At 42.0% G+C, this 104,301-nt stretch overlaps 1 protein-coding gene across 5 annotated transcripts; it reads right to left on the bottom strand.

Annotated features, from left to right (window-relative positions):
- Nucleotides 1-10,387: 10,387 nt before the first annotated feature.
- On the bottom strand, nt 10,388-94,299 carry ZBTB46 (zinc finger and BTB domain containing 46). Of its 5 annotated transcripts, none has more exons than XM_063147370.1 (7): nt 94,054-94,299; nt 92,845-92,929; nt 77,244-78,213; nt 48,271-48,552; nt 40,816-40,985; nt 38,642-38,693; nt 36,595-38,558 (listed from the first exon to the last, which is right to left on the bottom strand). In XM_063147370.1, exons 3-7 carry the CDS (start codon nt 78,178-78,180, stop codon nt 37,996-37,998), a joined length of 2,004 nt encoding a protein of 667 aa, XP_063003440.1. In that variant the 5' UTR covers nt 78,181-78,213; nt 92,845-92,929; nt 94,054-94,299; the 3' UTR covers nt 36,595-37,995. The 5 variants fall into 5 exon arrangements, with proteins under 5 accessions (XP_063003457.1, XP_063003440.1, XP_063003432.1 ...); XM_063147362.1 differs by having other exon boundaries at nt 92,845-93,087; nt 94,054-94,072; XM_063147377.1 differs by lacking the exon at nt 92,845-92,929.
- Between the last annotated feature and the right edge of the window lie 10,002 nt (nt 94,300-104,301).

The following is a 104,301-nucleotide window of genomic DNA, read 5'->3' as shown; positions in this document are numbered from 1 at the left end:
TTTTCCTATGACCGCCCCAGGACATCCCAAGGGCTGTAAGATTACACCCTTAGTGAGCATACACAAATTTTGGAAAGCTAGAAGTCAGGCCGTCCTTGAGGAACAAGGAACTCTCACACACCCCATATTCTATGAAAAACCCATGGTGAAATATAAGAGCATGCTTCTATCTTACTTTCATTCTGGTTGTTCCATCTGTTTGGTTTCAGCACACTCCAGGTGCAGAGGGGCGCAGAAGGGCTGTTTGTTTAATTCAAAAAGCCTTTCAACTGCCCCATCATGTACACTTTTCTTGCATCTACCGTTCTAATTCATGTTTGTTTGTTTAAAAAATACTGCATCACCTCATGAGCAGGAAGAGTACATGTATTTCTTATATTTTTTTTTAAAAAAATCAGGACAGTAAAGCGTCCTGAATACTTAAAAAGAATTAAATGAAAACAATTTAGGACCCAACAGTGATCTTCGGCCCTCTCCTGACAGCGCTGATTTCACTCACTCCATGACTTTGGACCAGTCACTGCCGCTCAACCTATTCCTTCGCAGAATTCTTGTATGGGAGGAAGGTGGGTGAACTCCATATAAAAACGCAAGACAAGCCTGGCTCGATTAGGCCATCTAAACGAGGGGTGTCAAACTTGTTTCAGCCCAAGGGCGAAATTCGATTTTGGAGCTCTTGGGGCAGATTCCAGTGGTGGGTGGAGTTAAAGGCAAAAGGGTGGGGTCAAAACACTGAAAATGCCGCCGTATTTTAGCTTCAAGCTGTTACTGCCAGTAACTCAGCCTCAGGAGAGACCTTTAAACCTTTTAGAAGGGAGGGGGAAACTGCACAAAAGCCAAGGAAGCAGAGCCATTTGAGGAAACACATAGTGCCAGATCTGGTTTGCATGACTGAGGTTCAACACCCCCTGGGCTAAGCCCACCCACCATTTTGGTTCCAACAATGGTTCGGGGTCTGCTTGCAGCCCTTTCTCTACTTGTCCCAAGATCTGGTATTCAGAGAGATGAATAGGCAATACTATGTATAGGCAAGTTTCATTTAGCTATCAAAGCTAATATTGCAGCAGTCTCTGCAGCTGAAACTCTCCCCACGGCCAGAGTTCGATCCCAGCGGAAGCTGGTTTCAGGCAGCCAGCTCGGGTCAACTCAGCCTTCCATCCTCCCGAGGTCGGTAAAATGAGTACCCAGTTAGCTGGGGGAAAGGTAATCACGGCCGGGGAAGGCAACGGCAAACCACCCCGCTATGAGGCCTGCCAAGAAAACGTCAGCGAAAGCTGGCGTCCCTCCAAGAGTCAGTAATGACTCAGTGCTTGCACGAGAGGTTCCTTTCCTTTCCTTTCCTTATGTACTTAGGAGACTGAGTGGGTGGGTGTGATAAAAATGTGGATAATAAAATGCAAAAAACAAATTGGCAGGGTGGTGCTGGTGGCAAGACTCTCTTGCCAAGAGAGACCCCCTGGGGTGTATCGGCGGAGGAGTGCCAATCTGCTTCCCCGACTGTCATGTTCAGGTACAAATGGGTCTTTTGTGGTGGGGTGGGAGAAACAGCTCAGAGGACATGCAGCTGGACAACCATCTGTCAGGGATGCTTTAGGTGGATTCCTGCATTGAGCAGAGGGTTGGACTCGATGGCCTTGTAGGTCCCTTCCAACTCTGCTATTCTATGATTCTATAAGCGCTCATCCTCCAAGCCAAATTCCTTCCCTTGATTTAAGCCCAAGGAAGAAGGGAACCCCCTTCAACTTCTCTTCATCCTGCTCAATATTTTGTAAGTGGGATGTCCACAGGCGGATATCCCTGAGGCCCTAAAGGAAGGGAGTATGGGGTACACTGAAGACCCTCTACTGTTGGTGGGCAGCCTTCCCCAACTTACAGCTGTGCTGGACTACAACTCCCAGTATTCCTAGCCAGATGTTGATCCAACACATCTGAAGGGCATCAGTTTGGGGAAGGCTGATATCAAGAATGACGAGCGTTCCGACACTGTTAAAACACAAAGACATTTTTAGCAGCAATATCCCAATTTATTGAAACATTTGATTTTTGCAAGTATGTCTAAACTAATCTCATGACAAAGTAAATATAATCAGGCAGGCAGACCTCTGGCATGCCTAGACAGACAAGAAAATATGAGATCATCTAGAAAATAAAGTCATAGTTACCTGAACTACACTGACAGAAATTCAGAACAAACACACAGTCGTTCTGGGTACTAAAATCTCCCCATATCCCCAACCTCAAAATATTAAACATTGCCAATACAAACACAGGTTTATAATAATATATAAAGTCAGTATAGTATAGAATATTCCCAGCAAAAAAATAATAATCAATGTTCAAACACTGTCCTTTTTGTTTGCTTCAGTACTCTTTTAGTAGACAGGTTTAAAACGCGCTGAAAAATAAATATATATATTTATATTTATGAAAACACACCCACACACATACGCTCACACAGCACCCCTTACTATGAAGGAATCCTAAAAAAAAAGAAGGCAGAAATCCAAACCATACAGAGAATCTAAACATAAAAATAAAATAAAAACCATTCTGCACATGTCAAAGAATGAAGTAAAATAAGAATACTTTTAATAATATTGCAAAAGGGTTTTTTTCCAGTTTTTTTTTTTTTTTACTTTGAGCTCTTTTCTCTTTAATAATAATAAAAATGGGGGAAGATGCGCAAAGTTGGAAGCATGAAAGCAGTGTTGGTAAGTCCATGTTTTTAATTTGTCTTTTTGCAAGATATGGTTAACCTCCAAAATGTTCAAGCATAAGCTGGGAGAATCTTCCTTGGACGTGCCTCATTTAAACAGAAGGCAGTTACTCAACTGCCAGTGATTTCTGATGCACTTGCACAGGCGGATTTCCTGGTGTAAATCAACAGCAAAAGTTACCAGCGTTCAAAAGAGAAAGTAGAAAAGCACCAACCGGTCCAAATTCCTCAGGCTGGTCACCTGGAGGTAAGACTTCATTATCAAGGGTAAGCGGTTGTTTACGAGCCTGCTGTGTTTGCTAGCCTCCCTTGGCCAGGAGTAGAAGTGTAGAGAAAACCAATTCTAATGCTATATAAGGCGGGAAGGAGACTTGCTCAATAAAGGTGTAGAATGCAGAGGGCACAACCCACCAGGACAGGCCCCTTCCAAGGGCATAGGGCCATTGCATTAACTCTCCTGTGGTTTGCAGGAGAGCAACCGTCCTGGTAGACTGTGCCCAAAGGTATTCTTGAAAGATACAGAGCTTTACCACACCAGCGTTATACTGTGCAATCACTGCGAATTGCATGCAAAGGGCTCAGACGTTTTCCACCTTTTAATCTGCTTAGATTGTGAAGTACTCTCATGCATCCGGCCTTAATTGTGTTCTAAAGCCAAAAGATTTGCCGTATTTAGCCCCTACTTTTTGAGCGCATCTTCCGAGCTGCCTCTGGGGCGCAGGAGCAGGATTTTAAAGAAATGCTTACATCTGTGTAAGCTTTAAAGATAAAGACACCAAAATTGGCACAGTAATGGATATTAGGGAGAGCTTTAAGCATACCAAATTTGAATTGAATTGGGTCATCCGTTGATTTTTTAATGATTTTTTTACATTTCGCCCCTTAAACTCACTTTCTGGTATGCAAAAGATCGCTGTCGCCTGGTAGCAAAAACAACGGCGAAAGCTTAGCGCTACAGGGATAATCTGAGGGAAGCAGGTACGTGGGATGAAGCTTATAGAGACTGACAGCAGAGCCCTCTTTGTCGCTAAAGAAGTATTTCCTTAATCTGCCCGTTGATTTTTCATTGACAAATTAAAACCTATTATATGGATATTAAATCTCTGATTGAAGGCATGGAGGAAATCATTCCCTCTCTTCTTCCTTGGCAACACTCGGTGTCACTTTTAAAGGGGAGGCCTGCAAAAGCTCTGGGTTCAAACCTGACATCTCCAGTTGAAAGGATTATTGGGTAGTTTGCCGGCTGAGGTCCTGGGAGAGCTGCTCCCGGTCTTTGCAGACAATACTTGACTTAATGGAACAATGGTCTGACTGACTGGGTATGTCAGGTTCGTATGTACAAAACAGCATGAATCAGATACTACTACTAAAGAATGTAAAGAAGCAAAAACAAAAGGTTAACGGCAAGATGGGAAATGAGTAGGAACCCCAGTTACAAGTATTGTTAAAACTTATTTTTTTTATGCAACCATTCAGATTGTTAATTGCAAAATGGCCCAGTGCTCACCACTGGATTCGAAAAGCGTAGAAAATGTTTACAATTCATGACATCACTTTCTAGCACTTTACCGGGCAAGGTCTTTTGGGTTGGTTTCTTAAAGATACAGCTTCCATGTTACAATCCTGTCCCTAGAATCATAGAATAGCAGAGTTGGAAGCGGCCTACAAGGCCATCGAGTCCAACCCCCTGCTCAATGCAGGAATCCACCCTAAAGCAACCCTGACAGATGCTTGTCCAGCTGCCTCTTGAAGGCCTCTAGGGTGGGAGAGGCCACAACCTCACCAGGCAACTGATTCCATTGTCGTACTGCTCTAACAGTCAGGAAGTTTTTCCTGATGTCCAGCTGGAATCTGGCTTCCTTTAACTTGAGCCCGTTATTCCGTGTCCTGTACTCTGGGAGGATCGAGAAGAGATCCTGGCCCTCCTCTGTGTGACAACCTTTTAAGTATTTGAAGAGTGCTCTCATGTCTCCCCTCCATCTTCTCTTCTCCAGGCTAAACATGCCCAGTTCTTTCAGTCTCTCTTCATAGGGCTTTGTTTCCAGACCCCTGATCACCCTGGTTGCCCTCCTCTGAACACGCACTGCCCACCCCCCTATTACCCTTGGACTGGACTGAAAACAACAGAATGAAATTTAACTCGTTGGACCACTTGGCCTTCCGACCAGCTTTTTCTCTCCACGTCTTTCTCTGCAGCTTACAATGGCTGCTAGAACACAAACATGTTTGCCATATTTCCTTTGCAGAACAAAGCGTCTGTTCTAAATCAGAACTACTCAACCAGACTCACCTAGCTGAAGGCAGCCCAATATGAGCTTGCAACATCTCCTGTTCTATCAGCCTGCCTTGGATTGCAAAAAATGTGTGGGTGGGGGTGAGTTTCAAGTCATATAAGCTTGGTAAAAAATAAAAAAAGCGCACCATCAGCACCGAATTACTTTTACTGTGCTTCTTGAGTGATCAAAGTTAAGTGCTTATCTGCCACCTTGAATACTCTATCCACTGCCAGGTAAAACTCACAAGAAAACTGAAGAAGGCAGAAACCATCAGGGAATTCTTCGGTGCAAAATCCAGTCAAGTGAGCAAAATATGTGCAAGAACTACTGTTTCAAAACTAGGTATTTGTTTAAAATGGTGCTTTTAAGAGATGTTCCCAAGATCTTTGCAGTTTTTCCAAAACATTATAGCCTCTGATGGCTTATCTGCAAGTAATTAAACACACATGTTGAATGATCAAATCTGGTATATGAGTTTATATGTATCTATTACATACACACAGAGTTATGTAATGCATCTATCGTTGAAAAAGTTGAAACATTCACTTCTCGTGGTTCTTTTTTGTGCGTGGTTGTTTCCCCTCAGCATTTTTAGCCAGAATGGCCTGGTTCAGAGGACACTCTGGGCTTTGTGGTTTGCTTAACCATGTTCAGCTGTGGTTAAGGCTAACCACATGTGGAATGCTTGCAGGCAACACTTTTAACCCTTTTGTGGTTAAGTTTTCCTTAGTGACCCTAACCACAATGGCCTGGTTCAGACAACACGCTAAACCATGCTGCTTAACCACAAAATGGTTAATGGAATGCAAATGCATTCCATTAACCATTTTGTGGTTAAGCAGCATGGTTTAGCGTGTTGTCTGAACCAGGCCAATGTGGTTGACGGGGCAGATGGTTAGGGAAAACGTGTGTCAGACGAGCCCGTAAACTATGGTTAAGCATTCCGTTAACCATTTTGGGGTTAAGCAGCATGGTTTAGCGTGTTGTCTGAATGGGGTCATAGTATATAAGAATACGGTATATTCTTATAGAAGTGTAAGGCTTATTATCCGAGATCTACCATTTTGGTTTTAAACTGAAGCCTGAGTAGCGGGGTAGACATGCAGAAAATTGTGGAAGTTTGAAAAACTTTGTAGCTCAAGTTTTAATAGCCAAACAGTATGTTTCTGCATCCTGGCTAGGAGCCTGAGGGAGTCAAGGAAATACAGCTCCCATGTAGCTCTGTGCTGCACAGAGAGGAAAATTGGGCTTTGGGAGTTGAGCCCACTCTTGGAGCGGCCATGTTGGTGGAGGCGGCGATGAACACTTGGAGGCAGCAGCGGAGGAGGAAAACGTGGCCCTAGGAAAAGCCAGGTTTTAAAATGTGGGGGAAGAGGGAAGGAGGTGGGAAGGATGGAAGGAGGGGAAGAACTGAATGTCATTCAGGGGCATTGGGTGTAAGGAAGCGAGAGCAAGAATTCCTCGGCTGCGTTGAAGGAAAGTAACCTCCATAGTGTTTCTGGAAGACTGCTATAACAGGAGTCAAGCAACAGTATGTTTCGCCCTCAGTCTAGTAGCGCCCATGGTGACATGGGTTTTACACTGGTGGCAGGGAATTGGCACTGACAACAAAGGACGAAAGCCAAGCGGCTCCTATTCTAAAGAGAGAGAAACTTCAATGTTTCCAAAATAAAGCTAAGCACCCAGTTTTAAAAAATAACACTCTACTACAGAATCCACGTTTAACCAAGTAGAAGGAAAACAGGCGAAGTCAATTCAGGTTGAATGGTACTTTCGTTTCTTCCTAGCATAATAAAGGCTCATCTATGTGGAATTCGTTTTGTTTGAAAGGATCCAGGTACAGATGCATTTGCATGACGGCATCTGCATGGCCTTCAGTCCTTTGCCTCTGCTCTGCACTCCGCACCACAGATGAGCCAATAAAGGGATCAACATGGAATCAGTAGTAGCTATATACAGACTCCGTTACCAGATTTTGAGGGTAGAGTGGGAAAAGGGAGGGAGCAGAAAGGTGCCGGAAAAAGTAACAATTGCCCCCCCCCCCTTCTACAGATTTCCAGCACTTTTGGGTGCTTCCAGACAGAGGGCTCTTAACATAACCAAAAGGCATTGTGCAGCTATTGCATCTTTTCCTCCCTAAGTAACAGTGGGAAAACACAGGAGGGTGTGTGTGTGTGTGTGTGTGTATTACAAATGGAAGGCATGGTCATATGGAATCCCTGAAAAATTCTGTCTTTCAGGCAAGTTGCCTTTTCTGCAAGTCGCGCTGGTGGTAACAAGCCAAACTGAGCCCATGAGAAGCCGCCATACAGATGTGCTCAATTAGGTAGCCAGGGTGGGAAGTAAATGGAATGTCTTAGATACTGAAGAATTTCCCTATTTTCAAATAGCCTTATTAATGGCAAGATGTAGAACTACTCACATCCTGATGTTCTTGGTCCCATACAGGAGATGATATCTGTGGAGATTCAGCCAAGAGGAAGCCTCAATTCCAGTATTTTCTAGATAAACCAGGAAGCTACAGTTTGGACAGGCAAAGGCAGCTGACAAAGTCAAAGACAAAGGTCTCTATTTTGACTTCAGCAAGGTGGGTAATGACTGCTGATCTCTCCAGCACTTAGAAAAGCATATAGAAAACTTAAGATATTATTTTTCAATTCAATAAGGCTTCACAAGAAGCTAAAATGCAAGAAGCCTCACAGATCTGTAAAAATTATTCTTCACCACCTCCACGCCCTTACTGTCCCTTGAGGATATTATAATGTTTAGATAGCCATGTTTCACTGGCTAAATAAAAGCGTTTTACATTTAAAAAGAATTCTTTATCCTGTTCTAGTAGCAGAGCACCAAGAGCTGACTAAGCACCGAGCTAACTAAGTACCAAGGACATGGAGTGACTTCAGAAAAACTGTATTCTAAAATAGTGCCCATCAGTGAGTGTGGAGTGCAGGGGAATGCAAACCCTGATAGAGAAACAGTGATGAACAGGAAGGAAAGCTGTGCAGAAAGGTAAAATTGTTGAACTCCCCGCTCAGTTCTCTTTATTCGGTGGTGTATGGGATTTATCCTAATAAAGGAAGAAGAAAAGTGAAAACAGTGATATGATCCATTAATAAAGCATTGAAACAAATCTGAGTTTATATCAGGAAAGCCCTTAAAGAAGCAGTTCATTAGCGCAAAGTAGGCTGGAATTCCTGCTTTAAACGCACCACTGGAGACTAAATACCTTCAGTGGAAGGCATTTTAGCATTGAAAGGTTGCCATCACTGAGGACTCCAATAAGGGCCATCTTCCTTGGATTGGGATGAGCTGGCTTTGATGTTCTTTTACAGAAGTATGCTGTCCACCTTTACCAATGAAAATGCATGGTGGTGGGGTTTTATTTTGCTAGTTCTGTCCTCGGGTTGTATACAGATGTCAGCCTTTCAGAGAGTCTTAAGCTCTCTGTATAGTAGTCATTGCCTACAATATAAACATTCATATATATTTTTCGGGCTCTCTATTATCTCTGGACAAACTATTTTTGTTGTTGTTATTGACAGTTTTACAGAAATTGTGTTTGCAGGTTTCTGCAGCAGTTTGCACTTGAGGCCGAAAACAAGCTCTGAGCAGTATGGCCAACACTGCTGCAAGGTGACACATGTATATTTTGGTGCGACTGTCACAAGCGCCTACTGGATAGTGGCCGTGACAGGCGCAAACACCCCAAATCACAGGGGCAGTTTTGAAACCATTTTAGTCTTAGTACATTAAAAGAGTGCTTATCCATAGGATCTGCACAAATAGCCCTTAAGAAGAAGAAGAAGAAGAAGAAGAAGAAGAAGAGGAGGAGGAGGAGGAGGAGGAGGAGGAGGAGGAGGAGGAGGAGGAGGAGGAGGAGAATTGTGGAAGGCTACCTCTCTATCTCTCAGCAATGGCCTGATAGTCAAGACGTTTCCATTTGGAGTTGAGGAGGAGGAGGAGGAGAAGGAAGAGAAGGAGAAGGAGAATTGTGGAAGGCTACCTCTCTCTCAGCAATGGCCTGATAGTCAAGACGTTTCCATTTGGAGTTGAGGAGGAGGAGGAGGAGAAGGAAGAGAAGGAGAAGGAGAAGGAGAATTGTGGAAGGCTACCTCTCTATCTCTCAGCAATGGCCTGATAGTCAAGATGTTTCCATTTGGAGTTGAGGAGGAAGAGGAGGAGAAGGAAGAGAAGGAGAAGGAGAAGGAGAAGAAGAGTGGAAGGCTACCTCTCTATCTCTCAGCAATGGCCTGATAGTCAAGATGTTTCCATTTGGAGTTGAGGAGGAGGAGGAGGAGAAGGAAGAGAAGGAGAAGGAGAAGGAGAATTGTGGAAGGCTACCTCTCTATCTCTCAGCAATGGCCTGATAGTCAAGATGTTTCCATTTGGAGTTGAGGAGGAAGAGGAGGAGAAGGAAGAGAAGGAGAAGGAGAAGGAGAAGAAGAGTGGAAGGCTACCTCTCTATCTCTCAGCAATGGCCTGATAGTCAAGATGTTTCCATTTGGAGTTGAGGAGGAAGAGGAGGAGAAGGAAGAGAAGGAGAAGGAGAAGGAGAAGAAGAGTGGAAGGCTACCTCTCTATCTCTCAGCAATGGCCTGATAGTCAAGATGTTTCCATTTGGAGTTGAGGAGGAGGAGGAGGAGAAGGAAGAGGAGGAGGAGGAGGAGGAGGAGAATTGTGGAAGGCTACCTCTCTATCTCTCAGCAATGGCCTGATAGTCAAGATGTTTCCATTTGGAGTTGAGGAGGAGGAGGAGGAGAAGGAAGAGAAGGAGAAGGAGAAGGAGAAGAGTGGAAGGCTACCTCTCTATCTCTCAGCAATGGCCTGATAGTCAAGATGTTTCCATTTGGAGTTGAGGAGGAGGAGGAGGAGAAGGAAGAGGAGGAGGAGGAGGAGAATTGTGGAAGGCTACCTCTCTATCTCTCAGCAATGGCCTGATAGTCAAGACGTTTCTATTTGGAGTTGAGGAGGAGGAGGAGGAGAAGGAAGAGAAGGAGAAGGAGAAGGAGAAGAGTGGAAGGCTACCTCTCTATCTCTCAGCAATGGCCTGATAGTCAAGATGTTTCCATTTGGAGTTAATTAACAACACCAAAAATTTTTTGCTCTCTAGTCGAGTGAAGTTCATGGTCCTCCACTGACTTGTATGGATGAAGAAGCTACAGTTAGAAGGTAGGGTAGGAATTAATAAGCTTTGCTCCCTCACTGTGATGCTCCCAACTTCCCTCACTACAGTATTACCAAAATATAAAAAATGCTGGATAAAAAGTGCTACTGTAGGAAAGATGCTTCCACTGTTTTTCAGAAATGATCAACTGTACACAACCCCAGAAGCCTGTTGTTCCTACTGCATGCACACGCACGCACGCACACACACACGCACACACACACACACGTGTTCTATAGCACCTTTTTATTATTTGACTCCCTGGTTTTGAAGGTTGCTTCTTGTGACAGGTTTCAAGGTTAATCTTTAGCGCACACAGCATTCTGTCTAAAAATCTGACCCAGGAAGCAGAGGTAAAAATATACAGGGGTACAGACCCATTACTGTTTTAAGGCTGCCCCCAGAAAGGCAACAATAATCAATCGATCATCAAGCATTCTTAGGATCATGACAAAAACGTTTGTTCTGTAGATGTTACAAGGTACAACCTTGTCGTCAGAGATGATAGGTATGCGTGGAAGTTATTCTTGGCTCTTAAATACAGATAATGCTTCCCCAGTTGTAGAAGCATGGAAACAATCTGGCACTAACCTTGAAGCACACAAGCAACACCCAAAGAAACAGGGACTAAGAGCATTGGAGGGTTTTGTGACACTTGAGCCTGCAAAAGGTGTTTGGGTGGCTGAGGTGAGAAATCAAATGGAATTTTCCCTCCTACAAATTAATGCTAATTAATTCCCCCTCCAATAAATTAGGTATGCTGGGCACCTCTGAAATTTCAAATCAGGCTTACATACGATGATGTCTGTCCCACTTCGTTGACCTTACTGGCAACCAAATGTCTGTCACTGGGAGCAGCCACCTCACCTTGTTTCTTGATAGGACAACCTCTGATTCTTCCGATGGACTGTGCCATGGATGAAGACCCCCACAATTCTCCTGGTCGGCTATATAGAATAGCAGGGATTGGCACATATGCTGTGGTAAATCAGTGCATCCAAGCCCTGACAAAAGCCCAGCACAGATATAATCGAACAGAGTTTGGCAGAACTCAGCGAGGAAGGCAATACCTTCGTTGGTCATACTGCCAGGATCCCCAATTAAAACGTTGCATATATCAATGAACAAGAGAAAAGCAGACATACTGAAAAGGGGGAAAAAAATCACATGTATGTGACTTAGCCACAAGGGGTCACTTTTGCAACAGATATTCATGCATCTTCTCTCATCATCAAGAACCAAGCCGTCGCTCTGGGCATCCCTGTGTTACAAATGCCAGTGGGCCAAGTGGATCGCATTATTAAGGGAGAAATCTTCAAATGCTCATACTGCTTTGTTTACCACTGGTAACCTTGCTTTTGGGAATAGGGTTGTTTTGTAATGTTTTGATAATTATTGTTTGAAAAGCAAGGGTACTGTGTATTTTATGCTGACAGTGGAAACATATCAAAGGGAGGAAACTCCATGCTGCCTGCATACAATCTGTCTGGTTCCCACCGAAAGACAGGGACAAATTTGTCAGACCTCTGGGAAGGAAGAAGAGCAAGGGAGTGTTTACTGCTAGGGTATCTGAAGAACTTGTTTTCTTTAAAAAAAAATGCTCCATACACAAGACTTCGGGACAATGACAAGGCTACTTGAGTTTTCCCAACACAACCTTCCCTTCCCTGCCCCATCCCAAACCAACCAAAGAAACCAAAATCCCTAAGAAATCCAAGTGAAATCCTTATCAGTCTCCTCAGAGTTTTCATGCTCCTGCGGAGAGTCAATGCCATCTTTGTCATCTTCCAGGATCATGTCATCTTGTGAAATTTCTATGTCGTCTTTCCATTTTATGTCATCGTCATCCCCCAGGTCTTCATCTCCTTCTACCTTGAGGTCGTCAGGATCTTCCATGTAGGGCCCTTCTGTGCCATACAAGTCATCGGGTGAGCCACCTCCTCCGCTTGCATCTAGGTGGCTGGCCATGCCTTGGCCAGAGCAATCTGTGCAAATACCATGGCGGCGGGAGCCATGCTTAATCCCCACGCTGGCTGCAGACATGAACACTCTGTTGCACACTTTGCAGACGTATTTTTTGTCTTTGCTGTGAACCTTTGGGAAGGGAGTAGGAGGGAGAAGAGAAAGTTAAGGTAGGTAGATCAGCCGATAAAGAGTTTTATGGTGCAGTGACACCAAATACTAGAGTATTTTTTAAGGCAGCCGTTTCTAATTGAAGCTTATTTTCTTCTGCCAGCCATCAGGAATGGATGCAGGAAACCTTGAAATCATAAAAGCAGAACACTCCTCTGTATTTGTTCAAAATAGGGATAAGAGTTTCACTAGCTATATTTTGTTCTTGGACTATGCTTGTATAGACTAGAATAACGAGTGTTTTGTTTTCTTGATACTGGAAGTTTCATTACATCAAAAGGTGAGATCCTCTCTTTTGGACAAATTTTGACTTAATGAACACCGTTAAAGTCATGTGGTCAACACTACTCACAGACCCATCAGGGTGGGGAGAGTCTATGGTCAAAAGTGGGTGAAATGTGGAAGGGTGGAGCCGTATTATCTTCCTGCAGCACCAAGTCAATGTTTATGCTGAGATTTGGAGTCTGTTAAATGAATAGCTCATATACAATGCCAGGTCGGTTAAAAATAAAACAAATATTATCTATGATCTCCTTACAGATGAGGAGGCCGACCTGGCAGGGAGATGACAGTGGCCTGACATGGGCCCAGGCCCTCTCAGCTGGGTACTGTGTTAGAGAGCAGGTGAGGTGGTGGTGGAGTAGCTGTGGTTTACAAAGATAATCTTAACCTGACCAAACTCCCTGTCCGTTAATTGAACATCGAGTGTGTGTACCGGAGTCTGAAGACTAGGGATAGACTAGGGATTTTGTTAGTCTACCAGCCACCCCGCTGCCTGTCAGACTCCCTGGCTGAGCTCACGGAACTGGTCTCAGAGCCGGTGTTGGAGTCACCAAGGCTTTTGGTCCTGGGCGACTTCAACATCCCATTCGGGGTCAGCCAGCTCGGGAGTTCATGGCATCCATGACAAACATGGGCCTATCCCAATTGGTCTCGGGACCCACACATTCAGCAAGTCACACCCTCGATGCTGTTTTCAGTTCCAAACTGACAGATCTGTGGGCTGAAGTGTTAAATACCTCTGTGTTGTCATGGACAGAGCGTTTTCTGGTCAGGGTTAATATCATGGCTACTATCTGCCCCTGCAGGGGTGGTGGACTCATTCAGATGGTCTGCCCTTGAAGACTGATGGATCCTCTTGGATTCCAGAAAGACTTAGAGGGTTCTATGGCTGGTATTGTCGATGATCGTGTATAAATGGTCAATAAATGGAATCAGAATCTGACTAGGGCTAATGACGCGATCGCCCCCAAACGTTCTCTTGGACCCGCTTCTAACCGGGCAACCTCGTCTACAGAAGATCTCAGGGAGCTGAAGCAGGAAGGACGATGACTGGAGCACCAATGGTGGAAAACTCAACATATCTGACTAGACGCGACATAGAGAACATCTTCGTTCCTATGGGGTGGCAATACATGCAGCAAAGAAAGCTTTCTTCTCTGCATGCATTGTGTCTGTGAATTCACGTCCAGCAGAACTGTTCAGAGTGGTAAGGAGTCTAACTACTTTCGCCCCTGAACCCGATCTTAGAGCCTTCGGTAGTTTACTGTGATGCCTTTAACGATAATTTCACAGATAAAATCTCTTGGATAAGAGCCAACTTGGACACTGTCATTATAGCAGAAGCTAACAATGGAGTGTCCAGCAACTCCGCTAGTAGGATTACACTGGATCAGTTTCAGTTGGTGAGTACGCAGGACGTGGACAAACATCTTGGAAGAGTGAGGAGGACAACTTGCCCTCTCGATCCCTGTCCTTCTTGGCTGCTTGCCCAGGGAGGAGATGCAGTTAGATTACAATTACAACATACTATTAAAATCTCTCAGGGAGGGGAGTTTTCCATCATGTTTAAAAGAAGCAGTGGTATGACCGCTTCTAAAGAAGCCCTCCCTGGACCCCCAGGACCTTAATAACTACAGACCAGTGTCAAATCTTCCGTTTTGGGGCAAGGTTGCCTTCCAATTACAAGCAGTTTTGGATGATACAGATTTTCTAGACCCATTTCAAACTGGCTTCAGGGCAGGATATGGAGTTGAGACAGCTATGGTCGCCTTAGTGGATGACAGTATTGACAGGGCGAGTGTGTCCCTGCTGGTACTTCTGGACTTCTCAATGGCTTTCAATACCATCAACCATGGTGTCCTTCTGGAACGCCTGGGGATTTGGGAATCGGGGGCACTGTGCTTCAGTGGTTCTGGTCCTATCTCTCAGGCAGGTTCCAGATGGTGATGCTTGGGGATAGCTGCTCCTCAAAGAAGGAGCTGCTGTGTGGCGTACCACAAGGTGCCATCTTATCCCCAATGCTGTTTAACATCTACATGAAACTGCTGGGAGAGATCACCTGGAGGCATGGGGCAGGGTGCTATCAGTATGCTGATGACACCCAAATATATTTCTCTATGCCTTCGACAACAGCATCAGCTAAGGATAGTGTGTCTCCTCTGAATGAATGCTTGGAGGCAGTAATGGGCTGGATGAGGAAAAACAAACTGAAGCTGAACCCAGACAACATGGAGATGCTTACTATCAAATGCCTGGGTTTGGAGGTGTGTCAACCAACTCTGGATGGGGTTACACTCCCCCTGAAAGACTGCGTTCACAGCTTGGGGGTGCTCCTGGATCCGTCGCTCCAAATGACAGCTCAGATAGATGTGACGGCCAGAAGTGCCTATTATCAATTTTGGCTGACACGCCAGCTGTGCCCCTTCCTAGAATTAGAAGACCTAAAGATGGCAGTGCATGCACTGGTAACTTCAAGGCTTGACTTCTGTAATGTGCAGTACATAGGGCTACCTTTGTGCCTAGTCCAGAAACTTCAGCTAGTTCAAAATATGGCAGCCAGGTTGGTCAGCAGTACACCTAGGGGTGAGCATATTACACCAACTTTAAAATCACTTCACTGGCTGCCAATTAGTTTCCGGCAAAGTACAAAGTGTTGGTTATTACCTTTAAAGCCCTACATGGTTTGGGTCCAGGTTACCTGCAGGATCGCCTTCTCCCATACAATCCGCCCCACACACTCAGGTCCTCTGGAAAGAATTTACTTCAGCCAAAACTAGGCTGACAACCATTACCCAGAGGACCTTTTCTTCTGCGGCTCCCAGACTGTGAAATGGCCTGCCAGGAGAGATTCGCCAACTTAACAGTCTTTCTGAATTTAAAAAAGCTATAAAGACTGATCTCTTCCGGCAGGCCTAGCCAGTCGAATTTTAAGATGCCTGGCTGTTATTTTAATAACATATTAGTTTTTATATATTTTTAATCAGTTTTATGTATTTTACTGTATTTTATAGTATTTTTGTATTTAATGTTGTTCCCTGCCTTGATCTATAGGAAGAGCCGGGTAATAAATAAATAAATAAATAAATAAATAAATTTCTTACCCACCTCTCCATTCTGATCGAGGTGGGGAACATAATATAATAAATAATAAATATATTATTGTTATTATTACTATTCTTAATTACATTTTGGTTTTGCTTTGTTTTCAAATGCAGTGCTGTTATTTGCCCTGAGCCTCAGAAGAATGAAAGAAGCGTCCTTTTATATATACTGAGAGGGCACAAAGTTTGCTTTGCAAAACATTTTATTTTTGCACCTCATGCAGGATGGTTTTTGTTTTGAAGCATCAACCGATTTATCCTCCCTGAAATCTTTGGGATTAAAAAATGAGCCTGAAATTCGGTTAATATAACAAGTATCTACATTTGACAAAGAAGAACAGACTGTGAAGTATGAGTGTCTGTAGCTGGATGAAGCTCTAAGGCTACCAAACAGCCTAAGATGAGCCCAGCCCAAAGGATGCAAATCAAGGGACATCTCAGGAGCAATCAGTCCCATGACCAGATGGCTGGGCACTCATCCGAATAGACAAGTACTCACGGAAGGCAGGCAGTGGGGTTTAGGGTACTATGGCAACAGATAACAGAAGCCCCTTCAACACGGTTGTTGAAAAAATACAGGCTAGCTGCCCATTTTAATCTATAAATGCCACCATTTGGCAAACTAAGATTCACTGCCTATACCTGCCATAGGCAGACGGTGGCATATCACTGAATTAAGGGAAGAGAGTTGTTTCAGGAGGTACTTGTGTGTGTGTTGGCGGGTGGGGAGGACAGACAAAATGCACAGCTTAATGGACATTTTTAACACCGCAACTAGCTAAAAGTGGGCTAGATGGAACAACTATTAGGTGGATTCACAGTTGGCTACAGAATCGGACTCAAAGAGTACTTATCAATGGAACCTTCTCAAACTGGGGAGAGGCAACGAGTGGGGTGCCGCAGGGCTCAGTCCTGGGCCCAGTGCTCTTCAACATTTTTATTAATGATTTGGACGAGGAGGTGCAGGGAACGCTGATCAAATTTGCAGATGACACAAAATTGGGTGGGATAGCTAATACCCTGGAAGACAGAAACAAACTTCAAAGTGATCTTGATAGGCTGGAGCGCTGGGCTGAAAACAACAGGATGAAATTTAATAGGGATAAATGCCAAGTTCCACATTTAGGAAATAGAAACCAAAGGCACAGTTACAAGATGGGGGATACTTGGCTCAGCAATACTACAAACGAGAAGGATCATGGAATTGTTGTAGATCACAGGCTGAATAGGAGCCAACAGTGCGATATGGCTGCAAGAAAGGCCAATGCTATTTTGGGCTGCATTAATAGAAGTATAGCTTCCAAATCACGTGAGGTCCTGGTTCCTCTCTATTTGGCCCTGGTTAGGCCTCATTTAGAGTATTGCATCCAGTTCTGGGCTCCACAATTCAAGAAGGATGCAGAAAAGCTGGAGCGTGTTCAGAGGAGGGCAAACCAGGATGATCAGGGGTTTGGAAACAAAGCCCTATGAAGAGAGACTGAAAGAACTGGGCATGTTTAGCCTGGAGAAGAGAAGATTGAGGGGAGACATGATAGCACTCTTCAAATACTTGAAAGGTTGTCACACAGAGGAGGGCAGGGATCTCTTCTCGATCATCCCAGAGTGCAGAACACGGAATAACGGGCTCAAGTTAAAGGAAGCCAGATTCCAGCTGGACATCAGGAAAAACTTCCTGACTATTAGAGCAGTACGACAATGGAATCAGTTGCCTGGTGAGGTTGTGGCCTCTCCCACACTAGAGGCCTTCAAGAGGCAGCTGGACAACCATCTGTCAGGAATGCTTTAGGGTGGATTCCTGCATTGAGCAGGGGGTTGGACTTGATGGCCTTGTAGGACCCTTCCAACTCTGCTATCCTATGATTCTATGATTCTAGAAAGCTAGGAAGAGACAAGTGCAGATGTGCAGATACTTTCCCTTCACAGTCAAAAGTTTAGTCAAATACATGCCTTACTCCTTCGGATCCTGCTACCAAGAGGACTCAAAGGTGTTTAAAGACTAACACCTCCAAATGGTCACTTAAGTCTGTCCTCATGTTTTCCTGCTTTTCATTAGAGTAGCTTGAAAATACTTTTTCTTGACAAGAGTATCCAATTTTCCTTTGGACTTCAGGCAGCATTTAGGAGGGGGCACAAATTATGAAAACGCAAGAATGTAAGAAGAGCCCGGCTGGATCAGACCAAGGTCCATCTAGTCCAGCGCTCTGTTCACACAGTGACCAACCAGTTGTCAACCAGGAACCACAAGCAGGACATGGTGCAACAGCACCCTCCCGCCCATGTTCCCCAGCAACTGATGTATATAGGCTTACTGCCTCTGATACTGTAGATAGCACACAGCCATCAAGTCTAGTAGCCATTGATAGTCTCCTCCAGGAATTTATCCAACTTCCTTTTAAAGCCATCCAAATTGGTGACCATCACTACATCTTGGGGTAATGAGTTCCATAATTTAACTAAGTGCTGTGTGAAGACGTCCTTCCTTTTATCTGTCCTGAATCTCCCACCAATCAGCTTCATAGGATGATCCCAGGTTCAAGTATTATGAGAGTGGGAGAAAAATGCCTCCCTATCGATATTCTCCACATCATGCATAATTTTGTACACCTCTATCATATCTCCCTTAGCCTCCTTTTCCCCAAGTTAACAATCCCAGCTTTGTAACCTTCCCTCATAGGGGAGATGCTCCAGACCCTTAATCATTTTTAGTTGCCCTTTACTGCACTTTTTCCAGCTCTTCAATACATATATTTTAGGTGTGGTGAATGCACAGTATTCTAAGTGTGATTGTACCATAGATTTGTAAAAAGGCTGGCAGTTTTATTCTCAATGCCTAACATAAAGTTTGCCTTCTTTACAGCAGCTGCACAATGGGTTAACATTTTCATCAAGCTGTCCACAACATGAACTTGAATAGAGATCATATTAACTAACACCTTTCCAGAAGTTTTTTTGGGGGGGAACTACTGCATTTTACAGTTAAAATAGCATTAGGCTAATAGTATAATATCCTGTCCTGACATAATGGTTAGGTGCACGGTCTAGCTCCTTCCTATCTCTCCTCTCTCATCTCACACTATTGCCCCACTCGTGCTCTTCGCTCCTCTGATGCCATGTTTCTCACCTGCCCAAGGGTCTCTACTTCCCTTGCTCGGCTTCGTCCATTCTCTTCTGCTGCCCCTTACGTCTGGAACGCTCTCCCAGAACACCTGAGATCTAGAAGTTCAATCTCAGCTTTTAAAGCTCAGCTAAAAACTTTTCTTTTCCCTAAAGCTTTTAAAACTTGATGTTACTCGGACTTTAGACTGTTAGTTATACTGTTAGTTTTTCCCTACCCTGTGCCTGTTTACCCTACCCAGTGCCTGTTTGCATTCTCTCCCCCTCCTTATTGCTTTACTATGACTTTATTAGAATGTAAGCCTATGCGGCAGGGTCTTGCTATTTACTGTTTTACTCTGTACAGCACCATGTACATTGATGGTGCTATATAAATAAATAATAATAATAATAATAACAGAAGATGCATGGTCCAGTTCTGAGAGGTGTGGGAGCACACAACCTAGAGCTAAACTAAGAAAAAGGCTTCTCACAGAAAGATAGGATAATGCTATGGAGGGTTACCTTGGTGGGGTTTACTTTTTTTAAAAAAATACGCAGCACACATTTTAAAAGGTTACTCTTGCTGGAATGGCATGGCAGGAAACAACCAAGCTCTTAAAAAGTCTTTCTATCACCTACTGTGATTTAAAGCAGTAGGCTCCATCAACAGGTACATCATGTAGGGCTGCTCGTCATGTATCATGGCTAGAAGATTCCTTTATATCTTTACAGACTTTGAATGAGAGCCAGACACACAACAAGGAAGAGCACTGTACCACACATACCTACGCATTTCCAGGGAAAGGAATTCGGAATAACGGCTGCTCTTAAAGTCATCTTATAGTGAAACTTGTGTGGAACTTGTTGGTGTGAGAAAATCCAGCATGCATTTGGTTCCAAGGTTAACCAGCCCTTCATTATCCCGTTACCCTTAGCCCCCTGGTACAACTCCAAAGGCTCCAACTTACCAAGGTATGCCGCTTCATGTGCTCCCGGCGGGTAAATTTCTTTCCACAAATTTCACAAGGATAGGGTCTTTCTCCCGTGTGGGATCGCATATGCCTCTTCAGGATGCACTGATGCATGGCTGAGAAACTGCAGTAGGGGCACTTGAATTTCTTCCTGATCACCGTGAATTCATTTACTGGAAAAGAACCACAACACAATGCAGGTTTCTGTATAGTCCTGTTCTGTAACTGACACAGGACATCTGAACATCTTTGAGAGAAAGTCTGTCCTTTCCTACAAATGTGAATCGGGGTATTGGGGGGGGGGGGGAATTCAGGAACTTTTTTCACAGCAGTACATAACACTGATTTTGCTATAACCTTGTGGCTGCATTGGACGCTGCAGGTGGAAAGACTGAAGGGTGTAGAATCACACACCACCTGCTTTCTTTTCATCCTTTAACTTGCAGCCCCATTTCCATATTTAACTAGGATTCACTGACGGAGGAGATGGAGATGCAAGGTGAGAAAGTATGGACTGAATGCCTTACTGTTTTCTTTTGTTGTACACCCTTTTGGTACACTTCTATTGCATTTTATAAAGAGTTGTCATTTTATTGAGAAATGACTGACAATTTTAATAAATAAACTAACAAAACAAACCTACTCTGTTCAAGGAAAACTGGGCAATCCCCATGAAGACAGGCTACGAATCTGCATTCTATGGTTTAGTGGGTGAGATGTCCTATTAAATTGCGGTATAGTGCTTAGAGTGTTGGAGTGTGACTGGGGAGATCCAGGTTCAAGTCCCCACTCAGCCATGAGGTTCACTGAGTGACTTTGGGCCTACCACTGACACTCAGCCTAGTCTATCTCACAGGGTTGCTGTGAAGAAAAAATAGAGAGAAGAAGGGTCATGGAGGCCACCTCTGGGGTCCTTGGAGGAAAAGGCGGGATTAAATGTTACAAATAAAATGACAGTAAATGAAGCAAGATTAATTAAAACACTGTTCTTACAAATAAGATACCCAACCTTCTTCGTAGATCTGTAACAAACAGTATTTTTGGAACCCCAATAAGCTTCCAAGAATCCCCAATGGAAAATATCATGCTTGAAATGGCTTACAGGAATTTAGAGAGGTGCACTGCAAATGTTTTAATATGAATAAATGTCAGGAGCAGATGGATTTCCCTGAGAGATGACTTGTCCTGACTTACATTACTGATCTTCCCCTAGAACAGCAGTTCTCAACCTGTGGGTTGGGACCCCTTTGGGGGTTGAACGACCCTTTCACAAGGGTCGCCTAAGACCATCGGAAAACACATATTTCCGATGGTCTTAGGAAACTGTATTGATTGAACTATGTCATGTATCATCTTTTGTATTATTAAAGCTATTGTTATGTATTATTTTCATTAGCAAACCATCCCATGACAATGGATCGTGTAGAGAAGAACGAAAATAATTTTATGGTCGGGGGTCACCACAACATGAGGAACTGTATTAAAGGGTCGCGGCATTAGGAAGGTTGAGAACCACTGCCCTAGAACATACAACCACAAGGCTTGTTCAGACAACACACTAACCATGGTTACGAGCATATTTAAACGGTGGTTATGTTAGTCACCATGGTTAGGGATGGTTCACGCAACACACTAAGCTATAATGTTGAGCTCAAAATGCTTAACTGCCATGGCTCAGCATGTCATCTGAACAGGGTCACAGAAAAATATTGGGTGTGTTCTAGCCAGGGCTGCACTCTCTAATTCATGTTGGACAATGGCACAGACCAGAAGGCCTGGCCGGTGCCCTGCATGAAGTGAGTGTAGATCCAATAATCTTTTGCCATGCCACAGGGCTCTCTAGCAGATGTGCAAGGGCTCCTTGGCATATCAGTCAATATGGAAATGGGAAAACATTTGAAAACTATTATATTCCCATAGTGCTCACAAAGTGAGCACCATGTACATTGATGGTGCTATATAAATAATAATAATAATAATAATAATAATAAAGTAAAGTCTAGCATTTCTGATTTTACTTCATTTTTAGTCAAAATAACCAATCTCAAGCAGGAACAGACAAAATTACCTCCAGCAAGATTCTGTCACAAAGTTCTTGAACCTTTGGTTGAGCACTTATTCAGTTAGCAGTAGTTAGCAACACTTTCTCAATGGCAAAGTGTTTCCTATTAGGTCAGAGCAGTCCAACGTCTGAAATTCTGTCCATGCACATATATCATTTAAGCTGCACCAACTTCTTTATGCTTGCACTGGTTATAGGCTTATACAGTGAGCTCCATCAGATGAGCGTTTTATTGCACGCTCGTTATTGGGCATTCACAGATTTTCATGGGTCCCTCTCATGACATCGCCTGCCTCCTGCTCCTTCTAGTGACAAAAAAGCACCCCGGTAAGTCCGACTTATTTTAAAGACAGAAGTTGCTGTTATCTCCTGCTGTGTGCAGAAGAACAGCAGGATCAAAACGGTCCACTGAATGCGTCATGTGCAAGTTGTTTACTTCCTCTTCCAAAAGAGGAAATAATGAGGGACAAAGGCACGGGTGGAGAAGCTACGGTAAGCAATCACGATTTCCCCCAGTGTGATGACGCTCAGTATCACTGTATTAGTACAGACAGAAATCCAAGTAGTTTCATCAGAAAGGGATTTCGTTTGGTTAGGCTGTCAAATATTTTGCTCCAGTTGGAAGAATAACAGTATTTCCAAAGTCTAATGAGGCACCAATAAAAATAAGTAATAATCAGCTCAAGTATGTCCCCTATTACTTGCCCTATATACAGGTGCCTGATATTCAGGCAGCGCTCGCTGTAGCATCAATGCCCTGATGCATGGAATTAGGCCAGAAATAACTTGCTGTGAGCCTGTGAACCATAAATGCAACACACCAACAACTAGATTCAGGACTGCACTTCACAATCCTGGACCACCAGCCCAAGAGTGAAATGATGCTTGCATCACAATATCACTAACTATTCAAAACAGAAACACGTCTTGACTGAATAAGGAGTTCAGAATTCATTTAATAACAGCCATCTTTAAATCATTATCGCTGCTGAAGGTAGAGAGTGCATGCCAACAATCAGATACAAAATCCTGAATTATGTCTTGCTTTCAAGAGAGAAAGAGCACTCAGATGGGCTCTAGGGAAACTTCAGTAACGAGAGCCCTGGGGTCCAATTTACCAGCAGAATGCACACAGCAGCTGGGTAACTGCATCCCCCTCCAAACAAGATTGGAAGTGGAAGATGCTCTAACTGAACAGGTAAAAACAGTGGCTTGGGTCTTCCTTACTGAAACACAACGGGCTATTCTATATTAAGAACTACTAGATGGGTAGCTAGGTTAATCTGTTGAAACAAACAAAGAATCTTCTGGCACCTTAAAGACTAACTAATGTATTATAAGCTCATTGCACAATAAATTAGTTTTAAGGCACCAAAAGACTTGGTTATTTTTATCTAAATTAATGGCTATCCATCTTCCTCTGTGGTTACTCTGTTAATTTAACACAAATTAACCATAATATTTTTTAAAAAACAATTTTGCTAGCCCCAAGGAACTAGATCCCATCAAATTTCGGGGTCTGTACTCACAGCAAGAAAGGTTAAACAGGTGATCCTGAGCCGCTCTATAAGATGTTTATGCAGCTATTACAGGTAATGTGAGGGGGGGATGCATTTTGGATTGAAGAAAACAAGAGCACCTCCTATCAAAAAAGGAAAGAAAAAAGAAGCCCCAACTTTTTTAAACAAAGAATCACATAAATAAAGTAATGTTGTCTATATAGTAACCAGCATTCGGCAAAAGGCAGGATATAAATATAATAATAAAAATAATTTTAAATATGCCTGTAAGTTTCCAGCCTGCAAAATTATTTACTAGCCTGCTAAGGGCCTGTTCAGACAATATGCTAAGCAAATGGTTAGTGAGCATGTTTAAACTGTAGTTATGTAGCCAACATGGTTAGGAATATTCACACAACACACTAAGCCATAATGTTTAGCTCAAAGCGCTTAACCACCATGGCATAGTGTGTCATCTGAACAGGGTCTATGGGGCTAGTAGCACAGAAATGCAGGTTACCAACCTATTAGCAGGGAAGTAAAAAAAATCCACCCTCTACCAGGCAGACAAACAATGGAACAATCTATCCCTCCTCAGTGAGCCTGCTTGGTTTCTGTGCTAGCTATAGAGGAAACTAGTCTGCTTACTTATCTGCATAGAATTCTTGGTCAACTATGGCCACCAGGCAAATTGTTAAATATAAAGTTAATACATTCAGGGCCTGTTCAGACAACACGCTAAACATTGGTTGGGTCGCTAACCCTTTTGCAGCAAATGGTTAGTAAGCATGTTTAAACCATGATTCTGTAGCCACCATGATAAAGAATGGTTCACACAACACGCTAAGCCATAATGTTTAGCTCAAAATGCTTAACCATCTTGGCTAGTGTGTCTTCTGACCAGGGTCACAGTTTCAAAGATTTCATCCTGCAAATGGTGGAATTGCTTGACATGCAAGAACAGACATGCAAGAGAATAATAGAGAGAAAGTCATGGAGAGTAGGACTGGATCACCATAGCTATAGGAGAACGGGATAGTAGCTATGGGAGAGTCTCTGGACCACTTCACACATTAAGAGTGTATTTGATGCATACATAGGCAATCTTCAGTTTGGAACAGTTACATGTGGAAATCCGTATACATACTGAGAGAGGGAAATATAGCTACTTCAGACAGGAAGATTCACATTTTCTTACCCACTCTAGTCATTTTTAAACAGAGAGACAAAGTATAGGAAGGGCTGCATGGGATGTGGCTACTCCCCACGCCAACTCTGTGGGATCCCATTGAGGAGCAGGACTGGTGTGCAGAGTAATACTATCATCCAACTCTTCCATATGTTTAAGCGTAGCCTGAAATTTCCCTAAGAGTAAGTCTGCTGAAGGTAGACAGTTTTACAGTAATACACAAATGCAAGGTCTTTAAAAAGAAAAGAAAAAGTCACTTTCATGCCATTGAAGCTCATTAATTAGGACCCGAAACATGCACCTGGGAGAGGTGAATTCACAGGAGCAATATGGTACTCTGTGTAGTGCCAAGTCAGCCCAAAACCAATTATTTGGCAATCTCAGATAAGTTAGTCTCCACAAGTTCAGTTGAGGGCAACAACCAATGGTAGTTGTGGGAATAAACAACAAAGTCATGAATTAGCATCTTGGACAGTTTTCTATATTATGTAGAATTTGTCTGTTAAATCCCTCTACAACCATTCACTTATACAAAAGTACAGAGTGATCATACTCCTATCAAGAGTAGATTGTCTATTTTTTGTGTTTATTTACATTACCAGCCACTTAAATGCAGCCCACATTTATTTAAATCAGCTTTCAGAAGTGCTAAGTGGGGAGAAAACCAAATTTAGGCAATTGTACTGTTCAAACAGAGTATGCATGGTATGGTAACAATTACATCTACGGTACTGTCAAACCTGAATACCTGCTGTCACAACAGCCTAAATAATATATTTTTAAAAATATCCATCATTTGATTCTCTGCGTTCTAATATTTAGCCTGCTCTTATTAAATGTTTAAGGGATCCATTGCTGCTTGTCATCAAGAAAAAGAGAAGTATGGAGACTGTTTTCACCACCTCCGCTGCCGGGAATATAAATCACTTTTCTCAATAACCAAACACAACTGAAAATCATTCATTCCTAAAAAGCAGTAATCGGTGAATCAGGTCAAGTTATAACAGTTCATTTGTAATAGCTCTTCTCCAGTTTGAACAGGGCTAGAAAGGATCTTCCAGCTGCCTGATACTATTAATGAGTTATACAGTGAGCTACACACTATAAGCCACTATAAAATTACTACAAAGTCTCTAGATAAGGTAAGCGAGCTATGCTTCAAGGCCATTTTCAACGCTATTTTCAACCATTGAAACAGGACAAGCAACTACACACACACACACACACACACACACACACACACACACACACACGAGTAAATGCCATTTAATTGTTCAATTTCATAAAGCTTTATTTTGACAAGAATTGAACCTAGTATAAAAGAGCCATTGTTGTCAGTGGGGTGAGCAACTCATCCCACTATCATCTCTATTCATAGGTTTTTCGGGTTCTGAAATGTTTAAACCACCTGCAAAACCTGTTTGACCAGAGATGACTGCAGGTTCAAAGTAGTGAATGGCTACTGTGACCATACCACTTCCAACAACTCCCAAACCTGTTCTCTGTCTGTAGCCAAAGTGTGTTTTAAGTCTGGGCCAGCCAAAGGTGATTTGGGTTCTAAGATATTACAGCACCAACTTTCTAGCTCTATCGATGAAGACAGTGCTTGCCTTTGCTGCTGCACATGGTCTCCATATACAAGAGGAGGGCTTGTCCAGGAAACAGCATCTCCCATGGTTGGGTTACTGCTGATCTAAGTTGGAAGTGGGAGAAATGTATCACAAATAAAATGCACTAAATACTGTGGGGGTTTTGTACAAGAGGGGTTATTTTGGCATACACCACCCGCTTGAATGCGGCCAGCCCCATTCTGTCAGTTGAAAAGAAGAAAGCGGGGTTCCCTAGTGATGGCATGGCAATCAAAGGTGCCATTGAAGCCATTATATTTCTATTCAATGACCTAGGTCTGGCCACAGATAATGCATTCTTCCCAGAGTGCAACACTGACAGACAGGACCCTTGAAGCAAAGGGGATCAAACAGAGCCAGAAGTAGAGATGTGAAGGCCCAGAAAAAAACTGGAAAAATTCAGAAAAAAATGAAGAAAAAACGGATTACGAGATGTTTTATTTTAGCATGATGAATAAAATGTTTAAGACAAGGTGTTCAGATATTTACTTCTCCAAATGATTTCTAAAAACTACAGTATCAGATTATTACAATGTCTGTGCACCGAGGACTAGCAAGTCCTAGGTTGCAAACTGAGACTACAACTCTCAAATGCAAGAGGAAGATGCATTTCTGCCTCTAGGGGGCAGCACTGCCATGGAAGCAGAGACTGAAACTAATACTGATAGCTATAGGTCAGAAAATGAGTCTGATTAAATTTCATGCATATTTGTTGAATCTTGCCCCCCCCCCCCATTTTTCTCAGTTCTTTTTATGGGAATGGGGGCTTTATGTCTTGACACTGGAGGACTAGTGGAGACATAATTTTCTTTGTTACTAATGTTGGTGGTTTCTTCCGTTGAAGTTTTTCAAAACTGTTTTTTGCCTGCTCCTCATAAATTGGCAGAACCAAAGAGGTTCCTTACAGTTCAGGTGTTCCTAACAGTTCAGGAGCTTGTAGCTCCATTTGTTACCAAAAAAAGTAAAAAAAAGTAAATTAAATTTGTAATCATTGTTTGAATACACTGTACTTTTAATATACCAAATGTAATAATTTTATGCCAAACCAACTTGGACATAATTACATTTTATGTTCCTAAAGTAACAAAGTGTCTTTCAATATTGCATTATTTCAATTTTTCTGAAAATTTCCGGTTTTTTCCGGGGGAAACGGAAAAAAACCTGGTTTTTTTCCATGGCTTCAAAATTTCTGGAAATGTTACATCTCTAGCCAGGAGTGGTGTCTCAGCACAATAGAAGCAGCCATGGACTTAGAACTACCGTCTGCCATACAGTGAGATGCGTTATTCTGTTGTTATCCTAAGCATAGTGCCTCATGACAGAACACCTTAGGGTGCTCCCACTTGTCATCAGGGAAGTATTTTCCCCACATGAAATGCTGGTAATGGGCCATACAGGCCTAGCAGTTTGCTACTGTCAGTGACAAGTTCAACATTGAGTATGCCTTACGGCCAGGGTGCCAGACTATTTTGCGCCCTAGGCAAGGTGAGCTACTTTCACCACCACCACCCAAAAAAAGCCAACTTTGATTTTTAAGACCATTTGTTTCTTGGAAAAAATAAGAAGCACAAAACTTGGAACTGCTAAATTTATTTTAAAGTGCAAGAAATACGTCATGCCAATTATAGCAAACAAATTGGAAAGGAATGTCTATGGGTCTAAAATGCATTATTTAATAGGAATATCACCTCCAAATCATCCCCCAACTCACATGCGCGCACACACTCAGCATCACTCACTCCAAACAAACACACGCATGAACACATGCATTCCCTCAAAGACCCCATGCACCCCATTCATTCTCTCTCTCTCTCTCTCAATCTTCCGGGCGCGTTCCAGAAGTCCGAATGTGGAGCCACCCCACCCCCACCCTAGCATCCCTAGCTTTGCTTCGGCTGGGCGGGCGCCGGGTGCCATCTCGCTCGCCCAGGCCCAGCTGAATCCTCAGGCCGGGCCGGCTCACAGTCAACGCGCGTGAGTGCTGCGCTGCGTCCGGCACCCCTCTTAGCTTGGCGCTCTAGGCGGCCGCCTGAGTGGCCTCTATGGTAGCACCATCCCTGCTTACGGCCCAGCATGTCCAACCTACGACCATTCTTGTCTGTGGGAGCACACTCCAGCAAACACCAGATTACAGAATTCTTTATTTTGTACTGGTATTTTATTTGTCGGTACTTAAAGGATTTGGATTATTTATGGATTTCCCTGTTAGGTAGAAAATATTCTCCTCAGTTAAGGCAACTAGTGGGAATTCATTGGTCAAGAAGAAACAAGAGCCAATGCATTTTTCATTATTATTTTATTAAAAACTACCCCACTCCTTAAATATGCACATATTTCTATCTCTGTAAAATAGAGTATCACTAGAAATTATATTCCACACCTTGAGTCTGAATTTATCGGTATTGAAAACATATATGCCTGAAAGCATTTAATTGTTTAGTGAAAGTGCCCATAGTACAGACATTTATAGCATACTTTTCATCTAGTAGACAATTAAAATATACCAAGTATTTGACCTGAAGGCTAACATTAAACACACTTTTGGAGGGAAAGGGTAGCAACATCTAGAATCTACAAGTGATCAACTAATGGCACAGGGATGAAGACAGATGTAATGTTTTCAGAGCCATGGGACCAAGTTAGAATCACACTCCCTGTATTCAGTCCAAAACAACCTATTCTATTCCAGGGTCAGGCTTTCAAAAAACGGATTCTGCAAATTTTGCAGGAGAAACCATCTCTTGACAATATTTGCTGGCTGGTACCCTTGATGTCACAAGATTTTATTTCTAGTCCCCAGACCAGCTTTGCACTCTAAATTAAAACAAAAAACCCTCTTTAAAACAATGGTCAGTATACATGAAGTGCTTACAAAAATAAAAGCGGATAGCCTGCCTGTATCAGGGGTTGGGATGGGGACCAGGGACGCAGGCAATGCTGGCAGCTGCACTAACATTTCATTTGAAGTTATGTACACATCTTCATTCAAATTGACAAGTCAAGAGAAACCCAGCATTGAGAACGCTTTCTATTCATTATGTCTGTCTTCACCCAGGGATACTTTCACAAGCCCTGCTGAAATGAATGGGACTCGTACAAGAACACAATGCATTTCAATAGGGCTTGTGTAGAAGAATGTACTTCTGCAATTGCATCCAATTGGATTACAAGTGTCATTACCAGTGACACCAAAGACTGAACAAAGACAGGGCAACACTTCACAAAAAATAGCACCATGATAATGAACATTTGTTTGCAAACTGTGCTGTTAATCTACGTTTTCTTTTACAAATACATTCATAAAAATATTTGCTCTCCTATTTTAAGGGTTTGGCATATAAAACAAACTGTTCTTACTTGCTCAAATATTATTTTTGAGGTAACCTCATCACTTCAACATTAAACAAAAAAAATCTTTGGTAGAAAAATTGTAGCATACCTGTTCAGTGTGGAGCGTTATCATAACTTTTAAAAAGTCTTTTACTTATCTCACTCCCAACTGGACTCGATGGCCTTGTAGGTCCCTTCCAACTCTGCTATTCTATGATTCTATGATGATCATACCCTAATAGCCCTAATACGACAAGTCCATATCAATTAAATCAGATTTACACTATTAGGACCATTTCAGGGCTAAATATTAAGACTTTTAAAAAATACTCAGCAATTATAATGGGTAAACTTTTATGAAAATGTTCACTTGATACTGTTTTGGTAGGAATGGAAGCAAAGTCTCTAGCATGACACATCTTGAGGCTTGCTATGGAGCAGGAATGTTTATCAAGCTTCCATCCATGCTTAATTGACCAAGGAAATTAAATCTCATTGGATTTGCTGTTGTGAAATAAGTCCAGAACTTATTTCTCCATAACTTCAGAGACACAAAGAAAACTTGAGGAACAGATTCAGGGTGTGTGCATGCTCCAGTTAGATTTGCTTGTTCGTTGCCTGTCCCAGTTAATCCTTTCCAACAGAATAATTGCTGTTGTATTCTTCACCACAAAAAAATTCACCTTATATACTAGATTGAAATGTACATATCCAAAATCAAGTATGTACCAACAAATCTATTATGTCAATTACCTATCATATATTGAAAATACTTTGTTCTGAGGACATCAAATTAAACAATTGCTCCAGTCTCTAAAGTGGTAATTTTCCAGACGAACTTGGATTCCTAGGGATTCTGCTTGCTCATTATGAATAGGCACAGTATTATTTTAGACATGTATAAAGATTCACAGAACAAGGTAGTGTTAATACAAATGGATCAGAATAATACATAAGACCTTTCTGAGTTTCACAGTTCTCTTCCTCAAACTTAATGGCAGAGAAAAAGATATTACTGCTTGGGGTCATATCCCAATATGCTTTGGTAAATCTGCAGCCATTTGTATTGAACAAAGAATACAAAGAGAATCCAGAGAGCTTCGGCTATTGGGCGGTATAAAAATGTAATAAATAAATAATAAATAAATATTATCTTTGGCTGGTGACATTCTCCCCCTGCCAATTTTGTTTGTTTAAAATTGAACCTGAGAAAAGGAGTTCCTGCTTTGAGGTGTGTGTTTTTTTGTTGGTTCTAATAAAAATACAATGATATTGTTCCCATTTCGATTTTTTTCTAATGGACCAATACTTCTACCAGCATTTTTTTGTCGTAGAGCTTTTCTGCGTGAGGCATTTATTGTGTGCTCATCATTCTCTACTCACAGTTGTTTATGGGTTCTTTAGGCAATGATGTAATCCTCTAGTTTCGCTTCTGTTTTAAAACAGCACTTTCAGCTAGGGTTTTTTTTTAAGAACAGGGACAATGTGGTATTATTCAAAGAAAGCGAAAGAAGACACTCTTTCCACTATAGCACAGTGCCACCTAGAATGTGTAGCAGAAAGGCAGGAAAGGAAATGCTCCTCAGGGAGTGTTCCGATCTCAATTCTGCAATGAAACCAAAAGTAAAATAAAAGCCCCTTGAAGAAAAGCTCTAAATTAGTGTTAGCCACTTATGATCTACTAATTTCTGAAGGCCTAATGCAAACATAAGCCTATTCCATTTAAACTTTTTCATTAATTACACTTTAAATACTCATTGTGAGTTTCCTTCTTGGGGCTTTAATTGTTGGTTTAACCACTGTAAAATCTTCCCCGATTACAGACTCCTTTAAAGAAGTAACCAAACTTTTTTTTTTTTGTATATGCCAGAATTAAATTGCTCAATAGTATAAAACAAGTACAGGACATTACAGAGAGTAATGAAAAATCAGCTGCACAGAAGTGACGAGTTCTTGTCAGTTCTAGATAATTTGAACTAGTTTAACAAAAATTAATATGAATGGAAATAATTTTTGGATTAGAGAGTGACGTAGTAGTTGTTCTAAAGGAGGTATAAGCGTACTATGTATACAAAGATCAGCACCAGTCCCTGTCATCCAGAGAAAGATCAGATATAGAAGTCCCAGAGCAATCACATGGCCAAGAACTGAGCAGGATTGTACATTCCTTGTGAAAAAAGGTTGCAGCAAAGGTGAAGTTGTGTGTGTGTGAAATTTTCAGTGTCTCCAAGATTCAGTTTCCCCAATGTCTCTACTACAGACATACCTTAAAAGTATTGTTCATCAGTCAAACACTGTATTGCCTCTCTCACACGGTTCTGGATGCAAACATATTACAAATTCTAACAGAGCAGAAATGAGCGCTGCGGCTTTTTTTTTTTTTTTTTTTTGCAGATTTTAAAAAGGAGGCCATCTGATGGAATCTTAAAACAGAATAGAACCAAAACTAATCACAGAATTCACAGGGGTAACAGTTGAAGGGTGGGTGTGTTTCTCAGCATTTCTCTTCATTGAAAGCTTCCTAGTACTAGTTTCCTGTTATATTCAGTAGCTTCACAACTACACAGTTGAATTACTTAATCGCCATCGGTGAAAAGTCTAAATAGGAGCCAGATCAGAGTCAGTTCTTCAAAGCAAATCTGAAACAAAGATCCCTCAATGCTGAATGACTGGAATGGCCTTCTGACAGTGGCCTTTGTCAGGGCACAAAAGGCTGCAATCCTATGTATACTTTCCTGGAAGTAAGCTCTGTTGAACATAATGGGACTTACTTCTGAGTTGACATGACAAGCTTAATAGGAACAATTGCCAGGAACATCCTGCAAAAGCCCAAGATGTGCTGAATTCATTTTAGTGGGGTAGGCACAAGAACCTTTCACAGATAGCAAATCAGGTGTTGGTGCCAAAAGATAATAGCTGTCTCCTTCTTCCAGAAAACACCACCACCTCATTCCTTCAGAGACACCGAGTTTTCCCTTCACTATGAAACCCTATTTGCTGATCTTTGACTGTCTTGCTGTGCTTTCTTCTTTCCTAACCTGCTGATGTCAAAGAGCAAAATAAATTATTTAGCACTTGCCAGACTGCAAAATCAGAGGCTAGCTGTGCTAATTGGGAGAAAAAGCATTTGCTTGTTCACGAACGCTCTGCCAAACACAAACTTTTGCTAGTCAATAAAGAGGAGGCAACAGAGTTAAGAAGGTTTTTTGCTATTCAAAAGGTCCAAAGGTAGATTTCCCCCCCAGTCAGCCTTGGATTCTGCCCACACACAGCAAGGAATTATATTTGTATTCAGCACCATCTTTGGATTTGAGATCTAAAGGAATTTCTAAGAACTATTTATGAAGAATCAGTGTAACAGAACACGCTGCTCAGTGCCATGATGAAATTAATGCATCCATTTCTTCTGTATCAAGACAGCAGTACTGGGCCACAAATCTGAGGAAAAGATATTACAGGGAAAGAGGTAAACTTTTGGCATCCTGACCTCTCAGCTATTATTTGAAGTCTCCTGGGTCTAGACATTGCTTGCTTAACTAGTCAGTTGCGGCATGAAAATTTCTTGAACATGCTTTGCTTAATTGACTGAAAATGAGCTGCTTAATCCGGCAACCACACCTCCTTGTGCAGAGGTGAGGACTTGTTTCCTCCATGTCTCCTGACATATACTTTAGTGGTAATATTTTCTGAATGAATTATGACATGTTGGTATACAATTTGTTCCTGAAAGACTATGAGGCTGAGACATATGGCCTGTAGCTTGAACCAACTGAGGCCTATTTATAGTTGCCTTTGCTCCATTTCCCTATGGCAATTGGCTCTTTGCAATGAGCTCCCCAGCTTTGATATTCGCATTGTTTAATATACATGCACATGTTTATCAACAATATTTTTTATTCCACCAGAGATATTGCCTATGCAAACATCAGGAGGCACAGACACTAGCTGAGTAGTTTATGAACCAGAGAACTAGAATTGAAATTTTCAGAGAGGTCTGGTACCAGCATTCAAGGAGGAACTCTTGTAGAACTCAGCAGTTCAGTTCACACAGAGAATTACCCCATACAAGTGACCACTAGCTTTGAGAGCTCCTGGAGGTCTGAATAGAATTGTGTTCTATGAACGTCAAGACTGTAGTGATTCTAACTTCTTCCTGGGGACTCACATGATCTTCTGGATGTTGAAGAGCGCTCCCAAATGAAAGGCTGTTTTGGATGGAAGAACCTCTTGTTCCCACCATTCACAAATCTGTGTTGCAGTGCACAGTCCACTATCATCTGGACGTGCTTTAAACCTTTCTCCAGAGATGGAAAATTTACCAAGAGGTAATTGAACTATGTCTTGGTAAGCAGCAGTTTCTGCAGCTGAAACTCTCCCCACAGCCTGAGTTCGATCCCAGCGGAAGCTGGTTCTCAGGCAGCCGGCTCGGGTCGACTCAGCCTTCCATCCTCCCGAAGTCGGTAAAATGAGTACCCAGCTAGCTGGGGGAAAGGTAATCACGGCCGGGGAAGGCAACGGCAAACCACCCCGCTACAAGGCCTGCCAAGAAAATGTCAGCGAAAGCTGGCGTCCCTCCAAGAGTCAGTAATGACTCAGTGCTTGCACGAGAGGTTCCTTTCCTTCAATTGAACTATGATGTGTACATCCCTTTTTTCTGAAATGGGAAATCAGAAAATGGCCTTGTGGAGGCCAAACCCAAAAGAAGGGCATGATACTGCAGTCATAGTGCACGCACAGATACTACTTGAGTGCATAATCCATGTTAGTGTGCAGGTAAACTTCCATTAAAACTAGAGACTAAAAGTCCTCCAGTTCTACTTGATCCCCATTTTGAAGCGTCTTGTTCTAATTCTTGTTAAGGTGCTTCAGACCCAGAATAGCTGATTCTAATCTCTCTTCTCAGAATGAATATGCCAGGCAACACATTTTGGATTGGAGCAGCATATGATTTATTGTTTCCACTATTCTCTGATGTTTGAGATGATTCTTCAATTTTGGCATGTGCATCTCCCTTGTAGTTGCTCTTTGATTAGTTATCCTCCATAAAGAATGTGGAAGTCTGAAGACAAGCACCCTGTTGGAAGATAAAGAGGATGATCTGGTATCATGTATTAGCAGGTTTTTTTTTACATGTTTCACTGGAGTGTTTGGGATGAAGTGTTGCTCCACTGATTGCAACTAGAGTGAGAAACTTAAAAAATGAAAGAACATGAAAAATCAGGGTTTTTTCTGACTGGGTTCATCTCCTTTCTTTGGAAATGCAGAACCGTCTTTTTATGCTTACATTCTAATAGGATAGGCCGCCGCTGTTAATGAGGGAATGGATGGGGGCCAGGATACTGAATTGTAGCTCTTGACAATGGTGTCACATTCCTGCTTGGTGCCTTTCGTATACAAATCTCAAGATGGGGGCAGGAAAAGGAAACGCTCACCTGTCCCACTTCTCTTCTAAAAATATGTTTTAAGGACTTCGGTGAGGTCCTGCCTGAAGGTAGGAAAATATTCAGCCTTTTGAGGAAGACCCTCTTCTTGGCAGGATCTCTACTCCTCTACTTTGATTCTGCCGCCTAGCATTCCAGAGGGAGCGACTTTCCACTTGTCCAGGCTACTCCCTGCCCTTTGAGGCGAATGAATTAAGTTACCTAAATTAGAGGATTGCTACTAACTCATTTGCTGACAATTTGCAGGTCAAAAATAAGCAAGCAGAGTATTTAACATGTAATTAATTACATTATGGCAATTATATCCTTAGTTTCTACCAGGATGGTTTGAAACCAGTACCCGAGGAGTCTGACCTTAAGAAGAGTACCCCCTCTTCTCAATGCCTAGAAAGGCCATCCCCCTGCCCCCAGCATTCTTGTTATGAGTCCCTTCACTCAGTGTCTTCTATTGGTGGGGCTGGATTCCACCAGTCACCTCAAAATAATTATACATAATTATCCAGTGGCATTTTCCCAAGCCTGTCATCTCTAGGATCCATGCATTTCCTAAAGAAATTCAGTCTTTCTAACCCAGCAACTACATGCTGGGTGCACATACATAGCTAGTCTCAACTTTGAAGAGGTCTCAATGAGAATCATGAGAACTAAGACTTCACCATTTTAATCATTTCACTAGCAAGCTTTTTCTACCATGTTAAGCGACACAACATACATTATTTCAGTATACTCATAAACCTGTTTGGGTTGTAAGACAGCAAGAAAGCAAATAGAAGTTGAAAGCAATTTAATTTTCCTTAAGCCACTTTCATCGTGTCTATTCACATCTTCCTTTTCCCAGTCAGAGGATCATTTTTGTGAATGATTCCCAGGTGGGGATACCCACAAAAATATGATGCAACACACAACCAATGGTGCCAACAGGGTAGGACTTCAGAGCAACAGACCAGGACCCCATTCAGAAGAATGAGCAGAAGTGCACTCAACGCCAGGCTTACCAGATTTCAGAGTGAAGTAATATATATTGCCTTCTTGTGGGGCAGCAGACAATTAAATCCAGAATCTAAAATTATATATCTACACCACCCTGCCGAGATTATTCTTTGTGATCTGTTACCACAAATTTCTGGTTTCCACTTATCATTTATATCCAGATGCAGAATCGTTCAGAGGTGAAACTACCTTACTAGGAAAAAAAAGTGTTTTTAGCTTTAAGTTCTCTCACTCTCACACAACAACTACCTCTCAAACCCCACCACACAAGATGGGGAGGGAGATGAGAAGCCCATCAGCATAGAATCATAGAATAGCAGAGTTGGAAGGGGCCTACAAGGCCATCGAGTCCAACCCCCTGCTCAATGCAGCAATCTTGTGCAGCATGATATCCTGCATAGTTCCCTCACCAGAAGATTTACTTCCAAGAAAGTAGCCCATCATGCCAAGATGACTGACAATTTGAAAGGCATCTTTTCTGCCTCCCTTTTCAGCTGTGGGTTTAGCTCTGCCTGCATCTCACTGTTAGAACCTTGGGCTTGCACTGAACAGAGCATGCTCAATTTGTTCTGGAAGCCAGGTATGGAATACTGTGGGCAAGGCCCACTTTCGGACATTTTTTGTGCGGATAGCCTTGCAAGTACAATTGCATTATTGTTTGTTTGAGAATGGGGGAGATTCATCACACGCTTATATAATATGTACTCCGACAAATGTTTATCAGTCAGACATTTATTGCTGAAATTATGTAGAAGACTATAATTTTTACAAAAGGCAGTTTTTTCAAGCAGCTCTTTTTGCGAAGGATTGGAACAAGCAGCTCAATGACCCCCCTTAAGGTTTTCCCATCTTGCATGAAATACTAAGATCAGCTTCATCTGCTGTTATCAGGGTCTACTGGACTCTTGATCCTAGACCTGGCATTTCATTAGTCTGTTGTAACAAATACAACTCTCAGTAATGCAAAGCAGGTTTATGGCTCATATCCATAACCTTTGATAGTGGAGAGAGTGTCTCCCTTTATAGCAGCCTTACAAATAACTATTTCATTGCTTCGCTTATTTATGCTGTTCACATTTGTGCACCTCCTGCCCATTACCGCTGCCATAATATTGTGCAGTGGCTCTGCTTCTCTCTTCTAGCCTTATAGGGCTATTAGCTCTTTAATTCAAGAAAAGAAAACTCAAGCCTTGAAGGATATTACCTAAGTGCTGCATTGTGTTACACACAGGACATCCCTGAGACAGTCAGGATGCTTTCAGATGAGACTTTTATTGTGAAAATCACCCTGCCTCGTTCACAGAATTTTACAGGGGGTCCGGACATTGTCTTCTATTTGTTTTGCCATTGCTTCTTTCATCTTTTTTCTGACCACAGAAAATCAGTTGAGAAAAAGGCAGAACAGCTGCCCAATATATTTTGATTAGTAGCACTAGAAGCCCTACATCTGGAAGCACCTTTATATCTGTGTCTTAGGTTCACTCCCTTCTAGCCTGTCTTAAAAGGCCAGCAGAACCTTGCATGCAGTCACCAGAATCCTGCATTAACATAGCACAGTGCTATGGAGATTGTAAGTATGAAGCTCTCCAGAGAGAGAATGCATTTTGCCACTTCTGTGCAACATGTTACTTGCCCCAGGTGACCAAAGTGCAAGACTGGTTTGTAGCAAATGTACAAAAATGCTGCCTTTAAGTTCAGATAAAATTGTGAATGTTTTGACTCTTTGAAGCTACTATTAACATCCAAAAACGGCCTAAGCAGTATATACTGCTACTCCGGGAGGACTATACTAGAATTGTGGGATGTACTCTGTAAGAGCCATCTTTAAAAATAGTACAAAAATATTTTTAAAATCTTTTGTCTTAAGAAAATTATCCCTGAATAATAAAATCTGGCCTGTTCTTGAAATATGAAGCCCCTCTTAGTTTTATGACTGAATCCTAAATCCTAGCCACAGGACCTGAAGATGAAGGTTTGACTCCCTTTCATTACCTAACCATTGGACAACATTTACACTATACTAAGCACTGAGATTGCTGACAGAGCAGAATGCATGACTCAGTCTAGTTGTTTAAAAATAAATGTCAATTCCACTCTCCCAGTTCCCAACAGTTTTCTTATTCATCATCAGATTCCTGATTTTGATCAATACTATTCAGAAGCTCTTCAGCTACTGGCTGCGTGGAACCCAGATAGCAAACTTTCATATGAGTGGTGAGGTTTTTCTGAGTACCAAAGCCCTTGCCGCAGAAAAGACACAGGAACACACGTTCACTGGAGTGCACAGACATAAGGTGCCGATTTAAGTCCGTCTTGTCTCGGAACAGTTTTAGGCAGTGAGGACATTGCATCTTCTTCCGGTTGAAATGAATTGTTTTTTCATGCCGATCCATGTTTGATTTTAATGTGAAGCTTGCAGGACACTTTGGACACTGAAAACGGGCAAACTGACCAGGAGATGTGTGCCCAGAAAGGCCAGCCGACAGTGGCCTTGAATAATCGATTACATCAAAAGGGACAATCATAGGGAAAGTATGTTCGTGAATGTGTTCTTTCAGCTTTTCCACACATTCAAACATTTTCCTGCAGAAAGCACAGCTCAGCTTCTTGCATACAGGTGAATCCAAGAGCAAACCTTCATGGCCTAAGTCCACATCTTCAGATTTTGAAGTATTCATATCTAAAACAGGAATGCACACAAAATTAAATTTAAATTTTTATACATGGAAGCATTAATGCTCAAGCTTTGTTCTTTCCATTTACCTGTGTCAGAGCTGTCTAACTGCCACAATGTTAGAAATCCATCATAGGTGACCTGTACAGGAAAAGTGCAATTAAGTTCATGAACTCTCAGAGGATACTTTTATATATTAGACTCAACTCTCTCACACATCATACCATTACATATGCCTACAATAAAACCAATGTGGCAATGAATCTGGCTGTAACACTATTTTGGAACAACAAATGTTTAGTTAATCCCATCAGCGATTTTTAATTCAGTTACCTAGAGCTAAGCTCTAAAAATAGGCACATAGCCAGAACATATCAAAACTCTTAATAAAAACTGGCCTTGTTTTTATAACTGCTGAACATCTGTAGCTTTGCTCAGTTTTAGTGTTCTCAAAAAGACTTCGTTCAGAAACATCTGTACAGAAATGTGAGTTGGAAGCATGTCCGTGTCAGACAGAATGTGAAACCAGCAGGGAGGCCATCATGTGTGATCAGATGACTGCAGACCACAATTTCATAAATGTTTTCAGTGAAGGAAATCATAACATATGAAGTAGCCCTAAAATCCCATTATAAGGTACTAGATAGATGGATATATAAAGGTGAATGGAAATATAGAAGCACTCCTACGGGAAAAGGTCATCATATATGAATTTATTTACAGTTATATCTGCCCTTTCCTCCAAGGAGTTCAAGGTGCTGTCATGATTCACCTATCCCACTAATTTTATTCTCACAACCCTGTGATGTGACTGGCCCAAAACCACTCAGGGAGCTTCATGGGTGACTTGGGAGTTGAACCTGGGTCTCCTCAGTCCTAATCTGACACTCTAACCTCTACACCACACTGGCTCTTGATTTCTTCCTGTTATAAGTCCAGGAGGAGGAAATGCAAGTTATTCACGCCTTCTCTCTTGCTGAATCTATGGAATGTATGAATGAATCAACAAATGCCTTGAAAACTTGCTTTGTACAACATAACATATTTTGTTTTTATACCAGGGATGGGCAACTTGCGGTCCTCCAAATATTTTGGCCTACAACTCCCATGATCCATCACCATTGACTATGCTGACTAGAGCTGATGGGAGTTGTAGGCCAAAACAGCTGTAGGGCCCCAAGTTGCCCACCCATTTTATACAGACAAAACACTGAAAATTTAATTGCTAATTCCCAAGTTAATTCTGAAATTTCCAAACAACGCCATGCAAAATTGTTTTGCTTAGTTTCTTTGGCCCCTAAAACTATGCATTCGTACATTCTAATTTATAAAGAACAGATTACTTTATATTTTCAGTTATTTACACTATTTCTTACATGCCAGATATTTCTTCCCTAAGGGGCACAAGCGTTGATCTGGTCAGGTCAGGTTTTTCAAAATTTGGGGTGAGATGGAGGAGTAATTATCATTGAATACTTTCACCAAGATAACTGCAATGAAATGGCATTTTTCTCTTTTACTTTAATCAGAGAATCAATTGCGTTGTTATTTAAACATTTACGTTGTATTTTAAGCTACATTTACAATAAGGAAAATGCTCTTCCACATTTATAATAATAAAATCAGGGCTGAAATAATTCCAGACACCTGGTCACTCAAGTTTCTAAACACTGGATATTGCTGCCTAAGGATCTCTCAGTTCTGTACAGCGTTGGCTCCTAAATATGCTTGGTTTAGGCTGTTAGGAATCTGAAGTATTTTTCTAGCACTGAACAACACGTGCCTTTAAAATAATTCAGTAAAGTATTCATAGCACCATAGGATCTGAAGATCATCCAAGTTAATAACTGTGCAATCCTATATATGTCTATTCACATGTAAGTCCCACTGAATTCAGAGGGCCTTACTCAGAGATATGTGGGTAGAGGATTGCAACCTAACTGTGCTACAGCAAGATTATCATTGAATATTTTGTAGATGTAGATACATTTCTGTTTGGTATTGTACGCACAAATTACTGTGTGCATTTTTCATATTCTGACAAAATTGCATGGGGTGAAAGAGGTAAAAGGGGGTTACAACATTATGGACAATACAAACGAATCTAGATCTGATGCATATTTGAATAATTGTGAAATCTGAGCAAATACTAATAACTGCAAATTAAACTATCATCAAAACACAGGTTCAAGTGTACGTAAGTTTTATAACCCTCAAAATGTCTAACAACAATTAGCATTACCCTAGTCAACTAAAATCTTACCTGAGTTGAAGGCATCACTCTTTTCACAGCTTCTGGTGACATATCACCAGAAGAGGTGATGACGGCAGGGGGGCTCTGAGTGGCAAGGTGTGATGAAGCCAGCAGAGGAGATGGTGCTTCCACTTTGCCATCACATTCACCCCTTATACGATTCAAGTTGGTGCCAGGCCCTGAGGAACACAGGAAACGAGTCTCACCCACATGAACTAGCACCAGCCGGTGGTTTTACAAAAGGCAGGGAATGAACAGTTGCCACTTAATCTTCTGTCAGTGGGAGGGAACGAAGCAGCACAGAGATTCCAGGCCCACGGGTTGTTCTAAATAGCCTCCCCACCCAAAAGCATGGTGGGAATTATATCACACAGCAACAAAAGGTTCACTAAAGAAAGTCAAAAGAGGAAAGAGAACACAAGGCAGCAGAAAAAGAAGATCAAGTTTCAAAAGATACAATGCTTTGATATTTATATATGATTAATCCATTGCCATTTCTATTCAGGATTCAGCAGCATTCAAAAAGTTTCCATTTGTATCTGTTTTTCAGAAGTTTCCTCCAAAAAAAATGAAATCAAAATTTAATCACAGCAATAATGTTTTTGAACTACCTCACAATCAGATACTGACTTTTGAGGTGCTACCAGAAGGAGCTTTTGTTGTACAATTGTCCTGCCTCATTCACAGAAATTTATTGGGGTGTTGGTGGTTCAGATATCAGATGTCATTGTCTTCCACTGCACATGTTTTTCCACTGCTTATTCCATCTTTTTTCTTACTACAAAAAACCCATCGTGGAGGGGAAAGTTGGAATAGTTGCACAATGTCTTTGACAGTTAGCACTAGGAGCTGTTCTTCTGGAAGAACCCTCATACAAAAGGTATATATGAATCTTGACATGTCATACAGGAATGATGATTGCTTTAAAATACCAAATAAAATGTTCCCACTTAACCCCAAATAATTACATCTAAAATCCTACAGTAGCATAAATGGAATATTAGTCACCTATGAGAAGGGAGAGAGAGAGAGAGAGAGAAAAGTGTGGCGAAACATCAGAGACATAAAGTCGTTCTTTTGCTCCTGTTGTCAAATTAGCAATCTCATTTGCAGCTACATAAGTGGAAAAGGGTCCTATAAACGTATGGAGCTCTGTTGTAGCCACATGCACACACTAGATGTTTAAGACTGAGGTGTAAAATAGTAACATTGTAGGTAGGAGACTAGTATAAAAACAACATGCATCAGATAAATTTGAACATAGCCTACAATTTCCAACATATGCAAACTGACTATATGGAAAACATAATAACAAATGGGAAGCAAGACTTGATATAATGACAAGAAACAGGCATAGTTCATGGGAAACGCTCTACAGTACAGCCCTTAACAAAATATAACATTGAATGGTATGAAAACTTTCTTGTTCTGGGTTAATTCACAAAGTTCTGAGGCCCTGAAAGACAACCTCATGCTTAATTTTGTACAAAGTACCCATTAAATTAATGAGGAGAAAATGCTGTACGTCACTATTTAAAGGAGTGAAATAAGTGTAGCACCTTATTTTTTAACATTTGCAGAACTTACTTTAAATTAGACATACATGACAGAAAACAGATTATGAAACACATGACAGAAATAGTTGAAGAAAGCCTTTTAATGCTTGATCCCAAGACTTGCAATGCGAACGAAGAAGTGAATAATAGCATAATACCAAATGCTCAGAGCACCATTTCCTCCTCTGCACCTCGAAACTCGCAAGTAAGAACTGGAAAAGTTCTGGAAAAGCATGTAAGATTTCTGCTTTTGACATGCATGCCTTGTATACTAATGCATTTATTTGCTTAAAAATCACTCAATATATAGAACCAGGGGACCAGCCTGAGGAACAAGATGCGCCCCTTCTGACCAGTCTTGCTCCTGCACAACCTCAAAAAAACGTTACAATATGCTGTAATCAGCTACCTATAGCAATGTAAATGTTTAGAGATTTCAGCCCCATCACCAAAACTTAGCACCACTGCATTTGAAAAGTTATGTAAGGGTGTATCAAGATAGTAATTATGTCACATCCTGTAAATATGTGCCTTCTCCTCCTAGAACTGCCGGTTCATTGCACAAACTACACTTGACTACTCAATACATACATACCCACATTTAAAGTATTTGTTGTTTTTTGAGGGAATGGGGAGGTCAGCTGGACTGAGACATATCAAGAGGTTGCAGATTTCTAAGTTAATTAGTTAGCCAAATTTAGATTCTGCTAAAAGAAGCATGAAACAGATGCAATCAACAAGGATACAGCACACTTTTACCTTGGCTCCAATAGCCAAAGGACAGGAAGAGAAATAGCCAGGACTACTCAATTGGGAAAAAACTTGTATGGGTTTAACAAGGTACACATTTTTGCATGTAAAGAATGAGGAAGTGGAGCAGGCAGGGCTGCTGCAGACATAAAGCTGCTAATTACATACCTATATTTAAATGGAAACTCTGTTTAACTTTACCCACAAATAAAGTTTTTCTTTTTCTTTCTATTATTACATTTATATTCCACCTTTTTTCCTCTTGCAAGAAACCCAAGGCAACTTACATGGTCTTCCTCCTCTCTATTTTATCCTCACAACAACCCCCTGAAGTAAGTTAGGCTGTGAGTCAGGGACTGGCCCCAAATTACCCGGTGGATTTGAATCCAGGTCTCCCCGGTCCTAGTCCAACACTCTAAACGTTACATCACACTGAAAAAAAAAGTTCAAATTTTACCAGCTAACGTACGTGTTCTGTGATGCAATTATGCACTTTGGCTAATGAACAAGAATTATTCCAAGCTAACTGTAATTTAATGTTGCCACACACATTTTCAGTTTCAGAGAACGCACTTATATTAGACCAGTAGTTTTAAAACTATTTTCTGGGAACCCTGAGGTTCCCTAGAAGCTTACAGTCAGGGGTTCTTTGATCAGGTGCTCAGTAATGATGCACAAGTATTGTCAGCATTACCCACCTTCCAATGCAATGTGCAGTTTCTGGATAGTGTTGGGTGTGTGTTCTCAATTCAAATGGGGCAACAGTGAGAGGCTCAATAGGACTGGTCATCTGTGCTCCATGCAAATCAAGAGTGTGCCTAAAATATGTCCATGAATGGTCTGCAATACACTGGAATTCAACTGCAGATGAGTAGATTTGGAAAAGGTTCCCTAAAAGTACACTGTAAACCATTGAATTACAGCATAGGCAGACTCAGTGTTGACTTGTGGCAAAAATAAGCTGGTTTAATGCAGATTATTAATTTTCTACTCACTTAGGAAAAGCAGGCTGGAGGGGCAGACAGCCACTATGTCAGGCTGTACATAGTGCCCCCTAAATCCAAGGGTAATAACTGGTGGCAGTTGATTAATCTGGTCTTTTAAGACTAGAAGGCAGAGAGGGTTTCACAAAAGCAGCTGCACTAGCACTGCACCATGAAAAGCACATGGACTGCTCAGTTTGAGGAGCAGAAAATGAGTTGCAACAGTGGGCCTTCCTGTAATTAACTGTAAGATAAGCTTAACGCAATTTGAAATCTGGTGTGCACAAGCTAATTCTACTATGAACATGGGTTAGTCTACCAGTATTATGATTAACTGAAGTTAATGCATGCTAAGAAAAATGTATTTTCAAATCTCTGTAAGTATCAAAATTAATGGCCACTCAATGATTAAGCTATCAGACAGCTGGGGGGGGGGGCGCGAAGGGGGGAACCACTCTTGTCCTGAACTGCAGAATCAAGAAAGCATAATCCTATTGAAGGCCTAGATTGACATATTAGTACCATAACAACAGGATATAAAGTCTTCTAAATCTTGGTGAATGGCTAAGTAAAATTCATGGATTGCAGGAAACATGTTTCTAAGATAAGTACTAGTGAAAAATCTCAACATGAACATTCCATCAGCTTTTGAAGGAACAAATTATTAAACTTCATTGAAATTTTATACACCAACTGATGATTGATCTATAAAACTAAGATCAAATATACATGTAAACTCTTGTAAAAGATACCACTACAAATAGTTTGAGATGAGATGGAAATTAGCATGAAGTGCATCAAGAAACTATCTTAAACAACAGGAGAAATGTTCAAGAAATAGTTTGAGGAACAAGCTCCCCAAATCTACACCTGTATCTCATTCATCCTCACAATTAGTTTGTAAAATAGATTACTCATTCCGCTGAGAAAAGGTAGCTTGAGTGAAGCCATTCAACAAAGATGAGGTACATCGTAACTCAAGTCTAGAAGCAGAATCTTACTCTATTCATTGGGTTCACAACAGATTTTATATATTTCATTTCAAGAAGGTTTAATCTTGGATAATGTGTTAAAAGTACATTGATTTAAAAGTGATCTGACATTTCATTTATTTTATTTATACATGTATATATGTGTTTGTGTGTACCACACACACACAATTTTTAAAAAGCTTTTTTCATGTCCTTCTATCAGATATTGTTCCCACTATTGACTTCTGCATATAGCAACAAGGAATGATTTATGTTTCTCTTCTACAATTAAACAAAAATAGCTGCCAATTACCTTCTTGGTTTATTTTCCTCTTCTATGTCAAAGAAAAAACTATGTTTTTGCCTTCTGTAGTGTCACCAGTGGGACCTGTTGCCCATTCTGGCTGGTTGAGGAGAGGATAGGGCAACTAACCATGGGCGGAAGCAATGGGCCACTGTAGAACCAACAGCAGGAACCTATTACACAGAATAGGCAAACTGAGGCATGACAGTCAATGTCAAGATCATGAATTCAGAGCAAAAAATTGGAGGCTTGCATTTGTGTCTGAACCATACAGCAACACAGAAGCATCTGTTTGAGCCAACAGCAGTCTGTTCCACAGCAATCCACTGCACAGAGAAAGGCAAACAAAGGCAAATAATTTTGAGATCATGAGTGCAAAGCAGAAGCGGGTGGGGGTGGCTTAAACATTCCTTTGAACCCACTTTTTTCTGTTCTACCAAGTAACTCAAATTGAGGCAAGGAACGTTGAGGGGGGGAAAAATGGAAAGGGGGGGAGGAAAATTAGGTCAAATAACAAGGCAAGGGGGCTCTTATGATATCCAGCACAATTGCTCTCACACACCCCAGAACGTTATTTTTTAAAGAACAGAAAAAATAGGAAAAAATAGGAAAACATAGGCAATAAAATAGCAAAACGTGGGACGCTCCAGGGAATCGCACAAAGGCACCAGTTTAAAGAATTAAAAATTAAATCAACAGTGAGGGGTTCCAGGCCCTGCCCCCACAGCTCCTACACACAACACATATACAACACACCCACACAAACACGAAACTTACAAAGGAAGTAAGGAACCAGCCTATCTTTAGAAAACAATACCACATGCTACACTGATGAATGGTGGACATCTGAAGGGCCACCTATTTCAGGTGCAAATATCGGAGTCCTGATGGGCTCTGGAGAAAGTGATCAGGACCAAATATGGAAATCCACGAGAGCAGTCTTACTGGAGGCTCTGCCTGCCTTCTGCTACCTTAGAGAAATTCCATTGGGAGTGAAGAAAAGAAGGAAATGCGAGGGAGCTGGCAAGCATGCTCACCAGCACCAGCCAAGCCTCACACAGCCACTGCCAGCACTAATGGAAGTCAGGAGAAGAGGAGAAGAAAATATAGACCAGCACTACTCCTTTCAGGAAGTGAGAGAGAATGGGCTTTGTTGACAATTCACCCCACCTTGCCCTCTACACTTAATAAGACATTGCCTTTCAGTATCACAAGCTGAAGAAGTGTCATTGCTTATCTCTTCCGCACTAAAACCCTGTTTGCGTAATACTAGAGCAGATTGCAGCATTTAAAATGCAATGGAGATTTTAATGAGACAAAATTGTCTTGCATACTCAAGGAGTCTACATGGTGCAGTAAATGCTTGAAATGTCACCAGCAGATCATAGTGTTGTAGCTTAGACAAGGTATTGTCTAAGCTACAACATGAAAACGGATTTCTGCTAGGTAGAGGTTCAAGTTCTTGGTATTTAAACATGGGTTAGTTTGTATTAGAACTCCTTTATAAATAAGCCTGTGAAGCTACCTCATCTCTCTCTTTTCTCCCCACAGTAAAAGCAGCACAGGCCATGTAGTAGAACTGAAGTTCAGGAAGGAAAACCCTACAGATAATCAACACGGTGATTTTGCATCAGTCCCTCTTATATGCTCATCAACAACTAGATGAGTTTGTGGGGCAGGGGATGGGGAACATGCATAGGCCTTTGTTCTGATCAGGAACATGCATGCATTCCAAAAGATGTTTGAACTTTTGGTCACTACTTATATTTTGGCTGACACACACTGTCTCTACCCCTCAGGGCATCTGCTTCAATACTTTTCAACAAGAATGTCCTTTTTCTTCTTTGCTTAAGCAAAGCCCTGGCATTTAGGAAATACTGACCACACAATTATTTTAGTCTCCACTGTACCTTTACGCCCTTCTACTAGTTTATTATTCCATATTCTAGACAAGTATTTATTAAGGGTTCAATGCTTTAATAAGGAACAGTACTAAGTTTCCTATCAACTTAGAAAGCAAGTATGCATTTTGTTGGCCAACAAGATCATAGTACACCAATAGCAAACTGCCCACCATCCTATTTTTAAGAATTATGTTCTGGTTTATGAACTGCATTATTAAATGTTGGAGTCAAAAGAAAAGGGGTTAAATAATTGGTAATCAGTAACTTTCCAAAATATGTAAAGTTAAGCACCTAAAAAGTCTCCTGTAAGCACAAAGTACACATTCTTAATAAACACTTGTCCAATGTCATTACTGTTTATTCTGAAGAAGCTGTTTGATACAAAAAGTAGCTTTTAATGTGTATAATTCCTTTCTTCATAACTGTACCCTAGTAAAGAATATTTAAATTGTACATCATAATATACACAACACAATTCCATATCTTGTGGCATGTTACTATTATAGCCAAGGCCCAAGCACTAGGAATGCTACTATCTGACCAAAAACCAACAGACTGAGACCCAGTTATCACAAAACTGCAGATGAAATAGTATATTTATGTCTTGACTATTACAAATCAGGGACTCACATGACTGAACGTTTCACACGAGAGAAAGGTTCCTAAACATAGAAAGCTAGCATCTCATGAGAAAGGCTAGGTTAGACCCTTCTATGTGAGGGGCATTTTCTGGTAAAGAAGGGCATTCAATTATGCAAATCACTCAAGTGCAATATGAACTGGTACAATCAAGACACAGGTTGTGAGAACTGGCCCAAGTATTTGAGACACACAATGCTTTCTAAGAGTCTGCATGCATAGCACTCAACTGAGGTTGCATCAATTTGGGCTGCACCATATAGTGATACAAATCTAGAATGACCGAATTATTAAAAATAAAACTCCTTAATGACTGTCGTTAACCACTAAGTAGTATGTAGAGAAACAGCAACTTACATGACAGTGAATGTGTGCCTTTGGGTAAGTATTCAAAGAGCAGAGAACTCTCCTCTCCCAGCATGTCAGCTTTCAAGGACAACAAGCTGTTCTTGCTCATAAGAGCTGCTCGCAAGTTAGCAACTGCTACAGCCTGAAGTGCATCCTCCTTCTCTGGAGTAAGAGGCTGAGAGAGATAACTAGCTTCACCTCCTAGGAGTGCTTCATCAACATTTGCATAAAGGTCCACTCTCTCTATTCTGTTGTTAGAGTTGCTGGGCTCTGCCCCTGTCAGATCTACACCTACAAAAAGAAAAAAGAAAAAAAGAAAAATTAGTAAACATACCAGAATGGAGACTTCTCAGCCATATGTGTGTTCTCACCCCTTGGCATCAGCGCCAGTAATCTTAGTTAAAAGGAGAAAGGAACTGAGAACACTTCCTTTTCCACAGTGAAATTCCATGTCCTACTTATGGCGCCCTCCACTGATGCTGTATTCATGCAGCGCACACTGTTGCAGAATTATGCAGTGATTGATGGAACAAAATACACTTATCTTGCTGCTATAACCACTTTGTGTCAGCACACAGTAGTGCAAACTCACTGTGGACAAACAGGACCTTAAGCATGTTTATCCTTTTTACCTTTGAAGACACTACTCCCCCACCCAGTACAATACTTCTCTACATAAAAAGGTAAGGTTATAAAGGAGCACTCCCACTCAAACTTGTCATTCTCCTCTTTCATATCTGGAATACAATTGCACAGAATGGCAACATGCCTTGCAACAACTCACCCACTATTAGAGGTTGGTGCAGAGTCCTCAGATATGCTGATAACACTCATCTCTCTCTCTCTCTTTCTCTCTCTCTCTCTCTCTCTCTCTCTCTCTCTCTCTCTCTCTCTCTCTACTTTCTATCTGATTTCAGGGAAACTGGGTTCTTGAGATGAGTGATGGGTGGATGAGGGCTAGCAAGCTGAAGCTTAATCCAAACAAATTATAAATTTTACTGGTTGGTGAAATGGCTGATTTCAGAACTGTTCTGTGCAGACTGTTTTGGGTGAGATTGTATTACCTCTTGATGGGTGAATCTTTAGCTTGGGAGTGCTTGGAGGTCTCTATTTTGTTACAGTTTTATTCCACCCCATGGGGAGCAAGATGGAACACTGCAAGGCGAAGGTCATGGGGGCATGCAGCAGTCTGTCTCCCAATTGCTGGGGAACATGTGTAGGACAGTGATTCATGTCCTGCTGGTGGGATTCCCCTCAGGTTGTCCACTGTGTAAACAGAATGCTGGCCTAGATAGGCCTTTGCTCTGATCAGGAACAACACATCTTTGGATTCTAAGAATGCCATGGCCAATATCAAAAGTCAATGATATCTAGCAGAATTAATAAAGCCACTTTTGTCCTGTCTAGTTCCAAGAGGTGGCCATCAAACAGGTGATCAAGGTCATCTCAGTCCTATAAGCAGATTAGAAACCATATTGAAAAGGATCTAGATAGTAAGTCTCATTCAGAAACACCCACAACTACAACCTTTCCCTCAGTTTTCTTTGGAGGTAGAAGGCAAATTTTCAAATGCCTAGAAAATAGCAACCAGTCATGGTGGCTGTGCAGCAAAATTATTTTCAGGCTTTTCTTATCCTGTCTCAGCATTCTTCTTCCACACCCACATCATGGAGCTGATGAACCAAGAATTGTACTGTCCAAGATTAAATTTATTGCTGCAATATGAAGAAGGGCAAGTCCATGAACTATGATACAATGCTGATAGAAGTTGACACAGATAAATGAAAAACTTAATTAAATTGTGGGAGCTGTATGTGAGACATGGCAGGAATACAAATTGAAAACCCTTCTCCATCTGCTGCTACAGTAAGGAGTCGGGGCAGTTATTAACCAGAAACTCAGATTTTATAACCTTAAAATAAAGCTTTCATTTTTAAAATAGGCCATTCAATTCAGATATTTTTGCTTATTAACTTGAAATGAAAAACAAAAATTGATAAAACATAAACTTAAATACTATTAAATATAAACAGGAAACCTATTTTAAAAGAGATTTTTCTCTGTGACTGTAAATCTGGGGGAAAGGTGTGAAGGCATTTTGCACATTTGCCTCAATGTGAGGTAGGGAACATCTATGTAGAGGATTAAAAAACTCTTTAAAGAACATTCAGATAACCTCAAGAATGCTTTCTTGACCAAACCACCTATGACTTGCCCATATGACAAGGGCATTTAGAGGTGCATTGTGTGTGACGAAAATTAACCTCCTTAATTTTATAGTATTGTTATTCACTCTGGGCCCTTGGTACAGAGCTTGATTTAAACCTAATAAATGAGCTTTTGACTTCTGAAATAAAACATGTATTGTTCAAGTTACCTCCATTGCAATTTGTTACTTTTAGAACCCAGTTTTTCATTTGTGTTTTATTTATTACATTTCCATTCCACCCAATAGCCAAAGCTCTCTGGGTGGTTTACAAAAGATTAAAAGATATAAGATAAAACATAATATAGAAAACATTTACAAAAGCAATTTAAAACACTTAACTATTTAAAAAATCCCAGGCCTAGTTAAAACTTATTATATTGCTGCCAAATGTCTGGGAGTAGAGTTGCTGGGGAACATGGGTGGGAGGGTGCTGTTGCACCATGTCCTGCTTGTTCATCCCTGGCCGATGGCTGGTTGGCCACTGTGTGAACAGAGTGCTGGACTAGATGGACCCTTGGTCTGATCCAGCAGGGCACTTCTGATGTTCTTATGTCAACCTGGTGCTGAAAGGATGACAATATTAGCACCAGGCGGACCTCATTGGGGAATGTGTTCCACAAATGGGGGGCCACCACTGAAAATGCCCTCTTCCTTGTTGCCACCCTCTGACCTCCCTCGGATGAAGGCCTCAGATGATGATTGTAACGTAGGGCTGTTTCATACTAGGTATTTTGGTTGCAAGCCATGCAGGGCTTTATAGGTCAAAGCCAGCACCTTGAAATGGGCTCAGAAATATTTAGGCAGCCCTTCTGGTCCCAATAATCAATCTAGCTGCCACATTTTGCACAAGCTGCAGCTTCTGAACCATCTTCAGGGGAAGCCCCACAGAGAGTGCATTGCAGCACCAAGGCACAGACTACTGGGGCCAGGTTATCCCTGACTAGATAAAAGCATTGCTGGGCCACCAGTTGAAGCTGGTAGAAGGCATTCCATGTCTCTGAGCTCACCTGAACCTCGAGGGACGACGATAACTCCAGGACCCCCAAGCTACAAACCTTCTCCTTCAGGGGGAGTGCAACCCCATCCAAAACAGGTTGAACACAATCCAGTCAGAAGAATCACCCACTAACAACATCTTGTCTAGATTGAGCTTCAGTTTATTATCCTTCATCCAGTCCATTGTTGCCGCTAGGCACTGATCTACCATATTTCTTCGATTGTAAGACGCCATCGATTGTAAGACGCACACTAATTTCAGTACCACCAACAGAAAGAAAAACCCTAAGACGCACCCGCGATTCTAAGACGCACCCCATTTTTAGAGATGTTTATATGGGGGGAAAAGTGCGTCTTAGAATTGAAGAACTAGGGTAGTACACCAACAGCCTCACCAGATGACAGTGAAAAGGAGACGCAGTGCTGCATGTCATTAATATACTGATGTTGTCATCGGTATATTAATGACATGCAGCATTACTCCTGACGAACCCACTGAACGGTTTCATGTAGATGTTAAATAGCATGGGGAACAGAATTGACTCTTGCAGAACCCTACACCAGCGAATCCATGGGGCCTAGCAATATCCCCCAAGCACCACCAGTTCTGTAGCTGACCATCCAAATAGGAGCAAAAGTAAAGCAACACAGTATCTCCCTATCTCCCACTCCCAATTCAGACAATCACCCCAGAAAGATACCATAGTCAATGGTATCAAAAGCTGCCAAAATATCAAGGAAAATCAAGAGGTAAAGTAAAATCTCCCTGCCCCTCAGACACATATATCATGTCTTATTGGATGTTGGTGCCATTTTGGATGCTGGTGCCATTTTGAAAGAGCACATTAAATGAGCAATAATTGCCCCAGATGCTATTTTTCTTGCCTTTGCTTTTTGCATCTGTCCATTCTTTACTCCTCCCCATTACAAACTTGACTATGCCCTGCAAAGCTGGTGGGAATCTGAAGGCTCTTGAAATGCAGGGTGTATATATAATGCAGACAACAAGCTGCTAAGCTGCTTCCATGTGCCTCCTTTATTTAAACATGTAGGCAGCTCCTCTCTTAAGGTGTAGCTGAGCTAAGCATCCCTAACATCTTGGCACTCGGGGCCATTGCCTAGTTTGCCTCTGTTGATGAGCTGATCCTGAGGTTTGGGAGCCAACCATTTCTAATAAGGAACAACACTCTGGGTTTGTCTCTGTCTCTGTGTTTTGTTTCCTGCCCTGCAGAAGCAATGGGGGCGAACAGTGTTCAATGTGTGCGTTTGTAGCAGTCCTCCCTCAACCCATGGCAGATTCCACCCCTCAACCCATGGCACTGATTCTGCATCCTAGCACAAGACCAAATATCCTGTGCCATTATATCAATTTTGCTGTGTGGTTTTATCCTGGTTGTGCTTTTTATACTGTATTTTGTAATTGTGCTTTTAATCTGTTGGTTGTTTTATTGTGGTTTTAATTTTTGTGAACCGCCCAGAGAGCTTCGGCTATTGAGCGGTATAAAAATGTAATAAATAAATAAATAAATAAATAAATAAGAGAGTCACACTCCTACAGTTCTTTGCCCAACATAGGTGAGAATACGTGTGGCTATTTCCATCCCAAAACCTGGCCTGAACCACAACTGAAATGGATCCAGATAATTGGTCTCATCCAAGAGTGTATGGAGCTGGTTGGCAACCACCCACTCAAGGACCTTACTGAGGAAAGGAACATTTGCCACTGGCCTAAAGTTGTTGAGATTTTTCAGGTCCAGGAGTGGTCTCACCACTGCTTCTTTGAGGCACCTTGGGACCATCCCCTCTTAGAAAGAGGCATTAATCACCTCCCTGGCCCAGCCAGCTGTTCCCTCCCTGCTGATATTTATAACCCAAGATGGCAAGGATCCAATATGGAAGTGGTTGCATGAATCTGTCCAAGCACCATGTCAACAGCCCCAAGCTGTACCAAACAAAACTGGACAAGGCAGTGCTCTAGATACTTCACTGGATTCACATGATGTAACACTGGAGTCTCAGTTCTGCCATTCTTAGGGCCAACGTTTAATAAGCCCTGGACAACTCTGAAAAGCTCCACTGGGCAGCACATATAAGATCCAATAGAGGCAGAGAAACATTGTTTCTTTGCCACCTTCATTGCCCCTAAATATACCTGACCACAGGCACACCCTAATATTCGATTGCGTTCATTAGGGTTTTTTCTCCATATGCACTCAAGATCAACCAAGGTTTTGACAGGAGAGTCAGACATATCAGCTAGAACATGCCCCACTCTAGCCCTCTGGAAACCATCTCGGTCCATTAGCCTCTGGGGGTGGACCAGCTTAATAGGTCCCTCACCCTTGCAGAGGGGAGACATTGCTGTAAATCTAAACCACAGCAGGAGGTGATCCAACTATGACAAAGGATGGATTCAAAGTCCCCCAACTTCACACCATCATCTCCAAGGCTAACTGAAAAAAACAAATCTAGAGTATGCTCTCCTACATATCTTGGACCAATGACATGTTGGGACAATCCCATGGTTGTCATGAAGGCCAATCAGCCGACGTTAGAAGGGTGACCCTTGTGGGGGGGCCCCCCCGCGAAGTAGCTCCCCTCAAAAGGCGTAACCCCCTTTGGTGCTGCTTCTAGTAGGGTGCCATCACCCAACATTGGGTCCTGACAGATAAGGCCTTCCAAGGAGACTAACACAACTGGCTCAGATTGGCAAGCAACATGGAAGAGTTTTTCTTCCTTCTTTCAGCTCTGGCCAGTCATGGTAGTTTCCCTCATAGCAGGCAGCAGCAAAAACAGCAAAAAGCAGAATAAGACACAGCCTTAGAGGTGGTAAGAGAGCCAGTGTAGTATAGTGGCTAAGGTGTTGGGCTGGGAGTTGGGAGATCCGGGTTCTAGACCCCACTTGGCCATGGAAACCCACTGGGTGACTTTGGGCTAGTCACAGACTCTCAGCCCAACCCACCTCACAGAGTTGTTGTTGTGAGGATAAAATGGAGAGGAGGCGGATTATGTACGCCACCTTGGGTTCCTTGGAGGAAAAAAGGCAGGATATAAATGCAATAATAAATAAATAAATAAAATCATGTGTCTGCAGTTCATATTACTCTTTGCCCAGCACCAACAGTATGATAGGCTATCAAAGTAGAGATACTTCTGCTCAAAATGTAGGTCTGCTTCCATAAGAACCACGCCAGTTACCGTATTTCTTCGATTGTAAGACACCATCAATTGTAAGACGCACACTAATTTCAGTACCACCAACAGGAAAAAAAAACCCTAAGACAAATCTGCAATTCTAAGATGCACCCCATTTTTAGAGATGTTTATGTGGGGAAAAAGTGCGTCTTAGAATTGAAGAAATAAGGTATTAAGAAATGCTCAGGAGGCCCTGCGAAACATTCAGCACTTATATGAACTTCCATTTGGGGGTGCATAAAGAAGGGCCCTTCTCTTTTATTGATCAACAATTGTAGGCTTCCTAGGGAGACCTAATATGATCCTCCTTAGTTTCAGGTCATTGGTAAAGATTATACTATGTTACCAGCAAGACCTTTAAACTGGTCTCTAATGAGGCTCTTGTTGCTTTTTATGTCTATGACTATAACTAGATATTTATCGCTATATCTTTTAGTGTTTGAATTGTATGCTTTTTGAATATAGTTTAAAATGCTCTTTTTTTTGTACTTTAGGCATTTTATATACAGAAGCAGGTTAAATAAGCATGTTAAATAAACATACACACCACAAAGCATGGATCTTGATGGATGAGCTAAGATAATGGGCACAGAAGGCTTAACAAGCAGCCAAAGGCATAGGCTAAACTGGAGTTCACAGAAGGTGCACTCAGGTTCAACTAGCATAGAAAACAGTTACCAATATATCTTCAAGCTGTAAAGCCTGAAAGATCTGAACAAAGTGAAATCAAAGATAACAAAACAGTTTTCTATGTTTCCAGAAAGATAGTCGTGTTAATCTATTGCGGCAAAAAGCCTTGTAGCACCTTAAAAACAAAAACTTTTATTCTGGCTTTCATGGACACTGCCCACTTCATGGGATGCATGGAAATTTATATGTTGTTACTGTGAGGCTTTCATATATTTTTTAAATGAAGCATGCCATTCAAAATATGACTACATCAAGTTAACATAACCAAGGTTATCAATATAACGAAACCTCCTTTGTGCCAAACCGCTAATTTATTTTATCCTTGTAACTTTCCTGTGAGGCAGGTTAGGCTGAGAGTTATCGAGCCTGTTTGAGACATTAATATCTCAGCTTAACAAGCCAAGATATAAACAAGCATTTTGCCTGTCCATGCGGCCCCTTCGCTTCCAACTTCACACAAGCCACAATTAAACTAGGAAACTTCTAATTAACTATACTTTCCTGGTTTGTGCAAGCTAGGAACTGTGGTTACTAACTTTGGAACAAGCCAATTAAACCAACTTCACATTGGGATTCAGTATCCTGGCTTGTTGCGACAGTAGCCATAACTTCCTAGCTCAGATGAAATGGGGAACTATAGTTAGAGACCTCCTGATTTAATCATGGTTCACACAAAGGGTCTGTGTACATGGGGAAGAGGCTCACCCATTTTATTTATTTATTTCATTTCTATACTGCCCAATAGCCGGAGATCTCTGGGCGGTTCACCCATGTCTGAATGAGCTCAGTGATTGGCCCAAGGACACCTAATGGGCTGCATGGCTAGTTGTAAATCTGAGTATATATAAGAGCTATATGAATAATAGGACTTCAATTTGCCTTAAGAATTGGAATTGTAAGTTTGGGGCGGTGTCCAATGGTGGCATTCCACAAATTCAAATAGTGCTAGTAGCTCCACTGTTCAAATAGCTCCACTGAATCTTTCCATTGCACAAGCAGTTGTCCATTACACTTGCATAACCAGTTGTGCAAGCAAGCTTGTGCAACTGCAACTTTAGTTAGATCCTCCTCTTGCATTGAACTTCGCTTCTGCTAGCACAGCATTTCCACTAGCGGAATGACACAGTTAGATACTGCCCAGAATTAAAACAGCAACTATTCTGTTTAGTATTAAAGTCCAGTGACTGTGATACACTGACATAACTTTAAAAACTGTCAACTGCCAAGCAATAAAGAGCAAAGGCATAAGACAGTGAAAACATAGACATTTTAAAATGTGTCAATTGTCCAGTAATCAGAGAAGCAAAACAGCTGGATTGCAACAATCAGAATGGATGCTAGCACTTTATTTAAAAGGAGGACATAAATAGATTAGTGAATAGTATAGTCTCTAACTCAAGCAAATAATTAAAACAAGCAGGAGAGGCACTCAAAATAGAGGGGAAGTGAGCTCCAATATAGAGTTAAGCAGATTATAGCAGGAAAGGCTGTTTCCATGGGGAGAAGATAGCTTTGGAGCCTGAGTAAAATGGAATATAGGGTGGGGAAGGGAAGCAGACACATAGTTAAAAGCTGGGTTAGGGTGGAGCCATCTTAAAACTAGGGTGTAGGTTTGAGTTTCAAACAATCAATTCAGCTTCCTACAACTTCTTAAAAATAACTTGGGCTAACCCTTTAATGAAAAAAACTTCAAAAAGAGAGAAGCTATTCCCCTAACCTCATCACTTTAGTTAATTTGTATTTGTGGTGCAGGGGAGGTGGACAATGTAGTACATTACTTGCTATGCTGCTCCTTGGAACATCTTCTGAGAGCAAGAGCGGGTTGGCCCACTGCTGATATTATCTGTGATCTGTTATCAGATTATAGTAAAGTGATTACAATCAAGGTTGCAACGTTTGCTGCTGCAGCTCAAAACATCCGCCAAAAATTTTCTAAAGAAATCAGGCATAGATTGCAGAGGGGACCACCTGCTATAATTTTCTGTTATCATTGCTGCTAGGGTCTGTATCATTTTTTTCACCAGTATAAATCTCAGCCTTTTCTTTCAGTTTGGTTCTTTTATATGAATTCTCTCCCTCTGCATTTGTAAGTATTTAGGCTTGTTTTATTGTTGTGGTTGCAACAGCCTTTGTGCCATAGACAAATAAAAGGTGTGTACCCCTTTGCATGAAATTGGCATACGTATAGAAGCAAATTTAGAAAGAATTACTATAATTTGGGGTACATTCCTATGGTCCCTGGGATGCTTGCCCATGTATATTTAGTTTTGTGAACCGCCCAGAGAGCTTCGGCTATTGGGCGGTATAAAAATGTAATAAATAAATAAATAAATAAATAAATCACAGGATCACTCTCTTAAACAGAAATACATCTCACTATAGTGAGGAAGACTGACTAGGTGACCAGTGTGCCAGCTCAGTTCTGCTTTCCAGGTACGGTTGATAGTCAAGTTCAAAGCTCTTACTCTCCCTTCTTATGGTTCTTTATCTTTCAATTAGACCTGGACCAGACAGCCATTCAAATAGAGCCCTCCGTCTCATCTTAGTGTGATCTATACTTGCCAACCTTTTAGAGTTCTTTGAGAGTGTCAATAAAAATGTGTACAGGATTGGTCCAGCAGACATTGTCAAAAGTTTTTGGGAAGTCCAAATAAACATAGTCTCTCACCAAAGACTACTCACCAAGCTTAGTAGTCATGAAATATGAGGAGAGGTCCTCAGTCTAAAGCATCAGTAACTGGTTAAAGAACAGAAAACAGAGAGTAGGAATAATTGGTAAATTCTTCCCATAGAGGGACATAAACAGTGGATCTGTATTGGGATCAATACTTTCCAACTTGTTCATAAGTGACCTGTTGCAGAAGCAAAGTCCCTTTAAACCACATCTAAGGGGAGACCTTCACTGATTGGAATCTGCAATTAGAAGCAATTTCCAAGGATCACTCCTGCTGAACAGAATGGGACTTACTTCTGAGTTAATATATTAAAGATCTGGGTCTAAGGTACCAAATCTCAGCTTGTACTGTCCACTACTTTTGCCTTTGCTGTGCAGGTGGAATGAAGATAACCACTTCCACCTCACTGTGCAAGAGTTCTGGTTCCACTGCACAAAAGGGCACCATCTCTGTTTAGTAAGCATCTTATTAACACATATAGTAGAACAAAAAGTCTAATTTCTTGAGTGTCTTTTCCATGTAAAATCACTGGATGGTCCTCTTGAAAGTCAATACAAAATGTGGAGAGTTGGATTTTTTTTTAAGTTAAACAATGAATTGGAATCCAGTGATCTGCCCTTATAGCAAAGCTATTCCTGCCCCAATCCTTCCATTATAGGGAGACAGAGTATCAACCTACTGGTGCAAGATTAGCACAAGTGTGCATATAATGGCAAGAAAGATAATAGTTTGTATTATGAGATGGAAAGGTCTTTAGCCAGGACAGTGTAGATTTAGTTTTAAAAAGTAATTAACAAGCGGAATACTACCAAAAAATCAACAAATTTTGTAAAAGAGTTCAATAAGGCATAGAAGAGCCATTTGATATTATGCAGCGCTCCTGAACTATCAGATAGTTGCCTTCATTGAAACATGACTTGGAATAACAGATGAAATTACTAAATGGCATATAGTCCTTGGCAAAATGCCACATGTTAATACGGAAAAACTCAGAAATGTTACAGAAAAAGTACATATTCACTTGCTGATAGACCTTCCGTCTGGAACAAAATCAGAGATTACAAGATCAACCTAATGTTCTACAGCTACAGAATATTACAGATGTATATGTGTGAGGTCTTTCAAGTTAATTTATTTGTACTCCTGAAAAAGGAATAATGTGTTTGCTAATTTCAGCTCCTTGGAAATGCCTGTTTGGAATAAAAATCAAAGATGATTAATCAGAATTTACAGTCTGCTGCAGATATAGCTTCTGCTCTGTTTGCTATGTATAGACTTTTGGTTTGGCTTTTATTAGAGACAGATAATTTTGGAATGTAAACTCAGCATGTAAAGTACTTAGACTGATTTATATTAGTACAGTGGAGCACTGCATGTTGCATATCACAGTGCCAGTACAGTTAATACTTGACCAGTTCTTTTGATGGTATGAACGTTCTATTAACCTTAGCCAAATGTGCATGACAGTATTGTGATAGTCTGCTGAAATATTTCAAAATATTTGATTGTGATTACACTCCAGAGCTAAAGACGACCGAAACGCTATCTAGCTCAAACCACTGGCTAAAAGCAGGGCAGAATGTAATGTATTCCCAGGTGGGGGATGTCCTGATTTTGTGAAATCCATCCCATCGTTTTGTGGATTCTATGGAGTTCCAGCATCCATTCACAGACAGATTCAATTTCTTTCCCATTCCCCTCCTCTTATGTATGTTTTCCAGGATGGCTTATGTCTTATTTATTTATTTATTTATTTAGAATATTTATATACCGCTCCCCACTGAAAAATTTCGGAGCGGTGTACAAGGTAAAATGAAAATAAAAACAGAATAAAACAGTTAAAACAAAATTTAAAAAGAAGCAAAACAACAACAACACAGAAATCCAAGGCTGCATGTTATAAAGAAAGGCTTCTTGGAATAAAGATGTTTTCAGGAGGCGCCGAAAGGAGTACAAGGTTGGAGCCTGCCTGACCTCCAGAGGCAGGGAATTCCACAGGAGGGGCGCCACCACGCTGAAGGCTCTTCCCCTGGTGAATTCCAATCGGAGGATGGATCTAGGTGGAACCACCAGGAGCAGGCCCTCAAATGACCTCAGTGACCGGACAGGTTGGTAAGGGAGAAGGCGCTCTCTCAGGTATCCTGGTCCCAAGTTGTTTAGGGCTTTGTACACAAGTACAAGAACCTTAAACCTGGCCCGGTAGCGAATAGGCAGCCAGTGCAGTTCCCTCAGCAGAGGAGTTACATGCTGGAAAGGGGCAGCTCCAGACAACAGCCGAGCTGCAGCATCCTGCACTAGCTCCAGCTTCTGGAGCAGCTTCAAGGGCAGCCCCACATAGAGCGTGTTGCAGTAATCCAATCTTGAGGTTACCAATGCCTGTACCACCGTGGTCAAGCTATCCCTGTCCAGGAGAGGCCGTAGTTGGCGAACCAACCGAAGATGGTAAAAGGCACTCCGAGCCGTGGCGGCTACTTGAGCCTCCAACGATAGAAATGGGTCTAAGAGTACCCCCAAACTACGAACTTGTTCTTTCAGAGGCAGAGCAACCCCATCCAGAACAGGCAATGAGCCTGTCTCCCGGACTCGGGAACCACTCACCCACAGGGCTTCCGTCTTGCCAGGATTCAGTCTCAGTTTATTGGCCCTCATCCAGCCCATTACTGAGTCTAGGCACTGGTCCAGGACTTGCACAGCCTCACCTGATTCAGTTGTCACAGGGAGATAGAGCTGCGTGTCATCAGCGTATTGATGGCATTTAGCTCCAAATCCCCTAATGACCGCTCCCAATGGCTTCATATAGATGTTAAATAACATTGGGGACAAGATGGTGCCCTGCGGCACTCCGTAGCTCAATTGCTAGGAGGCCGAGGACTGGTCACCCAATGCTACTCTCTGAAAACGACCCCGTAGGTAGGACCGGAACCACTGTAACACAGTGCCTCCGATGCCCATCCCACAGAGTCGATCCAGGAGTATACCATGGTCAATGGTATCAAAAGCCGCCGAGAGATCGAGCAGGATTAACAGGGTTGCATTCCCCCTGTCCCTCTCTCGATAAAGGTCATCCATCAGGGCGACCAAGGCTGATTCAGTCCCGTAACCAGATCGGAACCCAGACTGGAATGGATCTAGATAATCAGTATCCTCCAAGAGTGCCTGCAGTTGCTCCTCCACAACCCTCTCAAGTACCTTCCCTAAAAAAGGAGTGTTAGCAACTGGGCAGTAGTTGCCTAATACCATCGGGTCCAGGGTGGGCTTCTTCAGGAGTGGTCGCACTACTGCCTCCTTAAGGACAGCAGGGACCACCCCTTCCCGGAGAGAAGCATTTATCACCCCCTGGACCCACCCTGTCAGACCCCCTCGGCTTGCTTTTATAAGCCAGGAGGGACAGGGATCGAGAGGGCAAGTGGTTGGTCGCACTGCTGCAAGCACCTTGTCCACATCATCAGGCCGCAATAACTGGAACTGATCCCACAAAATTGGGCAGATGGTGGCATCGGACACCTCAACTGGAGCTGCACTAAAAACAGCGTCAAGCTCGCTGCGGAGAGAAGCGATCTTGTCCTCAAAGTGTGATGCAAAAAGGTCACAGCGGGTCCTTGACGGAGCCAGGGCCCCATTTGCTGGGGAGGATGTTAGCAGCCCCCGGACCACCCAGAAGAGCTCCGCTGGATGGCTACTCGAGGACGCAATGGAGGCAGCAAAATAAGCCTTCTTTGCTGCCCGCACTGCCACGCAATAGGCACGATTATGCGCTCTACAGCGTGCTCGGTCATCTTCGCTTCAAGTCTTGCACCATTTGCGCTCCAGCCGACGTCCAGCCTGTTTCAATGACCACAACTCCTTAGTATACCAAGGAGCAGAGCAGGCTCTACAGGACTGGAGAGGGCACTCAGGTGCGATCAAGTCGATGGCTCTCTGCATCTCACCATTCCACAGTGAGGCTAGGGCCTCGGCTGGATCACCAGCTCTCTCCACTGGAAAATCCCAAAGAGCATTCAGAAATCCATTGGATTCCATCAGTCTCCTGGGGCGGACCATCTGAATGGGTCCCTCACCCTTGCAGGAGGGTTGTAACGCCGTGAGTTCAAATCTCATCAAGAAATGGTCTGACCATGACAATGGGGTTACTTGGACCCCCTCAATCTTCCAACTACCCATCTCACAGCTTGGAGCAGAAACCAAATCAAGGGTATGCCCTGCTTTATGTGTTCGGCCAATGACAAACTGAGACAGCCCCATGGTTGTCATGGAGGCCATAAAGTCCCGAGACGGAGCCCCAGAGACAGCCTCAGCATGAAAGTTGAAGTCGCCCAGAACCACCGTCCTGGGTTCCTCCAACACCACACTCAAGACTGCCTCCACCAGCTCAGTCAGGGAGGATGCCGGGCAGCAGGGCGGGCGGTATACCAGCAGCATCCCCAATCTGTCTCTCTGGCCCAACACCAGGTGCAAACCCTCAAGGCCTGCTCCAAGATAGAGTGGTTTCCTGGTGATAGAGATGGAAGATCTATGAATCACGGCGACTCCCCCACCCCATCCCTCCAATCTATGTTGGTGCTGCACTGAGTACCCAGATGGGCAGAGCTGAGTCAGATCAACCCCACCCAGCTCACCCACCCAAGTCTCAGTAATGCACACCAGGTCAGCCCTCTCATCCAGGATTAAATCATGAATAAGAGAGGTCTTATTGCGGACCGACCTGGCATTAAAGAGTAGCACCACAAGGAAGGAGGGCTCAGTGGATGAGCTACCAGGTACATGAGAACTAGAGGAGGAGGGTAGAAGAGGAACAGTGTTAAGACACCTGAAACCCGTTCTACGCTGATGTTGCAACCCCTTCCTCCTGCCATATCTCCTTCTACCCCAAATCACTGGAATAGTGGCTCCCCCTCCATGTGTCCCTGCATCACAGCTTCCCAAAAACATCTTTACCTACACCACCTATGCACTCACATCATTCAAACCCACACTCAGTCATACAAACAACACAGTCACATTTCTCACTTGTGGTAACCAGCCACTGGTCACAGATGGACATCAGGCTACTACCAACTAAGCAAAAAAGTGCTTTCTTCCCCCCCCCCGCCCCCACAATCTCCCTCTCTTAGTAACTGCTAATTCTACTACTACCTGATGTGTGGCCACACTCCTCCCCCTGGCTCTCACACAGGTGAGCCTCCTGCTTCAAGTACCACAGCCTCTCACTCTGGGCAGATGAAGCAGCTATAATTGGTCTTAGCAGAAACGTGCGAATTTTCCAAAGAATAAATTTGTGTAAATTTTAGGGATTAAAAATATATATCTGAAAGTCCATGGATTGCGCAAAGTTTGAGGAAGCTGGTCCACAGTGGATTCCACAGGTTGGATTCTTAGAAATCCAAACTCATTTTAGTCCATCTCAAATTTCTCCAGCATCCCTATTTCCAACAGCCCTGAGAACTAGTTAACAAACCTTTTCAGACACTCAGTAAATGTACAATGAAATCACAAAAAGGGAGTCTAGGATTACAGCAGTAGCTGCTCAATGGTAGAACAGGCACTGCAGGCTCCCATGATATTTGGCAACCATGGGTATGGCCACGTTAAGAAATCCAGCAAAGTAAAGTCAGGCTAAGTTGGGAAATCTGACAGCTCAAATGATCCTGACTAAAAACCCTACATTTCTTCAGTTCCTGTATGCAAGACTAAATTTAACCACAGCAACCAACTCAAAACTTTTCTTTTTCCTAAAGCTTTTAAAACTTGATTTTGTTCTGACTTTATACTGCTAGTTTTACCCTACCCTGTGCCTGTTTGGTGCATTCTCTTCCCCTCCTTATTGTTTTATTATGATTTTATTAGAATGTAAGCCTATGCGGCAGGGTCTTGCTATTTACTGTTTTACTCTGTACAGCACCATGTACATTGATGGTGCTATATAAATAAATAAATAATAATAATAATAATAATGTAATCAGGGAGCCCCAGTCATCCAAGCTATCATTTAGTTAAGAAATATGCAAGTGTATTTCAGCCCTGAAGGGATCTCCCTCTCAGGCATGATTTAATCACTCGTCCCCATTTTTTTTAAAAAAGTCATATTTCGAATAGCTTTGGATGCAAAGTTGCCCTGATTAGATTTCCCAAACCTAAGTCACCCTCTTTACATTTGAAATCGCTCGTCAGGGGTTGTGCCAACCTTTATTTTAAGCCTCAAATGGCTATTGATAATACCTGAGTGTTCCACATGCACTTTTGTGTCTTTGTTATGTTAGACCTGACACTCATTGTTAAAATGGTATAAGAACATAGGACTCTGGGATCTTTTCTACATGAGGCTGTTAATTGGCTGTATCTACTTTAAGTTTTGGCACAGAACTGAAATCCGAGCACTACACAAAGAGCGTTCCTTTCCTGCTTTTCTGCTATATAACCTGTACATGGCACTGTGGTATAGCACAAATACACGTGGAAAAAGCAGTTAATTTTTCACTATTAAATGCTACATTTTGGCTGATATCTCCTCCCGTTAGTTGTATACAAGTCCAATGAGACTTACTTGCCTCCACTGGCCCTCCACTGGCCCTCCACTGGCCCTCACTAACCACAGAAAACCACTATTCTGCCATCTTTTTGCTCAGGCACTCTGGAGTCTGATTTCTTGAGTTTTGCTGTGCCTAAGCAGAGATAACACTTAAATAGCTTCAATAATTAGCCATGTTAATCTGTTGCATCAAAAATAATTAAACAATTTTCTCAAGGAACTTTTCAGGCATAACAGAAACCTTTACTCCAATTCCTTCTGTATTAGAAATAAAACCCGAAATCTCGAACATAATGGTTACAGTACATGGATACCTCAGTCCGTATTTAATAGAACAAGAGCAGGCCCATCTTCCAACTTGCCAGAGATGACTGTAAGCAGGAATATCCAGTGAACCTGGTTAATAATGAGGATCCCAAGTCAGACAGGACTAAACTGCACCATCTCTTCCCTTAGTAAAAGATGTCACTATCATTTGGAGGTGAAACGATCTCTAGATGCATTTGAAGTCCACACTGATAAAACACCCCTATTACAGACATTAATTCCCAAAGCATTATATTTCTATAAACACATGTATTAGGTGAAATTAGATCATTTAAACGAAAAGAGAAAGAGAACTTCAAAAGCAGCAAAAAAATTAACACATACTACTTCTGTTTTGCAACTATTCCAATCGTTTCTGCGAAGGTAATTGTCCTCTACAAGGCCAAACATTAATACCACAGAATCCTATAGTCAGAGGTTCAGACTTCAGTTAATCCTATAAAACTATATTCCTAATACAAAGAGGAAATGTATATGAATAAATGGTTCTCTTTCAGCAGTTGCAAATTATTATTTTCATGCATACCAACTGTGCAAAAACGTAGTTTTACAAGTCTCTTAGCGCTGAAAAGATGGAAAATAAGTCAGTAAATCCTCAATTTGATTTTCAACTCGCTTTATGAAAAAAATTCCCACTGTTTTCCGCCAATTCTCTTATGCCCCACCAATTCCATTACATGGCCTACTTGCTAAGTAAATACGAATATATTTATTTATATTTATTTATTTATTACATTTGTATATACTGCCCCATAGCCAAAGCTCTCTAGGCGGTTTACAACAGTTAAAAATGGTAAACATTAAAAAGTATACAAAATTTAAAAAAAACATCAGAAACATAAAAACAACAGTCTAAAAACAACAGTCTAAAAACATTAAACATAAGTTTAAAAACATTCAGTTTCTCTATTTGTATCATATACATGGGGCAAATAAATGCTGGCTTGATGCTATAGCCAAGGTGGTATTTGTGGTTGCCGTTGATACTCCCCACAACCAGTTCCTCATGCTGTTTCAGCCTGCTGCAAGGTGTACTGGGGACATAAAAAATAAGACCCTTCCCCCAAGTCCTTTGGACATATCAGAGGACTCAGGGATGGGGAAATTGTACTGAGTTTTGGAACAAGCAGAAACTCTATAGCTCAGCATGTGATAAGGCAACTCCTCCTCTGAGTTCTCTAGAATTTACAGAGAACACACGGGTAGGGATGTGCATATGTTGCTGGGGTATCCTGAACAGGGCAGCAATTCTAATTTGTAATCTAGCAGCGAGGGGAACCGAGACCCTGATGGGCACCCTTGTAGGTGTCTGTGGGAGCGCTGTCATGCATGTGCACCACACTGAGAACCCCATTAAATCTGCCTGGCACTTCTTGCATTCTAATATAAGATTAACTGCCTTGGCTGCTGTGTGGGATGTCCTTTGCCAAGACACAGATGGGAGAAGGGCAACCCTGTTGGATCTCTTGGACCTCTCAGCAGCTTACGATACTATCCACCACGGTATTCTTCTGGATCAGTTCTTTGGGTTGGGAGTTGGGGGCATTGTTTTGCACTGGTTCTGTTCCTGCTTGGATGGTTGTTTCCAGATGGTGGTTCTGGGGAATAGTTCTCCTTTCCATGGCAATTATGTCACAGGTTTATTTATTTATTTAGAATATTTATATACCGCTCCCCATTGAAAAATTTCGGAGTGGTGTACAAGGTAAAATGAAAATAAAAAACAGAATAAAACAGTTAAAACAAAATTTAAAAGAAGCAAAAACAGAAATCTAAGGCTGCATGTTAAAGAAAGGCTTCTTGGAATAAAGACGTTTTCAGGAGGCGCCGAAAGGAGTACAAGGTTGGAGCCTGCCTGACCTCCAGAGGCAGGGAATTCCACAGGAGGGGCGTCACCACGCTGAAGGCTCTTCCCCCGGTGGATTCCAATCTGAGGATGGATCTATGTGGAACCACCAGGAGCAGGCCCTCGGATGACCTCAGTGACCGGGCAGGTTGGTAAGGGAGAAGGCGCTCTCTCAGGTATCCTGGTCCCAAGTTGTTTAGGGCTTTGTACACAAGTACAAGAACCTTAAACCTGGCCTGGTCTCCCATTGCTATTTCATATCTACATTAAACCTGTGTGGGAGGTTATCCATAGATGTGGGATGAGGTGCCATAAATATGCTAATGAAAGCTAAAAGAACATCTCCTCTCATATGTATATGCTTGGACTCTTTGTTCTTCAAAAGTCTTACTCTGAGTGCCTCTGCTGAAGGAAGCCAGACAGGTGGCTACAAGAGAGAGAGCCTTCTCAGTTCCCCACTTAGGGAATGTCCTCCCCAACAGAATTCACCTGGTATCTACATTGTTATCTTTTCAATACCAGACAAAGACCTTTCTTTTCTCTCAGGCATTTTAGAGACCACGTTCTAGATTTTTATGGCCGTTATCTATTCCTGTGCTGTCTGCTGTTTTGCATTTTATTCTTTTTAGTATTTGCATGTATTTATATTTTAACTGTATTGCATTCTAGTCTTTTAACTGTTCGTAGCCCACCCACAGGATGTTTGTTATTGGGCAGATTAATAATATAATAAATAAATAAATGCTATGTTTTATATTTTTAAATGTTTTACATTGTATGACAGCTAGTCAAACAAGCTCAAAATAAGCTAAGTGAAAGAATTGTTTACTGACTCATTTTTTAAAACTTAGCATCTGAACTGGAACTGAACCAGTATAGTAGTACACAGTACTACACAGTAGTACACAGCCCAAAAGCTAATGAAGGATGGATAAATATCTAGGGCAGATTTTATTCCTTTTAAATCCAAAAGAGCTAGGAAAGAAACTTTATTTAAAATACTTATAACTTTTTGTCCAATGAGGATGTTGAAAGCAGTTTAACGAAGATATAGAAGCATAATAAAATATAATCATAACACCAGCAGCGATAAAACAGAGGTGAATAAGGGCAGAGTGAAAAATTAATTCTCTCATGTGACAAATGCCCACTAAAATAGCAGGGGTCTGACTTGTCTATTTGAGAGAGATGAAGAGCCAGGGGAGGTTCCCTCAGAAAGGAGTTCCATCATCTAAGCACCAAATGTTCACATAGCTACCCACTGCATAGGTGACTAGGGAGTACAGAACAGGGTCTCCAAAGATGATCCAACATTTGAGAGAAGGCAGCGTTTACAATATCCTGCTCCCAAGTCAATATGGCTATAAACGGTCAAACAGCACTTAGAATTGGGCCTCGAAATCAAGGGTGTTTCCAGACAAGGCTTTTAACTGTGCAATCACACTGCCTCATTCATGGAATTTTACGGAGGAGGCTTCATGACAATGTCTTCCATTTGTAGTCCTACTGTGTTAACCCACTGTTCTTTCCTTAACAAGAAAATCCATTAAAGTGGAAAGTAAGAAATTATTTAATTAAAGTGTTTTTATGCCACTCCTCAGCCTGAAAAGAGGATCCTGGTGGTACTTGCAATCAGTAAAAGGCAGTCCCTGTCCGCAGGCTAACAATCTAGGGAAAAAATGTGCATAATGACTGGATTCACACAACACACTAACCTATGATAGTTTATTTTCCAGAAAACCCATGATGGGTTGTGTGTTGTCTGTGGCATGTCCCTGCTCCACCCCAGTGCTATTTTCCCCAAATAAGCCACCCTCGGAACTCTTGTTCTGCAGTAAGGGTTATTTTACATATGATGGGTTAGTGTGTTGTTTTTGTACAATGTGGGTTACAAAGATTGCCTACGAAGCTCCTCGGCAAGAGCTGCCAAAAAAGGTGCAGCCGCTCTGCTCCTCTCAAGTGACCTCTATTTCCACCGCAAAGGAAGCTGAAATACCTGCCCGGCTGAGCAGGAGAACTACAGGAGGATGAAGGGCATGGCGTGTGTGAAATAAACTGCTCTGTGTAGCTTGTTTGCTTGATTGTCTAATAGGAGCACAGTAGGTTGTTTGCATAACCCTCTACACAGCATAACATGCCACCCATCACGGGTTAGCGTGATGTGTGAATCCAGCCAAGGTCTTTTGATTGGTATTCGCTGGGAGCTGTCTGTCTGGGAGCATCCCAACTGGGAGCTGATGAAGATGACACAAAGCCAGAATTATATATTCCATAAAACAGCCTTCCCCAACCTGGTGCCCTCCAGATGCTTTAGACTACAACTGTCAGCATTCCTGACCATTAGACATGCAGACTGGGGCTGATGTGAATTTGAGTCCAAAACATCTGGAGGGCACCAGCTGGGGAGGCTGCGAGTTATGCTCCTGTTAACACTCATTCTGTATTAGCTGCAGTTTTCAAACACTTTCCAAAAGCCAGACCCACATAGAGCGCATTGCACCAGTTTAATCTGGAAATCACCAAGGTGTGTATAATGGTGGCCAAACTTTTTGTGCAGGAGAGGGTGCAGCTGGCATACAAACCTACATGTAAAACACTTTCCTGGTTACGCCGCCATTCAGCCAAAAAAGGCTCTCACGGCGGCTTACAAAAGTATTTCTTGACAGTCCCTGCCCACAGGCTTACAATCTAAAAGACATGACACAAAAGGAAAGGGGATTGGGAGGGAGGAGGAGGAGGGGGGAAAGGAAAACAAATTCAGGCACTACAATCTTAGTTGGAAAGTTCAGCAGTTACAGTTGACAGCAGGAGGGAGGGGGCTCTCAGCTGGAGCTGGACCCAGGCATGGTGGAGAGCTGCCTGGCTGCTGCTTCCTCCCTCACTGGTGGCCTCTGCAGTGACAGGTGCAAGCAGGAGGGAGGGGGCTCTCAGCTGGAGCTGGACCCAGGCATGGTGGAGAGGTGCCTGGCTGCTGCTTCCTCCCTCACTGATGGCCTCTGCAGAGACAGTTGACAGCAGGAGGGAGGGGGCTCTCAGCTGGAGCAGGACCCAGGCACGATGGAGAGGTGCCTGGCTGCTGCTTCCTCCCTCACTGATGGCCTCTGCAGAGACAGTTGGTAGCAGGAGGGAGGGGGCTCTCAGCTGGAGCTGGGTAGGATACATGTAGTATCCCTCAGGCATAGGGACCATACGGGTGAGCTTTCCTGCTCAGCCTGCCACTTGCCCCTAGACTACCAGGCAATAACTTCAGAGTCTTTTCCTTGCTGGATTCCTTTATTACTAAAACCTCCTAGAACAGTGACACTCCAAAACCCTGTAGCAAGGCCCACACCACCAAGTGGCTGAAACAGAGGCCCCGCTCAGGCCTTTTACATTTTACCCATGTCCTATGTGAATGAAGCAGCAGTAAAATACTATCCAAGTCTGCATTAACCGGACTGTAACAGCAGTTCTCTCCTTAACATAGAGCACAGTTCTGCAGAGAAGCAATCACATAAAAAAATTCTTCACTATGATAGCAATGAAGTATAATCTCTTTCAACTGATACAGCAGAAATAACCCTTGTGGGATCCTTCGTCTGGTCAACTAGAAATCTAAAACTTCTCCTATGGCAGTTTTTGTAAATTTATTTATTTATTACATTTTTATACTGCCCAATAGCCGAAGCTCTCTGGGTGGTTCACAAAAACTAAAACCATGAAAAGCATAATAAAACAAGAGTTGCAACCAAGGAGGTGGAAGGATGTGTCCATCTAGCTCAGCCTTTTACAGTTCTAAGCAGGAGATCTGAATCTGAATGCAAGGTACTGTCTAGGGGGTGGCATCTTAAAACAGATACCCTTTTTTCCTGAGTGAGAGGGAGATGGGGGAAAGAACAACGGCTCCTGGTTGCACAAGGATGAAGCTTTTGGCTGTGTAAAATCACAAAAGAGAGCTCCCAGTGCTGAGCCAGGCTGCCGAATCTCAAGTTGACCGGGACCACTGTTGCCACGGCTCAGTGTCTCAGAACCGGATATGTTCTCCCCTTTGTTATCTCTACTACTCTAATCAACTTGGATGAGCAACATGTAGCATACTTTTTGTACTGAAAAGATGAACATGCTTTTTTTAAAAAAAAAATCATCATAATTAAGATAATAAATTCAAAGCAAGAGGCACTGAATGTTGCTATAATAGTTTCTTTTTACACATACTGTTCTTATTACAAGGCATAGAATGCTCTGGTTAAAAACTTGCACACACTTTCAAAATTACATCTTGTAGCCTGGATCCTGTTTTCAATATGTCTGAAGTGCCTAGTTCATTCATCCTTAAAAAAACCAAGTTGTCTATTACTGACAACATGCAACCTTGGATTGGTACCAAAAGGGTTGCATCCACCTGTTCAGACTTCACACTGGAAGAAAGCATTCAGGGGGCAGTCTTCATGGAAACGCATTGAACATTGCTTTCAGCTTTTCTCCGCTTTTTTCTGAAATCAGCTTTGGTCCATCAGTGGCATCTGAAGCTGAAAACAGTGGACTATATCCCTCCCAAACTAAGGGGTTTCACAGGTCACACTGCACTCTAAATTCTGTCTTACTTGGGGGTCGGGTAGGTAGAGTCCCACCAATCGAAATGAACATCAACAATGAGAGACTTGGTCCCCACCTCCCTCTTTGCCCTGCTGAGGGACGGGAAATGTATCCCACCAACAAATGTGGTTGCCAGTCCACAGAAACAAGACTCTCCATACTGCTAAAGCATCGAACCATTAAAGCAGTGAAACTTTAACATATCCCAATGCTGAATGAGAGACTCTGTAAATCCCCCCACCCCCGGTGAATGTTTACTGAGAAGTAAGAAATAACTCCTGCTCCCTTGCAGTGACTCTTTAATGCATCTTTAACTTCCAGCTCTGACATTGCACTAAAGTGATGTAGTTCAATAGTGATATAGTGCCATGGTGATAAAGAGCTGTTGTGCAATATTGCTACTGTGATACAAGTTCAGAAACCAATGGAAGAAAGTGGTGGTGGAGGGGCTACAACTGTGTTTTATCGCAGTAGTTCTAGTGCAATACAGCGCGGAGTAATAGCAAGGAAAAGACTGAAGAGCAGCAGGAAGGGGGCAATCAAGGTAGTAATTACGGCCTCAAAGCTCTCTGGGAAGCACCACCTCTTTCCAAAGCCCATGAGTGCAAAGGGCCGGAAGACACAGAAATATAACAAAAGGGAGGGCACCACCCCTTGACTACCCCTTCACCAGGTCAGAACAGGTCACAGACGCACCCCGTAGGAACAGCAGCCATGCTGAATTTAATTCAGAGGAATGGGGCACGCAGAGAGAAAGAACCGCAACAGAGCTGCTTTTAAGGGGGAAATCCACACTAAAACAACTCTGCAAAACACGCCTTTTCAAGAGGAATGCTGCGGAGTTGCTGTGCTTTGACCACAGTGTCATCTGTTGCAAACGACCCTGATGTGCTCTCCAACCACATTAAATCAGCCATATAGATTGGCCCCTGGTAAGTAGCCTTTTTCACTAAAAGGAATTTTTAAAAAGCCACCAGAGCCATAATGAAACATTTAATACACTAATATATGGTTATGCTTGGTGCTTCCTATTTATGAATACCACATATTTAACTTGCATATTTCATAAACTCAACAAAGGTGCAAAAACAGACAGAAGTATAGTACTGTGCAAAAAGTCTTAGGCCACAGAAAATTATGTTTACAGTTATTTATCTGGCCATTAAGTGTTTATTAGCTCAGAAGAACACTATATAACATTAGAATGAATAGAAAGAAACACTAATAAAGTAAGAATTCCTTGTATTTTCCAAAAGGTTTTTGATATCTTGTGAATGGCTAGAAGGCCATGTTTCCCAAACCTGTTCTTGAGGGACCCCAGCCATTCCATGTACTATATTTGTTAAATTCCACCAGCAACACACCTGATTCAACGTAATGAGTTATTGATTAGTCAAACCAGGTGTGCTGGTGGTGGAATTTAACAAATATAGTACATGGAATACAACATGGAATGGCTGGGGTGTCTCGAGGAGAGGTTTGGAAATGGCTAACCAACACAGTTTGGCAGACATAAAATCAAAGTTTTGCATCAACAAGGCAATTCTCAGCGAGCAATAACCTGCCTAACCGGATTTTCAAGATGTGGTGTTCAAGCTGTCATAAAGAAGTTCAAGGCCGAAAATGCAGTGGAGGACCCCAAAAGCTGTCTGCATCTGATGAACAGTACTTAAAGGTCACTACCTTGAGGGACAGAAGGAAATCCAGTGAGGTGCTTGCTCAACATCTGTCAGAGTCATGTGGCACCAAAATACACACTTAGATGGTGAGAAGAAGTCTTAAAAGAAATGGTCTTGTAGGGCATGTTGCCACTAAGAAATCATTCCTGCAGAAAGGCAACAAGCAGAAGCGATTGCAGTAAGCAAAAGAATGTAAAGCATGGAGCGACAATCTGTGGCAGGAAGTCTTATGGGGCGATGAGTCCAAATTTGAAATCTTGGTTCACAAAGATGCCAATATGGCAAGAGAAGAGTTGGTGAGAAGTACATTGATGCCTGTCTGCAGCCTTCTGTGAAATACGGTGGCGGCTCTGTCATGGTCTCGGGGGTGTATTTCAGTCAATCGTGTAGGGGATCTGAAGGAGACCTACACTGTTTTATAGAAGTATTGAACTGCACTGATAACTGTTGGGACACATTACACATTCCATATACCAGTTTCATAGTGTTATTTCCTGCTTTTTATTCCACATTATCCAAAATACTGCAACAAATGTCATTGTGTGTTCTACGAGAGATACGTGTGCAAGAGGGATATAGCGTTACCGTTATGGGATCATAATGATTTGACACAAGTTGTATATCCAGCCCTCATCAAACATCAATGGAATTATTAACGTTAAGGAAGTCAAAAGAAGGGTTATGGCAATTCCTGCAAGAAGCTTGGAAGAATATACCACAGGACTACCTGAAAAAATTACAAAACAGTCTACCAAAGAGAATTGCTTTAGTTTTGTATTCTAAGGGAGGTCACATAAAATACTAACTTGTTTTAAAAACACAAGAAGTTTTTGTTACTTTTCATTGTATTAATGTTTCTTTGTGTTTACTTCAATGTTATATAGTATTTCCCCCCCAAAACAAATAAACCCTTACTGCTCAGATAAATGCTTCAATTTCCATTTTTCAGAGTGGCCTAAGACTTTTGCACAATACTTTGTATCACACAGAATTTGAAGAAAATCTTCAAGAAACAGAGATACTGGATATTATATAGCTCTTCATTTTGCATAAATGGTTTCCCATAGTCAAAAATCCTTGGTATTACCACCACTTTAGAGAATTAAAAGCTTTCCCTGCTACTTCAGAGCTGAATTTTATGTTCCTCATTAATTTCTCTATTTGAGCCCTAAGTAATATGGCTATTTTTCATTCATTTTCATTAATAATTTCAACTATTAGCATACCTATGGGTTTTAAAAATTCAACACTTTAGAGTTTAAATCAGAAGGTTTATTTATATAATGACCCAAAACAGTTCCCAATCACATTTTATCCATTTTACATAATTATTGCCCATCTGTGTTTTGCACTCAGCAACATAGTGATGTAAACTAAGTTATTCCCATTGGCTGGAAGAAAGCCTTGCTTTTATTCACTACTCTCTTTCCCTGTCCAACAAACCACTCCAATCCTGCAAGATGTGCCTTTTATCCCATGGGTTGGTACATCCAATAGGCACTCCCCTCTGTGGGGTGCGGAAAAAAATTGAGGGGGCAGCAATTTTCAATGAGACCATGATGTGCTTATTAGAGGAGATAGGAGCAGGCAAAGGCAACATCAGGGTCACCTCCAGCTCAATCCCCCCACTACCCCCAGGCTAACTGACATCAACAGCCCCGTGGGAAAGGAGGACCGAGGAAGGCATGAGCAGGCAAAGGGAACATCAGGGCCTGCTCCAGTTGGACTGCCCACCCACCCTGGGAGAAGAACAGGGCCATTCCAGCAGTCTTACTGATAGTCTACTTAATTTTTCTCTCTTCCTTCCTCAAACCCTTTTCCTTGTGTGCACTGTGACTTTTTAGATTGTAAGCTTGTGGGCAGGGACTACCTCTTTTGCTGATTGACTGTAAATCATTCCAGGAGTCTTTTTTAGCTGAGGAATGGGATACAAATATTTTAAATCAATTAATTAATATCTTTTCAACTCCTCATCAGCCAAAAAGTGTATCAGAGTAGCTCACATACTATCAGTAAAACAACCCAATCTAAATACATGATCATGAGGGAAAAATGAAGTAGTCTTTCAGCAGGGTTGTTGGAATGGCTTTTCTTTCCCTCTCATCTCACTCTGTACAGTCTGCTGCCTTGGCTGGCTCGTGGTGACACCCCTCTGTCTGCAATCCAGTCCCAATAGTCCATTTCTCTGCCCAGCCATTTACAATTAAAAACATAGATAGCAGAATGAATTCATGGATTTTTCATCTTGCCTAGTTTGGCTCTTAGGGCAGTATCCAACATTGCCTATGTATCAGGAGACAACAGGAAGCTAGCAGTTCCTAAGACATCTGGAAATGAACCCGAACACTCATTTCCAGAACAGGTAAGGTCAGAAGCTCACAGAAGGGAGCTCCACTGACCTGTTCCATCTCATTTTTGGCTGCTTTAGGAAGCACTAACTTCATGTTGCTCTAGTGGTTGGTCCCAATAGTGGTTGGTGCAACATTATGAGCAGAGATGCAGCAGCAATATTGCATACTGCCCTTAATCTCTACTTAGATCTAGCTAGCTACAAGCCTGCCTCATTTTCTGGGCGTCACAGAACAAATATTATACAGAGTCAAAGGGAGAATAAACTTTAAGCAACGTACACACACCCTAAGGCAATACAAAAGAAAAATAAGGAAAGGACACGGTACAACAAAGCTAAGGTTTAAACAGCTGTCTTAACAGAGATGAAAGCAAGGCAAAGATGCTGCCCTGCCCAATTTCACATACATAAGCTGACGAGACTGTTTAATCTTATTTCAACACTGGTGACAAGACAGCATCCTCCAACGTAGCTGAGAGCCACAGGCTAGCTTCTGGGCACAGGGCAGGCTGTATGGAACACATATCTCTGTCCTCTAACACCTTGTCTCTACTCTGTGCCCACCCACCATAGCATCTGCTGTCTGAGAAAACTGCCCTCTGCCTAAACCTAGGACTTTCAGTTCATATTTTTCTAGGTGGGTGAAGGGTGGAGGACGACTTGTATATTTTTCCCATGAGGCATAAAACAGCTGAGGTGGGGGATTAATTGGAAAAATGGTACATGATTACCCCTCTTCCCCCCCCCCCCCCCCGGTTCTGCAGTCTCAACCCAAGTTATGCCCGCATCCAACCATAAAGAACTGTGGTAAAGAGAAAAGAACTATGGTAGATTCTCATCACAGGTCTCCCACATCCTGCTCCAAGTATCAAACCATTTATTTTGCTTGTAAAGAGAGAAGATTACCAGATGACCTTTGGCCATTGTTCCTTGCAGCAAACAGTAAAAAGCAAATACACATTTAAAATTAACATAAATGCCGCCAAGTATTCCCGTTTTTAAATATTAATTCAGGAATAATAAACAAAAGTATAGCACAAGTAACTGTTCTTTCTATGTGAGCAACATTCTAGATACTTTAAGCTATTCTGTAGCTCACAGGTACATGGGTGCAGATTAGTGAACTGACAGAAATATGGCAGGGGCCTTGGGATGGCAGGTTTATACTTCACTGAAAGCCAATTATTAAAATAGCTACTTAACGGTTTGTCTGTCATACTTTAACATGACCAAGAAACGGAAGCAATTCTAGGCAATGTTTGTCTGCTCACCTTGTGTTGCTTGAGTGTGTAATTTCTCTCCTCCCCCTCCACTTGACTGCTGTTTTTGCAGAGCTAATGAGAAGGGTGAGATACATTCCCCGAAGTGTCCTTCATGTACTGTATACATGCATATTTGGCCATCAATTTCATGGCCAAATCACTCACTATGCAGGAAATCCAGTCAGAGATGTCCAGTCCTTTTTGATTTAGTATAGTTTAAAAGAGCTGCAAAGGATTCTGAATTTGATTAAAGGCATTTGGGGAAGGGGTGCTTAACTGCAAATTTAAATCCTCCCCAAAATTGTTAATAATCCTGTGGCAGGGAAGTAATACAGGTACAGCATTTATGTTATTGACAGAGTCTTCGGAGGAGTGGATGGAATTAAGAGTAGGGAAGGAAAGTAAAACAAATAGTGCATCATACGTGGTTTGGCCCTCAGGTAATCTAAGGTTTTGCAAGTAGTGGGAGAAAAAGGAGAAGAAAAGGAGTAGGGGTGAGGAAAGAAATAGCAAATTGAAGGGAGGAACAAGAGCCCATTCCTCCCCTACAGTACATACAGCCAGGCCATCAACATGTATATGTGTTTAATTACTATACCATGGATATTCACATTATATAATTTTACAGAGACTGAAGAAACAAAATTCTTACTTGCTTCTCGACTACTATAGGGCCATCCAGGGGCAGATAGAAAAGGTGGCACTGGAGAGCTTGTCCTGCTGTCATCACCCAGTTGCTGTGTAATATGGCGCACAGTGTCCTTGTTTTTCCTATTCTTTCTGCGCCCTGTAGGCTGCCATCCATCTGTAGCACCTTGTTCTGAAAAAGTATTCTGCATTGCCCCATCTTTGGTAGACTGCAACTCATTCCCACCATAATGAGATGGTGAGATCTGCTCTTCTTTGATACGCAAGGATCCATAGCCCAAATCACTAGACCAAAGAGACTGGGATGAAATGTCATCATGACTATCCGTTTTTGGTTCTTGATCCTCTTTCCCATATGTACTTCCTCCTTCGTGACAGCTAGCAATGGCTGAATCACCAGAGGAGTTTGCTGGACTTGTCCGCCGAGCCAGCCAGGGAGATATGCTCCTACCAGCTACTACCGCTGAAATCAAAGCATCTGTACTGCTGCTGGAAGGAGCCCCAAGTTCATAATCAATAAGATCGTCTGATGCATCAGACTTTATGCTTATGTCAAGAGCGGCCTTTATGAAATTGTGACAAGCTTGCACAATATCAGTCATCTGGAGATAGCTAGCAGCTGACATCACCTCAATAACATTCCTGCTGGTCAATGCAAGGTGTGCCGAATACATGAAGTCAATGATAGCTTTAAAGCCCTGTGCTGTTACAATATCTAAATGTGTAATTGTTGCCTGGTCAGAGGTCTTCTGCACCTGGCAGTACAGCGTCTTGAAGTAGCGGCTGCTCCCAAGTAAAATGTTTTTGTGAGCCTTGAAAATCTTTCCCTCCACTATAATACAAACATCACAGAGGATACCATGCTGTCTTTGTTCATTGAGTTCTTGAAGCAGATGACGATAGTGGGAGGCAATCTCCATGTCTTCCTTTCGATTATTCATTTAGAAATATTTGTGCTACTGCTTCTGCACACTCTGTGAGGGAGAAATAGAAGTGTTACCATATTAAATGGACTATCATACTATGTAGGTCACCACAGAAAATTCCAAAAAGACATTAAAGTATCTCCCCAGATTTGAACAGGATGCTAAGACATTATTCTTAGAATAGAAAGTTCATTACTTGTGCGATATATCACCATCAGTAACAGAGGACCAAACTAGACTGGACATGAAAATGTGTCTTTGCATTCATTTATTTATTTATTTATTTATTGTTGTTTTCAAATATTTATATACTGCTTTCCTTTAAAAATATCTGGAAGCTATTAATGTGCAGGGAATGTGTGGGGGGGAGAGAAACTACCCTATTTCTTTGATTCTAAGACACACTTTTTTCCCCATATAAACATCTCTAAAAATGGGGTGCGTCTTAGAATCGCGGGTGTGTCTTAGGTGTTTTTTTTCTGTTGGTGGTACTAAAATTATTGTGCGTCTTAAAATCAATGGCGTCTTACAATCGAAGAAATACGGTATCAAGATCTCAGCAGGTGAGAGGGATTTCACTATTTGCCCCCTTGCTGAGATCCTGAGGAAAATCCCATCTCTAAAGCTGCTATTTGCATTCAGAGGAAATCTACGATTTGCATCAATGGGGGATTCCTTTCACTGGAAATAGCAGCTTTAGAGGAGGGATTTTTCTCAAACCCTCAGCATTGGAGGAAAGGGTTAAATCTTCCTCACTAGTTGCAATCTCAATCATTATCAGGCAGCCTGCCCCCCACTACTGATTCTATTTGCATTTTCAAAAAACTGTACACAAAGATGCATTCAACATCAGGTCTAGTTTACCCTGAAAAAATAACCTACACACAACAAGTTTGACACATCAGTTACACTGTTAGAGTGTATTAAAAATGATTGCCCTGAAGTTTATCTCTTTATGCACCAGACAGCTAAATATTTGGGACGCATTCTCAACTTAGAGATGTACAATTTCCAGAATTTTAAAAGCCATGGAAAAAACCATTCCCCCCCATTTTTTGGGAGGAAGATGGAAATGTTTGGGAAAATGGGTAGGGGATTGCAATTATTAGCACTTTTTACAGATTGAAAGTCACTTTGTTACTTTAGGAACATAAAATGTAATTATGTACAAGTTGGTTTGTCATAAAGTTCTCACATTTGGCATTTTAAAATTAAGGAGTATTCAAACAATTATTTGCTTTTTAAATTTTTTACTTTTTTGTAACAAATGTTGCTACAAGCTCCTGAACTGTAAGGAACACCTGAACTGTAAGGAACCTCCTTGGTTTTGCCAGTTTATGAGCAGGCAAAAAACAAATTAAAAACAGCAACAGAAGAAACCATCAACATTAGTAACAAAAACAATTTTTATGTTTCTGCCAGTCCTTCAGAGTGCTAAAACAAAACATTCTATAATCCATTTTTTCTTCATTTTTTTCTTCCCCCCCCCCCCAATTTTTCAGAAAAAAACAAAGGCTTCCAAAAAAAAGCTCCCCCCCCCCATTTTTCCAGGCCTTCACATCTCTATTCTCAACACCCTAAAAATAAATCCCATAGTTTAGAAAGTTTTGTCTTGAGAAAGCTGTCAAGGAGGCATACTAGTATATTAAATTTTCAAATCGAGAGAAAGTATAATGTATTTATGACAACTACCTTGTGGGGTGGGGAATGGAAGAATTCCAAGTTTACGAAGAAATTCATTTAAGATCAGATCATGCTAGTATTGAAACAGTGTTTAGAGGCTATGCACAGCAAAGCATCATAGAGTAGTAGTTCCTCTGGAAAAAAATTATCCTTAAGACTAAATCAGAGACCTTTATCCTGAGAAAGCTACCTACGAATTCACTTCAAATAATTTACAAATTAAAGATGAGAATCGGAGGTGAAAACCAGCCACTTTCAAGTACCTCTTCATAGTACCTATCGTTATTCCCTTTATTTCAAGCATTCAGGCATGACTGTTGCTGCTTATGCAGCCAAAACAGCACCATCCACACATATTAGCAGGGTCAAGGAAAACCTAACATTTGCCAAAGTAAAAAAAAAAAACCTAGTGGGAACCCCAAACAGACCTCCAATGACAATATATTCACTTGTCACAGAATGCTAACTGGAGGGTGGTGGTGGTGTAACAGAAAACTGGGGAGGAGGAATGAAATGACTGGAATATCCTGGAGGAGGGCATAGTTGGCTGGCAGGAACCCTGAACAGGAGCACATACACTGCAATATTTTGCTGAGATGCTACTTGTTGTTACTTATTTCAAATGTGGACCACACATCCAGGAGTCTGATGGTTACTTTACACTATATTAACAGATGTTATATTTACACAATAAAGCAAAGGGAGCTAAATTTATTAAAACAAAGTTGATCATCTATATAATTTACTCTTTGCTTTCTGAATAGAGAAATCTTTAATTTTTTTGAATGGCTTGAAGGTTTGCGCAGAGACCGCCTTTACTGGGATATCATATGAAGAAGAATGGCATCCTCTCTGAAGGTATTACACATTCCCATTAGACATACAGCAACCTATTAATGACCCAAGGTAGTTAGTAAGCACCCACGGCTCAGAACACCCTGATATTTGTTTTTCAGTATAACCACCACCAAATCTGAATGGTAAATTCATCCTATGAAAACAAATCATAAAGTAATGAACTAACACAGCTACCATTCTGGCGTTCATAAAGTTGTTTTTCAGGGGTAGGAAACTTTTTGGGCCTGCTGTGGGCACCACCACAAAATGACTGCCATAGGTGGTGTGGGACAAGCAACCTGCACAAAAGAATAAATACAAGGTCCGAGACTGAATACATTAAACAACTTCTTTAAACCCAGACTTCTCAGCACCAAAGGAAACTTATTTCAGAGATGGCAAACTCTTTTTCTCGCCCCCGTCCCCTGCCAGCCAATATTCTCCACTATCATTTTCTCTCACACACTTTGGCTCACACCCATACAGTCTCTCATACCCTGGCTCACCAGCCATAAATATGTGTTGTCTGTCTCTCTCTCACAGACACCACATGCTTTCAGCCACCATCCACTCATGCATAAGCACAAGTACCCCATGTATCATTCTGTGTACCCTCATTGGATTCCTGCTAACCCCCTTCCGCCTACCATTCCTCTTCCTAGTACCCCCCCTTTTCTCCCTTGTCCTCCCACAACTGCTGGTCTCTTTAGCGCCCCCTCCCCCACAGCTCACCAGACAGAAATGAGAGGAGTCCCCTTTTCTCCCTTCTTTTTCTTGGTAGCTGGTGCACTGGAGAAGAAAGCATTGGGCTGGAGCCGGTGCCAACCTAATTTCCTAAGAACGTCTCTGAGCCAAACAGATTAATGGGAAATGAAGGCCCTCAATTTGCTTTGAAGCAATTCCATCTGCCAGTAAGAAAATAGGTTTAAAAAAAAAAAAAGTGGGAAGGATAGGGCACCACAATGGACGCAAAGAAAGGTGTGCAGGGGCACACTGTTGCCAGGGGCACCATGTTGCTTACCCCTGTTATATTTGCTGCTTTGTTGTTGATAACACCCAACGTTTCAAAGAGCAAACATTACCACCACCAGCCATTCCAGAAGCTGAGTTGAGGGAGATGAGAGGGAGAACAGCGCCATTCCAACCGTCCTACTGAAAGAATAAAAAAAAATTCCTCTTCTCTTCCCATTCCTCATGCATCTTGTCTTTTTAGAATGTTGGTTTGTGGGCAGTAACTGTCTTGTTTAATTGATTATATGTAAGCCACTCTGGGCACCTTTTTTTGGCTGAGAAGCAGCATACAAATACTTCAACTAAATAAATAAATAAAACATTTTCTTCTGTAAATCCCAATCCTATAGAGTAATTCTAGTTTTGTTAGACAACTTCTTTGTTTTCATTTTTCTTTTAAACTCGCAATCAAGGCACTTCTAAAACCATGACAAATAATTTCATACCATGTGGTTTCTGTAACAAATGTAAGGTAAGTGCTGTTCACATCTCCAAAGGTTACTTTTTCTGTTTTGAAGAATTCCTAAAATGCATTTGTTCCAGTTCATTTTTCCCATCTTCTTTTCTGTATATTTGCTGTGTCCTTTTGGTTGTAAGCTTTTGGAAAACATCTCTGTGTTTTTCAAAATGTAAAGTAAAGTACCTAGTTGCAGGTATCAATAACAACTATTTCCTAAGATCGACTACAGAAATTTCTGGCTAAAAGCCACCTCCAAAGTCAAACTAATTTATGTATAAAGAAATCTTATTAAAACACATTATCATCTGCTAAAGCCAGTACCTATTCTATAATGTATACTTATTCAGAATGAGAGTCAACACATACAACAACTTACTGCCAAGTTTCTAACACATAATCACACATGTGAAAGCAGTTAAGTATCTTCCACACAATATGGCTTTATGATCCAATTTATTTTTCTCTTATGCTGCCATGAATTAAGCTTGTTATTAATTCAGCTTCCATCAGAGGTGCAGTGTCCTTCCAATGTCTTCAGATAATTCTTTGTTGACACTAGGCTCATTATCTTTGTCTCCCTCTCCTCCTCTCTCCCTAGATAATTTTTCTTGGAAACACGAAGTCAGCTAATCACACGATGCAATCATTCCCCCTTGCCTCAGTATTTATCATCACATTTGGACCAGCTGGTATAACGGACCATCTTTTAGCTGAGAGAATGTTGAAGCAAACTATGTCAAGATCTGTTTGCTTTCTCAGGTATCTATTCTATATTTGGATTTGCTTAGTACCCTTCTATAATAATTATTGCCTTGCTCTTTAGCTAACTTACAACAGATAAGTAGCCAGAAGAATAATGACCAAGTTATCTCTTTTGGATTTAAGTATATTTAAATTTCTTTGATCTAGTACCAGGTTTTTGATTCCAAGCTAAAAACCCAATTCCTGAAACCAAGTATATAGGAACAATGTATCCAAATTATGATTTCTGTACCTTATAATTACAAATATATATATATTTGTAGAGCTCATTCATGGGCAGGTGTACAGAGTGGTCAGGATCTTCATGAGGAAAAAACTTGGGCTATAATAATTAAATCTAGGGAAAATTCCGTAAGAATTTTCAAGATGGATTAGATTTTTCTCTTGGAGGGTTTATTTTTTTATTATTATTGTCTACAGTGGGATACAGGGCAGGGCTGCCCTCTTTCTCTCTTGATATCTGATTTCTGTCTGGAACCTTTGGCATGTGCAATTAGGCAGAGCAGAGGAATTCATGGGCTTGCGCATGAGCAGGTTGAATATAAAACAGATTTATATCCAAATGACAAGTTATTATCAGTAGGTTAGAGTCTTCTATGCCAGAATAAATTGACATTTCCATGCACTTTTGGAAGTCCAACACAATCACATTTGACTTCAATAGAGGAAACTTCTCTAAAATGAGGGAACTGGTGAAAAGAGAGTTGAAAGGGGGAATCAAGAGGGTTAAATCCTTGCAAAATACATGGAGCTTACTCAAAAGCACAATAATAGAAGCTCAACTAAAATGTATTCCACAGGCTAGAGAAGTAGCGCCAAAGCCAAGAGGTCACCAGCATGGTTAACAAGCAGTGTCAAGGAAGCTATTGTAGAAAAGAGGACTTCCTTCAGAAAATAGAAGACTTGCCCCAGTGAGGAAAATAAAAGAGAGCACAAGCTTGCACAAAGGTGATGCAAGCAAACAATAAGAGATGCAAAAAAGCATTTTGAAGAGCACATCACTAATAACATCAGGGCCAACAATAAAGAATTCTTTAAAATATACCACAAGCAGGAAACGAGCTAGGGAAGCAGTTGGACCATTGGATAACAACGGAGTTAAGGGAATTCTAAAGGAGGACAAGGAGATTGCAGAGAAGCAGAATGAATTCTTTGCATCGGTGTTCACTGCAGAAAATACAGGACAGATGCCTGTGCCTGAACTGATGTTTTCAGGAAGGGGGGCTGAGGAACTGAGGTAAATAGTGGTGACAAAAGATGAAGTTCTCAACCTTATTGACAAATTGAAAGCAAATAAATCACCAGGCCCAGATAGTATCCATCCTAGAGTTCTCAAAGCTTTGTTAGATGTTGGTGATGTAATGCAGATAATGTGCCACTGAGGCGTATGATGCAGGTGTGTCCTGTGGTGGCTTCTTCTGGGTTGGAAGTTACTGACCGCATAAATTTTGCTGTTGAAAGATCTGTGAGAATTGTGTACGCTCATATGTTTTTAAATTCCTGTGATGGGATTAACAAATGGACAGAAAAAATAGATTTTGAGAGCTCTAACAGCTGCAAAGAAATTTATACTTCAAGTCTGGCAGGATAAACACCCATCACCTATTATTCAGTGAATTGAAGATCATACTGCTCTTGAACGCATACAGTCATGAATTTCATCTGGATGCTTATTTAGACATATGACATGCTTATTTTAATACATATATTTAAAAAAGAAATATCAACTGTTTTTAATCAATGGTATTGTGAATAGTTACTCTGACTGGATATGCTTTTATTCTTGTTTTTCTCATGTTCTTGCTATGTGTTATTGTTTGCAGGTTTTTCTCATCGCATGATGTTTCCCATGCATGTAATGTTCCTTATTTTTCCCTAAAATTATTTACTGTATTTTATTTTTATATTTCTTATGTATTGTCATCTCATAAACCTGATGTGATTTGAATAAATCTTAAGTTTATTCTATTTTTGTCCTTACTCTGGTCATCATCACTAGCTCACTGAAGTAACTTCAGTAGAGTTAAACTTTCAGGAAATAACCTGCATGAGAATGCTAAACAAAAGTCAAGTTTGCCATCTCTTAACATAAATGTCTAAATATGACAAAACAGCAGGCTGGCTAGAGAAGATAACTGCTTGAACAGAGGCCTTGCATTTTATTTACTAGTATTATCCATCTGAAGTAGCTTGAATGTCCATCAACATAGTCCTGATGCCACGGCAATAGCTTCTAGAACAGGGATTGGGAACCTGTGGCCTACAGGAGTTCCCCGTCTAGCCAGGCAGCATCTTCCCCTGGCCTTGCCTGTCTAGCCAGGCAGCATCTTCCCCTGGCCTTGCCTTGCCAGAGGGAAAAACACTTACCACCAATCAGGTGCTGATTAGAGATAAAAACTTTTCCATCTGTGGCAAAGCCAGGCCAAAAAGCAGCTGAATGATTCAGTCCTACTTCCTTCTGAGCCTTGACCTGCTTCCGAACTTCTTACCCTGCTTATTTGTGAGTAGCCATGATGCTCATGGTTACTTCTGAGTAAAAATGGTATTTGAAAATGCTGTGGCTTGCCCTGCTTCTCCTGCGTAGACATGCCTCGTCCTATAAGGATGCAATCCTATGCATGTTTAGACAGAAAAAAGACCTACAATTCCAAGCCAGCATGGCTGGCTGGAGAGATGTTGGAAATTGTAGGACTTTTTTCTGTCTAAACATGCATAGTATTTCACCATAAATAGGTAACAATAGAATAGGGGGGATTGGTAGGTGTTTCCCCCTCCCCAGAACCAGCCATTTTTGCCTGTGGTACCACCCACCACTTAAATGTGCCCAAGAGGTTCTTCAAAACGGAATCTGTCCCATAGGCTGAAGTGTTCCACACGCTTTCTAGAATGTACTCAAGTGGGATCATAACACTTCCACTTCAACTCAGTCCTCCATAGAAACTTTGTTTCAATTATTGTGTCAAATCATCTCTTTTAGCAATTATTCTTTCTTCTCTGTGTATCCTTTGCACGTTGCAAACCAGAACTGTTCTTCCCATACTGCTGGAACTGAGATGTATTGATCTGTGCAGTATGGTTCAGGCAGAAGAAAAACCATGATGAGTCAATCAAATTGAAGAGAAGAAGTACTCTGCAGAACCAAAGAGGAGCAGTTACATCCTAATAAGAGAGATCTGTAATTACTTTAGTGAGGAAGAAAAACAGGACTTGAACAATACAATGACCTCTAGCAATATTCTTTCTTTCTTTATATACTTACCTACAATTATTTGTAAACGGCTTATAGAGATTTCAAAGCAGTGTACCCAAATCATAAAAACATAAAAATATAAAAACAATACATAGAATCGATAGACCTATCTACATATCCATATGGATAAAGTACATGGCATGTTAAACTACACTGGAAGGTTTGCATAAATAGATGTGTCTTCAACATGAGCCTAAAAATAAGAAATGTTGGCACATGCCTAATCTCAGGGGGAAGAACATTCCACGTAGTGGGCACTACCAAGCTTTTCCAGACATGCAGGACAATTAATTTTTTTGGTTCTTCGTTTTCAATATGAAGCAGATATTCAGTTGCTCTTTAACTCTAGCTTATTGGGGGAGAGACAAGCCAGAGTTCCAGGTCCAGACATAATGCTAAACAGCTTTGTCCTTGAGTTGTTTAACTGCTTCTACTGGCAGCAGGAACAATCCAGTCATGTGAACTAACACACTAGCTCATTCACGGCAAACCAGGGTTTAAAAAACCCATGGGTTGTTCTGTGTAGAGAACTTAAAGGTAGAGTAAGAACAGAATATGATAAAACTGTAGTATAGATAGTAGCAGTAGTCAGAAAATTTTGACAGCTGCGGTTTAATAATCTCAGTTTTCTATCCTCTACAATGTGCCTCCTCCAGCTTCTAGATATGTAAAAAGCAAGCATACTGAAAGCATTGTTGATCACTGAGATGAGGAACAATAATAACGGTATAAACAAGAACAAATAAAATTGGAATAGTGAATTTATATGTAAAAATCATGCCACAATAATCTCTTATACACAGATATAGTGATTTGCCTGGAGATGGGCAGAGAGAAAGAGCACAGGATGTCCAGATAGGTTATACAACAAAGCCACTTTTCGTAGGTCCCACTGCACAGGGCACAATATTCCTTTCCCCACACAATGAGTTAGCCAAGGATACTAGTGGAGTCCATACCAAAGAGTCACTTAGTGTGATTAGGAATGTAGCCTATGCTCCACCACAATAAACAAGACTGAAAATTGTGAGCATTTAGATTGTTAACCCGCCCCATACTTTAAGCTTGTAGAAGGTAACTTTATTGTGTTATTAAAAAGCATAAAAGTTAGGGAACTACAGTCAGAAAACAGCCCAATAATAATCTCCGGCCATTGATTGCCCACTGCACCTACAATTTTACATTGCTTCTAGAGGACATTTGGGCTTCACTGTTGTGCAGTTTGCAGAAGAAGAAAAAACAATCTTTAGTGCATGAAGGTTCTAATGTCCTGTTTCGCTCATAATGACTACCCAGGATTTTTCATCATAAGCACAACAGTGCATTGGCTCATTCACGACAACTCTGGGTGGTTGTTACCAGGGTTGCCTCCAGAATGAGACCTCCTAGTGCTATCAATCAGAAGACATTCTGCAGCTATTCCTTCTTTTCCTCAACCTAAGATAATGGGGTTAACATAGAAAATGAAAATGACATTGCTACCTCCTGTAAAATTCCATGAATGAAATACGGCAATTGCATTACAAAAGCCTTGTCTAGAAGACCCTTTAATTGTTTATAGCAATCATTTTCTTCCCGAAAGTATCCCTCTCCCATCCCCTGCCCCTGGAATTAATAGCACTCTTAGGAAGGGGTGGAGCAATGTGCATGTGGAGATCCAAACCTGTGGATAGGCCTGACTGTTACAAATGTTACCTCCAAAAAGGTGAGAGCCTGCCACAAACAATGACTATTTGGAATCCCACCCCCCAAATAATCAGCCCGCGAGGTTTATGCAAGGCAGACCAATAATCCTGCTGGTTAGACTAGTATGGTATTGTTATTACAGATAGGGGGCTGAGCAATAGTCACCCAATACGTTTATGGTTAAAATGAGATTTGAACTGGGTCTGTCTAGTTCAAAGTTCATTCCCCCCCCACCCCAGTCATGTCGCAATTTAAATAAAAACATGAACATATCTATCTACGGATCATACCCAATGCAATGGCAGAAATGGACGAATAGCTCTTCAGTCTCTTTATGCTTTTAATAGCAGCCATGGTCCCAAGCCAGGTATGTATCCCTCGACACCCCCCCCCCCAAGCTATTAGAAAAAGTATATACAGACCAGAGAGCTATTCATATATGTCGATATACACACAAAAAGCAACAACCATTCTAAGAGTTTCTCTACATGAACGGTTCATTGCAATCATGATTGGCCATTCATGGAAGTTTGTGGGTCCTTTACATGATACTGTCAACCTCCAGGACATCTGCCGGCCTTCCCCCATTAATCTGGTTTTTAAAAAAGATCAGATATAATGCACTATTTAAAACCATTGTGGGATATCACATGCCACTAGATGGTGCTGTTTCATTTAAATTTATGGAGCATTGCCAAGAGAGAAAGTTTTCAGTTACAAATCACGTGGTCACCGTTATCACCATCTAAAGGAGCCATAGTCAACACAGAAAGACCACTAAAACAGTATGCAAACCACATCCATGGTTATTTTGCTGTTCAAATAAAGATAAAACAGAAAGAAAAAGGCAGGATTAAGGCAGAAAAAAGCATGGCTGGAATCTTGTGCACACTTACATGCAACTAACTTGAAATCTGATTGGATAAAAGTCGGACCTGCAACAAAATGTTGCAGCATGGAGTGCTCCTGTGCAGGATTCCAGCCTCTTCCAGGATACTCTACTCCATCATGCCCCTCCTCACCCCAGTTTTCCACTTCCCACTGAACATTTTCAGTTCCTCCCACTGTAGGGTGACCATATGAAAAGGAGGACAGAGCTCCGGTATCTTTAACAATTGTATAGAAAAAGAATTTCAACAGGTGTCATTGGTATACATGAAGCACCTGGTGAAATTCCCTCTTCATCACAACAGTTACAACTGCAGGAGCCCTGCCCTCTTTTTGTATCTGGTCACACTATATCTCCTGCAGCTTTAACTGTTGTGATGAAGAGGAAATTTCACGAAGTGCTGTATGTATACAAATGACACCTGCTGAAATTCCCCTTTCAATACAACCGTTACAGATACAGGAGCTCCTTTTCATATAGTCACCCTATCCCACTGGCCAAGGTTTGTTCATTTTTACTCTCAAGATTTTGTGTACTTCTGTAAACATTGGAGTTCCCTGGAGCCTGCTGATACCTCCAACTTAAGCCTTTTAGTTCTAGCCTGGCCTTCAGAGGCATTAAAGAACATGTCCTCTTCTACGTGATCACCTTCAGATATCTGAAAAGTTCAATCAGACTAAACACACCCAGTTCCTTCAACCTTTCCTTATAACGCTTGTTTTCTATACTACTGACCATCTTCATTTCCCTCTTCTGAATCTGTCTTCAGACTTCTTTAAATAAAATGAACTCTGACTAGTGCAGAAAAAAGCGTAACCGTGACTTGGAAACTATGGTTCTAATGCAGCCTAAAATCATATCCACCTTGATTGCAGCTGCATTACACTGCTAACTCATGATCAACTTCAATTACAATCCCAAGATCCTTTTCACTTATACTGCTGCCTAGCCAGATATCCCCCATCCCATACTATTCATTTAATTAATTTATTTTTGTCTAAATGCAGAACTTTGTATTTGTCTCCGTTGATTTTCATTTTGTTAGTTTCAGCCCTGTTTTCTATTGTATCAAAGTCATTTTGAACTTCATCCCCATCTTTTGATGTGTTGGCTAATCCTCCCAGGTCTGTATCATCCACAATTTTGACAAAGATTCCTTCCACCCCTTCAGCTAAGTTACTAATAAAAATCTTAAAGAGTGTTGGGCTTGAGAGAGCACACTGCAGCATCTCAATCAAAACCTCTCTCCAATTTGTATTTATTTAATTTGAAGAGGAATCACTGGAGAGCATTTTGAGCACAATTTTCTAACCAGCTGTGAATCCACCTGATGGTATTATCATGTAGCCAACATTTAACCATCTTATTAAGCAAAATATCATGTGAAATGCTTTGCTAAAATCAAGCTAAATCATGTCCACAGCATTCCCCTAATCCACTAAGCCAGTAACTTGGTCCAAAAAAGAGATAAGATTAGACTGACAGGAATTATTCTTGAAAATTCCATGCTGGCCTTGCCAATCACTGTATTGTTACTCTGAAGTTTTACTCTAAAGTTTTCATTTTGCATGGTTTACATTTGAGAAAGGCTTAAACAGTTCAACCGACTGACTTTGGGAGGCTCATTGTATTTTACCTTAAACCCACCAGTTTAAAGTAAGACAACAACCATTTGAGCGTACAACAAATATTGTACTAATCCTATTGTGCAAAGTGTTCATGGTTCATGGAATTATGAGCATAAAGGATAGCTATTTGAATTTCAGGGAGCCTTTCAAAGATTTAACCTAAGCTTCTTTTATCCTTTTATTTACCAATTAAATTAAGAATATAGCAAGTAGGATTAGTTCACACTACAAATAATGCAAGAAAGTCAAGTTATGGTCTGGAGGAGGTTGCTGAAAGAAGCAAATTAAACACAGGTAAAAAAAGGGAACTTTGGGAGATGCAGTCTATTCTTGAAAATGTTTTTCTATGTAGGAAGCTAGGCTAACCAAAAGTTACAAATAAAAAACTATGGAATCTCATATTAATGAAAGAAGTGAGGGAAAGTGAAATATTGCAATGAAAAGCTTTCACAAGGAAGGCAAGGCAGGAAGAAATGGCTCTTAAAGTACGTCTGTCCCATATCAACACTAATTTTCAGTTCGTAATTTATTTGACTTAGCCTTCCCACCCAAAAAAGTATGCCAAGGTTGTTTCAGTAAAGTACTTCAAAACCCTTTTTAAATATACCACCTGGCAAAGACAAGCCTAGGCACTACTAGATGCCCTAGAAAGTACAAGCCATAGGGACAAGATGGCCCATTTCCCCTCTTCTCTCAAATTCAACAATCTGACCTGTATATTACACATTATCTTTTAAAGAGGATATTATATCTGTCTAATTAGCAAATAATGCCCTTTTAAAGGAAACAGAATTCTTCACTGTAATTTAATTGGATCAATCTCAGATTTGGACCTGGCTACATAGAGTAAATAATGCACCATAGTCTTAAGTAAAGTCATTCTCTCACAACAAGATTTAAATAAGTGATCTACCAATAGCAAAAGTAGTATTTCACTATCCACTTAAATGACAGTCACCATTAGGTTGCAATTCTAAACACATTTACAAGGGAGTAAGCCTGAATGAACACAGTGCGACTTCGTTCCAAGCAAACATGCATAGGATTATGCTGTCAGATTTGCTCATTATTTTCAGGAAGGAGCAATGCAAGTACTAGTATTCTGAGACCAAATATTGTTTTATACAACCAGCCTGTTCCATGAGACTGTCTCAGAGTATATCTGAGTGACAATTTTTCATTACATGTGGAAAACTGAGGGTTTATAGTAAGCTCTAGATACACACACATGCCATATGATATAAGGATTAAAAGACTGAGAACTCGACAAGCAGTAGCTGTATTCAACTGCTATTAATTCAGTTCAACATATCCGATCGATAAAGCAGAATTGGCTGTCAAATGTTAGAGTTCCCCTTTATTCTTGAAATACTACAGTACTTAAAGCGACACAGAATAAACAGCCAAAGTTTAGTACACGTGGAAAAAGAAAATATATCATGGTTTTGAAAGTTTGTGTAAAACTATAGCTTTGTTTGTCTCATGGTAAGAAAACAGTATCTTGTTTTTCCTTTTACCAAAAGAGAGTTCTTCTCTTTTGGGAGAAAGATTTTAAAATAGAAGCAAGAAAAAGTAGGGAACCAGGTTACAAGTTATAAACTTAAAATACTAGCATATGATACATATTAAGAGGCAATAAATATTTGAAACGATTTCCATTAAAATGCACACAATAACTTCAGTACAGGTGCCTGCAAGAACACTGCTTGCAAGACACGCTTTCCTTATTAGCATATCTTGAAACAATGCTGATAATAATCTTGTCTCTATAATCCATGCCAAATAAATCCCTTGGACTCTAGAACTGAACGCACAGAGGAAAGTCATTTTAAGAATGAAATTGTCCTGTGCTTACATATTTCTTACCACACAACATATTAAAAGTACATTGTTCTACAGAATTGTTCAGTTATACATTTTATTCCTGGTTCTTTAGCAGTATAAAATTAAAAAATCCTCCCACTGTTATGGACCTGGAAATCTGTTTCATTCCTTATTTGTCATCTGAGATTGAGTTATCAGACGCTACTTGCATTGCTTTTGTAGAACTGACATATCTATTTACAGGCACAAAAATGCAATCTACAACTTACAAACCTTGCCCTCCCCCAATATTTTTTTTAAAGAAAACCTTTTAATGCATAACACCTCTTTACTCTCCTTTCAAATTATTCTTGGGGGGGTGTCAAATTTTCCTTGCCGGTATACAACATTTTCAAGTCCATTTCTTTACTTCTTACAAGCATATTAAGTAGCTTCTACAGTTTCAGAGAGAAGCATTATCTTGTGGGCTAGGTTTAAATATATAGGGTCACTTCCAATATTTCAGTTTGCAATTAAAATGGAGGCAAGGCCAGGCGATCTGTGCCTGGCTTTAGGGGGAGACAATAACCCAAAACAGGCCTGGCTTTAAAGAGACAGAAAGAGAAAGCAAGAGGAGGAGAAAAAATACATGTTTCACTAGTATTATTACCTCATCCCTTTCTTTCAAGCAGTTCTGAGCCACTCTCTCTTGACAAACTCTTGGTCCAACTTCCACAGATGCTTATTTTTAAAGGCTTTTTTTAAAAAAATAAATAAATAATAATGCTCAGATCAGAATGGAAGGGCTTGTTATTTTGTGAAGTGGAGCTGCTGTTAAAATGCCCCCTTGTCTCCTCTCCACTCCCTTGAGCTGGGTGTTGACGCAGCAGAAATTACCAGCTGGAAAATTCCCCTTTTGGAGGTTAGAGGGAGGGGGTGGGGGGGTGAGAAGAGGGAGGAGAGAGGGGAGGGGGTGGGGGAGAAGCAGGAGGGGGTTAAACCCTGCCAGTCAGTCACTGCGCTGTCCCCATCTATCCACCCACCTAGTCCCAAATAAGGCATCATGTCCTGGGGTGGAGGGAGATCAGAGAAGCCACATGCCCTTTCCACACAGGGGGGTGGGGGGTGTAATCTCACCCCCCCTCCTCCTCCTCCTCCCCACCCTGCCGTTGGATTTTACCCAGCCGCCTTCCAGTATCTCAGGAGAGCAGGCACAGCGTGCATGTGCGCCTGCAAGGTGGACTCGTATCCCCCAGTATCTCATAGGGCAGATAAGGCACTGCCAGCGGCTGAGAAGGGGAGCCAGATTAGCTGAGAGCTGGGGAGGGGAGGGGAGGGGAGGGGAGGGGGGCAAATATCCTTTATCTTTAATGGGAGGGGGGTATCTGTGGGAGGAAGAAATAAAGGGAAGCGCATTTCCAGGTGGGTGCAAGTGGGCATTCCTGCCATGGATTCACTGAATTGACCCCTCCAGGGGGGGGGGAATGCCGCCCCCTCCCCGTCCTCAGTTGTGGGAGGGCAATTCCTTTGATCAGCCTGCCCCAAAGGCAATAGCTGCCACTCCACCCCACACTGCCGAGAGAAGGGCTGAGTGGGATGCATGGGGGGGGGGGCGACCAGTTACCCCCACAGTGAGTGACCAGGTATTTTAAAGACATCCTCCCCTCAAACCGCCCCCCCCCAAAAAAAGACAGCATTGGGAAGGCTACAAGCCAAGCCTGTGAGGGGGCGAAGAGGGTAAAATAAGTTGTGAGGAGGGTGGGGTGGCGGAAGTGCCCCAGACCCCCTCAAGAGAGGCGTGTGGGGAGGGGGGGGAAATAAGTGTGTGAATGGGGGGGGTTAATTTCTCACCCCCCCCTCCTCTCTCTCTCTCTCTTACCTGCGCGTCATGAGGGAGCGGCCGGAGCGCAGGCTCCGCTCGGTCACTCAGTCTCTCTCTCTCTCTCTCTTCACGAGTTGGGGGGCGGAAAAAGAGAGAGGGGGGAAAGAAGGGGGAAAGCCAGAGCGCGCTCCCGCTTCCCCTTCTCTCCCCCCCCTCAGGGAAAGAGAGGGGGCGCGCGCTCTCTCGCTCTCTCTTCCCCCCCCCCCCCCGGTTCCCTCACACAACTTGGCCAAAGAGAGGGGGGAGGGGCCATGCTCGAGCTCGGCGGCACTAGCCGGCAAAAAAAAAAAGAAAGAAAGAAAAGTGGGGGGAAAAGTAGGAGTGGGCGTGACCAAGCGGAGGCGCGTGCGAAGGGAGGGAGCAATCTCCTCGCTGATTGGATAGGGCCGGACACAGGCCTCCCTAAGCCACGCCTCCTCACCCCCCCTCCCCTGCCCGTCGGTTACGGCCCTCCCTCCTTCCCTCGCGCCAGCAGGGGAATGAGAGAGCGCGCGAGGTGGAAGCGCAACCAACTGTCAAGCTGCTGGACACAACCGCGGGGGGCGGGACGGGGGGGGGAGAGGAAGGGGACGCTGAGCATCATGGGAGAAAGCAGCCCTGACAAGATTGTTGCCAAGGGCAAGCTGGGGCTTCTGTCGTCCTGGTAACGGTCAGGGCCTTCCCTTGCCTCCTCTCGCTGCCCTCCATGCCCTCTAACATTACAGCGAGGGATAATGTTGGGGGTAGTTAAGGTAGTTGGAATGAGGGTGTGTGTGTGTGTGTGTGAATTCTTCCACACAATTGCTTCTTCCTCGCCAAGAGGTGCTTCTTTAAGAAGATAAAATAAAAATAGGGAATCGCTCCGGTGTGTTAAATGCCAGGTTGTAAGACGGCACTGTTCAACAGCACTGAGGTTAACACAGAAATCAAAGGCAGAGCGAGAGAAAACAACAAAGGAAGAGTCTTGTGGCACCTGAAAGACAAACATGGATCCAGCAACTGGCTGTTTATCAAATAATAATAATATTAATAATAATAATAATAATAATAAATACTGGGAGCTAAATGAGTCACACAGAATTCAGTAGTCCGTGACCCATGCAAATGTGCTTGTGATATTATTTTTTTAAAAAAAGATTAATTGGTCCAGTAAAATATATATATAAAAGGAGCATCCATCACACCCTGTGACTCTTACGAACGAGTCTGTCTACTATTAACACAGATCCACAGTTTTCCAAACAAAGCCTTCGAACTATATTTTTTGAAGATGGAAAAAAACCAACGCCCCAAATAATGTGAGGTTTACATCTTTCAAAGCTGCCAAGTAACATGTACATATAAACTCCACACACTCACCTCATAAAGTTACCTGGTTTGTCACCAAAGAGGGTAATTTTATTTCAGCTTCACATTTAGCCACTGGGAAATTCAAAATTGAGTCAACATATTCCAAGGAGCAATGTCTGTCAGTCTCCCCCTCTTTACCAGGAGAACTAGCAACCGAAAAGCTAGGGTGACCATATGAAAAGGAGGACAGGGCTCCTGTATCTTTAACAGTTGTAGAGAAAAGGGATTTTCAGCAGGTGTCATTTGTATGCATGCAGCACCCGGTGAAATTCCCTCTTCATCGCAATAGTTAAAGCTGCAGGTGCCCTCCTCTCTTTTATATCTGGTCAAGAGGGGAGGACTCCTGCAGCTTTAACTGCTTTGATGAAGACAAAATTTCACCAAGTGCTACATGCATTCAAATGACACTTGCTGAAATTCCCTTTTCTAAAGGACTTTAAAGATACAGGAGCCTTGTCCTCCTTTTCATATGGTCACTCTTTTAGCCCCAGGGACAACAACACTAGAAAAGCTAACTTCAAAAAGACACCTTTCCCTGGGGACGAGAACTTTTATTTTTGGCTGGATTAAAAATATAATAATCTTCGACGCAGCATTTTTAATGTATGTATATGTTTTATAGCTTGCCAAATAAAATAACTACGCTGCAAAATCCTAGTTTTATTTTGTTTGTTTTTTAATTTAAAAATCCAGTTCATATTAGCAAAATTGCACCAAAATATTAAAGAAAATCAAGTAGCATAATATAAGCCAAATATATACACCCAAGAATGTTCCAAAAAACAGAGGTGGCTGAAGTTCCTAACTATAGAAAAATGCCAAGTTGTGGATGAAAATATGAATTACAGTGCAACCCTATGCATATCTATTCAGAAGTAAGTCCTGTTGAGCTCAATGGTGCTTATTCCCAGGTAAGTGGGTATAGGATTGCAGCCTCAATAAATGGTAATAAAGCCCACCACATATTGGGCAAATATACTCTACATCAGAGAACGTAAGCATATAATCTAATTCTGCAGTTAAATAATGTTCTTTAGTGTTTGCAAGCCCCATGCTTTGAGGTATTTCCAGCTGCACCACCACATGGCCACCACCAGTGTTGCCACCTTCAGGGGGTCATCTGGGGTCCCCAGAATATGGTGCACAAGAAACAGCCCCGCATGTCTCAGTCACAGAATTTAATGGGGATTCCAGATGACAATGTTTTCCTCTTGCAACCTTCCTGTGGTTTCCCACCGCGTCTTCCATCTTTTTTTAAATTCCGGAAAAATCCATTAAGTAAACAAATGTGGCATAACTGCACAGATCCTTCTGGCTAGAGTTAGGACCCCTTCATCTGGAAGCACTGCAAAGTACTTTGGGCACTGTACAGGGAAATTAAAAACATTTGTAATTTGTTGTCAATTCTAAAATTGTTTCAGCCACTTCCATTATTGCTTCAAAATAGCATAAAACCTTTCTCTCTGACCAGCTCTAACAAACCAAGTTAATTCATTTAGAAATGGAAAATCCCATAGCTGTATGCACCATTCCCTAATTCTTGGGTTTGATTTGATTTTCAATGTTTTGCATATACTACGCTAGCAATGACAGTCATATGACAAAAAGGAGTGTTTCCTTATCTGTGTTTATCAATCCTTTAAATTACGTTTTAAAAAAAGAAAGAAAGCAAAAAGACTTAGGGTCAAAGATCTCTTCTTGATCCTCCTAGAGTGCAGGACACGGAATAATGGGCTCAAGTTAAAGGAAGCCAGATTCCAGCTGGACATCAGGAAAAACTTCCTGACTGTTAGAGCAGTACGACAATGGAATCAGTTACCAAGGGAGGTTGTGGGCTCTCCCACCCTAGAGGCCATCAAGAGGCAGCTGGACAGCCATCTGTGAGGGATACTTTAGAGTGGATTCCTGCATTGAGCAGGGGGTTGGACTCGATGGCCTTGTAGGCCCTTCCAACTCTGCTATTCTATGATTCTAAGATTTGGCTGGATGGTTAGAACCAGGGCATCCATATGTTTAGGGATCCTGCTGAAGGAAGTGTAACATTAGGAGAGCATGTGGTCCCAGTGTAAACAGATATCGGATCAATATCAGTCTAAGATCAAGAAGACACTGTTTCACCCAACCTTTACAGCTTGAGTGAATTTTGTTAGCTGTTCTTCAGTACAGTTCATTCTTTGCGAAAAAAACATCTTTTGATCAACGGACATCCTAGTCAAACAGATTTCCGTTTTTCTACGATGTGTTCTAAAAGCAAATAAGATCTCCCAGCACAGCGCTTTCCACTCAGTGCATCTGTATTTTGGTGAAAGAAAATCAATACAAATTGATTAATGTAACAAAGCTCTGTCTTTCAAGGCTGAAATAGTTCCTCTCAGCTGCCTTTTCTGTCTTGTAGCTGAAGGCAATACTTGCTAGAAAGAGTTCTGTTGCCATTCAAATAAATAGTGGCTTGCAATTGTCGTGTACTTCTGCAAATTCAAAGCACAATCTAGAAGAAGAAGAAAAATTATCACTTCATAGTGGCCCAGGCAACTGCTCTTTAAGGTTGCCCAATATCAGGAGTCTGCATCATCTTTTTTTTTTTTTTTTTTTGCTTTATTGTAAAATGACTGAAGTCTCTTTCACATTGACATATTGAATGGCCAGGTTTCCAATATGGACAACGTGAAAGGGGAAAGAGCCAGGCTGCTACCCAGTAGCAGAAGGTAAGACTAGACTGTGTGCGTGTGTGTGCAAAAGCCATAACCGCCTTTGCAAACCACTCTCTCATCACACCTTAAGAACCTAAGAAGAGCCATGCTGGAAATAAGCCTATATACACCAGTTGCTACAAAGCCTTGTGTGGCGCAGAGTGGTAAAGCAGCAGTTTCTGCAGCTGAAACTCTCCCCACGGCCTGAGTTCGATCCCAGCGGAAGCTGGTTCTCAGGCAACTGGCTCGGGTGGACTCAGCCTTCCATCCTTCCGAGGTCGGTAAAATGAGTACCCAGTTAGCTGGGGGAAAGGTAATAATGGCCGGGGAAGGCAACGGCAAACCACCCCGCTATAAGGCCTGCCAAGAAAACGTCAGCGAAAGCTGGTGTCCCTCCAAGAGTCAGTAATGACTCAGTGCTTGCACGAGAGGTTCCTTTCCTTTCCTTTTCACACCAGTTGCTGGGGAACGCGGTGGGGAAGGTACTGTTGCACCATGTCCTGCTTGTGGGTTCCTCGTTGACAGCTGGTTGGCCACTTTGTGAACAGAGTGCTGGACTAGATGGACCCTTGGTCTGATCCAGCAGGGCTCTTCTTAGGTTCTTAACATGCCAAGGTCCATCGGCACCAGGTTAAAAACTCTTCTCTTTTTCCAGGCATTTAGCAATATGTGATGAGCTTCATTGATCCTGGATCTGTTTTTATAGTTGTTTATAAAGTTTCTCCTAATTGTTTTTAGATATATGTTTCTGTGTATGTTGTATGTTTTTGTGGTTTTCAATTTTGTATATTGTTTTTAATTGTTTTAATCTTATGTAAACTGCCCAGAGAGCTTCAGCAATGGGGCGGTATAGAAATGTAATAAATCATCATCATCATCCAGCATTCTGTTCTCAGAGTGGCCAACCAGCTGCCCGCAGGAAACCCACAAACAGGACATGAATACAACAGCACCCCCCAGCCCATGTTCCCCAGCAATTGGTATACATACATAGGCATTCTGCCTCTAATACTGGAGGCAGCAAGTAGCCATTAGGACTAGCCATTGGCAGCCTTCTCCTCTTTGAATTTGTCCAATCCCACTTCCATGCATTCCAAATTGGTGCCCACCACTGCATCTTGTGGTAGTGAGTTCCATATAATTATCCTTTTTAAGTGCACAGCTCCACATATCCAAAGCTACTCTTAGTTGTTCCACCCAACTCTTTTGTTATTCAGGCATGGTGGCTCTCTGTCTAGGGTGACCATATTTGGGAAACCAAAAAAGAGGACACCGTGTGTGTGTGTGTGTGGAAGCAACTTTCTGAGTCCTGCAGAAAGTACGTTATTCCCCCGCCACCTTAAAGAACCCAATTGGAGTGGAGGAGAGGAAAGGATTTCATTCTGTACCACCACCATCCACTCCAATTGGGGCCTTTTCTATAATGTCCACGAATGACCCACTTTCCCCTTTAAGACCTCAATTGGAGCTCGGGGTGGGGGAATGATGTGCCTCAAGAAAGCATGTCATTCCCTCCTGCCATGCTAATGGCAGCCTTAAGGAGGAAGGTGTGTCATTCCAGGACATTATTGAAAATTATAGAAAATCCCCCCTGACACCATAGAAAGAACAAAAACCAGGACAAATCCGGGGAAATCCTGACAGTTGGTCACCCTATCTCTGTCCAGCTGTGGTTGGCCTTTATATTTTCATTGACCACCTTGGCTCCCATTTTTGTCATTACTCATTTACAAGTTCACACAGATGTGTGAATGAGGACATGTGAGATGATTGTCCACAGAAGCCCCTCCTCCATCAATCTTGATAATAAAATTAACCCTCCATATTGAGAGCCAGGTTACCACTGAATACCTGTTGTTGGGTTCAAACAGCAGGGGAGAATGGTCAGACAATTTCATACCCTGCTTGTGAGCTTGCCAGGGGCATCTGGCTGGCCACTGTTAGTAACCCAAGGCTGGCTTAATTGGATCTTTGATCTGATTCAGCAGGATCTTCTGTTCTTGTGCAACAATGAAAACCACATATAAAGGAACTGTTGTCTCTCTTTTGGAGATTCGTTTACCTCCCAGAATCCCTTCCACGAATTCCCACCCACTCCCCAAAACTCCTTTTCCCACCCACCCACCCCCAAAATAATTCAGGGTGCAATCCTATGCATGTTTAGACAGGGAAAAAAAGTCTTACAACTCTCAGCATGGCTGCCTGTGGAATGCTGGGAGTTGTAGGATTTTTCTGTCTAAACATGCACAGGATTTGTGCCGTCAGTGACTTTTACTGCAGGGGAAGGGGTTGCCTTCAAGACACTGGTCAGCTGAAGTTTGTGGGAGGGCTTAAGAAGGCTATTTGGTGTGTTGTGTATAAGATTTTCCACTAGCACACTCTACGTGGGAGGAGGAGTCTTGTGGTAACCACTTGATTATTCATGAGCCTTCAGCCAAAGGTGCTTTGGTGCTTGAGATGGAAAAACCAATGATGCCCCAATCTCTACAGTAAACATACAATAAACGAAATCATTATGATTTGCAATCCTTTAATGATTAATGTGTCACCAGAGTTGGCCACTCTCCCTGTACAGTTTGCTGTATCTAGAGAAAGTTGATATCTAGAGGTAGGGAACGTAGGATCCCAAGCAAAGCAGATTCGAATGAATATGGAAACCAATCTGCACACAGGAGATAAAACATGGTCCTTCCACTAGGTGGGCTTCCAGTCTGTACATATCCTCTAGAGGACAGGAGGCCTCACTGCACCAGAGGGCCAATTTATAGCCTTTACACATACACACACACACACACACCTTGTAAGCCTACTCTCAATTGTTAGGAACAGCCGACTCACCTGCTTCAAGTTCTGGAAAGCTACCTGTCTTCCATCCCCCTCTATGCCTGCTGTTCACTTTTCCCTCTTTACCCATGTGTATACAAGTATTCCTCTTGTGTATCAGTTTTTTAGTTTGCACCTACCAGTTTAGCTTAGGAGAACCCTTCTTGTTTCTGACAAAGTGGGCTGTAACCCCGTGAAAGTGAGTGCTACCATTTATTTGCCTTTCCCTAAGGTGCCACAGGAACCTTGCTTGCTGTTTCAATCACAGTAGGGTAACACAACTACTCCTCAGCAATCAATTGCTCCCCGTGATGTCCTCTTACGACTCATGTACAAGAACCCTGACATTTTTCGTTTCGTAATACTAAAATTATGGTGAATGGTGTGATTTTGCAGACTCTAGCATATCTTCAGTGAGAATACTTGCAAGTCATTATTTCATGAATTGAAATTTTAAGGTCTTGTCTTTCCAGCTGCTTTTGCCTCTATATATTCTCTGTAGACTCCTCCACTTCTGGGAATGAATTCCTCTATCGCCCTTGCATGTCTTTGATTTCAGGCATGCATGCCCTAGTTCCCACCCTACAACCCCCAGGATTTCCTCCTCCTCTCTCTCTCTGCTGGAAGAAGGTATTTATTTATTTAGCTGAATGTCAAGCTGGGCTGACTCCCCTGTGAGTTGCAGCAGCTGCAACCTGGCTTCTGCCTTGGGGGATGAGCTCAGAGATGGGGAGGATAGATCTAGGTAGGAAAAAAATCCCTCTTAAAGGGTCTGGGGAAAGCTGGAAGGGTCAAGTCCCCCCTCCCCGCCCCTTCCCACACAAATCTGGAAACACACAATTCTACCAGACTGTACAGGAGTAGCTCATTCTTTATTTCCATTTCGGCACACTCTGCTTTAGATATTACTGACTTTAGGCAAATTGCTTTGCAAATAACAGTAGAGCAGTATCCTGGCTTTTTCTATATCCCACATTCAGGACCTCTTCTGACATGACAGGACCTCTCAATGGCATTTGATACTATGCTAGGCTTGCATGAGACCTGGGGACACCATTTTAGGGTGGTTCTGCTCTAATCTGGCTGAAAATTCACAGAAGGTGGTGCTGGGGGACTACTGCTTGACTCCATTGTCATTGGCCTACAGGGTTCCTATGGGCTATATTTTGACCCCTATGTTCTTTAACATCTACATGAAGCCTGCTAGAACACCGAGATCGCGGTATAGCTATCTCCCTTCTGCATTAACACAGTATGTAGCGATATCTGTGAAAACAAAAGTTGGAGGCAGGAGAGTGTATCCGGTCTACAGTATTAACACAGTGTCTGCATTCCCTATTTGGGGTTTTCTAGAAGCGTCTAACTGGCCATTGTTGGTAAAGAGGATGCTAGACCAGTGCGATCCTTGGGCTGATCCAGCATATTTTTTATATTCATATAGGGATGAATGTTCACGGAGCTTCTTCAAGGCATGGTTGGAGCCTCTATCGACATGCTGGGTTCGTCACAGGCAGGAATCAAGTACAGTACAGGCACTGCCAAATGTAAGTTACCTCTGTGGCCTGACTCATTACTACAAGTAGGATGGCCATATGGAAAGGAGGACAGGGCTCCTGTATCTCACTGGCCCTCCTTCTTCTCACTGGCCTTCCTTCTTCTCACATCAGTCCGTTGGTTTCTGTTCACCACTCTGCTGCTAAGATCATCTTCTTGGCTCGCCGCTCTGACCATGTAACTCCACTTCTGAAATCTCTTCATTGGCTTCCAATTCACTTCAGAATCCAATATAAACTTCTCCTGTTGACCTACAAAGCTTTTCACTGTCTAGCTCCTTACTATCTCTCCTCTCTCATCTCACACTATTGCCCCGCTCGTGCTCTTCGCTCCTCTGATGCCATGTTTCTCGCCTGCCCAAGGGTCTCTACTTCCCTTGCTCGGCTTCGTCCATTTTCTTCTGCTGCCCCTTATGCCTGGAACGCTCTTCCAGAACATTTGAGAACTACAAGTTCAACCACAGCTTTTAAAGCTCAGCTAAAAACTTTTCTTTTTCCTAAAGCTTTTAAAACTTGATTTTGTTCTGACTTTATACTGTTGGTTTTACCCTACCCAGTGCCTGTTTACCCTACCCTGTGCCTGTTTGCATTCTCTTCCCCTCCTTATTATTTATTTATTTATTTATTTATCATATTTATACCCCGCTCCTCAGCCAAAAAAGGCTCTCAGAGCGGCTTACACTTAGCAAAAAAGACAGTCCCTGCCCTCAGGCTTACAGTCTAATAAAGACATGACACACAAGGAACAGGAGTTCAGGAGGGAGGGAGGGGGGGAGGAGAGAGAGAGAGTCCGACAGGAGCAGGCCATGATATTTCTTCTGCCTGCTCCTGTCCCCTTGTTCTTTCTTCTTCCCCACAGGGCCAAGATGACAGTTTGCCCTGTGGGGGTGGGGGAAGACTCCAACAGGAGCAGGCCATGATGTTTCTTCTGCCTGCTCCTGTTCCCTTGTTCTTTCTTCTTCCCCACAGGGACAAGATGACAGTTTGCCCTGTGGGGGTGGGGGAAGAGTCCAACAGGAGCAGGCCATGATGTTTCTTCTGCCTGCTCCTGTCCCCTTGTTCTTTCTTCTTCCCCACAGGGCCAAGATGACAGTTTGCCCTGTGGGGGTGGGGGAAGAGTCCAACAGGAGCAGGCCATGATGTTTCTTCTGCCTGCTCCTGTCCCCTTGTTCTTTCTTCTTCCCCACAGGGCCAAGATGACAGTTTGCCCTGTGGGGGTGGGGGAAGAGTCCAACAGGAGCAGGCCATGATGTTTCTTCTGCCTGCTCCTGTCCCCTTGTTCTTTCTTCTTCCCCACAGGGCCAAGATGACAGTTTGCCCTGTGGGTGTGGGGGAAGAGTCCAACAGGAGCAGGCCATGATGTTTCTTCTGCCTGCTCCTGTCCCCTTGTTCTTTCTTCTTCCCCACAGGGCCAAGATGACAGTTTGCCCTGTGGGGGTGGAGGAAGAGTCCAACAGGAGCAGGCCATGATGTTTCTTCTGCCTGCTCCTGTCCCCTTGTTCTTTCTTCTTCCCCACAGGGCCAAGATGACAGTTTGCCCTGTGGGGGGGGGGGAAGAGTCCAACAGGAGCAGGCCATGATGTTTCTTCTGCCTGCTCCTGTCCCCTTGTTCTTTCTTCTTCCCCACAGGGCCAAGATGACAGTTTGCCCTGTGGGGGTGGGGGAAGAGTCCAACAGGAGCAGGCCATGATGTTTCTTCTGCCTGCTCCTGTCCCCTTGTTCTTTCTTCTTCCCCACAGGGCCAAGATGACAGTTTGCCCTGTGGGGGTGGGGGAAGAGTCCAACAGGAGCAGGCCATGATGTTTCTTCTGCCTGCTCCTGTCCCCTTGTTCTTTCTTCTTCCCCACAGG

This window comes from Elgaria multicarinata, chromosome 1 (genome assembly GCF_023053635.1).
Source record: "Elgaria multicarinata webbii isolate HBS135686 ecotype San Diego chromosome 1, rElgMul1.1.pri, whole genome shotgun sequence".
Classification (NCBI taxonomy): domain Eukaryota; kingdom Metazoa; phylum Chordata; class Lepidosauria; order Squamata; family Anguidae; genus Elgaria; species Elgaria multicarinata.
The sequence above is the reverse complement of the archived record's forward strand: the minus strand, read 5'-3'. Positions and strand labels throughout refer to the sequence as shown.

Coding starts and splice junctions, on each gene's coding strand:
- ZBTB46 (XM_063147370.1), bottom strand. CDS start 78,180: ATGAATAATCGAAAGGAAGACATGGAGATTGCCTCCCACTATCGTCAT. Junction 40,986..48,270: donor AGGCACACATTCACTGTCAT/GTAAGTTGCTGT, acceptor TGTGTTCCTCAG/GGCCTGGCACCAACTTGAAT. Junction 38,559..38,641: donor GTTAGACAGCTCTGACACAG/GTAAATGGAAAG, acceptor TTCCTGTTTTAG/ATATGAATACTTCAAAATCT.